A 144,179-nucleotide genomic window follows, 5' to 3' on the forward strand; every position below is an offset into this window, starting at 1 on the left:
CGCCCCCGCCGCGGGGCCTGCCGGGAAGTGTAGTTCAGCGCGCGGGGGCCCTGCGGACCCGGCGCCGCCGGGGAACTGCAACTCCTAGGAGGCAGTGCGCGGGGCTGCTTCCCCGGCGAGCGGCCGCGCCGTGGGAGGGAATTGGCGAGCCCTCTGCCTACGTGGGAGAGAAGGGAGGGTGGGGGCCAGTGTGGAGAAGCCGGAGCCGAGACGCTGCCGCCTCGAGAAGCGTCGGGGAGAGTCGAGGGAGGTGACGGGTGCACGGGGAGGCGAGGAGGGCATCGGGGTCGCCGCGGCCGGCGCCCCAAAGTTCTCCGAGATGTGGCTGAAGCCCGAGGAAGTGCTCCTCAAAAATGCGCTGAAGCTGTGGATGATGGAAAGGTCCAATGACTACTTCGTGCTGCAGCGGCGTCGGGGCTATGGGGAGGAAGGCGGAGGGGGGCTCACAGGTAAGCTCTTGGCCAACGCCCCCCACCACCACCCGTCTCGGGACGAGGTTCGTGGGACCCCTCGGCGGTGGGAGGGAAACAGTTACTTTGTAGCCAACTGCCACCCCATCCCAGACCGCGAGCGCCGGGACTCGGCTTCGTCTCCCGCCACCACCTTTCCGTGGCCCTCGGCGACACCGGAGAACGCCCCTGCACCCGCACTGGGCTCTTTGGGTGCGATGGAGAGAGGGAGGGGGGCTAGTTTCTCGGCAAATCGGGGGTTCTCGAGGAGGCTGAACACCTGCTCTGTCGCTTCCCATGGGGGGAGGGGGCTGATGACGGCTGGTAGACCTCGGCCAGCCGGGCTGCGTGTGGGCGACCCGGGCCAGGTAGCAAGTGCGGACTTAACTTTTGCCCGCTGACCTCCTGATCCATAGTCAGCACCTTGGGGAGTTTTAAGTGTGTGTGTGTGTGTGTGTGTGTGTGTGTGTGTGTGTGTGTTGGGTGGGAGGGCGGTGGTTACGGTGAGAAGAAAGGGAGGGGCCCTGATCACATCCCGGGCAAGAGGCATCTACTGAGCCGTTCTGGAAGGGGTGGGGGGGACGACGATCAGAGGAGGTGGGGCAAGGGATCCGACTCGGAATTGCTGTTCTCTCCGAATTTAGCATCTTTTTTTTTTTTGATCTTCAAGTTTTCAGTCCTTGGGATCCCGCTCCCCCGCCCCTCCCCAGAAGGCTATTTCAGCGTGGTACTTCGTTTCTCTCTTTCTCCAGTGTTTGTCCTTGCCTTTTCAAAGCCCTGATGGAACCAGGGAAACCAAGGGACGTAAACTCACCCCCCCCTCACACAGCCCGCCTCCCTTCCAGTCGCATTACGGATTAAGAAATGTGACTTGGTTAAAGGGTTTCAAGTCTATAATAATTTTTATTTTAGGACCCCTGGTTTTGGGCAGAGACATCGTAACTTTTGGAAATCTGGCACCCGAGGAGGGTTCGACTTCGTGTCAGTTTTTGCTTTGGTCTGTGTCTCTGAAATGGTGAGCCAGGTGTGATTTTGGCCATGGGATTAAAGGGGAGGAAGAGTCTGAAACCCTGGATTTTGGTCCTAACCACATCTCGTTGAAATCTGCTAGTTTTTGCCCCCAGGGTTTCAACCTTAGCACGCACTTTGGTGCCATGTGGAATGCTACAATATTAAAAATTGGTTCCCTGTTTTTGAAATAGTCTGTATAACAGGGGACGGTCGGGTGAGTAACTAGTAAACAGGGCACATTTTCATTACAACCAGCATCTAATAGAGCAGGAAAATGGTCATTATAATTAAATGACCGAGAGACTTGAGTAAACATTCATGGAGAAAGTAACACTGCTTGTTGTCTTCTGTAAAATGGTGTTTATCTTACCGTTGAGAGATAAAATGAAAGATAAGTGCCAAATCGAATCTTGCTAAGCATGATAACATGTTTTGTCAATTTTCTTTTTACCAATGAAGTAAGACCGTGGAGAGAATTCTGAGGTTCTATAAGACTTTTAATTTTAACCTTCCAGGACTCTTGAAAATAAAGCAGCAGAGGTTGGAGAGATAGCTCATTGGGCGGAACTCTCTGCTTGTGGAAGATCCAGTTGCTTCCCCCAAAAGACAAATATAAAAGGCAAGAGAAATTGCCTTCGTTAGCTTCACATTTTGTCATATCTGAATTTTTTTTGGTGGTGGTGGGAGTATGGAGTGGACAGCATCACGGAGCTCAAGTGCTGTATGCTTAGGAGTGTTGCCCTGACAGTGCTCAGTTAAGGGACTATATCATGTGCAGGGAATCAGACTTGGTTAGTATGTCAGATACCTTCCATCCTGTAGCATCTCTCTGACCCTCATTTTGTTTGTTGTTTCTAAACCATAAGGGTTATTTTGCAAATGAGTATAGTTAGCAGTCACAAATATTTCAGATTAAAACTTGATAATCAATGGGCTGGAGTGATAGCACAGCGGGTAGGGCGTTTGCCTTGCACACGGCCGACCCGGGTTCGAATCCCAGCATCCCATATGGTCCCCTGAGCATGACCAGTGGTAATTCCTGAGTGCAAAGCCAGGAGTAACCCTTTGCATTGCCAGGTGTGACCCAAAAAGCAAAAAAAAAAAAAAAAAAAAAACCAACTTGATAATCAAGGTTCATAATTACATAGTGATGTAATTTACTTATATAAGACCACTGTGGAACAGGTCAGAATATAAAGTAGATCTTATAGGCCTGTGTGGTATAGCATATATTGCTTCCTCATAATGTTAATTGGTCATCGTAATTTTTTCTGATTTATCAAAATCAGAAAATGATTTATCACATTTATCAAATAAGTTTATTTTACTTTGTACAAATGTATTTATGAAAATAATAGATAAATTAATCTCCTGATAATTAAACCAACTTAATGCGGTATTTGTTGCAGTTTTCTTTAAATAATCATTCCTTTTTTGTATTTTGTTTTTCATTTGACTAAGTGTGTATGTTTGGGAATGGAGCATGGCCCACACTCACCAGTGCTCAGGAGTCATCCCTTGTGCCAGAGTGATAGTACAGCTGGTAGGGCACTTGGAAGACCCAAGGTTCCCTCCCCAACATCCTATATGGTCCCTTGAGCACCACCAGGAGTGGTTCCTGAATACAGAGCCAGAAGTAAGCCCTGAGTATCTCCAGGCATGGCCCCCAATCTGAAAACAATAATAGCACCAACAAAAAGGAGTGACCCCTTGCAGTGCACAGAATCAATCCTGGTCACTGTAAATGATCCCCCAGCACCACCAGGAATGGCCACAAAGCACAAAACTAGTAGGAGCCCCTGAATACTGCTGGGGTGTTCCACCAAAAATTAGAGAAATAATAAAGATATATTCATACATTTTGTTTAAAATGAAGAAAATATGATTATCTCGAAATGTTAAATATTATACTTTAAGCTTTCACTTATTCACCATTTGATCATTGGCAATAACCACCAGCTGTATAATAACACTGTTGGTAGACTTGGTGAAGATAGTTGACAGTTTCTTCCCCAAATAACGGAATTGGAATCACAGAGCACCCTAAGAGGGTTTTATTAGGTAACTAGTTTGGGAGTTAGAATTCTGGAATCCTCTTCTAAATTTCTGAAATGTCTTCTCGTGGATAATAGATTACTTAGCATTTGCCTATCTCTCTTACTTTATTGTCCTGGTTTACAGCAAGGTGACATATCTTATGGATGAAAAATAACAAAATTGTTAACAAAATTGATAACAAAATTGTTATACATAAGATTATTTCATAGATAAAGTGCTTTTCCTCCATTTCCACAAATAGTTGAACTTTCTGGAATTTTGCAGTTGCCTTACATTATTCCTTATGGCTCCCGGCTGATAAGGATAATGATTTTTCTGTGGCACCTAAATTTAGCACCTACTTTGATGTAATTAAAATAATGTATGCATATTTGCTTTATTACGCATAAATCAACAACTTCCTTTGCTTGACAGATGGGAGCAAGTGCAATCATGGGGTGGAATCATGGGATTTCATGCTATAAAGTACAGGTAATGAGACTCAGAAAAATCTGTCAGGATCTATAGTCTTCATTCGGCACGCATCTCCCAACCCAAGAAGGTCCTCCAAACACCCTTTACTTGGTGTTCCCTTCTCTATCTGAGCTGCCTTTTCTCCCAGCATGTGAGGCCAGTTTCCAAGCCATGGGGCAAACCCCCTGGTCCTTATTTTTACTATTCTTGGGTGTAAATTATTGCATTTATCTCTGTCTCTGTCTCTCTGTGTGTCTTCCTTTCCTTCTGGGCATTATGGTTTACAAAACAGGCAATGAAAGGCTATCATGTCTATTGCAAACCACAGCACCCAAAAGGAGAGAGAGAACTAAAGGGAATGCCCTGCCACAGAGATGGGGTGAGAGGGATACTGGGATCTTTGGTGGTGGAGAATGGGCACTGGTGGAGGGATGGGTACTCGATCATTGTATGACTGAAACGCAAACATGAAAGTTTGTAAGTATGTAACTGTAACATGGTGATTCATTATTGAAAAAAAATTATTTCAAAATGTCAGGAATCTTTAGATTGCTTGGAATATTTGACTCTTGTATTTTCCATTGTGAATAGTATAACCAGGGATTTTTTTCCCTAACTGAATAGCAGTGAGATATACAGTTACAAAGTTGTTCGTGATTGAATTTCAGTTATTCAGTGTTCCAACAACCATTCCTTCACCAGCGTACATTACCTACCACCAATGCTCCAGCTTCTCTCTCCACGGCCTCAGGCTCTCTCTATGGCAGACACTTTTCCTCTCCCTCTTACTGTATCTCTGTGTCTCTGTGTCTTTATCTCTGTCTCTGTTTCTCTTACTCTCTCTCTCTGTCTCTCTGTGTGTCTCCCTTTCCTTCTGGGCATTATGGTTTGCAAAACAGGCAATGAAAAGCTATCATGCCTATTCCTTTACCTCCTTTCAGCACTCATTTCTTTTCCAGAGTGATCATTTCCACTATCATTGTCATAGGAGATCCTTTTCTCTCCTAATTTCCACCCCCCCCACACACACTTGTGGCAAACTTCTAACTATGGACCTTAGTTAGAAGGTCCTCTCCTGGCCCTTCTTTCTACTGCCTTTGAGTATTACTCTCATCGCTGTATCACTGTCATCCCGTTGTTCATCAGTTTGCTCGAGCGGGCACCAGTAACATCTCCATTAGTGTCTGTTGCATGCTAGTGTAGCCCGATGGTGTACTGGGGGCTCTTTCAGGATCAGTAACAAAAATGGTCCTCATTACTCTCAAATTGTGGGTTTTTTTATTGCAAATGAGCGCAGTCATTCTATGTCTCTACCTCTCCATCTGGCTAATTTCACTCAACTTGATGCTCTCCTTGTCTTTCCATTTATCAGTAAATTTCATGACTTCATTTTTCCTGGTAGCCATATAATATTTCATGATGTAGTGTACCATAGGTTCCTTATCTAGTTCATCTGTTCTTGAGCACTCAGATTGTTTGCAGATTCTGGCTATTGTGAATAGTGCTGCAATGAACATAGACGTGGAAATGACTTTTCTGCATTGTTTTTTGGACCTGTAGGGTATATTCCCAGGAGTGGTATTGCTGGGCCATATGGAAGCTCAATTTCTAGTTTTGTGAGCAATTCCCATGTTGTTTTCCAAAAACGTTGGACCAGTTGACATTCCCACCAACAGTGACCGAGAGTTCATGTGTGCCAGTCTCTGTGGAGTGAGATACTTTATTGTTGTTTTGATTTGCATCTCCCTGATGATTAGTGATGTGGAATATTTTCATGTGCCTTTTGGTCATTTGTATTTCTTTTGTGAGGAAGTTTCTGTTTATTTCTTCTCATTTTTCATGGGATTGAATTATTTTTTTCATTTAAAGTTTTACCAGTGCTTATATATTTTTAATATTAACCCTATATCAGATGGGTAAATAATTTTTCCCATTCTGTGGGCTGTCTTTGTATCTTGGTTATCATTTCTTTTGCAGCACAAAAGCTTCTTAGTTTATTATAGTCCCAATTGTTTATCTTTGCTTCAGTTGCTTGGTCAGGGTGCTTCATCGTTGAAGATGCCGTTAGTTTCACTATCATAGAAGGTTCTGCCTACATTTTCCTTCATATACTTTATGGTTTCAGGTCTGATATTGAGGTCCTTAATCCATTTTGATCTAACGTTTGTGCTTGCATTAAAGAGGTCGGAGTTCATTCGTTTGCATGTGGCTGCTCAGTTTTCTCAGTACCACTTGTTGAGGAGACTTTCCTTGCTCCACTTCCTAGTTCTTGCTCCTTTATCAAAGATGAAACGATCATATATTTGAGAGTCTGTATTAGGATATTCAACTCTATTCTACTTATCTAGGGTCTGTCTTTATTCCAATACCATGGAAGCAGGTCTTTGTGTGTTGTGTTGCTAATCTGCTTTACTAAATCTTGGTTGTATTGTGAAAAATAAGAATAGGAAGCAAAACTTATTAAAATGCAGCCATTTGAGCGCCTTTAGAGATAATACAAAGAGTAAGGTGCTCATGATCTGCAGCATAAGCATGCTTGATCTCCAGCACCTTATATGCACCTTGAGTGCACAGCAAGGAGTAAACTCTGAACACCGCGAGGTGTGGCTCAATAAACAAAAAAATCCCTTTTAAATATGTTTTTGAATGATGAAAAGCAGTTTTGGGGGGAATAGGGAAGTTGTGATGATTCTTGTCTTCACTATTCTTGTTAGCAGAGGGATTTTTAACTGCCTGCCTATAACCCTCTGGCTCTTTTTAACTCCTGGTATATATATATACATATATATATGTATATATATATATACATATATATGTATATATATATATACATATATATATATAGTGCTTTCTCTTCCTTCATTTCCCTGCTTGCTGCTGGAGTGTTTCCTTGAACTGTAAACTACTAGTCTAATTCACCTTAGGGGCATGAATCTTCAACTGTTAAGTTTAAGCACAGGACAGATAGCTCAACTGGTTAGCACAGTGCTTTGCAAGTAGGAAGCCTCCTAGGGGGTTAGAGATCCAGAAGCTCTTGGTCTATTCCTGCTCCAGCACCATCAGGAGTGACCGTTGAACAGCGAGTTGGGAATAGCCCCTGAGCACCACTCCTGATGTGGCCCCCAAGCAAAATGAGTTAAGTTTAAGTAATAGTGATGTAGATCATGTGCAAAGTTAATTTTGCTGTTAAGATGGTGGAGATTTAGGTTATAGGAAACTGATACTTTCTGTCAAATTTCATTCTCAGGAATAAAAGCAAGGGATCTGGAAATTTATAGGTCAGTGGGCTGCAGCACATGCTTTGCTTGCAGAAGGCCAAGGTTCTATCCCACATACCACATGTTCTCCTGAGCACCATCAGGAGTACCCTTGAGCACCAAGTCAGCAGACAAGTGAGCACTGAGCCCTTTGCAGCCCCTGATTACTGCCAGTTGTGCCCCCTCCCAAAAAAAAAACAAAAAAAGCAAGACTAAAAACAATTGATGGCCCTGAGTATTCCTTTTTTTAAAATTTTATTGAATCACCCTGAGATAGTTACAAGCTTTCATGTCTGGGATGTCTGGATTACAATTACACAATGATCAAACACCCATCCCTCCACCAGTGCACATTCCCCACCACCAATATCCCCGGTATACCCCCCCTTTCTCTCCCTCCCCCTGCCTCCATGCAGACAATATTCCCCAAACATTCCTGTTTTTCTCTTAAACCTGCTACAAAGCTGCCACTTTTCATTCAAAAATATCATTCCTTGGCTCCACAAGGATCAAGATATTCCAAAGAAGGTGGAAGGGAGTACTCAGTGTGACTTTTCCCTCCCTAAAAAGATACCCCACGTGGCTTTCCTTTTTATAGGAGAGCTGCAATCCAACATCCAAAGATAGATGAAGATAACAGAGTTTGGTGTTTCCACTTGCCAGTCAACTTTGTGTTATCAGATTCTTTAATATTTTGTTTATGTTTTGCGGTCATACCCAGAAGTGCTCAAGGCTTACTCCTGGCTCAAGGCTTACTCTGGCTCCTGGCTTCTAGAAGTACTCACAGGACCATATGAGGTGCCGAGAATCGAACACTGGTCAGCCGCTTGCAAGGCCTTGCTCACTGTGCTGTGAATCAGGCCCTTCCCAGATTCTTTTGTAATTTTATGTGTCTGTTCAATTTTAAATTCGAAAGAAAATTACAATCCCTCTGGTATAGCACTATGATTGGGAAAAATGGTTTTGAAACTCATAAGGAGCTATATAAATTTTTGATCCTCATTTACCCATTGGGCTGGAGCGATAGCATAGTGGGTAGGGCGTTTGCCTTGCATGCAGCCGACCCGGGTTCGATTCCTCGGCCCCTCTCAGGGAGCCTGGCAAGCTATCAAGAGTATCTCACCCGCATGGTCGAGCCTGGCAAGCTACCTGTGGCGTATTCGAAATGCCAAAACCAGTAACAACAAGTCTCACAATGGAGACATTACTGGTGCCCATTCGAGCAAATCGATGAGGAATGGGATAACAGTGACAGTAACAGTGGCAGTGACATTTACCCATTAATGAAGGAATAAGGTGTAAAGTTCATTGTCTGTGTCTAAAGACTAAGGAATAATATTTCCTAGTAATCACTTTTCCGGTTTTGATTTCTGAACCTCACCTGGATTTTCGAACTCTGTTCCCACTCGGTGCTTGAGGTTGCTCCCCACAGTGCTTGGAGATCCTGTGGCACTAGAGATTGAACCCAGGTCTCTGGCATGCAGATCATGTATGCCAACCCTTTGAACTATCTCCCTAGTCCCCCCTAGTACTTCTTTATCCATGTCCTGTATAAAATTGATTTGAAATACGACATTTAGTGTGTCCAGCACGTGATGGTATCACCGCAAAAGCAAAATGTTAATATTCCTAAGATACATTAATAGTATATCATCAGAAAAATATACAAAATAGGAATAAAATATCACAAAATCTCTTTTATGTAAAGTTATGATTTTCCTGAACCTAGAATACTTAAACAGTGTTTCTATACATAGACTGTGCCATGCACAAAGGCGAGAGCTTTGTTTTATAGAATATCTGATGGGGCATTTGCAGCTGGCTGGAGAAGACAGAAGGAGAAATTTCAAAGAATGTTATTTTGCAAAGAAGGGCCAGGACTATCTTAAGGACGTGAGCACACTGGGAGTCCATTCCCAGGTTACCTAGGTTACAGAGGGACTCAGACCATCTCAAGGACATCCTGAATGCATTTCTTGATTATGTTCTGTCTCCTTGACTCAGCTCCCATTAGCAGCAGCTGCTGCTGCTGCTCCGGTATTAGCCTATTTGAAATTAGCCTGTTTGAAATGTGGGCAAGGGACGGTTTTCCTCATCCTTGGTATTTTTATTTGTTTGTTTTTGTTTTGGGCCACACCTTGCACTGCCTGGGGACCACTTCCAGCTTAATGCTTAGGGGTCATCCTTGGCAGTGCTTGGCAGAATGGGGGGACATGTGGTATCAGGAATCAAACCCAGTGCTTCACACCTGCAAGACATGTGCTCTGTCACTGAGCTGCATGTGCCAAACCTTTAGTATTATTTTTTTTCTTTTTGGGTCACACCCAGCGATGCTCAGGGGTTACTCCTGGCTTTTCACTCAGGAATTACTCCTGGCAGTGCTTGGGGGACCATATGGGATGCCGGGGATTGAACCCGGGTCGGCGGTGTGCAAGGCAAACGCCCTACCCGTTGTGCTATCGCTCCGGCCCCTTTAGTATTATTTTTTAAAGCATACTGCTTGAAGAAGAAAAAATAATTCAGCTTGTGAAAACCCTTGCTTCTACTGGCCAGCTGTGGAAAGACTATGCATGGAAGATGAGCTACACTTAATGTTACAAATTAATGATAAAAAGTAAAATACAATATAATGTCCACTGCATTGCGTACAGCTATGACATAGATTTTATCATACTTTTTTTTAGAAAATTTCCTTAGCTTTTCACTTTTTTTGCTGTGAGGCCAGAATAAATTTTAAATGTGATCTTACAAAAGATTCGCTCAACATATTTACTTCCCCAGTGCCTTTTATTTATTCTTAGTTTTTCTTTTGGCCCCCAAACAGTGGTGCTCAGGGATTACTCCTGGCTATGTGCTCAGATTCACTCCTGGCGGAGCTCAGGGGACCCTAACGGGTACCAGAGATCAAATCTGGGTCAGCCACAGGTAAGGCAAGTATGTTACCTCTGCAATATTTCTCCTGCCCTACCCAGTGTCTTTTGAAAGTCAAGTGAAGAGGGCCAGGGAGATAGCTCAGTGGTCAGGGGAACATGCAAAACATGTGCCAGAACCTGAGTTTGAACTCCAACACTACATGTCCCCCAGGCACTGCTAGGTGTGGTCCAGAAGGCACTCTAGAAGCACCAGACTAGGTCTGGTGGTGCTGGAGAACCCAAATATTGAACCCACCAGCTTGTTTTGTCAAGTGTTGCCAAGACTGGCCCCCAGACCCCTGAGCCTCCCTTTTCTCCCTCCCCCTCCAAAAAAACGCACAGTTTTTAGGTGCTGGAGTTAACATCAGTGAAATGAAATCCCTATTTTCCTGGAGTTCATATTCTAGTTGTGGGAGAGACATAAGCAACATGTCTTAGTGATCCTTGCTACAAAGGAAAAGTAGTGATCAGGAAAATGGAAATTTTTGTACATGAGCTCTTGCCAAACATCAGTGAGATTGACACACATAAAAAAGAACAAATAAAAGCCAGCGCTGGAACAGCTTTGGGGAAAAGAGAAACCTCATCCATTTTTGGTGAGACTGATGGTTCAATCTCTGTGGAAAATAGTATTGAGGCTTCTGGAAAAACTAAGAGTAGGGCTTCCATACAATCCAGCTTCTATGGCATCTACCTCAAGGGAGGGCCCCAAAACACTTATTTCAAAAAGGTATTTGTACTCCTTTGTTAATTGTAGCACTGTTTACGGTAGCCAAGATCTGGAAGCAGCCCACATTTCTAAGATGAATAGAGAAATGATGACATCTATATACACAGTGGAATACTACTCAACAATAAGATGTAATCATGTAACTGCCACTATGTGGATGGAGCTAGAGAGTATCAGGCTGAGTGAAGCCAATGAGAAAGAGAGGGATAAACATTGAATGCTCTCTCTCGGACTGGGGTATAAAGACACATAATGAAATAACAAATGGCCAAAGCCAATGGTCTACAGACTGAGTTTACCAAGGATGGGACAGTGGGCTGATGAGAAGAGACCATGGAGCATTGGTAGAGAGAGTGTGTACCCCAGTGGTGACAGTTAGAACACTATGTATAAAACTACTGTCACTAACAGTAGAGTAAATCACTGTGCCGCTATAAAAAAGAAATGAAAACATGGTATAGAGTGGGGAGAAGGTTGGTAATTTAAATAATTTTCGTCAAAGAAGAACTTTTTAAAAATTTCCCCTTTTAACAATGCATTTTTAATTTATTTAGGCATCTTAATTTCTACAGTTATTTATCTCTGAGTTTTCAGGTACACAATCATCGCCTATCTCATCACCAGTGACAACTTCCCTCCAACCCCACCCCACCCCCAGGCATTCTTGACATTCACACTTTGAAATTTGGTTAGTGTAGTTTGAATCTCCTACTTGCAGTTTTGTTATAAGAGGTGGTGGAGGGTAACAGGGTTAGGGGACATGGACCCCAGACATGTATGATGAAAAGGTGTTATATAACTGTATGTTTGAAACATAGAGGGCCTTTAAAAAATGATCTATTAACCAAGGGCATTAGAGTATATGAGTCACGCCAATTCGGGGTCAGAGTAACTATATATAGTTCTTCCTAGGTTTTGTTATGAAGGGAAACAGAGAAATAGGTTAAGCAGCTGACCACTTTCTAGAGTGTTGAGTTAAACTAGTGAATAAAACAAAAACAGTTCCTGTTGTCACTGAGTGTATAACATTTTGGGACAGACAAGTAAGCAAACAATATATAATTACTTGGAGAGTAAATAATAATATCAACATGGTTTTGCTATCATATCCATGAGTGAGGGATATTTGAAAATCTCAAATCAATTTTTTCCTGGCCATCTCTGGTCTTGTATGCTTATTAGATGTCCTGTTACATGGTACAGAGAATTCCTAAAGATGATTAATACAATAGGTTAAGAACTGGAGGCAGAATCCCAGAGTGCCATCTGTGGAGTATCTTGCCAAAACCTGGTTTGGGTTGTTATTAATTAAATCATCTCTCTCTGAGGTCTGGGATGTGATGTGGTAGAGAGAAATGGGGAGGGCTTTCTAAGTAGGAGGAATAATGAGAGTGCCAAAACAAAAAGATGGCAGTTGTGGACATAGATGATTCAGATTCATTTGTTTTGTGTTTAAAAATATTAGAATCTATCTGAGCAGCTAGAAAAAGGTTGTAGAATAGCAATATACTTCAGCAAGAGGAAGGGGAAATGCAATGAATAAAAGAGGACCTTGGAAACATTAGTTTTTGTCTCCATTGCTCTCTCAATTCCTGTCTAGTTGGTCTTATTTTTGTTTTGCTTCAGTGTTTTAGTGATAGCAGACTGCGTTTACAATGGTGATCTGAATAGCATTTACCATATAACTTATATATCTGAATGATTCCTAGGTTTTGTATAATGACATTCTGTGACATTGACACAACAACAAAATCTGACATCCCAGTTTCTCAGGATGTATTTCCCATTATGACTGTATAAAGAAGTGACATTTTTAAACAGGGGTAATCACATTTGTAGATTTTTTATCCTTACATTAAGTTATCCTGTTGTTTTAAAATAAAATAAGTTCTTTTAAGTGATGTTTTCAAAGTCACTGTACTATGTCAGAGATGTAAGCTCAGTGGTAGAACATTTTGCTTTATATGTGTGAGGCCCTGGGTTAGGTCCCCAGCACCACAAAACAATCAAAAACCCAAATACTGTATTATATGTTACTTCATTCATTTGCTGTAATTCTTACTGTTTTGTACCTAACCAGATGTCTTATTTTCTTTAATTTTCTGAGGTCTACCTACTTGTTTACTGATAAATAATCATTTTAAGTCAAGGTACCAAGGCTTGTAATAGTATTAATATTATTGTTATCATCACACAATGCCAATATTCCTCCACCGCTGTCCCTAGGTCCCTTCTCAGCCACCTCTGTTGTGCCTCCTCCACTTTGGCAGACTCAATTCTGTTGGCAGAGTCTCGGGGTTTTATTTCATAAGTCATCGTCTATTCCCTTGCATTATTTCCTTATACTTAAAATATGCCTGAGATCATCTAGTGCTTGCCCTCCTTTTTCTTCCCTTGGAGCTGAGAAGTATTCCTTTGGGAATATATACAACTTATTTTAATCCATTTATCTATTATTCGGCTTTTGGGAGGTTTCCAAATCTTGGCTTTCGTAAACAGCCCTGCATTGAACATAGGTGTGCATATATCTTTTCAAATTAGTTTTTCTGTTCACAAAATGGATGCCAATCAGTGGAATCTCTAGGTCCTTAAAGACAGTTCTATTTTAATTGTTCGAGAAATCTCCACAGAGAAAAGTCCTTTTCTATAGAAGCTGAACCAGATGACGTCCCCACCAGCAGTAAATTAGGGTACCTTTTTTCCACCACATCCCTACCAGCACTGGTTATTTCACACTTTTTATATAGCCATTCTCACTGGTTTTAAGTGAGATCACATTGACTTTTGACATATATTTCCCTGATAGTAATTCTGAACATTTGTTTTCATGTACTTGTTGGCTGTTTGTATTTATTTTCTCTCAATTTTTAATAGGGTTATATTTTGTTGTTTAGTTTTTGGAGTGCCTTATATATCTTGGTATGCAAAGATGTACGATGTACAAATACTTTCTCCCATTGAGTGAGGTGTCTTTATTTTAACATTGTTTAAAATAACAAACTTCTCAGTTTTTAGTTCCATTTGTTTATTTTTACCTTTGTTTTCTTTGCCATTGGAGTCAAATAATTGAAGAGACCTTTGAGGACAATATGGTAAAGTCTTAAGTTGCTATTTCCCTCAATGTGTTTTCTATGGATTCAGGTCTGATATTGAGGTCTTTCTGTTGCTCTTTGGGTAATACCGGGTTATGTACATTTCTTCATGGGCTAATCTTAGTTTGGTTGTCATGTACCTGTGATGCCAGGCGTTGAATTAAGGCTTCCTATATGCAAAGCATATGCTAAGACCCCTTGAAAAATCTCCCTGGCCCCTAATATTAAGGTCCTTATTCCATTTTGAATTAGACTTTATGAGGATATTACATAGGGTTATCAGTTTCTTTTTTTCTTTTTTTTCCATACAGCTATACACTTTGTTCCAACACGATCTGAAATACTGTCTTTCCTCAATTTAAAGCTCTTATATCCTTGGTTATCTGTCAGCTGTCCATATATCCAGGGGTTACTTCTGGGCTCCCAGTTCTGTTCTGTTGGTACAAGTATCCACTTTTATTCCAGAGCCATTCTGTTTGAACACTGTGGCTTAATACTATAGTTTAAAAGCAGGGAAAATGATGATTCCCATACTTTTTTTCTCAGAATTGCTTCAGCTATTTGGGGAGTTATGATTCCATACAAATTAAGTAGTGGTTTTTCTTTGTCCTTAAAGAATGTTATTGGAATTTTGATATAGATTACACTAAATATGTATAATGTTTGCATCATAGGTTATTTTAACAATGTTAATTTTTCCAATACACAGATGTTGAATTTAATTCCTTCAGATTTTGTTGAGGATATATAGGACTGGAGCTATAGCACAGCAGGTAGGGCATTTCCCTTGCACGTGGCCAACCCAGGTTCGATTCCTCCCTCCCTCTCAGAGAGCCCAGCAAGCTACCGAGAGTATCCCGCCAGCATGGCAGAGCCTGGCAAGCTCCTCGTGGTGTATTTGATATGCCCAAAACAGTAACAAGTCTCACAATGGAGACATTACTGGTGTCCACTTGAGCAAATCGATGAACAATGGGATGACAGTGCTACAGTGCTACATGCATATATGTTCAACAGGAGTATTGGTGTGTGTAAAAAACATCTGCCAGGAGGTGTCTGGGGGAAGAGCCCCGGCGGCTCTCCCCATCAGCCACCCCCGGGGTTCTTGGGGGTCCGTTCTGGAGCCACTCGCCCAGCCGGAGCGGCCTGGGCCATGGGGCAGATGGAGGGCCAAGCCGGTTGATTGATCAGTTGCTGTTTATCCCATTCTCCCCACGCCTGTTCCAGTCTCTCTGAGCTCCCCATTTCTCCTCTCTCCTCTCTCTCCCCCAGCACTCTTCCTTCCTAGCTCCTTACTCCTCCATCCCGCTCTCTGGATTCTCTTCTCTGGATTCTGCTTTACTAGTCTCTCCCTCATCGGGACCCTGCTTTTGGGGGTGCTAGGAAGTAAGGGCAGCTGAGGCTTAGATCGAGAGATAACAGATGCCCAGGAGGAAAATATCATGTGACTCCCAGGTTACAAAAGCATAGCATCTGCTACAGTCTTCCTGTGCTCATACAAAAGGAATAAACTATGCAAAGGATTCAAAGAGAAGAGAAAAACAATCTTTATGAGTTAACAGAACACAAAGAAAGAAGTTACAAATAAACACAGAGGAAAGTTCCCAATAAACCTAAACTACCTGAGCCTATGTTATCCTACAGGTGTGTAATTTTCTCTTCAGTCATGCCTCTCTGTTTTTTCTATCAAGATAATGTTGGCCTCAAGGAAACAGTTCAGAGGAGTTCCTGTTTATCTTGCTTTCTGGAAGTGTTTAGGTTATTTATTTCAGGCTTCTGTCATTGTGCTGCCAAGCCACTCTGTCATGGTTTTTAGTTCATCTACTATGTCCTTTAGTCGTTGATTTCTGATGGGAAGTTTCTCATACTTTATTTTATCTTGCTGGAGGTCTCTTTTACTGGTCTCCTAAACTCAGTGGGCATCCTTACATTTGCCACTTTGAAGTCTTCATTGAGGAATTTAGAATTTCCTCCTGCACTTGGGCTCCTTCCTGGGCTTTTTGTCTTTGTCTATCTATGCAGAAAAATTCCTCTGTCTCTTTATTGTGTTATATGTGATATGAAGTCTATAGTCCCATTATGTGCAGACCTGAATGGTGGTTTACAGTTCCCACTGACTTTTTTACCCCGAGACCATAGTTCCCTAGCTTGTCTTGCTTGCCCCAGACCACTGCTGGGAATGTGAGCCACAAGCAGGCAAACTTTTATTGCATCCCAGAGTTCACATTTGCCTGTGACTGGCTGTGGCTGTGGTGCCATTACCCCGCATGTTTGGGCATCAGATGGGACCTTGCCCTCAGAAGTGACCAGTGACATCTGTAATTTCAATCAGAACTAGTATCTACTAGTGTATTTGCATTTGCTTGCACCTGATTATTTGCCACATGCAAGTCAACCTGGGAAGCGTTCTGTCATCCGACACTGTTTAATTTCGTCTTGGCTATACGCAAATGCACATTGTTCAAATGCAGGCGGAAGGTGTGCACCGCAGTTCATGGTTGGTCTGTTGCTAGCTTTCATTAATCTCCAGTGAAAGTCACTTTTGATTCTAGACATTTCTTCCCCTGTCTGCACTCCAGTCACATGCGTTTGGGAGGAGGGCTGCTTTTGTTTCCCTTGGGGCAAACAGATGTCACTTTCCCGGCAGCCCTCAGCTTGGATTAGCTGCTTCCTGTTGTGAAAGGTACAGAGCCCCCTGCCGGCTTCCAAGGGAATGCCCGTGTATGCCTGCTGTAAACGCAGCTCTGGCCTGCTTCTGTCTCTAGATCAGGTTCTGTGAGAGTAGAGTCTCAGGGTTGCGGTGCCAGTTTTCAGCTTGCCCAGGGCAAAGTTCAGTGTCTCGGCAGCCTCTCACCACACCTCCCCCTCCCTGGACTCCTGCTCCTTAGCTCTGAGTTTCACCACTTGTTCCTCCTTCTTCCACAGCATATGGTTGCTGGACTCTCCAGTGAACTGTCAATAGTGTGATTCATTCTGTGTTTTTTTTTTTGTGACTTTGTTGAGGGATCCCAGGAGCAGTGTGAAATTGCTCCCTTTTCTGCCATTTTATCCCCACCTCCTTGTATTTTAAGTTTTGATGACCTCTGTGGATCGCTCCGATCTCCTTAAAGTCTTTCCCAGGGTCCTGTGATCCAGGTTGGGATCTGACCCTGCCAGGTCGGAGAGAAGCAACCAGACACTAGGGATCGAGTTGACATCAGAGTGAAAAGTAGTGCACCTGTTAGAAAGTATAAGAAGGTGCTGTAGGGACTGAGTGGATAGCCCGCAGGTCAGGGGTGCATGCAACAGTCCTCAGCACCACGTGCACTGGCATAGCCCTGGAAGACCCTGCACACTACTCAGTGTGACCCTGGTAGTCCCAGTGCTGGGCCGGGCAATACTGTTCAGGGTTCTTGCACTGAACTGCTCACCCAGTTGATTATTGCCGCAGGAGGCATCTATGACCCCTAAGCACTGGTTGGGAACCTCCCACACCACCCCAAAAGAGATGCTGTCAAGATGGTTGTCGTTCTACTATTTCCCCCTTTTATTAACTTTTTGTGTTGGGGTCACACACAGCATTGCTCAGGACTTCGTTCTGGCTCTGCACTCAGGGATCTCTCCTGGCGGGGGGTGGGGGGGCTCGGGGAACCGTATGGGGTGCTGGAGATCAAACCTTGTTCCGGCATGTGCAGGGCAAGCGCCCACCCACTGTCGTATCGCTTTAGCCCTATTTCCCCATTTTAATCTTTAGAAATACAACTGGATTGATAATTCATTTATTCTGTTTTTCACCTATATCATAGCAATATGCCATTTGTCACATGAGTTATTTCTCTTAACAATTTAAAATTTTTTAATAGACAGAGACTGCGGTTTAAAGAAGGGAATGACTGCTTACGTACATACAGTTTCTAAGGAAGCATTATTGAAAAATATGCAGGGAGAGGAGAATGGATAAAATAATTTCTTTGTTTTTCCAAAGTGGTTTGTATAAAGTTGGCAGGATTCAAAATGCTAGAGCTCTGACTGTTGGATTCTTCTATCATAAGCATGCATTCATAGTTCTGTTTTAAAGCACTTATATATGGTAGCAAAAACAATTGAGTTAGGAAAACACACAGCCCTACAAAGAACAGTACTTTCTCTTGTTCAGGTGTAATTCTTGGGGCCAAAGAGGTAGTACAGCAGGTGGGGTCTTTGCCTTGTATATGACCGACCAAGGTTTGATTCCCGGGATTCCATATAAAGCCATGAGCCGTGCCACTCCTGAGCGCAGAGCCAGGAGTAAGCCCTGAGCACTGCTGGGTGTTGGCCCAGTACGAAGGAAAACAAAGTCAGATGTAATTTCTACAAAGGGTGCTGGCCAATAACCGATTAGTTTTTTATTAATTAACATTTAATGAACGTAAGGGTCATAGAGCAAAGTATACAGGGGCTAAGATACTTGCCAGGTGTGTGACTGGCCCCGGTTGGATCCCCTGCACCACATGTGGTTCCCCGAACACTGCCAGGAGTTACCCTTGACTATGAAGCCAGAAGTAGCCTCTAACTATTGCCAGGTGTAGCCCCAAAACAACAACAAAAAAGATTTATGAAATTGAGATGATAAAATAAGTTCAGCAGAAAAGTGTATTCCTTTGACTTTGTAAATAAGACAGCTATACGGGTGTGTCTTATGGGAAGGTACAGATACTGCCAACAGATCTGGCCAATTTTCTGTGGCCAAATGAAAAAGTTTACATATTTAAAATATTTTAATACCTAGAGGTATAAAGAAGGAAATACTGCTCAAACTTCCACTCTCAGTCCAGAAATAGCCACTGTAAACAGGATTGGCTACATAACTTGTGAGATCTAGTGTGGAATGAAAATCACTCTATCACTGTCATCCCGTTGCTCATCGATTTGCTCGAGCAGGCACCAGTAACGTCTCCATTGTGAGACTTGTTGTTACTGTTTTTGGCATATCGAATACGCCACAGGGAGCTTGCCAGGCTTTTCCATGCAGGTGAGATACTCTCGGTAGCTTGCCAGGCTCTCCGAGAGGGGTGGAGGAATTGAACCCGGGTCGACTGTGTGCAAGGCAGACACCCTACCCGCTGCTCTATTGCTTCAGCCCAGAATGAAAATAATATTTTTTTAGAAGTTGAGGATTTCAGATAGTCACTACAGAAGAGTAAGCACAAATTCAAACCAGTTAAACGAAGCACAGCCTTTCTGAGCATGGGGCCCCATGGACAAGTCAGAAGCTCATGGAAACAGCCATAACTAACATATATATAAACCTTTACATGTTTCTGAGAAAGGACTTTCTACTTAATAGAAATCCCTACCTGGCCGGAGCTATAGGTAGGAGCTATAGGCCAGAGCTATAGGTAGGAGGAGGGCTTGCCTTGCATGTGACAGATTCAGGTTTAATCCCCAGCACCCCATATGATTGGTCCCCCAGGCCCGGCCAGGAGAGATCCCTGAATGCAGAGGCAAGAGTAAGCCCTGAGCAGCACCAGGTGTGGCCCCCAAACAAAACAAAATAAACAGTAAATCCCTACCAATGTGGAATTGGCTTTCTTGGAAGAATTAAACTCTAATGTTGGTATACAACATCCCATAATCTCAGGCCTACCTAGGCCTGGATGTAAACGAGTTTCTGTTATTGTTACTGTTCCTTTAACTGACTTTGTAACTGTTTCCGTTGGCTAAGTTAATTTGCATATTTGGCCTATGTGGCTGAATATCATTGGTTAGTACATTAACCTACTAAATAAAAGGAGGTTGAACAGGCTGCTTTCCGGCAGGCCATAACAAAAAAACCTCCGGAGACTGCCATGTGATCCTCCCCAAAAATGTATATTTCTTCTGGGAGTGAAATGCCTCGGACTGTGAAGTAAAACTGCAACATTGTTGCAACACTCTAAATACCAGACCCTCCACCAGAGTACCTCCTTCCTTCCACTATTGTCTTAGGGTCCCTGCTCTCTCATCCTTCCCGCCTCTCACCTATCATCAGCACATTCCTGGGCTTAGGAAGGAAAAAGCCAAGCAGACTTTCTGTCCACGATACTGTAGAGTAGATGGATATGCTAGCAAATAGACTTCAGGATATGTTAAGAATATATTTCATCAGGGCTGGAGCGATAGCACAGCGGCTAGGGTGTTATTAGCCTTGCACACGGCCAAACTGGGTTCGATTCCCAGCATCAGGAGTAAATCCTGAGTGCATGAGCCAGGAGTAACCCCTGTGTATTGCTGGGGGTGACCCCAAAAGCAAAAAAAAAAAAACGAGTATATTTCATCAAGCTTAAGTCAATGTTGATTTATCTCTCTGCAGTCCAAAGGAATTCATTTGCGAATAAAAACAGTTATTTGTGAATGTCTTTTTAAAAGCAACAAAACTCCTTTTGTTATCTTGCTGGGCCATTTAATAAAAGTATTTTACATCAATCATATGGTGAATTTCCTTTGTATTTCATTTGACTTGTTTTTGTTTGGGGGCCATATCCAGTTGTGCTGAGGCTTTACTTCTGGCTTTATGCTTAGAGATCACTCCCGCTGGGACTTGAGGGAAACACATGGAGTGCTTGGGCTTGAACCCAGGTCAGCCTCTTGCAAGGCAAATGCCATACACACTGCACTGTTTTTCTAGCCCCTGTATTTCCCTTTTAAAAACGTGTTGATGTTTTTTGGGTGGGGCAGGATGCTACCTAAAATCCATAGACCTTAACCAGGATCTCAGACTTTCGTACCTTTAATACAGTTTAGAAATTCTATGGATGGTTTTAATTTCTTGATGTTTTTAAAAATCTCTTTTTCGGTCATGCAGCTAGCAGTCTCTACTCTGTTCCAAATTTAGTAGAGCTACGGGACTTCTATGGTGTAGGCTGAGTCATGACCTTGATATTCAGGCTGTCAGAGTCTAAGCTCTGGCATATAAAGAAGAAACTCAAAGTTTTCTGCTTGTTTTTTGGTGTGCTTAAATCTTTTAAATTCTAGGCACCAAGCTTTATGATATTGCTATTAATAATGTTTTCTCCATTCACTGTTCCAACACCAGGCCCTCCACCAGAGTGCCTCCTTCCTTCGACTATTGTTTTAGGGTCCCTGCTCTATCATCCTTACTGTCTTTCACCCTATCATCAGCACATATCAATTCTTTGCAGGCACCGTGTAATTATGGCAGGTTAATGAGTGGAAGAGTTCCCCTAATGACTGGAAAGGTATTCTAGTACTAGCTTTCAAATATTTTTTAACCTAACTTTATGCAAACTGCCTGATTTAATATACTTACAGAAGCTGAACAGTTTTCTTGCTACATCATAAGACACTTAAAATCTTGCAGGTATTTCTGCTACAAAAAATATGACCTCTCTTACCAGAGATTTTGACTATTTTATCTCCAGTCTCAAAACTCTTTATTATAGGATTGTTATATATTACTTACGAATGGTTATCTGTGGCCTCTGCCATCTGACAGTCCATATTCCACTGTTAATTTTCCTGAGACAAACCATTTTTTACCTGTTTCTTTGTCCCATTCTTTATAATGCCTTTTTTTCTAGCATATATAATTAGGAAATAAGAGTTGAGCTAGTTTGATTTGAAATGTAGTGAAGATTAAATAAATTATTTTACTATCCCAAATTTAATAATAATTCTCTGAGAGCCATTTTTATAATTTAAATTCTTGCAAGGCAAAGATTGTCAAATGCAGCAATTTACACAGTACCACTTTGTTAATGCATTTATTTGAACGTAGATTTCCTTTATTTTGACAGTTTTAACATTGTTTTATGTATATTTATATACAGAGATATTCATACACTTAATTCAGCCTTTTTATCCTAAAGATAGTTGCCTCTTTTGATTGCTTTATTCCTTGTTCTCTTTCCTTTGACTATTTTTATTCTCCTGTCTTGAAATGGAAACATTCTCTTTTTTTTTCCACTTCCTAAATAATTTCAATTTCATTGCTATAAAGAAGCTGTCACATATGTTTCAGCTTTTACTTTTACTTAGCCTTTGAGGAACTCCACATTTGTTTTTAACCTTCCATCTTTAGACAGAATCTCAAATTTCTCACTCCTTGCTGAAGATGGTAGAATTATTACATTTTTAATTTTGTTCCAGGGAAGAAACTCTAGGTCTCACATATGAATGATGTGTTTTGCTGCTGAATTAGCACTGGTAATAGAATGGGTTTCCTCTTATCCTAAAACCTTCCAGTAATTTCCTCATTATAAGGAGCTAGAGAAATAGTACAAGGGTTGAAGTGCATCTGTCCAATGCTGACCTGGTTGACCAAGAATAAACGGAAGGAGCCCTAAACCCTCTGAGCATCACTTGGAAGCTCACCAAATTTCATTATAAGTTTAAATATAGCTGCTTTCTTTGTCTTTTCTTATTCTGTAGCTGCTTTTTCTGTCTTTTCTTATTCCTGTGTTCTTATTCCCTTTACTTTCCCTTTCGTAGTATTTTTTGGACTTCCTTGTTTCTCATCATAGTGTTAAATTTTTTTATTTATACCACCGTTTTTTTCTTAACAGATAACTTTTTTTTCCTGTAACATGCACATATTACCATTGCCAAAATGTTTTGGTTTTTTTTGGGGGGGTGAGCAACGGGGATACTCCCAATTCAGTACTCAGGGATCACTCCTGGCAGTGCTCAAGGGATCATGCAATACTGGGGCCCAAACCCAGGCTTTCCCATCAGTTGAGTTGTCTCTCTAGCTGCCACCCCCCCACCAAATCTCCTTGATTGCTACTTTACTGTCAAACTCCTCTATGAGATTGCTAATTAGTATTGTGTTGCATTTGTGACCTCTATTTTTGCTTTTTACTGACTACTGTAACTACTCTTACCCTTTCTTTTTTTTATTTTTTTATTTTTTTTAAATTTTATTTTATTAAATCACCGTGTGGAAGATTACAATGCTTTCAGGCTTAGGTCTCAGTTATACAATGCTGAAACAACCATCCCTTCACCAGTGCCCATATACCACCACCAAAAAAAAAAAAAACCCACACAGTACACCTCCCATCCTGCCCCCCCACCCCCTACCTTGTAACTGATAAGTTTCATTTTACATTCTGTTTACTTTGGTTACATTCAATATTTCAACACAAACCTCACTATTGTTCTTAGGAGTACCCCACTAGATTCAGACCTACTGTGAAGACAAATAAAGTAGCAGCCGCGCGGTTTTGAATTTCTGTACTTTAACAAGAAGTCCAGGGAGATTTCTTCCAGATATTAGATAATTACAGGCTTGAAAACCCAATCTGTGGTCGTCTTAATATGGCGGCCACCGCGCCCTTCATCCCCGGAGAGAAAGAGGCGAGAGAGAGAAATACCTTTCCCCTCCTGGGCGGGCACGGGGCCGAGGCTTAGTTCTCAGGCTGGAGACATTCTGCGAGGAGTTGCCCATGCCGAAAGAGGTTTTGCTGGGTCTGGATTCAAGCTTGTGCAGCTGCGGAGAGGCCGCACATGCGTGCGGCCCCCGGGATCACATCTCGGCGGTCTACTCTTACCCTTTCAAGGAAGTTAAATTTCATTTTTTTTGTTCTACCTCCTCTTCTGATTTCTTCTTTGACAATAATTTTCTACCTCATATCTACCAGACTAGCTGTATTCTAATTCAAAACTGGCTTAAAATCCTAACTCTTTATTGTCAGTAAGGATAGAGAATTTGCCTGGAATCCTACTTTATCACTGTCAATGTCATCCCATTGTTCATCGATTTGTTCGAGCGGGCACCAGTAACATCTCTCAATGTGAGACTTATTGTTACTGTTTTTGGCATATCAAATACGCCAAGATAGCTTGCCAGGCTCTGCCGTGCGGGCGCGATACTCTCCGTAGCTTGCCGGGCTCTCCTAGAGGGGCAGAGGAATCGAACACGGGTCGGCTGCGTGAAAGGCAAATGCCCTACCGCTGTGCTATCGCTCCAGCCCCCTACTTTATAACTGATTTTAAATTTTCCTGAAGAATCTGTAGCTAAATTTAAATGGAAGTACCTCGTAAAGCAAAGTCAATACGCAACTAATCAAATCTTCCAGAAAAGGAAAGTAGATTTATTTACTTTGTTGAGTCAACAAAATTTGTTTCTGTTGCTAGAAGTTATATGTTGAAAATTAGGCATACAAACCTAGAGGAAGAAGACCAGGTTATTCTCCTCAGATTTAGTCATTAATCTAGTTAGAGACAAGTTTAATAGGGGAGAATTTTTCAAAAGGCAAAATTTATCCTAGGTAGGAATAGATTGAAAATATATTTAGAAATATAATTAGATAAATGAAGTATAACTAATTCATCAAAACCTTTCAGTTCCAAATTGAGGAATTCATTGTTAATTCCTTAACCTTAGCATTTAATTATTCAAGGTTCTATCTTATTTAAATAGTCAACATTTTCTTACATAATATTAGTATTTTTTAGAATGAATGTGCCAAACATTGTCTAAGAGTTTTGTATCTATCAATAACTCATTTGTTTTCAAACTTTAAGTTCTAACCCCCCTTATAATACAAATGAGGATGAAGAAAAGGTAAATCAGCTTGCTTAACTTGACACAAGTGACAGACCCAATTTTCAAACAAACCCACATAGTCTCTGTTATCAGAATCTGCAGTCTTACCTTTATGCCTACAACCTTCTGAAAATGATATTTGAGTACTGCAAGTATATTGTGATTTTTTTGACAATTGAGTCTGACAATTCTAGGTTGAACAAAAATACAACCCCCCTAAATATTTTTAAAGAAAATTCTCTAAATGGGAACTTTGGAATAGAAGATAAAAGGTGTATCCATTCGTTGTTTATCATATAATAGGACATTTTATTGTTTTTATCTCTGGTAAAAATCCTTATACACCTTTCTCATTATTACAACAGGGCTTCTGGTTGGGACACTTGATTCAGTCTTAGACTCAACTGCAAAAGTAGCTCCATTTCGCATCCTACACCAGACACCTGATTCTCAAGTTTACTTGTCAATTGCATGTGGTAAGTATAATTTTTAAAGTATTATTTTAACAAATAGAATACTAAGAAGTTGAATATTAAGAAACTAACGATTGCTTAACCTGCAAAGTGTTTTGAGATTTATGAATGGACTCCCCTGCCACTCTGAAAGGAGAATAACTTAATTGTTTTTATTCTAGTTTTTTAAAAAATTCATTGTCATGAGAAGCCTGAAGCATGCATTCACTGGTACTATTTCAGATTTTGGTTAGTGCTACTGCCATATGACTCATTTCTTCAGTCTGCTTCTATTTCATCCAACTCCTGGAAAGATGAGAACTTTTCCTTGAATTATTTTGTTTGACCTCTGATAACTCAGATGAAAAAAATCAAACCCAAAACTAAAGGTTGTTTCTTTAAGGAAATATGAAATATGAACCACTTTTTGTTATATCTGAAATACAATGGAAGAACTTATGGGTAATTCTTTATGAATATGCTAGTGTTATTGAGATACTTTTACAGATAATTTTTCCAATTTTTCCAATTTTTTTCCAGCAACTCAACAATAACAAAAATGACAATGTGTTCAGGAGATAGCTCAAAGAGTTTAAATGCCAGAGCCTGGTTGCAAGGCCTGTTACACTGTGTGAACCAAACCCCAAAACAAACAAAACCAATGATAATTGCTTCTTTTTATGATACTATTATAATATTGGTTATTAGTAGAACACCAGATCTCTGGCCTTTTTAATATCAAACAACTACCTTTTCATTCTCCACTTCTTTTTTCAAATAGACTTTAAAAGGATTCACGTGAATTTCTAGATCAGAGGTTCTCAAACGTGTTTGACTTACCATCCCCATTTCAGGAAAAAAGTGCTCAGTGGACCTAAACTGCATCCATGGATATTAATACCCCACCATCATTACAGCACTTCCCAGGGGAAATTTTTACCCAATTTGAGGAAACACTGTTTTAGATAACTCATATGTGTGAATGTAGAGTGTGCATATTGTTAATTTTTAAGATATGTGACTTGTTTTTCATGTCTTCCTCTTAAATTCCTTGTGTGCTGCCATTTAAACTAAATGAAGAAGACATTACACCTGCTGACATCAGACTTCTGTCTTACTTAGAAAAATTGTCCTTTCAGGGTTGGACAAAAGTGGGTAGGGCATTTGCCTTGCATGAGGCTAACCCGAGTTCAATCCCCGGCATCCCATATGGTCCTCCAAGCACTGCCAGGAGTAATTCCTGAGTGCAGAGCCAGGAGTAACCCCTGAGCATAGCTGGGTGTGATTCCCCCACAAAAAAGAAAAAATGTCCTTTCTACCTTAAGATAAATTCATGATTAAATAATGTGTTCCCTCAAATTAACCGAATGCAAAAAATGTATCTTCATACTAATTGAAGTTTCCATATGCCAAAAGGACCAAGTACAGGCTTGAAATTTCTCCCCTGACTTTGAATGGTTCATCATAGAAAGTTATTAAACTCGTTATGGTCACTAACCGAATTTTAGGCAATAGGATATTCTGCAGTATTCATTTTTAAGTTATAATACTCCATGTATTATAAAATATACTAAGAAGTGTGTATTTTTGAATGAAATTTATGTAACACACAGTGCTGGGGATGTGTTAAAGGTTATATAAGCTATAGGCTATTGATAAATATGAAGTTATTTAAAGTCGAAGAAACCTAGAAGAAACTAATTCTTAATCTACCTTCAATAAATCACCTCAAATTGTTTCAGTACTTCCCATGGATTAACTTTGCCACAGGGATTCTAACTTCTTATATCAGATTCTGTAAGATTACTATACGTTTTTGGTTTTTTTTGCTGTTTTGTTTTGGTTTTGGATCCCACCCAATTGTGCCCAGGGCTGACTCCTGGCTCTTTACTCTGGGATCATGTCTGGTGGGCTCAGAGAATCATACGGAGTCCTGGAGATCAAATCTGGGTCAGCTATGTGCAAGGAAAGCACTATATCTTTCCAGCCCCTGTGATTACTATGCTTTTTAATGAATAGTGTGGCCCTGAGCAAAGCTTTAGACCATGATAAAGATAGTTGCCACAATTGAAATCCACATTTTGGCAGTACAGATACATGCTGTTACATAGCATGTGTGTTATTACATGACATGTTGTAATCAGTCACAGATTATAGGACAGTATTCTGGTTTGAAGACAGTATTAAATTATGTATATTAAAACGTGTTAAATTATATATATTGTGGTTTTCTGCATGGTCATCTAAAACACTGATACTGTAAGTACCCATCCTATTCTCAGTATTTTGTCTCTTCGTGTGAGTTGCATATACTTTTTCTGTTTTAATTAAATTATTACTTCTGTTTATAATGAAAATAGTGTTCATGTCTACATGGAGGATAAAGTAGAGAATACATGTATTGCCTTTATCCTTCATGACTATCATTTTTGAAAATGAAAACAATATATATTTGCTGTTAAACTGAGCTTGTAAACTTCAAGAGCAATGTTGTTGTGGAGCTTTACTTGATTCTTTGTTCTTTTATATGATTAATCAGGGGCCAACAGAGAAGAAATAACCAAACATTGGGATTGGTTGGAGCAAAATATAATGAAGACTTTGTCTGTGTTTGATTCAAATGAAGATATTACTAATTTTGTACAAGGAAAGATAAGAGTAAGCAGCACGAATATATTTTATAAAGAGCATACAATTTTTGATCATGTTGCATATCAAAAACTGAAGGTCATTATTCTACATCTTTTAGGATTTAGGATTCCCAAATTATTGCTAAAGAAAATTATAAAGTTGGTGGCTAGTCTTTAGTAACCTTGTGAGTGTTCTTAAGGATATTTTAACTTTAATCCCTCTTGAGTTTAGAATTTAAATCAACCCTTCAATGAATCAGAATACTTACATTTAGCACCTATTTTTGTGATAACTCCCTATAACTTGTTAGAAAAAAATCTAACTATAAAACTGAAGAAAATCTGCTCCTTTGATTTTTTTTTCTTCTTATTTGGTTTTTTGGGCCACACCTGGCATTACTCAGGGCTTACTCAGCTCTGCAGTCAGGAATCACTCCTGGAGGGCTCAGGGCACCATGTATGGTGCCTGGAATTGAACTAAGGTCAGCCACATGCAAGACAATAACCCTACCTGCTGCACTATCACTCTGGCCCCTGCTCCTTTGTCTTGAGATACATACATATATATATATATGTATATGTATGTGTGTATATGTGTACATATATATATACATATACACACATACACATCTATGTATCTGGACAGTTATACCTAGTTTCTTTCTTTATTTGTTTTTTTTTTCTTTTTGGGTCACACCTGGCGATGCACAGGGGTTACTCCTGGCTCTGCACTCAAATTACCCCTGGCCGTGCTCAAGGGACCATATGGGATGCTGGGATTTGAACCCGGGTCGGCCGCATGCAAGGCAAACGCCCTACCCGCTGTGCTATCTCTCCAGCCCCTCTTCATTTGTTTTTTATATGGGGGCCACAGCTGGCTGTGCTCAGAGCTTATTGCTTTTTCTGTGGTCTCAGAGAACCATTTGGGGTGTTGGAGATTGAATCTAGCTTAGTTATATGCAGATCAAGCACATTATTTTGCCTGATTATGTCTCCAGCCCCTGGCTGTTTTCAGTTTTAAAGCACTGTTTGAATGTATGGAATATATTTTTCTTAGTAGCTAATGGTTTATTTTCAGAACATATTTTGATTCATTTAGGGATTAATCGCTGAAGAGGGAAAGCAATCTTTTGCGAAAGAAGATGATCCAGAGAAATTTCGTGAAGCCCTTTTGAAATTCGAAAAATGCTTTGGTTTACCAGAGCAAGAGAAGTTAGTCACCTACTACTCCTGCAGTTACTGGAAAGGACGGGTTCCTTGCCAGGGATGGCTTTATCTCAGCACCAACTTTCTGAGCTTCTATTCTTTTTTGTTGGGATCAGAAAGTAAGTAGTTTCATTTGCTTACCAGAACTTCGAGCTTGCTGACTACCCTATCAGTTATGTGATAGTGTTATGTTATATATAAAGTACTAGTATTAAAAGTAATTTTTGGGTTGTTTTTCTTTATTTGTGCAGTGCTTGGGAGGAAACACAGGGTATTGGATAGGCAACTCAAGCTCTCTTCCACTGAGCTACATTCTAGAACTTATATAAAGTGCAATTATGGCTAGATATTAAAAGGTTTATTTCATCATTATTAGGCTGGTTGTGGAAAATAAGCATTAGAAGTGTGTATAGGATGCCTTGAATATTGTGGGGGACTAAATGAATACTAAATAATGGAGCAATCTTGTACATAATTGCTTCTTTTCCTTGTTAAACTTCTTGTTTGCTTCTATCTGTTTTAGTACTTGTATGGAAATACAATGTAATTATAAAAGCCAGAAACTGGGGATGTGGCTTTATTGTAGAGCACGTGTCTCTCATATGTGAAGCCCTGGGTTTGATCCCTGTCACTGCAAAACTTTCTCTTTCCCCTACCCTCTCTCCCTCTTTCTATATATCTTGGGCTAGGGATATAGCTAAGTGGTAGAGAATTTTCCTTGAATGTGTGAGTACTGTATTTGATCAACAGTAAAATAAATGCCAGAGTACCCAAACCCAAACTGCAACACGTACAAAAAGGGATCAACAGTATCATTTATTACATTCAGATATATTTTGTATCAATGCTGGTAATTATGTAAAATGACATTTAAATACAATTGAATTTTTTCGATAACATTCTGTTTGTTCTTTATAGTGTCCATAATTATATGCTTATGGTTAAACTTCAAAAAACATTTTTATTGGGGTTGGAGAGATAGTACAGCAGGTAGGATAACTTTCCTTACATGTGGCTGACCCAGGTTTGAATCCTGGTATCCCATATGGTCCCCTGAGTACCACTAAGAGTAATTCCTGAGTACAGAGTGAGGAATAAAAAACAAAAGAACCACAAAATTTTGTTTTGTTCTATTTTTTGTCTATACCTGCAGTGCTCAGGGCTTACTCCTGGCTTTGTGCTCAGGTCTTACTCCTGACTCTGTGCTCAGGGATTAATCTCCTGGAAGGATTTGGGGAACCATATGGTGTGCCAGGGATTTTATCACAATAGGTTACGTGCAAGGCAAGTGCCCGTACCTGCTGTACAATTACTCTGGCCCTATACTTCAAATTTTTAACTAACCATCAACTCTAAAGTATTTTAGTTGTCCATGGTGTTTTTGAAGTGGTTATTGTTTCAACAGACTTTATTGATAACCACAAGTCAATTTTGAGAATTTTAATTATTTAATAAAATATAAATTTAATTAATTTTAATTATCTCCTTATAATTCTTTATTTGCAGTAAAACTCATAATCTCCTGGGACGCAGTTTCAAAACTCGAAAAGACTTCCAATGTCTTACTGACTGAGAGCATTCATGTGTGTTCCCAAGGGGAAAATCACTACTTCTCAATGTTCTTGCATATAAACCAGACATACCTTCTGATGGAACAATTAGCCAACTATGCTATAAAGAGACTTTTTGATAAGGAAACATTTGATAATGACCCAGTCCTCGATGATCCTCTACAAATTACCAAGAGGTAATCAAAGCTTAATTAATGTTTTAAAAGTATTGTTTGATCAAAGAAGTGTAGAATTTATTAGCATTTAAAGATCTAAGTATGATCTTAGTTCTGTGTAGTACAGTTTTTCTTTAATGATTATCATTAATATTTGGGATATTTGATGTATTCATATGCATGACATAAATAGCATTTCCATGAAATTTAATTATAAGCAGTAGACGCTAGACATGAAAGCTAGTTCTTTAGATCTTGGTGGGATTTTCCCAGTTCATTTATAAATGTAGAAATTTTTGTATGCATGCTTAATCTAACCCTAAATTTCTCTGCAAGTTGTCTGGATAATTTGAGGTCTGAAGTTGTTACATGTATTATTTATTTTTAGACATACCTATAGGGAGCGGCTTTTTTTCTATAAATAGGTAAGTTAGTTGAGTAAGTGGAGCATGAACTTTAGAATGAGACTACCATAACACTTGGATGCATCATAATCTCTCTGGACCTCAGTTTCCTCATCTGTTATTTCCACTCCAAAGTGCATCTGTGTGAGGCTGGAGAGATAGCAGAGGAAAAAGGTGTTTGCCTTGCATGTGACTGACCCACGTTTAATCCACAACACCACAAATAGTCCCCCAAGAAGAACTTCTTAGCACAGAGCCAGAAATAGCTTTTGAAAACTGTAAGATGTGGCCAAAACTCCCTCCACCCCCAACAAAGAAAATGATGCATGGGGGGGGATAGCACTGCACTGCACTGTTGTCCCGTTGTTCATCAATTTGCTAAAGTGGCACCAGTAACGTTTCAATTGTGAGACTTGTTGTTACTGTTTTTAGCATATCGAATACGCCATGGGTAGCTTGCCAGTCTCTGCCGTGCGGGCGGGATACTCTCAGTAGCTTTCCAGGCTCTCTGAGAGGGATGGAGGAATCAAAGCTGGGTTGTCCGCGTGCAAGGCAAATGCCCTACCCACTGTGCTATCCGCTCTAGCCCAAGGGGAATAAGCAATATAATATATAAAAGCATGTTTTCCTCCTGCCAGAGATGAGACCGTGAGACTGTCAGGATCATTGTGATGCATGTGGTGATACCAGGGTTTGAGATCTGACCTCATGGCTGGTGTTTTCTGGGTAGATTTTTTAAGCCACTGAGCTTAAGTGCTTTTCTAAGCCTCAAAAGCACTTTGTGAAATATAAAGCACTAGATCTGTGTTAATCATTATTACTACCTACATCAGAAGTCTCTGGTAGCTTTTTGCCATGATATTTGGTTTGGTGAAACTGACCAGAACCCTTTCATTCTCCTCAACACTCATAGCTGTTGACTAAAATAAGCATGCCAGAGCGGGGAGGGAGAGAGGAGAGAATCCAGAAATAGCTAGTGAAAGCAGCTTCTGTCAAGGAGGATGAGGGTATAGACTGTAAGGAAAAGTGTAAGTGAAATCTAAGCTGAATTCTTATGGATAGGTCACAGTAAGTGTCCTTGAGGGTTATATGATTACTGCAAACCTTAACTGGTACAATTGTTCCTTTTAACCATTCCGAAGATTTTTGAAAATCTCTCTATATAAGAATTCCTTTGTGATCCTGCCTGCTTTGGGGTGAAAGAGATTAGCAAGAAGAACTTCTTACACTTTAATACCAAAATTAGGTTCTAGGATGCTAGATTTATAAATAGAACTCTAAAAGGATTAAGAATCTTATTTGTTATAATATAAATGTTAGGCATTTGCTTTTATGGTTTTTCCCTTGATTGGCCACCATTAGACATAAATTTTTAATTATTTTATTTCCCCTAAAATATCTCCTAAAAGATAATTTATTAATTTTTCATTGCCAAGTCTATAATAAATAGGAAGGTAAATCTATTACATCTATGTGCATTTGAAGAGAGCTTACAAAAAGTCATCTATATATGAATCCTTTTACCTGGCAAGTTAATAGTAATTAGTCTCCAGATGACATTTTTCTTAAAATGAAGTGTATTTGCTATTTGGCTTCTCATGTTTTCATATGTATTCTATAATTTAAATAATAGAAGATAATGACAGTGGTTAAATGCAGTGTGTCACCTGTGCTTTAGTACTTACAAGTTAAAAAATAATTGCGAAAAAAATGAATGAAATAGAATACATATTATTCTACAGTGCTTTACCCCTTAAGCTAATATAGCATGGATATACTTAAGTTCATATAAATAATATGAATAAAATTTAATTCATACAATTAATAGTGAAATAATCTACCAAATTACAAATTATGTTAGGTTAAAAATGATATTCTGTTCATATTAGAATTATTTTAAAGACAAGGTCAAGTATCACACATCTAAATAGTATCTGCTGAAAGAATGGATTTAGTTTTTACTTCATTGAATTTGAGCTATAACTTGTATAATTTATTACCCCAGATGACGTTGTTGCTCAGAACAAGTCTTTAGTATCTCTAGAAAAATGATGCTATTTTAAGTTTTTATTTCTATATATGTATCAGTTAGCAAGGCATATGTATTTATTGACACCTAAACTTTAGCAAATACTGTATAAGCAATGTTGTTTTATTTTGCCTACACTTTAAATATATTTTAAATTTAAAAATTTTGCTTCACTTATTTTTAAAATTCTGTAGACAGTTCTTCCATTCTATATTTTGATGCCTTCAGGTTTTGTTATTGATTTTGTTTGAACAGGGTAACTTGATTTTTTAATTGACAGATATGAAAATGATTGCTAATGTCATCTTTAGCCAGATTCACATATTATGAATATGTAGTACAGTTGTAATAATCTTGCAGAAAATCACTGCTTAACAGATGGTTCAAAGGCCTATTTTGTCTCTGACTTTTGTGCATTATTATCTACAAATTAAACAATAGGAATTTGTTAGGAATCCATTTTCTGCTTTATAGTACATTTAGATTAATATGGACAATCTATTCTTTAGAAGCCATCATTTGATTCCCCCTGCCTTTTTTTCTTTCCTACAGAGGTCTGGAAAATCGAGCCCATAGCGAGCAGTTTAATACCTTTTTTAGGCTGCCCAAAGAGGAGACTTTGAAAGAAGTACATGAATGTTTCTTATGGGTACCATTCAGCCACTTCAATACTCATGGGAAAATGTGCATCTCAGAAAACTATGTCTGCTTTGCTAGCCAGGATGGTAATCTCTGTAGTGTAATCATCCCATTACGAGAGGTATTGTAAATTTGATTACATATCAGTTTTTAGTTTGAAAATGTTATCACTCACAGATTAAAATGTCCCTTCATGCTGTAAATTATTAAAAACTCAATATGCAACATTTGTTAAGTAATTTTAAGTGATCATTTTTTTAAGTTTAGTGTTATACTTCATGATGAGTACTCTTCAGAACATGGATGAGTACTCTTTAGTACATGGATAAGAGTCAGTCCTTATTGTGAGTAAAAATAGAAAGGAAAATAATTTTCATAAACAACATAAGGGTTTAGGATGACTCAAAATGGAACTTGGTCACTCACACATTTACAGTCACACATTTACAATATGAGCAACACTTACTATCACATCGAAGCACATGATCCAAAGAAAATTGGTAGCCTTTGTGTAATTCTGAAATAAATTTTCAGCACTGAATTTATTTATTTGTTTTCAGATCTTAGACCAAATTTGTCCCATAGCCTGTTTTCCGCTTCTTAAGGTTTTGTCTTTTTGGAGCAATTTTAGGCTCACAGGAAAATTAAAAGTATAGGGTCCAACACAATAGTATCACTAGTGGGTATGTCACTTGCCTTATACATGACTGACCTGGCTTCAATTCCCAGCATAACATATGGTTCCCTACACCGCCAGGAGTGATCCCTGATCTTAGAACCAGGAGTAAGCCATTAACACCACCTGGTAAGGCCCCAGAACAAACAAAAAGAAATTGAAAGTATATTATATATCCACTCTACACATGTACAGCTTCCCCCGTGGTCAGCTTTGCCCCACACTAGAACAATATACTTATCAAATGATATCATAAATGTTGTAAACTTACTAATGCCACAATCACCCCAAAATGCTGTAGTTTTACAGACGGCAAACTGAGAATTTTTTTGTTTTTAAAAAATAGTAGTATACGAAAGATGCCTATCTTAGCCTCCCAAATCTTAAAAGATTTACTTTATCTGGCCCTTTGCAGAGAAGTTTGCCAATCTCAATATTTCAATCAAGATTGATTGAGGCTGAAGAGATAAGGCAGTGAGTAGGACATTTGCCTTGCATCTCGTCAACCCAGGTTCAAGCCCCTGTACCCCATATGGTCCCCTGAGTCTTTCTAGGAGTGATCCCTGAGCACATAGTAAGCCTGGGAATAAACCCTGAGAAATTCCAGGTGTGGCCCCAAACCAAACCATAACCCCCCAAAAATCAAATTCATTTTCATATACTACATTTTCTTCTCAAGTCTAGATCTCATTTTCTGGCCTATCTCTGTTTGTAGCATTCTATTTATCTTTAGCACTCTGTTTATTCCCCTCACTTCTCTTCTATCGCTCTAGCAACCACTGTGATGTTCACTGATTCTAGATGGTAGTTTCGTTGTTTGTGTCCTGTTTGTTTGCTTTAGTAATTTCACCTATGAGTGAAACCATCTGATAAGTATCTTTCACTTTCTCATTTCACATATCCCAGTCCCCTCAAAATCCATCCATTTTATCTGTTTAGAGAGACACAGTTTCATCTCTTTGAATGGCACAATAGTATTTCATCTAATATATATACAACAGCTTTTTTTTTTAAATCTAGCTATCTGTTGACGGATATTTAAGTTAACTTCATGTTGGACAGTTGGAATTAATGTGCATCACATAATGTGCCCCACTTTTAAAATTGATTTATCATTAGTGTACAGCTTTATATAACTTCTGGGATATAGCTTAACACCCATATATATGAGTTACTCATCTACCACCTTACCACCAAAGAGACCTCTCTGCATTCCTCATATCTAACTTCCATTTACTCCAGTAGAACTATAGTTTTCCACAAGTTTACAAGGTTTTTTGTTGTTATTTTTCTCAGTTCATCGCAGGACTTAATTTTTAATTATGTATTATCATTTTTTGTTTGTAATATATATTTTTTCATAAAAATGGTGGTTTTTGTGTCATTTTTATAGGCACATTCTAGTTAAACCTTTTCTTGGAGAAATTATATAACATGCTTTAAGATTATTTATATCATTGTGTTACAATTCATACTCCTAGTCTATTTCTTCATAGGTCATACCACTGGACCAAATCTTTTAGCCACCAAAGCGTAAACCAAATACATTTTGATTAATGTGTCAGCAGCTTAGAAAATGTGATTAATTTATGTATGTTTTTACCCTTCAGGTTTTAGCTATAGATAAGACAGATGATAACAACAAATCTGTTGTCATTAGCATCAAAGGAAAAAGAGCATATCGCTTCAGTGAAGTAAAAGATTTTGAGCAGCTTGTGTCAAAACTCAAGTTAAAGTGTGGGACAGCTTCAGTTAAAAATCCTGATATTGGCACAGAGGTAAATATATAGTAATTTAATCATTTTGATGAAAATGTTTGTGTTTTTGGAATTCTTAGTAACTTTCCTAATCATATTTAGTTTTTTTCCTTAATTGAAAACTAGAGAAATCATTTTTCTGATTTACATCATAGAGCAAAAGAATGAAGAACTGTATACTTTTTAAGGAAACATAATTTAAAACTTTATTGACATTATCAAATGATTGTGTTCTTGGAGTGGAGCAATAGTACAGCGGGTAGGGCATTTGCCTTGCACGCGGCCAACCCGGGTTCGATTCCTCTGTCCCTCTCCGAGAGCCCAGCAAGCTACCGAGAGTATCCTGCCCACACGGCAGAGCCTTGCAAGCTACCCTTGGCAAATTCAATATGCCAAAAACAGTAAGAACAAGCCTCACAATGGAGACATTACTGGTGCCTGCTCAAGCAAATTGATGAACAACGGGACAACAGTGCTACAGTGCAGTGCTATGTGTTCCTATCACCATGGAGTTGCAGCAATTTTAACACAGTCTGAATATCTTTTATAAAAGCAAGGAAACTCCTTTAGAAGTAAGAACAGAAAAGTAAGAACAGAGCTTCCATATTGCCCTGTGATTCTACTTGACATCTAACCCCAAAACACAATTCCATTCAGTCAAAAAGATATATTCACATATATATGTTCAGTATAGCACTATGTATAATAGCCCACATATACAACTCAAATGTCAATGATGATGAATGGATAAAGAATTTGTAGTACATATACATAATGTGGTATTATGCAGCTGAACAAAAAGATTAAACCATGTGTTGCTGTACTGTTGATGGGATGGGTAGGTATCATTGAGCATAATAAGTCAGAGAGGACAAATACTGAATTATTTCACTCATCTATGCTACAGAGTGATAAAACAAGGGAATAGACAGTGTCAAACAATGACAAACCCTTGGATTCCAAAACTTAGATTACCAAGCAGTAAGGATATATTAAGAGGCAGACTAGAGGCAACTTGGGGATAGTAATGGAGGATCTTCAACATTTTGGTGATTGTAGAGTAACTTTGTATAACAATACCATAAGCATTAACACTATTATAACCATGTTACTTAAACTATAATAAAATTATTGAGTAGGTCAGTCTAATATATACTGTAGCTCAAAGAAAAATAGTATTATTTATTTACTAATTTAATATTAGAAAAGGAAAGTAATTTTTGAAAAGAAAGAATAGATAAGATCCTAATTTTGATGTTTAATAAATATTTTATGAAAATGTAAATTCAAGTCAAATTAATTTTGAGTGCAAGTAATCTTATTTTTCATCACTGTATCACTGTATCACTGTCATCTGTTGTTCGTTGATTTACTCGAGTGGGCACCAGTAATGTCTCTATTCCTCCCAGCTGTGAGATTTTAGCAGCCTTTCCTTACTCGTCTTTCCCAACAATTGGAGGCTCTTTTAGGGTTAGGGGAATGAGACCTATCATTACTATTTTTGGTATATTGAATATGCCACTGGTAACTTGCCAGGCTCTGGCCATGTGGGCAGGATACTCTTGGTAGCTTGCCAGGCTCTCCAATATATATATATATATATATATATATATATATATATACGTATATATATATGGGTGATTATGGAAAATGGGCTCAGAAAGCAGCCTGGAGCATGGCAGCGGTTGGGTAGTGGAGGTTGGCTATAGGGGCTGGGTCCCTTGGGGTTGAGGATTCTCACCCGCCACCCTCTGGGGCGCCCCGAGTGAAAACAGCCTGGCTGTTTCTAATTTCCTAATTGGGACTCCTTATTTTTCATAGAATAATAAAATATATCGAATTATAACTATATTTTCACTGGGCTGGAGTGATAGCATAGCGGGTAGGACATTTGCCTTGCATGCGGCCTACCCGGGTTTAATTCCTTTGTCCCTCTCCGAGAGCCCAGCAAGCTACTGAGAGTATCCCGCCATCACAGCAGAGCCTGGCAAGCTACCTGTGGTGTATTCGATATGCCAAAAACAGTAACAACCAGTCTCACAATGGAGACATTACTGGTGCCTGCTCGAGCAAATCAGTGAGCAATGGGATGACAGTGATACAGTGATATTTTCACTAAAATTCAAATTTGAAGAGCAAGGGAGATAGCTAAAGGCTAGAGGTCACAACTTGTTTCCTTTTTCTAGTTATTCTGTATACCAACAATAAGTGAGATCATCCCGTGTTTATCCCTCTTCTTCTGTCTTACTTCACTCAACATGCTGTCTTCCACTTCCTCCAATTGAGATTTTTATTTCATCATATTGAAGACCATTGGCTCATATATGCATTATTAGTATATCTCACTTTAACAATAGTACATTAAAAATCAATGAAGAGTACTTTTTAGGCAGGAACTATTTCCATTTCACAGCACCTCGATAAACAAGAAGAAATGTATGCAGTACATTATTTTACCAAGTATTATAAATTTACACAAAAATATTTTTTAACAATTTTGTAAAGGCTAATTCAACAAACCTAAATGGAAGTAAGAAAAGACTATGAAATTTTTCCTATGGGTCCATCAAAAATGTGATACAAATAAATACTCCCCAGTGTAATTGGGATAGCATGTAAGTTCCAGTTCTTTTTTTTTCTTCTTTAATTTTTTTTTTACTTTATTGAAGCACCATTATTTACAAAATAGTTCATAGTACTGCTGTTATGTGCTTTGATGTTCTAGCACCAGTCCCACCACCTGAGTGATCACTGTCCCCATTTCCCAGTCATGCCGAAAGCCTGCTCCCTTAGTATGCACAAGATATTTGTTTTATATTGCTTGTTACAACCAAATGGCTAAAGGAATTATCAAAATACTTAAGTAAAAGAAGATTTGTGAAAATTGTTATATCTAACCATGAGGTCAAGCCTTTGAGGATTTACTAAGCTTCTCATTACTAGTAGTACCTTCTGTGTTACTGATTTTGATTGAATTTAGTTGACTTATATGTTACCCATTTAAGTCAGTGTGCTCTGACTGGAATTTCAGTACTGTGGAATTTGGAGATGTTCCACGACAGCATATGTGGCCTCATGGTCCAGAAATTAAAGAATCTGCAGAATTGGCATGTGTCTTCTAAGATTCTTAGCGAAGCTGTGAAATTAGACCGCAGGCTGTTGGCATGGTGGAAGCAGTGGCATGTGGGTGTGAGGACTTGGCCCGCCCCATCCCCGAAGCATATCAGAATTTTAGCTAGAAGGACCAGTTGCTTGGCTTGCAGCTCCTTAGAGATTTAGGTTGTGAATCTGAAGAGCAGTTAACCCCAGCCACTATATCCAATTTTTTTAAATAAATATCAGTTGAATTCCACCTTTTACAAAGTCACATTAAAATCTAGGTATTTACACAGGCTTTGAAAAATTCTGATCAAGGGATTTGAAAACAAATTAGTGTTTTATTTTTATTAGAATCTCAAGAAATAAACACTACTAAGCAAAGTTATTTTTTAGAATTACTAAGTGAAGGGAAAATGGAGCCATTTAGCTTAGTTTTAAACACAGTGGCCTAAGAAGGTAATATCTCTTACTTGATGCCTTGAAATTACATTATAATAATAGAAATTATAGACTATCAAGAAATTATAAACATTGAGTTACTATGCCTTATTTAGAAATGCAAATATCTTCTGCAAACCAGCAGCAGAAAAAATCAAATATTTACAACAGGTAAGCCTTCTGATAAGGAAATGCCAATGAGCACATACTTTCAGCATATTATATGCATTGATACCATATTCTTAAAAAAAACTAGAGAAAAGAAAAATTATAAGAGAAAATTCATTAAAATACTATACATAAGGTATTTATTGATACCATAAGTTTATGTTTCCCGTTTTGAAGAAAATCCACATTTACTTGAATATGTACTGCTCAGATCCATGTTATTCATGTTACCCATATAAATATGTTTCACTAGTCTTTGTAATGAACAGTATGTCATGTTCTAAATTTTTTTGTGTGTGACCACACCAGACAGTACCCAGAGCTTATTCCTGGCGCTGTACTGAGGGACCACTCCCCGGGGGTGTTGGAGAAGGGGAGGTGGGAGCGGGTGATGTGGAGTGCTGGGGATTGATCTAGGTTGGCTATATGCAAGGCAAGCATCTTACTTGCTGAACTCTCTCTCTATGATCCCTTATATTCTTATTTTTGGTCCCATTTTCTACACAGTAATGCAGAAAATAATGATAGTTTAGCACACACTAGTGTTTATTTGCATTAATTGGTAATGTTTCCTGTGACTATAAAATACATCATATTATATCTAACTATAATAGAAATCACAACTAAAACACAGATGTTTTAGCTCTGTGGGATGGATGGATTTAATTCTAAGTTACAAAAGTATAAATTTATTTAAAAAATTACCATCTAATTTGTTAGGGGGCCACACCCAGTGGTGCTTAGGCCTGACTCCTGTCTCTGTGCTCAGGTATCACACCTGGCAGGCTCCAGAGACCCTGTGTCAGACGCTTGCAAGGCAAACCTTAGTCTGTGTACTGTATCTCTGGCCCTGAAAAGATACAATTATAATATAATTTAAAATTAGAAACATAATAGGAACCTATTTCCAGATCAGCTTTTGATATTTGAGAGAAATGTTTATTTGTATTTTTGTTTTAATTTTAAAACAAAAAGTTATTTAAACAGTTTTTTTAAAAAAAATTTAATCTTTTATAGATCCAGCCTACATCAGAGATTTTAATTGATCTATTGATTTTGGTTTGGGGGCCCCAATCAGCTCTATTCAGGCCTTATGCCTGACTCTGTACTCATTCCTGGCAAGCTCATGAAACTGTATGTGGGGTCAGGGATCTAACCCAAGTCGGCCACTTGTAAGGCAAGTATTTACTGTACTATTGCCCCAGCCTCTAAGGTATTCTAATTTAAACCTGTTTGTAGAAAAGTTGCACACTAAAAATATTTAAATTTTTCCCTTCCATTCTTACACTGTTAGACGCATATGGTACATCTAATGGCAGTGTCAGATATCAAAAACCAAACTGATCTAGGAATACCTATTGTGGAATCCACTCACCTTCTAGATGTGACTTAGTTTCTGCTCAGGCATTAATTGTCCAAAAGAATATTCTGTCACAAGTGTGACCATCCAGTTAATGGATGCATAAAACCTGGTATGACCATGGGTAGAATCTTAGGTTCAGAAAAATCAAAGCAAAAAAACTGTTCAGGATGGAGTGACGGTACAGCAGATAGGGCATGTGGCTGATTTGGGTTCAATCCCTAGCTCCCCATATGGCCCTTGAGCCTGATAGTAGTGAATCTGAGCACAGTGTCAAGAATAAAACTCTAATATCTGCCAGGTTTAGCCCCAAATCTACCAGATTTAGCTCCAAAACCAAAAAGTAAAACCTTTAGGAAGATTAAGATTAGTGGGGTTTTGTTGTTTGTTAGTTGTGGTTCTTCAAAAGAGGGATTCTCCCAAGTGTCACTCCCCAGTGTTACTCAGCCAATCTGGCTGGCAGTTCAGTGCTGTACCCTGTGGTACAAGAATCTTCTGGGGACAAACCTGACAATTCTCAGAGGTCTTCAGGGCTTCCCCTGGCCATGCGCAAAAGGCCAGGTAGTGCTGGGGATCAATCTCAGATTGGCACAAGGAAGACATGCGTCCTAACCCCTGTACTATCTTTCCTCACCCAAGCTTAGATGCTTAGATTTTTAAAAATCTATGTAATAGTTCAATAGTTCTTCAAAAATTCAAATGTTGTATGATTAGGCCAAAACTTTGTAATTTGGGGGGATTTTTTTTGGCTTGGTGTTTAGGCAGTACTTAATGGTGCTCAGTGCTCAGGAGCTACTCCCAAAAGATAAAATTCTTCCTTTAGCACTTGTCCTTCACTGAGACTTGGAATCTAAAAGACAAACGTGATTTTCTTAAAGTTTGTATTTACAATAACATAATCCCTCATTAAAACAGCTAATTTTAGCATAGAGGAATAAAATAGATTTGTCCAAAAATAGGCTCCTTAAAAAAGTGTAATTTAAGATCCATATTCATTAATCACTATTTTTATCTTTATCTGCATCTTCTGTTGATTTGGATATCTCTAGCTTTTGCTGAATCCTCTTACTAACACTCCAGGGCTTATTGGCTTCTTGGGTTTCAAGCTTCCCATCTTCAACTGATACTTTCCTTCCTCCTCATTCAAGGACATTCTTTTCACCTCTGTAGGCCACTGAAATGAAAGGAACGTGTCAGTAAGCTTTATTTTAATGTAACTCAAGTGGTAACTCAAAATTCTAATAATCCACAGAAGCATGGTAACAGATATTTTTTAAAAGTAAAATTTACGGTTTTATAGGATTTATATGGAAATGCGAGGAACCTAGAACAGTTAAAATAGTATTGGAGAGGAAAAATAAAGTGGGAGGACTCACATTTTCTAATTTCCAAATTTACTGCAGATGTAGATAATGTGACACAGGTAGAAGGGCAAAATATAGACTCATGTAGTAGAATTGAGAGTCCAGAAATAGAATTCTTCTTTTGTGATCTGTAATTTTTAACAAGGATGCTAAGAATATTTAATAGGGGAACCTCATTTTATTCAAAATGGTATTTTTAATAAATAGTGTGGGACAATGATAGTCACAGGGAAAATGGAGTTTGACATTTTCTTCACACTATACATAAAAATTGAGATATATCAGATCTAAATATGAGCTGAAACTATAAAACTTGTGGAGAAAACATAGGAATAGACCTTGTATTCAGTAGGTTTTATTTCTTAGCTTTAACACTGTAATACTGTATCACTGTCATCCCCTTGTTCATCAATTTGCTCGAGTGGGTACCAGTAACGTCTCCATTCGTCCTAGCCCTGAGATTTTAGCAGCGTCTCTTTACTCGTGCTTCCCAACGGTGCCATATTGGAGGCTCTTTTGGAGTCAGGGGAATGAGACCCATCATTGTAACTGTTTTTGGAATACTGAATATGCCACAGGAGCTTGCCAGGCTCTGCCGTGTGGGCAAGATACTCTTGGTAACTTGCCAGGTTCTCCAAGAGGGAAAACTAGACAATAAGAGGTCTTGGCCATTGATGGGATTACACAGCTGCTGTGGGAAGTTTGTGGGTGGAAAATGTGGGATCTGGGTGGAGGAGGCCCAGTCCCAATCCGAGCAGGCTGGGAGATCTCAGCCCTGAGTCTCGAACACCTGGGTTCCTTTGCCAGTTCCTTCATGCGTGAGGCTCCTCCGAGCATGTGGAGAGTGGCCTTGAGCATGGCTGTGGCTGGGTTCCAGAGGTCTTCGGCTGCTGGGGCTCTGCTTTAGCACAAAGAACCAAAACAAAATTGAAAAATAGGGGCTGGAGCTATAGTATAGCAGGTAACGTGCTTGCCTTGTATGCAGCTGACCCAGGTTCAATCTCTGGCAAACCTATATGGTCTCACAAGCACTGCCAAGAGTGGTTCCTGAGTGCATACCTAGGAGTAACCCCTGAGCACTGTTGGGTGTGGCCCAAAAGAGAACAAAATAGGCAGTTTGAATAGCAATAAAATGAAAAGTGGTAATATAAATATGCTATAATACTACAATGAGATACTATAAAGTGAAAAATAATCAAAGAATGTCAGAAAATATTTGTAAATTTAATGTCCAGGAGAGTCAACTCTTCAGTACTATGCCTAAAACTGAACAAAATCATGCAATTTGCAGTAACATGATGGAACTAGAGGATAGCATGATAAAAAGAAATCTGTCAGGAGGAAAAGGGCAGATACAGAATGATCTCTCTCCTATGTGAGACCTAAAGACACACAGTAGGAATAGCACAAAAGTCCAAAGGCAACATAATGGGCAGTTGAGTTGGCAGGGGTGTGGAGGAATAGGAGGGGTGTTGAGGTTCTTTGGGGATGAAGATGGGACTCTGGTGATGGGTGTGGTGTTGGAATTATGTGCATGTGAAACCATTATTGATAGTATTACAAACTATAGAATCTCAATTTTTAAAAATATCAGCTATTCAGTTATATATAAAGAACTCTCATACCTCAATAATAGAAGACAAACAAGCCTGGTTTTCAATAGTCAAAGTATTTGGACAGATTTTTCTTGTATCTATTATAGTATTGTTATAATAGGTCAAAAGATTTGAATAGATATTAATCAGGATTTGATAAGTATACAAGCTCAATAATAAAAGGCAAACAAGCCTGTGCTTTCAATGGTCAAAGGATTTGAATAAGTATTTCTTGTATCTATTATGATATTATATTATACTAAATAGGTCAAAGGACTTGAATGGATAGGAAGCAAAGGATTTGAAAAGGTTAAAGGATTTGAATAGATATTTCATGTACATATTATATATTTCTTGTATCTATTATAATATATTTATATTTCTTGTATCTGTAAGAATAGCCAGTACTTATCATTTTATATGATTTACTGATGTACGTTTTACATGCAATCTGTTGATTTTTAAACATCTGTAAAGATTTAAAAAGCAACAGTTACTTCCAAAATTTCCTTGTCCTCTTATTCCTCAACAAGGAATCAAGCAGATTCAAGAATTTTGTATAGCATGTACTCATTTGTGTCTGACTTCTTTCTGTCAGTATAATCACTTTGAGATATGTTCCTGTGCTTATATACACTAACAATTTACTCTTTTTGTTACTGAGTCCTACGCCACTTTGTGAATATGAAGATTTTAATATGTTCCCCTGCAGATGAACATTTGGATTGTTCTGTGGTTTTGGCTGTTACAAATGATGCTAAAGGCATTTATGTTCCAAAAAAGACCAATAAGTACAGGAAGATGTTCAATATAATTAGTCATATGGGGAATGAAAATCAAAACCACAGTGAGAGTACTTTTTGCACCCAGTTGGAGTTTCTAATAAATGGCATAATAAAATGGTATTTGAATGTGGCATAACAAAATGACAAAGGGCTGGGGGTTTGACTCAGTTATACAGCCAGTCTTGCCTTGCGTATGTGAGGCCCTGAGTTAGATTTTTGGCATTGTCCAGAAAAGTAGAGGATTGCTTTTGAGGACAGTTGAGGATACAGAGATAGTACAGGGTTTAAAGCATATGCCTTGCATGGAGCTGACCAGGATTCAATCCTCAACAACACATGGTGTCTTGTACATTAAAGGACGCATCCCTGGAGGTCTCTGAGCACCACCAAACTCACCCTAGTAATCCCCAGCACAGCAGAGCTCAAGAACACTCATATTCCTAAATTATACAACCAGCCTCATTGGCCAAGAATTCTAGACCTGGGGCTGGAGTGATAGCACAGCGGGTAGGGCGTTTGCCTTGCATGTGGCCAACCCGGGTTCGATTCCCAGCACCCCATATGGTCCCCTGAGCACAGCCAGGGGTGATTCCTGAGTGCATGAGCCAGGAGTGACCCCTGTGCATCGCCAGGTGTGACCCAAAAAGCAAAAAAAAAAAAAGAATTCTAGACCTTCTGAGCACTGTTCAGGAATCCTCCCAAATAGTAATAAATGACTGATAAAAGTATCCTTATATGCTACTATATATTTAGTATATTTATGTATACTACTATATATATTTAGAACAAAAGATACTGAAAACATAAAAAAATCATCCATTGTTGACTTATCTTTTAATAGTCTCTTTACTGATGAAACAGTTGTCATGCTTTATATTTTATTTGTTTTTTTCTTTTTGGGTCACACCTGGCGATGCACAGGGATTACTCCTGGCTCTTTACTCAGGAATTACCCCCTGGCAGTGCTCAGGGGTCCATATGGGATGCTGGGATTCGAACCCGGGTTGGCCGCGTGCAAGGCAAATGCCCTACCCGCTGTGCTATCGCTCCAGCCCCATGCTTTATATTTTAAATGCTCTAGATTTTAAATATTACTTAGAACAATTTTAGGTTTATGGAAAGAATGCACAGAGTTCAGTTTCCATCTAGTCCTATCCAATCTGCATTGCCCAGCTTTCCCTGTTAATTGGCTTGTCGCATTTGTATGGTACATTTGTACAGTTGGTATTTTTGTTAGCATTGAGGGTATTGGGGGAACTTCCACTCATCTGTTGTGCTCTCAGGATGCACTTTCATCGATTTCATCGATTTTTGTTCAAGCGGACGCCAGTAACGTCTCCATTGTAAGACTGGATGCACTTTACAAGAATATAAATACAGGTTATTCAGTTCAAACGTTACCACACCATGTCCACCACCAAAATGCCACCATAGACAGTTTAACCCTTTCATCCTACTTCCCCCATTTTGGTGATCTCACTTCAATAATCAGACACCAAAGATTGGTATTAATATTTATTGAACATTGTTTCATCTCTTGCTCTATTTCTCTCTTTTTAAACATTTTTTAAACTTTATTTTAAGTTATGCTGACATGAGGGATTTTAGTTAAGCTGTGAAAATTTAAAATGCAGATTATTTCATTTCAAAAATCTCATTGTGTTTGCACGCACATGTGTATATGAGAGAGATCAGGGGACATAGATCTGTTTTAGGCTAGGCTGCCAGAAACCAGGCTGGATTCCACTCGATAGCAAGAAAATTTTCTTTTCTTTTTTTCCTCAAATTTTATTTTTTGAAAGCACTGTGATTTATATGACTTATTTGAATTTTCTGTTTGACTTATTTTACTTAGCATGACACCCTCCCATCCCACCCATGTTGCCACAAGTGGCAATTATTCATCTTATTTTAGCTGAGTATTATTCCATGTATATGTCTACCACATCTTTATCCACTTACCTCCTGTGCATTACAGGGTTGTTTACAGGTCTTTTTTTTTTTTGCTTTTGTAACTTGGGATTTAATTGGCCTCGAATATTACCCCTCCTGGGCATCTGCTTTTTTTTTTAATTTTTATTAAATCACCATGTGGAAAGTTACAAAGTTCTCAGGTTTATATGTCAGTTTTACAATATTCAAGCACCCATCCCTTCACCAGTGCCCACATTCCACCACCAGAAACCCCAGTATACCCCCCGCCCCCACCCCCTACCCCCTATTGTATAACTAATGAATTTCACTTCATTTTTTCTTTACCTTGATTACATTACATAATTCAACACAAAACTCACCATAGTTGTTGGAGTTTCCAATCAAGAGAGACAGACCTACTACATTTGATAATTAGTTTTTCATTGCTGGAGATGAAGAGATATGTAGCCCCACTGCTACAAGTACATAACTCTCTCTCTTTTTTTTTTCCTTTTTCCTTTTCCCTTTTTTTTTTCTTTTTCCCCCTCATCCCCCTTCCTGCGCCTCATAGTATGGTGCATGCCATGCCGCATCGGCCAGCGTGGGGCTTTTGCTTAGTTCACAGTCCAGAGGTGGCTGCTACATTAAAAACCTTCAATATTTCAACAAAAACTTACTGTTATTATTTGGAGTTTCCCCCCCAAGTTAGACCTGTTCAAAAGGAACCGTTTCACATTGCTGACAATTATAAATGTTAAGTCGCGCGGACGCAGAAGCGTCCAAGTGGTTTTGGATTTCTGTATAAAGTCCAGGGAAAATTCTGCCAGAAATTACATAGCCCAGCTCACAGTCCCAGTGCATTGCTGTAAGAAGTCTCTGAATTCAAAGTCTTTAGGCGCAAAGGGTCCGATTCGCGCTCAGAGGCTCCGGATTTATCTGGGCCGAGGGTGTGCCGGTTACGCCCCCTTCCCATGAGTTCCTGGGAGCCCCAAAAGTAAAAACCGAATACCTCTGGGTTTGGAGTCACAGAAGATGGCGCCTGCCACGTGGGTGCCGCCAGCCCGCCGCTTTCCGTGCAGGAAGACAGGGTGGGGAGGAAAAAAAAATCCACCCCCGGCAGCACAGAGTTGTAGCCCAGTTCGGTGTCCCAGTGCATCGCTATCGGATGCTGCGCTGGATGCCCGAATGTGTTACATCTCTGGAATCAAAGTCTTTAGGCGCAGAGGGTCCCTGTTTACAGGTCTTGACTCTTTTGAATAGAGCTACAATAAACATGTATATTCATATTTTATTTCCAAATTTGTGTTTTTGTATTCTTTCGGAAAATACTTTGGACAGTAATTGCTGGATCATATTGTAGTTTTAGTTTTCTTTTTTGGAGAACTGTCTATGCTATGTTCTCCAGGGGCTGAATTTATTTATATTTGCCCCCACCAGTGAATGAGGATTCCTGTTTTCCAGCAATGAATGAGGATTCCTTTTTCTCCCCAGTGCTCTAGCACTTGTTGTTTCTGACCGTTTTTGATATCTGCTGCTCCCACTAGTGTGAGGCATTTATCACTGTGATTTTGATTTGCATTTCCCTGATAATCACTGATGATTACTCATATGCTTGTTGATCATCTATGATGCATCATTATCGTTATTATTATTATTATTATCATCATTATTACTATCATTATTGTTATTATGGTTTGGGGGGCAACACCCGGAAGTATTCAGCATACTCCTGGCTCTGTACTCAAGGACCACTTCTGGCTAACTTAGAGGACCATATGGAGTACTAGAGATGTAAAATGGGCTGGCTGCATGCATAGCAAGCGCCCTGCTCTCTATGCTCTTTCTCTGTCCTCTAATGCATTGTTAACTAAAGCCCATACTTTTTTTTATGGTGTACAGCTATGTGGGGCTAGAGCAATAACACAGCTGGTGAGGCGTTTGCCTTGCACATGGCTGACTCGGGTTCAATTGCTCCATCCTTTTTGGAGAGCCCGGTAAGCTACCAAGAGTATCCCGGCCGCACAGCAGAGCCTGGCAAGCTACCCATAGCGTATACGATATGACGAAAACAGTGACATCAAGTCTCAGTGGAGACTTTACTGGTGCCCGCTCGAGCAAATGGATGAGCAATGGGATGACAGTGATACAGTATAAATTATATATAAGGGTATTATTGTCACTAAAATAATATCCATATACTTTTTAATTACCATAATACATTTATATACATATTTTAATCATATTCTTATTATATTTGTTAAGTGTTAATAAAACTTATAATCCCTGATTTATGGATAAAGAAATTTAGTTCCATAACTTGACAGTGATTACTCACATTTGCGTAGTTAGTAGACTATTCAACATTTTGCTCCCATTTTTTGGGAATAAAATGCTACTTGACCCTAATTTCTCCAAACAAATTTACAAAAGACGGTATCATCTTTTGTTAATCTCAGCATTTGTATCACTTAATTTATATGCTTTTCCCCTTATAAATAAACCTGCCATCAATTAGAACAGCCTGGTATGTAGCACTAGATTACTACCATCAGTACACATTAGACATATCTGTAATTTTTTTCTTAAAAATAAATATGCCCTGGGACCAGAGAGGTAGTACAGCAAGCAAGGTGCTTGCCTTTCTCACAGCCAACCCAGGTTCAATCCTGGGCACTCCACATGGGGTATGTCCCCCATCTCAGAAAAAAAAAACAAGAAAACAACAAACCACAACTGTTACCAAGGTCAGAGAGACAGTGCAGCCCAGGTGCTTGCCTGGCATATAATTGGCCCAAGTTTGTTCTTTAGCATCACATATGGTCAGCTGAACCCTACTAGATCAGGAATTGGGAGTTATCCTTGAGCACAAAGCCAAGAGTAAGCCCTCAACACCCCTTTGGTGTGGCCCCAAAACCAAAAAAGTACATCTGTATCTCACCTCTAGAAATTCCAGTTCCGTTTATTTAGATTGAAATGCTTTGGCATTTTAAGGTTTCATTGATTATTGGTTATTGAGTTTTAGCCTGTACAGGCTCATGAAACTTCTGACTTAGAAATCAAAAGCTAGAATCAAGCACACTTTGGTTCTTAACTTTCTTATATAAATATGTTAATATTCTTCACTATGTCCAGTTTGTTTCCTGTGTGTGACAATGTCTTACAGGGATTTTGGGGGTGGGGGCACATCTGGCAGTACTCAGGAATAATTCCTCTGCAATCAGGAATTACTCCTAGCAGGGCTCTGGGGATCATATGGGCTGCAAGGGATTGAAACTGGGTCAGCCATGTGCCCTACCTGCTGAACTACTTCTCCAGCCCTAAAAATGTTCTATATTTTGAAAGAAATTAAATCTCTCACAGCAGCTTTTTGGTATACAATAAAGTCTGTTTATTCTAGCCACCATTCTGTATATTAGATCTCTAGGACTTCTCATATAACTGAAAGTCTCTACCATTTGACCAACAGCTTCTTATTGCCCCTACCTTTGTGCTATGTCCTGTTCCTGTCTCCACTTATGTGAATTCAGCTACAGTAGATTCCATGTAAAAGTGAACTCATGTATAGCCATCTTTTTCTGTCTGACTTACTTAATATAATGCTTTCAAGGTTCTTTCATGCTGTTGCAAATTGCAGGACTTCCTTCCAATTTAAGAACTAAGGATTATTTCATTGTGTGTGAATATATAGCACATTCTGTCAATGGACTTTTAGATTGTTTCTTGTCTTATAGCTGCAGACTGTGTACCATAAAGAATAAACTGAATCTTCCATGCTATTCTAGATAATATTGCAATGATCGTAACAGTGCAGAAATTTGCTCTGACATAATGATTTTATTTTCCTTAAATAAATCCAGGAGTAGGATTGCTGTATCTTATGGTAGTTCTATTTTTAATTTTTGAGGAAGCTCCATATTATTTTCCTTACTAGCTGTACCAATTGACTCTAACAGCCTAAAGGATTCCCCTTTCTCCATATCCTTGCCAAAAGTTGTTCCCTCTTAAGTTTTATAATAGCCCTTGTAACAGGTATGAGGCGATGTCTTACTGTGATTTTGATTTACTTTTTCTTCATAATTTGTGATGTTAAACACCTTTTTGTGTACTTGCTGGCCATTGTAATGCCATTTTTAGAAAAGTATCTATACAGATCCTTTACCCAATTTTTTACAGGGCTACACCCAGTATGCTGGTGAAGTTGGTGTAAGAGTTGGACAGCAGTGCAGACCTGATGATTCTGTGCTCAGACACAGTGGTACTATAATTGGCTCTGTACATGGAGACCAGAAGGAATATACACAGCTTGCTTTTGTAGTCATGTGATGCTAGGGATCAAACTCAGGCCCTTTCATGTGCCCTGCCATTTGAGTCATATCTATCATTCCTCTTTGACCATCTTATTCATATTTTTATGTTATTAAGTTGTATGAGTTTCATATATATTTTGGACATTTGTCTTATATTTTATCTATGGCTTTAAAATAATAATTTCTTTCATTCCATAAGTTTCATCTTTTAAAAATAATTGCTATCTATAAGCTTTTACAAAATTTTTAACTTTTTTCTTGAATCACTGTGAGATGGAACATTACAAAGCTGTTCATGATTGTATTTCAGTCATACAGTATTCCAACACCCATCCCTCCACCAGTGTACATTTCCCAGCACCAGTTTCCCCAGATTCCCTCCCATCACCCCCCACCCCCTACCCCCTGCCTACCTCTATGAAAATTTATTTTAAGTTTCTGTTCATTTCTTCGCCCCATTTTTTGATGGGGTTGGATGTTTTCTTCTTGTAGAGTTCAACCAGTGCTTTATATACCCTTGATATCAACCCCTTATCTGATGGGTATTGTGTAAATATCCTTTCCCATTCTGTAGATAGTCTTTGTATTCTGGTCGCTGTTTCTTTTGCGGTGCAGAAGCTTTTTAGTTTAATGTAGTCCCATTTGTTGATCTCTGTTTTTACTAGATTGCTTAGTTCCGTGTCATCTTTGAAGATACCTTTATCTTCAATATCCTGGAGGGTTTTGCCTACCTTGTCTTCAATGTACCTTATGGTTTGTGGTCTGATGTTGAGGTCTTTAATCCATTTTGATCTGACTTTTGTGCATGGTGACAGATCGAGTTCTAAGCCCATTTTTTTGCATGTGGTTGTCCAGTTGTGCCAGCACCATTTGTTAAAGAGACTTTCCTTGCTCCACTTCACATCTCTTGCACCTTTATCAAAGATTAGATGATCATACATTTGAGGTTGTGTGTGGGGATATTCCACCCTGTTCCATTGGTCTGCAGTTCTGCTTTTGTTCCAGTACCATGCTGTTTTAATTGTTACCGCTTTGTAGTAGAGTTTAAGGTTGGGAAGGGTGATGCCTCCCATCATCTTTTTCCCAAGAATTGTTTTAGCTATCCGTGGGCGTTTATTGTTCCATATAAATTTCAGGATTGCTTGCTCCGCTTCTTTGAAGAATGCCATGGGTATCCCCATAGGGATCGCGTTAAATCTGTATAATGCTTTGGGGAGTATTGCCATTTTGACAATGTTTATTCTCCCTATCCATGAGCAGGGGATATTTTTCCATTTCCTCATGTCCTCTTTTATTTCATGAAGTAGCGTTGGAAGAGATGCGAATGGCCAAAAGACACATGAAAAAGTGCTCTACATCACTAATCGTCAGAGAGATGCAGATCAAAACAACCATGAGATACCACCTCACACCACAGAGGCTAGCACACATCCAAAAGAACAAAAGCAACCGCTGTTGGAGAGGATGTGGGGAGAAAGGGACCCTTCTACACTGCTGGTGGGAATGCCGGCTAGTTCAGCCCTTTTGGAAAACAGTATGGACGACTCTCAAAAAACTTGAGGTTGAGCTCCCATTTGACCCAGCAATACCACTGCTGGGAATATATCCCAGAAAAGCCAAAAAGTATAGTCGAAGTGACATATGCACTTATATGTTCACCGCAGCACTGTTTACAATAGCCAGAATCTGGAAAAAACCCGAGTGCCCTAGAACAGATGACTGGTTGAAGAAACTCTGGTACATATATACAATGGAATACTATGCAGCTGTTAGAAAAAATGAGGTCATGACGTTTGCATATAAGTGGATCTACATGGAAAGTATCATGCTAAGTGAAATGAGTCAGAAAGAGAGAGACAGACATAGAAAGATTGCACTCATCTGTGGAATATAGAATAATAGACTATAAGACGAACACCCAAGAATAGTAGAAATAAGTACCAGGAGGTTGTCACCATGGCTTGGAGGCTGTTCTCTCACTCTGGGCAACTCAGAGAAGGGAACAGCAAGTAAAATGTGGTTGTTGGTCATGTGGGGGAAAGATGATGCGGGCCAAATATAGACTAGAGACTGAACGCAATGGCCACTCAACACATTTATTGCAAACCACAACACCTAACCAGAGAGAGAGAACAAAAGGGAATTCCCTGCCATAGTGGCAGGGTGGGGTGGGGGGAGACGGGACTGGGAAGGGGGGGTGGGATGTTGGGTTTACTGGTGGTGGAGAATGGGCACTGGTGAAGGGATGGGTTATCAAACTCTGTAAGGGAGAAACATGAGCACAAAAATGTATAAATCTGTAACTGTACCCTCACGTTGACTCACTAATTAAAAATAAACTATAAAAAAAAAAGAAAATTTATTTTAAGTACAATGTCTTAAAACTCATATAGTATGGTTTTATACATAAAGCTTCCAGCACCACACTCTTCACCAGAATGTCCACTTTCCTCTACCACATCCTCTAACAGAATGTCCAAATGCCCCAGTGGACCCCCCCACCATGTCCTCCTTCTCTCTATGTGCAAAGCTCCCCCCTAAAAACCAGTTCTCAGCTTATGTTTTATTTGTGGATGCTATTCCCCTACCATGTTTCTTTTATCCTGCACATGAGAGAGATCATTGTGTATCTATCTCTATCTTTCCGGTTGAATTTACTCAGCATGATACTCTACAGATCTATCCATGCAGTGTCTAATTGCACAATTTGTGTACAAGCTTTTTTAGTTTGATGTAGTCCTATTTGTTGACTTTAGCTTATATTTTTAATGCCATAGACAAAAACTTTAACAAAGCTCTAGGAATGTGACTCAAGTGGTAGAGCACATGCTTACAAGCATACAGCCTTAGAGTTTGATCACCAGCACTGCATCTTATTCTCCCAGTACTATTGGGCCCAAATATTAGCAGGAGTGGTCTGAGCCTTATACACAATCAGGCGTAACCACATAACAATAAAAAGTTAAAATAGTAAATATTTAAGACTTTCTAATCTTTGTAAAGATCAATATGAAGGAACCTTTCCTTAATAATTTTATGTTTGTGGGTCTTATGTCTAAGACTTTAGTCAAACTAGATCATTTTTGCACATGGAATACAATTAATGTTCAATTTTATTCTTTTGGCTGTGACTGTCCAGTTTTTCAAACATACTTTTTTGAAGAGATTATCCACTCCCCAATTAGTATTATTGATTTCCTTGTCAAAAATTAGTTGGCTCTATTTACAGGGTTGGGGAGATGGGGAGACTTTCAGTTCTATGATTTTATTTGAGTATGTCATTGCTTTGATTACTGTAGCTTTGTAAAATATTTTGAAATCAGGAAGATGCTTCCAGATTTGTTCTTTTTTGGCTATATATGAGATCTCATATGGTTCAGTATGAATTTTAGAATTTATTTTCTATTTCTGAAGAAATTATTGGAATTTTATTAGGGATCACATTGAATCTATAGACAACTGTGAATATTATGCATATAAACATTCTCTGACCACAGACACGGGATATATTGTCATTTATCTCTTCAATCTATTTCATTAATATGATTTGATGGACTGGAGCAAATTTGATATAATAATCTGTATTAATGTATGGCATTTTAACTTCTTAAATTTATCCCCAAATATTTTATCATTTTATGTCAATATAAATGGGATTTTAAATTTATTTTTCAGATATTAAATTATTAGTATATACAAATACCACTACTTTTTGTATATTGATTTTTTTTATCCTGAAACTTTACTGGATTCATAAATTAGTTCTAACAGTTTATTTGGTAAAGTCTTTAATTCTATAGACACATGATTGTTTCATAAGCAGGGACAAATTTCCTTCTTCCTTCTAGATTTAGATACTTATGTTTCTTGTGTAATTCCTTTATCTGAATTGAATAGGAGTAGTCAGAGTAAGCTTATTTGTCCTGTTCCTGATCTTAGAGAGAAAGCATTCAACCTTTCACCACTGAATATATTAGCTCAAGACTTGTCATAAGTCACCTTTCCTTTGTATGAGTGGATGTTAAATTTTGCCAAGTGCTTCTTCTCCATCTATGAGATAATCAAGTAACTTTTATATTTCAGTCTATTAATGTTGTTATTGATTAGCATGTGTTGAGCTATCTTTTTTATCATTGTAAAACCAAGGACCATTTTATAATATTTCTGTACATAGCTTTTACATGTAAGGAAATCTGTCAAAAAAGAATCATTGAATCACTGTGAGATGCAATTACAAGCTTTCATATTTGAGATTTGGTCATACAATTATCAAAGATCAAACACCCATTCCTTCACCAGTGCACATTTTCCACCACCAAAGTCCCCAGTATTCCCCATCTCACCCCTTACCCTGCCTGTGTGGCAGACAATTTCCACAATACTCTCTCTCTACTTTGAACATTCAATCTTTCGACACCAGTCCCACCATTATTATTTAGAATTTTCCCACCACCACTCAAACCTGCCAAAAAGGCAATGCTAGATACTTTATTTTGTGTTCTTGTTATGAACGGCATATGATGTCATACAGCCGCAGGAGTGGCTGTGTGCTCCTGAAATTCTAAAATTTTGATAATTAGGGTCTGAAGTGAGCTGCTCGACTCTGAGGTTCTTTTGTGTGTCTCTGGATCACGGCCATTATGGGGCTTAAGTAGTAGCCGGAAGCAGTTGGGCTTCATCTCAGAGTCCCATGGGGCAGGTGGGGGGGATGAGAGGGACTGGCTCCTCCCCCATACTGTGAGGATGCCGTTACTGCTCCCGCATACCTGGGCTATTCATTGGGTTCTGAGAGATGGCCGGGATTCTAGGGGGCAGGCAGGGGGACAGCACCTGCTCCCACCTGGAATAGCCTGGTGAAAGCAGTCTGGTGCAAAGTGTGGAGGCATCTTGGCAGCGGGCTGCTCGGTTCCAAGATTGTTTTGTGTGTCTCAAACTATTTTTTTCCGTGGGATAAATCCCACTTGATCATAGTGTTATGCTGTTGAACTAGATTTGGTAGTATTTGGCTGAAAGTGTTCACATTAGTAGTCATTAGGGATGTTGGCATATAGTTTTCTTTTCTTTCAGTATCCTTAACTTGGGTTTTGTATCTGGGAAACACCAGCCTCATAAAACCAGGTTTGGAAGTGGTCCCTCCTATTCAGTCTGTGGAAGAGTTTGAGGAGGACTGGTATTAATTCTTTTAATATTTGGAGGAATTCAACAGTGTAGGTCTCTGGATCTTAGCTGCTGGTTCAGTTTCCATTTTATTGGCCTATTTAGAGTTTTCTTCATGATTCATGTTTATAAGTAGTTTTTCTAATTCTGTAATTCTTTTCTATCTTGTACAATTTGTTGTCATGTAATTATTATAGTAGTCTCATAATCATTTTATTTCTGTGCTATGAATTATGTCTCCCCTTTCATTTCTAATTTTGAGTCATATTACTTTTTCATAATAAACATAGCTAAAATTTGTCTGTATATTTTTTAGCATTTTATTGTTACTGAGGAAACGTGGTAAAGTAGTGGGTTTTTTTTATTTCATTGAATCACCATGTGGAAAGTTACAAAGTTCTCAGGCTTATGTCTCAGTTATACAATATTCAAACACCCATCCCTTCACCAGTGCCCATATTCCACCACCAAAATACCAGTATACCTCCCGCCCCTGCCCCCCACCCCCAACTGTGTAACTGATGAATTTCACTTCATTTTCTCTTTACCTTAATTACAGTCCATATTTCAACACAAAACTCACTATTGTTGTTGGAGTCCCCCCCCCAAGAAAGACAGCCCTACTACCAAGGAAGCATTTGATAATTAGTTTTTCTTTTTTTTTTTTTTTTTTTTTTCTTTTTTTTTTTTTTTTTTTTTTTAATTTTAAATTTATTTATTTTTAATTAGAGAATCACCGTGAGGGTACAGTTACAGATTTATACACTTTTGTGCTTATACTTCCCTCATACAAAGTTTGGGAACCCATCCCTTCACCAGTGCCCATTCTCCACCACCTGTAAACCCAGTGTCCCTCCCACCCTCCCCAATCCCATCTCCCCCCCACCCCACCCTGCCACTGTGGCAAGGCATTCCCTTCTGTTTTCTCTCTCTAATTAGCTGTTGTGGTTTGCAATAAAGGTGTTGAGTGGCCGCTGTGCTCAGTCTCTAGCCCTCATTCAGCCCGCAACTCCCTTCCCCCACATGGCCTTCGACTACAATGTAGTTGGTGATCGATTCTCTGTGTTGACCTTTCCCCGGAACGTGAGGGCAGCCTCGAAGCCATGGAGTCAACCTCCTGGTACTTATTTCTACAGTTCTTGGGTGTTAGTCTCCCACTCTGTTATTCTAAATACCATAGATGAGTGCAATCTTTCTATGTCTGTCTCTCTCTTTCTGACTCATTTCACTCAGCATGAAACTTTTCATGCCCATCCACTTAACTACAAAATTCTTGACCTCCTTTTTTCTAACAGCTGCATAGTATTCCATTGTATAGATGTACCAAAGTTTCCTCAACCAGTCATCCGTTCTGGGGCATTCGGGTTTTTTCCAGATTCTGGCTATTGTAAACAGTGCTGCGATGAACATACATGTGCAGATGTTGTTTCGATTGTACTTTTTTGCCTCTCTGGGATATATTCCCAGCAGTGGTATTGCTGGGTCAAATGGGAATTCAATATCTAATTTTTTGAGAGTCGTCCAAATTGTTTTCCAGAAGGGCTGAACCAGTCGGCATTCCCACCAGCAGTGAAGAAGGGTCCCTTTCTCCCCACATCCTCTCCAACAGCGGTTGCTTTTGTTCTTTTGGATGTGTGCTAGTCTCTGTGGTGTGAGGTGGTATCTCAAAGTTGTTTTGATCTGCATCTCTCTGATGATTAGTGATGCAGAGCACTTTTTCATGTGCCTTTTGGCCATTCGTATTTCTTTCTTGGTAAAGTTTCTGCATGGTACTGGAACAAAGGCAGAGCCGTAGACCAATGGAACAGGGTGGAATATCCCTACACACAACCCCAAATGTATGACCATCTAATCTTTGATAAGGGAGCAAGAGATGTGAAGTGGAGCAAGGAAAGCCTCTTTAACAAATGGTGCTGGCACAACTGGACAACCACATGCAAAAAAATGGGTTTAGACCTTGACCTGACACCATGCACAAAAGTCAGATCAAAATGGATTAAAGACCTCAACATTAGACCACAAACCATAAGGTACATTGAAGACAAGGTTGGCGAAACCCTCCACGATATTGAAGATAAAGGTATCTTCAAAGGTGACACGGAACTAAGCAATCTAGTAAAAACAGAGATCAACAAATGGGACTACATTAAACTAAAAAGCTTCTGCACCGCAAGAGATACAGTGACCAGAATACAAAGACTATCCACAGAATGGGAAAGGATATTTACACAATACCCATCAGATAAGGGGTTGATATCAATGGTATATAAAGCACTGGTTGAACTCTACAAGAAGAAAACATCCAACCCGATAATTAGTTTTTCATTGCTTAGAATGAGGAGATATGTAGTCCCACTGCTCCAAGTACATAACTCTTTTTTTTTCCTTTTCCTTTTTTTTTCTTCTCATCCCCCTTCCTGCGCCTCATAATATGGTGGAAGCCACGCCACGTTTCTCCCCGAAAATAGGAAACAACTGGGAAAGAGGGATATTTCCTCTTCTCGGCTGGCGTGGGGCTATGGCTTAGTTCACAGTCTAGAGAAATGGCTGCTACCTTCAATATTTCAACAAAAAACTCACTGTTATTGTTTGGAGTTTCCCCCCAAAGTCAGACCTTCTAAAAAGGAACCGTTTCGCATTGCTGACAATTAAGAGATATTAGGTTTTGGATTTCTGTATAAAGTCCAGGGAAAATTCTGCCAGAAATTGCATAGCCCAGCTCACAGTCCCAGTGCATTGCTGTAAGAAGCCGCTCTGGGTGCCAAAATGGGTTAGAAGACCTCTGGAATCAAGGTCTTTAGGAGCAGAGGGTCCGTTTCGTGTTCAGAAGCTCCGGATTTATCTGGGCTGAGGGCGTGCCGGTAACACCCACTTCCCATGATTGCCTAGGAGCCCCAAACTGTAAAAACGGTATACCTCTGGGTTAGGAGTGTTAGAAGGTGGCTCTCGCCATGTGGATATTGCTGCCGCCGCCATTTTCCTTGCAGAAAAAACAGGATGGAGAGGAAAAATCCATCCCTGGGCAGCGCGGAGTTGTAGCCCAGCTCACAGTCCCAATGCATTGCTGTAAGAAGCTGCTCTGGTTGCCAAAATGGGTTAGGAAACCTCTGGAATCAAAGTCTTAAGGAGCAGAGGGTCCGGTAAGAGTAGTGTTAATGCTAATGTTTTTGGAACAGAAAGTTAATTACCTCCCCCACTACCGAAATGCCAAAGACCTTCCATGACTATCCTCTTGTCACTTCTAGTCAGCTACTTTCTTCCCCATGCCTGAATACCCTCCCACCGTGCCTACACAACACACATATAATGCAACCTCTATTCTGTTGCCAAACCCACGGGTTTATTTCCATTGGATACTGACCATTTACTTGCTTTATTTCTTTATATACCAAACATTAGTGAGAGCATCCAACATTTGCCGACCTTCTGACTTATTTTTCTAACAAGACACTCTCATGTTCCATCATCCAAGTTGTAGAAGATGAAAGATATTCAACTCGTTGAGAAGTATTCTATTATGTATATAATATATATAATAATACATTTTCTTTGTTTAAATGCAATTATAAACTTATTTTCATAACAAAAATCTAGAAAACACACAAATGCAATTACAGGCTTTCTTAATAAAACTGTAGGACACAAATACAGGAGTATTGATTCTATTCCATTTTCTATTAGATGACATCTGAACTGTTTTGACTTTATATTTTGTACATTAACTAAAGTGAATAACCTCCAGAGAATATGATAGTTTTTGAAAACCAGTCTTTTTTGAAAATATTGTATTTATCAATTTAATCACAGTGAGAAACAGTTACAAAGTTGTTCATGATTGGGTTTCAGTCACATAATGTTCTAACACCCAATCCTTCACCATTGTACATTTCCCACCATGAATATCCCCAGTTTCCCTCCTGCCTGCTCTATGGCAGGCACTTTTCTTCTCTCTCTTCCTCTCTCTATCTTTTTTTGCCTCTCTAACTTGCTCTCTGTTTCTCTTTTTTTTCCTTTTGAGCATTATGTTTTCCAGTACAGGTACTGAAAGGTTTTCAGGTATATCCCTTTACCTATTTTGTACATTTAGTTCCTGTCCAAAGTGGTAATTTCCAACTATTATTATCATACTGGTTCCTTCCTTATCCTAACCCCCCCACACACACACTTGTGGAAAGCTTCTAACCATTTATCAGTCCTTCTGGTCCCTGTGGAAAACCCATCTTTGAAGAACAATTCAAGTAATGTTTATTTGGAGAAAAGATTCATATTGATAGTAAAATTCGTTTTTACATTCAGGAAGGGTGGCCACAAAAACATATTAGATTCAGGGTCCTGAGAGATAGTACAGCGGATAGTGTGTTTCCCTTGCACACGGTTGACCTGAGTTCGATTTCTGGCATCCCATATGGCATCCCAAGCACCACCAGGGGTAATTGCTGAGTGCAGAACAAGGAGTAATCCCTTAGCATCGCTGGATGTGACCCAAAAAGCAAAAATAAAGACATATTAGATTCATGCTTCCATGGTTGACTTGAAGAAGTACTTTGGCTTTTCCTGAGCTTCAACTCTGTCTTATGTTTCAGCATTGCAAAGCAAGAGCCACCAGCTGTAAACACCTCCACTATCAGTAGGGCCTGAGCTAGCTCCTTGTTGGTGTTCCTTCCTCCATGACTGATGTTCTGCCATACCCAGTGGTGCTCAGGACTTATTCCCAGCTCTCTGCTCAGAAATAACTCTGAGTGGTGCCTGGGAGACTACATGAGGTTTCAGGGATCAAACCTGGATTCGCTGTATGCAAAGCAAGCACCCTATCTAGTGTAGTATCTCTTCAGCCTCTAGCTCTTTATTTTGTTTTAAATAATCATGTGAAAGATTTTAATAGACTAAATTTTCTTTATCCACTGTCATTGAGTATTTGACTTGTTTCCATATCTTGGGTAATAATATAGCAATGTGTACACATATAATTTCACAAAGAACAAAGGTGTGCATATGTTGTTCTTGAGATAGAAACCAAGGAGTCAAATAACAATGGCATATGGCAGTTCTATTTTTAATTTCTTGAGAAAGTGTAATATTGTTTGCCATAGAAATTAAACAAGACAACATTCCTACCATAAGTGAATGAGGTTTGTTTGTTTGTTTGTTTGTTTTACCACATCCCTGCTGCACTGGTTTTTCCAGTTATTTTGAAATATGCCATTCTCACTGATGTGAGATAATATCTCATTGTCATTTTGATTTGAACTTCCCTGATAGTAAACAATGATAAACACTTTTTTCTTATGGATTTTGGTCATATCTTTGTCCCCTTTGGAGATATATCCATCTCCTTTCCCCATTTCTTTCTACATTTTAATTTAAAAAATATTTTCTTTCTTCAGTTTTTATTAAGACACTGTGATTTCAGTACTGTTAATACTTTCATACATGCAACATTCCAGTACCACTCTACAATCAGAGTGTCTACTTCCCCATATTAGATGCCCTATCTTTCACTGACATCCACCCATGGACCATCTTGGGAAGCTCATATCTGAAGATCAGTTCTCAGTTTTTTGTTGCCTTTGGCCATTTGTTACTACCTTACTATGTTTCTTCATACACATGCAGGGGACTGTTCTTTATCTTTCCCTTGCTTTCTGACTGGCTTCACTCAGCATGATATTTTCTAGTTCCATCCACATAACAGCAAATTGCATGCTTTCATCTTTTCTTGTAGCTGAATATTATTTCATTGTGCATATATACCACATTTTTTATCCTATCATCTGTTCTTGGTCAAGGGATGTTTCCAGATCAGAGCTGTGGTTAATAGTGTGCATTGACCTTACGGGCACAAATGTCTTTCAAAATAGTGTGTTGGGGTAGATGTCATGAAGTGGAATTGCTAGGTCATATGAAAGCTCAACTTTTAGTTTTTTGAGAAGCATTTATATTTGTAAATAGAATAGTCATCATTTCCAACCAACAATTGATGAGAGATTTTTCCTCACATCTATGCCAGCAATGGTTGTGGTTGCTCATGAATGGATATCCAACATGTTTAAAGCATTCTCCACATCTTTTGGTATAATAGGATTTTTATAATCTAACCTTTAATTTTATTGGTAGTTGATTTTTTTAAAATTCAAATCACCATGAGGTACACAGTTACATAGTTATTTATGATTGGTTTCAATCACATAGTATTCCAACTCTCATCCCATTACCAGTGTACATTTCCCACCACCAATATCCCCAGTTTCCTTCCTGCCAAGCCTCCTCTACTCCCAGCCTGCCTCTCTGGCAGGCAGATTTGTTCTCTTTTTCTGTCTGTCTCTCTCTATGTCTCTGTCTCTCTCTGGGCATTATAGTTTGCAATACAGGTACTGAAAGGTTATGTATTTTATTTATTTTTATTTTTTAAATATATCCCAGTCACGATCACGAAATCCCGTTGATTATTGAGTAGCTCGAGCGGTCTCAGTAACCTCTACATTTGTCCTATCCCTGAGATTTTAGAAGCCTCTCTCTTCTCAGCCTTCCCAATGATGCCGCATTGGAGGCTCTTTCAGGGTCAGGGGAATGAGATTCAGCTGGTTACTGGCTTTGGCATGTGGATACACCATGGGAAGCTTGCGAGGCTGTCCCATGTGGGCAGGAAACTCTCAGTAGCTTGCAAATTTCTCCCAGAGGGAAAAGTAGGTTATAAGATATCTGGGAGCTTGCTTTTAAGTCTCTGGATGTTGGCCGTTGATGGGATCATACACACCTGGGTTCCTCTGCCGGTACCTTCATGCGTGAGGCCTGTCCGAACGTGTGGAGAGGGGCCTTGAGCATGGCTGTGGCTAGGTTCCGGTGGTCTTTGGCCGTCGGGAGCTCTGCTTGGGGCGGGGAGGGAAGCTGGAGCCATCCCTTCCAAGGGGCTCAGGGGGAGACAGCCAGGTGTGCGGGCAAGAGACTTTCTTTTAAATCCCAATAAAAAAGAAAAAATGAAAAAAATCCAAGTATCTATATATAATTGAGTATTTATTCATTCATATATTGAATGACACCTTGATTGGCAACTGTGAAAGAAGTTGCTCTAAACATCCATGTCAATAAATAGCAGTACTCCTACATTTTTTTTAAAAAAATCCACATGCAGGTTTTTGTATCAACATAAATTTTCTCTCTTGCATACATTCACAGGAACAAACATGCGGTATTGTGTGGTAAGACTATATTTATATTTGTAAGAAATGGCCAGTTTTCCAAAGTGCTTGTGCCATTTCATATCTCCATCAGCAGTGAATGAGTGTTGCTCCATATCTGAGAAGTGCGTGGAATTATTAGTGTTTTAAATAGTATCCATTTTAATAGGTATGCAATTATAGTTGTTTTAATTTGTAATCTCCGAATGACTTAATGTTGAGCATTTGATCATATTATTATTGGATATATATATATGTGAAATCTATGTTAAAATCTTTTGTCTAGTTTTTAAATAGTCCTTTATTTTTTTCAAACATAGCTTTCTATACATTGTTCTCTGACTATATAATAGCTGCTTTACATTCTTTGTTTGCAACATCTAAGAACTGGATTCCTTCCAGGACATTCCTTATGTTACTTTAAAAATAATTAAGTTCTTATTTCTATTTTTAAACCTGATTCATATATAATTTATATAATCCATATAAATTGATCAATCAAATGAAAGGTAAGATTGCCTTCAATACCTTGGAACGCTATTTACTTTTTTGCCTAGGGGTATCTATATGTGAAAATCAAGTTATAAAAGAGGCAGGTCATATGCAGACATGTCATAAATCAGTCTTAGTTTATAATTCCTGTCTCTAAGTCAGCCAAAGTTGAGTTCCTGGGAGCTTCTCCAGCCCTTTATCTTTCCTGGTCAGATTTACAGCTTTGCATTGTGTATGCATACTTCTAGATTCCACAAGAATATTTTGGAGTTTTCCAGAGTTCCATAGGGTCCTCTGCATTGCCAGGTCAATTTTAAATTTTAAATTTTTTTATCCAGGCTGTTCTGTGCCCCAAAATAGAAATCATATATAGACTTAATGTTGTGGAATTTCGACCAGGCCAAAATGGGAAAAAACCAGAAAGTTCTCTCACAAAGCTCTTAGAGACAGAACTCACACCCTGGCGGGGACCCAGACTTGCGCAGTTGCTCTTTTGCCCTTTCACACTGGGTCTCTCCTGCTGAGGCAAAGTAGGGAATGTAGACTTTATTAACCCCACATAATGTTTCCATGGAAATGTGTGCAAAGTTAAAGGCCTCGGGAAGATCTAGCTAGAGGACCGGAGGTAGAGGGTTGTGGGAAAATGCTGATAAGAGAGACACATTGCCTGAGGGGTGCAACCAGAGAGATCTAACAAATAGGACCTGACCAGACTCTGAGCAGTGTATCTCAGCAGGAATGCTACTGCTCAAACATCTCTCACCTCCCCACTTTAACTGCCACGGAGTACTTGTGATATTTATTACCAATAAAGTGCTATAGTGTTCTGTAACGTTCCAAGCGATCATGCCTTTTTTCAAAAGAGTTGAACTCTGAAACAAATAACAAATAATTAATTGCAAATGAAATAATAACATGCTAGAAATGTACATTTTTCCAGGGTGCTGCTATTTTGATGAAAATACAAGACTGTATTCTGGGGATGAGCTTTTAATAAAGTTCAAAAAAAACATTTGACTGTGTTAATGGTGACTTTCATGGCAAACATAATTCAGAGCTTGGGAGGAAGGGGAGTTGGTAATAGACAAATTATAACAGTTTGTGTTCTCCTTGAGAATCATTAGTTTTATTTGAATGTGTACTTTAGAATGTTGTGTATCCTGGGTTAATTTCCAGTGCTCTGAACTGGTTTGTTTCAGATGTTTTCTCAATCAATGTTTTGTTGCTTCCGTTGAAGAGTTGGTTAACTGGAATCTCACGTTTACTGTTCTAGACATTTTTTCTTAACACCTTTAATTTTGATATAAGTAATGTTTCTCTGAAACAGTATTTTGTTATTTATAATGTTTATAGGTTCTGGCTTATAAATGACAGATAAACTTTTAGTGCCTTATACAGGAACTTTTTTCTTATTAAAAAATGATTTACAAAGTTACTGATAGTTTAGTTTTAGTTTTAGGCACATAATATTTCAACACCAATCCCAGCACCAGTGTAAACTTCCCTTCACCAGTGTTCCCATATTCCCTTCCCTCTCAACTCCTGCCCCATCCTCACCTGTCAATGTGACAGGCATGTCACAAAGTTCACATGGTTGCAGCTTAGATCTCATGTTTTCAGTGTTGTGGAGTCTGTGTTTTGGATATGTGCCTATACCACCATCCCATATCATCATATGAAGTCTTTAATGCAGGACCTTTTAAGGAGACATTTGGAATAGTTGCAATTTTCTTTTTCAGGTTCCTTTAAGTTCTGATTCTGTAGATCCACCTGACAGTACTGAAGTACCAACAGATCAGAGGGAGTGCAGCAAAACTGTGAACACGGAAGCCTTAATGACAGTCTTTCATCCACAGAATTTGGAAACTCTTAACTCCATTATGGTAAGAAAAGAAACTATTTAAATATATGCCCTTACATATGATCAAAACTAAACTTCCTAGGGCCTGGTAGATATCTGAAAATACTGCAGCATGTACTTTGCATGAGGAGGTCCTGGGTTCTATCCAGCAACAAGGTTTTTTTTCCCTTTTTGGGTCACACCGGGAGATGCACAGGGGTTATCCTGGTTCTGAGCTCAGGAATTACCCTGGCGGTACTCAGGGGTATGGGATGCTGGGAATCGAACCCAGGTCGGCCACGTGCAAGGCGTGCAAGGCATGCAAGGCCCTACCCGCTGTGCTAGAGCTCCAGCTTCCCATCAACAAGTTTTATCCTCAGCATTGTATGGTCCCCTGAGCAGTGCTCCAGGAATGGTCCCAGAGCACTGCTGGGTGTGACTTCAAAACAAAAATTTAATTAAATTAAAAATACATAGGCTGTGGGGCTGAAGCAATAGCAGAGTGGGTAGGGCGTTTGCCTTGAACACGGTAGACCTGGATTCAATTCCCAGCATCCTGTAGGTCCCTTGAGCACCGCCAGGAGTGATTCCTGAGTGCATTGACAGATGGGACCCAAAAAGCAAAAATAAATGCATAGGCTCTCTGCTCCCTTAAGAAATCTGCATTGTGTCTTGAACATATCTCTTTTTATTTCTCTCTCCCTCTCTTTTTCTCCCTATCTCTCCCTCTTCCTCCCTGTTCTTATTTTCCTTTCCTCTTTCTCTCCCCTTATATCACCTGAATAAAGATATTGTGCTTCAAAAGATAATAATTAAAATTTTGTACAGATTAGAGAGTATTACAATTGAAAACTCTTCAGCGCTGAAAAGGTTTTTCACTAAATACCATGTATGATTTGTTTAGCTCCATTACACATAAACAGTGTTATCAAGAATTAATATAGGAGATGAAAATATACCATTGGCTTTTATTTGCATAGATTTCAACTAATCCTAAAATTGGGATTCTTTGAGAAGAATGATCAATGCTTTGACTCTTGAGTATAATGGAGAAGAATCTTATATAAGAAAATAACTAAACATTTGCATAGTAAATTATATTCATTATACTCACATGAGTTTAAAAGATGATACAGTGGCCCAGTGTGAATAATGACTTTTACTTTCGATACTTGATTTCCATAGGTGTTGTTTCATGAGAAATAGAGTGATCAAGTTATTTGAAAATAGTTATTTTCTCCATTTTCTATAGCTTTGATTTTTTTTGTTATAGCTGAAAGAAAAGATGAAGGAACAGTCATGGAACATCCTATTTGGAGAATGTGGACGTGGTGTTAGTATGTTCCGAACCAAAAGAACTCGAGATCTGGTTGTAAGAGGCATTCCAGAGACCTTAAGAGGAGAGCTGTGGCTACTTTTTTCAGGTATTATGTTTACTTTATTCATTTACCAGACATTAACTGTGCCTGTTCTATTAATTATACACTAAGCTAAATTAAAATATTTACAAAAAGGGTTAGGAAGATACTCATAATTTCTAACTAATCAAAGGGAAGAGTTATCTTTTTTGTCATTCAGCAAATATTTATTGTTGACCTCAAATTTGCCAAGAATTAGTCGAGTTGTATGGAATACATCAATGAACCTAGGATATGAACGCTTACTCCACACAGCCTACATGCCAATGAATATATGGGAATATATCCCGGAGTGGTATTGCTGGGTCAAATGGAAGCTCAATTTCTAATTTTTTGAGCATCCATATTGTTTGCCCAAAGGGCTGAACCAGTTGACATTCCCACTAGCAGTGAAGGAAAGTCCCTTTCTCCCCGCATCCATGCCAACACTGGTTGCTTTGGTTTTTTTTTGGATGTGGGCCAGTCTCTGTGGTGTGAGATGATATCTCATTGTTGTTTTGATCTGCATCTCCCTGATGATTAGTGATGTAGAGCTTTTTCTCATGTGCCTCTCAGCCATTCTGATTTCTTCTTTGGGAAAGGGGAAGAATTATCTTCACTTATCTATATGTTCACACATCCATTGTCTAAGCAGGTTAGTTTATTAGGAAAGATATTATTGATGGTAGGAAGAAATATTTATTCTTAGTGTCAAAACAAACTTAAGAGGAAACCCACTTCAGGAAAATATTCATCTGTTAGGTAAGATTAATGGTCTGAGATTTATAGATTCTAGTATGGAGCTTTATCTTCTGTTTGTATTTTGAGATCACTTGGTCATAATGCTAAATTTTTTAGTAATTCGTTCTTCATGTATATATGAAAGTAGTGTCTTCATTATATTCCTTTGGTACCATAAGTTAATGCATTCATCTGTACAGGTGCTGTTAATGATATGGCTACTAATCCTGGTTATTATGCTAACGTGGTTGAGAAATCCTTTGGTACCAGCAACTTGGCTACTGAGGAAATTGAACGTGATTTGCGTCGCTCTCTTCCTGAGCATCCAGCCTTTCAAAGTGATACTGGTATATCTGCCCTGAGGCGGGTGCTTACAGCTTATGCATACAGGAATCCCAAAATTGGATACTGCCAGGTATGACTTAAGTATGAGCTCAGCTCTGCATAATTATAGATGATAAAACCATTTTAAATCCAACCCTAAAAAATTGAAAACTGTAGCAATACAAACAGAAGTTAGATTGAGGTTGACAGTAGATATTATTATTCTAAGTAGAATAGTATTGGAGATACTTAATTTTTTCCTTAAATGTAACATATAGAATACCTGGTTTGTAAAGAGATACAGTGCTAGTTGTTTAAGGCTATGAATTAGGTAAGAGTTCTATCCTTGAAAATATATAAATCAATAGGTATTAAAATATATTCATTGGCAAATGAAAACAAATCCAATAAATTATTAGAAAAAACAGTTCCATCATAATTCATATTAGGAATAAATTATTTGTATCATAATTTATTATTATGGAGGAATTAAGAAAAGAAGATAGAGTGAAAGAACATTCTAGTTAAAATGATCCTGTTTTCATTGACCCAGCATGATAAAGACAAATGGAGAATTTTTATAGGACCATGTTTTGCTTAGTAGGTTTATCAGGTAAATGAAGCAAAGTAGTTGGAGGAAAATAATCAAGTAGGTTGGGATAGGTTAGAAGATTGAATTTTATTTGGTAAGTAATGGAAAAATCATTGAAAAAATTAATAGCACACTCTATTCTATACTAGAGTATTCTAGAGTGCTAAACAATCTTAGACACATTCAAAATTTATTTATAGGATTAAATAGAGGAGAATGAGTCATTGGGCAGTTCTCCATGAGATTATTCAGGAACTTTTACTGACAACAGTCTGTCATCTTCAAAACATGGTTTCCAAGATGCTCTTGCACTGTCTTAAGCATTTACTAGAAAAGGGAGAGTGAATAGAGAAAGCACTGTGGAGAATTTTATAGCTGGGCCTGGAAGGTACACTCATATTTTATTAGAGAATATTTGTCATGTTAATTTATGAATGATCACATCTGTTCACAAAGACGTATGCACAATTACATGTTGCTGAGTACATATGCCCAGATACTATGGAAAGTGGGGATTGGATTATGGTGGATAACTAGCACTATGTCACAGATTATTTATAGTGGGGTGAGACCCTCTAACGATTATAATCAATCCTATCCATGAAAATTGTTGGTATATATTTTGAAATGCAATTTAAAAGAATATGTGATCTAAATGGCGTGTATGTTAGCATATTTTTGTAATCTCTGAGAGGCTAAATGGAGGCATAGTGTTTCTTATAGAGCTTACACTAACAGAACCTGGAATGGAATCTATAAGCAGTAGTTTAGAGATAGATTCAAAGTAGGCAGCTCTTCCAAAGGCAGCATAATGGTGAAACTGATCCAAGTGTTGAATTGCATGGGGGTGAAGGGAGGAAGGCATGTTTTGGGGATCTTGGGAGAAGGAAGGGGTATTTTGGTGATGGGTGTGGCATTGCAATTATGTTCACGAGAAACCATTTTTTTTTGCTTTTTGTGTCACACCTGGCGATGCACAGGGGTTACTCCTGGCTCTGCACTCAGGAATTACCCTTGGCAGTGCTCAGGGGACTATATGGGATGCTGGGATTCGAACCCGGCTTGGCCGCGTGCAAGGCAAACGCCCTACCCACTGTGCTATCGCTCCAGCCCAAGAGAAGCCATTATTAATAGCATTGTAAACCACAAAATATCAATTAAAAATTTTTAAATGCATTTAAAAAATAAATAGACAGCAACTCCATTTTGCCTTCTAAAAGATGAGAGAAAAGTTAGAAACATGGAGGATAAGAGCAAAGTTATTCTGAATTACAGTAACAATATGAACAGTGCCATTCCAGCAAGAATAAATTACCTTGCCATCCCTTCCTATCCCTCTATCTTTTCTCCCCCTAACCCCTTTCCTCTTTCTTCCCCTCTCTCCTCATCTATTTATCTTTCCTTCCTTTCTTATCCAATCCCATCTAGCAGGACTTACAACTCACATTCCATCAACTTTACACTTTAGTAATTGTTTAAATTTTATTTATTTATTTATTTTAATTTATTGAATCACCGTGAAAATGGTTACAAAGCTTTCCAGTTTAAGTCTCGGTCATACAGTGATCAAACACCCATCCCTTCACCAGTGCACATTTACCACCACCAAGAACCCCAGTATACCCCCCATCCCACCCCTCCCCCTGCCTGTTTGGCAGATTATTTCCACTTTACTCTCACTCCACTTTGATTACATTCAATATTTTGACAAAAGAACCACCATTATTATGTGGTGTTTTCCCCAACAACCAGACCTGCCAAAAAGCCATCATTAGATAATTTGTTTTCTGCTGCTGATTACGAAGAGCATATGATGTCGCACTGCCACAGTAGCGGCCGTGCGATTTTGGATTTCTGATATTTCAGTAATAAGTCTGGAGGGATTCCTGCCAAAAGCCGCTGTGGGTTCCAAGATTGGTTTGTGTTCCTCTGGGATCATGGTCATTCAGGAGCCAGAGGCACAGGTCTTGGGTGGCAACTCGGGGCCTCGTCAGGGCAGGGAGAGGGGTCAGCTCCACCCCTCATCCCATGAGGTCTCGCCTGTCTCATCACTGCAGTCTCGTACCTGGATCTCCAATAGGCTTTGAAAGATGGCAGCCACCATGTCGCCACCAGGAGGGTGGGGGAAGGCAGAAGGGACAAACACCCTTTCCCACCTAGGCTGGCATAGTGCCGTAATTTAATGCACAGTCCAGAGTCATTTCTGCCAAAAGCCGCTGGGTTCCAATATTAGTTTGTGTGCCTCTGGAAACATGGCCGTTCAGCCACTTTAGTAATTTTTTAGTATATTCACAAGGTTATGACAACACCATCAAATCTAATTCCAGCATATTTTCATCAACTGTTTCACTTAGTCTTATTGGAACCCTTATTAGAAATTAGTTGACCAAAGCTGCTTATTTTAGTACTCAATTTTATTCTATTGGCTTGTATTTCTATCTTTATATCAGTGTCAAATTATCTTATTTTCTATAGATGTGTGGTAAGTTTTGAAATTGTAAAATGTGAGTTATTTAACTTTATTTTTTTCCAAGATTGCTTTGTCACTTTTGAGTGAATTGTGTTTCCCTATAGATTTTAGGATTGTCGTGTTAATTTCTGAGGAGGGAAAAGAAAATGACAGCAGGGATTTTGATAGTCAATGCATTGGCTTGGTAGATCAACGTAGAAACTTCGAAAATAGGAAGCCTTTCCTTGTATTTATAAAATCTTGCTGAACTTACTAGTTCTAGTAGAATTTTTAGTGAACTTTTAAAGAAATTTTTAGATATGATTATGAAATCTGAATGTAGTCATACTTTTACTGCTTCTGTTGCAATTTGGCTTATTTTTGTTCATGCCTGTTTTACATGGCTAAAACCTTCAGTTCAGTGTTGCACATAAGTGGTAAGAATTCATATTCCGATAGTATTAGTCTTAGAAAGAAGTAGTCTTTCATCAATAATATCCCTAAATATGATATTGTTTTGTGTTTTAATTGATTATTTTTATCATGTTGAGAAAGTTTCCTTATATTCCAAGTTGAATATTCTTGCTGATTATTTTTTATCATGAACGGGTATTAGATTTTTTTTTAATAAATTTATTTATTTTTAATTAATGAATCACCATGAGGGTACAGTTACGGATTTATACACATCTGTGCTTATGCTTCCCCCATACAAAGTTCGGGAACCCATCCCTTCACCAGTGCCCATATTCCACCACCAGTAAACTCAGCATCCCTCCCATCCTCCCCAATCCCATCTCCCCCCCACCCCACCCTGTCACTGTGGCAGGGCATTCCCTTCTGTTCTCTCCCTCTAATTAGCTATTGTGGTTTGCAATAAAGGTGTTGAGTGGCCACTGTGCTCAGTCTCTAGCCCTCATTCAGCCCGCAACTCCCTTCTCCCACATGGCCTTCGACTACATTATAGTTGGTGATCCCTTCTCTGAGTTGCCCTTTCCCCAGAATGTGAGGCCAGCCTCCTAGCCATGGAGTCAACCTCCTAGTAGTTGTTTCTACAATTCTTGGGTGTTAGTCTCCCACTCTGTTATTCTATATGTCATAGATGAGTGCAATCTTTCTATGTCTGTCTCTCTCTTTCTGACTCATTTCACTTAGCATGAAACTTTTCATGCCGATCCACTTAAATAAAAAATTTGTGACCTCCTTTTTTCTAACAGCTGCATAGTATTCCATTGTATAGATGTACCACAGTTTCCTCAACCAGTCATCCGTTCTAGGGCATTCGGGTTTTTTCCAGATTCTGGCTATTGTAAACAGTGCTGCGATGAACATACATGTGCAGATGCCATTTCGATTATACTTTTTTGCCTCTCTGGGATATATTCCAAGCAGTGGTATTGCTGGGTCAAATGGGAGCTCAATTTCTAATTTTTTGAGAATCGTCCATATTGTTTTCCAGAAGGGCTGAAGACCAGTCGGCATTCCCACCAGCAGTGTAGAAGGGTCCCTTTCTCGCCACATCCTCTCCAACAGCGGTTGCTTTTGTTCTTTTGGATGTGGTGTGAGGTGGTATCTTGTGGTTGTTTTGATCTGCATCTCTCTGATGATTAGTGATGTAGAGCACTTTTTCATGTGCCTTTTGGGTATTAGATTTTTTAAGTGATCTTTTTTGGGTGTGCGGAGATAATCATGTGATTTTTCTTTATCATGTTAACATGGTTATTGCACTGGTTTATTTTCATATGTTGTTTTATTGTTTCATTCAGCATAAATCACATTGGGTCTTCGGATGTAATTTTTTAATGTTACATCACTGAGTAGATAGTACTTTATTCAGTAATTTCATGCTCATATTATTTAACTTAAACGCAAACTTACTGTTATTATTATTTTGAATAAAAACACATTTATTTAGACAAAACAACAAAAACTTTAGAAAGTATAATATCATAGTGAAATGTTTGAGAACTTACATAGAACAAAATCCATCAACCCCTTATATATCTTGTAGAAGACCTCATACTAGGTTAAAAAGCAACCACCTTCCCGTTACCAAGCCAAACTTCCTGGTGCATGTAAAAATCCATAAGTCTATTATACTAGCTATTGAAAAAAAAGAAAATGCTCGATTGTCAGCATAACTAGCAAGGACAAAGGAGGCAAGTTTCAAATCTGTCTCAGTGGTCATGGGGCTGAGGGATATTTTGAGGGGAGGGGATAAGGCAAATATGGGAAATGGTTAGCTTGGAGAATTAATGAACTTTGAGTTCGTGTAAGGTCTGCTAGCAGAATATTCCTTGTGTGGGTCCTGTTCCTTCAGAATTCATTATGTGGGGGATATTTCTCGATCTTTAGTTCTGTTAGCTGCTTTTGATTTCTCTGGGTCTTGCAGAGGACAAGGTCCTGTTACCAGCACATAAGTTCTGATAAAAGTTTGTGAAAGAGCCCTTGTGGTAGTTCTACTTGACAATTTCATTTCCTTTGAGGCAGGAAAGCAATCTCATTTTCTGTTGGACATGCAAGGCATTTTGTGGCCATCTATGGCCCTATGCTTGCAAGGCAGGAGCTTTTGTCATGAGTCATCCTAGGCCACCTGAGTGTTGATTTTAAGGTATCTTGAAGATTTTAAGGCTATCTTGAAGCTAAGAAGAGAGAGTTGGAATGGAACCACCAGTTTTATTTTTCGCTGAGATTTAGTAATTTCCATAAATAAGTGCTTTCTGAATTGCTGTAAGTGTTGGCTAAAATTCTGATCACAGGATGACTGTTCCTGATTTTTGCCAGTATTCTTATTGTTTTTATAAAAAAGAGCATTTTCAGAGGCCGTTTTTACTGGCATCATTCCCATTATGGCTTCCTGACTAGGAACATAATAAGCAAAATTGAGCCTGCAATAAAATATTATGCCAGATCTGACAAGAAATTAATTGATACTTTAATGTAAAGACTTATAAGAAAAAAACAAAAAAATGGAATGACAGAACATAAAGTATAGATTAATAATAAAACCATAAAAAATTCAACCTCAGTCCAAAGAGATACTGCAGTGGGTAGAATGTTTGCAATGCATATGGCTGGGTTTAATCCCCGGTATCACATATGGTCCACATCTGAGTCCTCCAGGAGAAATCTCTGAGCACAGAGCCAGGAGTAAGCCCGAGTACCACCAGATGTGGTCAAAAACCATAAAAACTTTCATCCTCAAAGAAATTAAAACTAAGAAGAGATATTTTTTCACTATTAAATCAGCATAGACCATGATAGTTATTATAATGCTTACTATTGGCAAGCAGTAGTAAATTAGGCATCCAAACAAACCATAATGGTTTAAATTAAGTTGATGTAGTATTTCTGGAATACAGCTTGAAAATATCAACTTATTTCTTGTTTGTTTAGACAGTGATGCTCAGGGTTTACTCCTTGCTTTGTGCTCAAGGATCAGTTCTGTCTCTGCTTGGAGGACTGTATGGAGTACTGGGGATTGAATATGGGTCAACCACATTGAAGGCCCCTATATTATGTCCCAGAGATATCAGCTCATATAAAAATAATATTATTAGACAAAATTTATTTCTAGGTATCTTTACTAAGAAAATTATAAAACACTTAGATAAATATTTATGCAAGATTAATTTCATTGTTATATATTTATGAAAAATTAGAATCGACCAAAATATACAATAGTGACTCAATTATGCTAAACTCAATGGATATAATGATCTTTTTCTTTTTTCTTTTTGGATCACACCCGGCATTGCACACGGGTTACTACTGGCTCATGCACTCGGGAATTACTCCTGGCAGTGCTCGGGGGACCATATGGGATGCTGGAAATCAAACCCAGATCACCCTACCCACTGTGCTATTGCTCTAGCCCCTGTAATAATCTTATAGTCATTTAAAATACTATTTTAGTGGCTGGAGAGACAGAGCTCAATGGGTAGGGTTCTTGCCTTACATGAGACCAATCTGGTTTGGATTCCCAGCACCCCATATGGTTGTCCAAGCCCTACCAGAAGTGATCCCTGAGTACATAAAAAAGCCTTGAGCACTGTTGGGTATAGAACCAAAACTCAAAAGATTAAACAAAATAATATTTTAGAAATTATATAATGTCATTTTATATATAATACTAAATGAAAAATATGTATTATTCGGTTCAAATTTAAAAAGAGAGAGAAGAAAGAAAAAAACACAAAAAGTAAATTGCATCAGCGTGTTAACAGTGGTGATCTCTGGTTATGTAGGAAAGGTTTAACTTTTCCACACATTTCCACATTTTCCAAATTCTATATATTAATGATTCATTGCTTTTATAACAAGATTTTGGTCAAGTGTTAAATAAAAGTAATGGTCAGATGTGTCCAAACTAAATTAGAAGGAGAAACTATGCAGTTAAAGGGACTAGAGAGGATAAAACAAATGTAAAATATATTGTAGAGGAATAGCTCTAGGGTCTGAAGACAAATTGAATTATAATAGCAAAGCACAGGATCTTTCTTTCCCTAGGGAAAGAAGTGTTTGGTTCTGGACACAACTGAAGTTGATTGACATTGAAGGGATATTCTGCTTTGCAGTTGGTGAAAATAGAGGTGAAATTTGTTTCACCATTTTAGTATGTGCACAAAAGTTATTTTCTCAGATTTTCAATCACTATTTGTAGGATAGCATTGGGTTTGTCCTCTCAGCCTTGCTGCAGGGAACTTAGTTTACCTTAAAGCAATGTCCTTTCTGTGTGGACACAGGAAGGACATTTAATATTAACAGGAAGACAGTTAATATCATGGTTTGTAACTTGGGAGTTGATTGACTCCAATAATATTTACTGCTGGGCATCTGCTTTCTAAACTCAGTTGCCCTTAGTTCCTAGCACCCCAAAAGCAGGGTCCTGATGAGGGACGGAGTGGACCCAGGGCAAGCTGTAAGCTACCCTAGCATCAAAATGGACCAGGCCCAAGTGCCACCAATACTCAAGTATAAGTTGAGAACATGGTCATAGAGAAATGCTGTCATGATCCAAAAGTAACGAGAAGACTAGGACCCTGCTGGGGTTAGGACGACTAAACTAACCTGAGGACTGTGGTCTGGAATATATAGTGAGATGTCCTCAGGAAGAACCAAACTTCAAGTTTGATACATCTCTTACTGTGCTCATACAGAATGACATTGCTAGAAATATTAGAAGTAGATTTACTACAACTATTTAAGTAGATTACTAGCTGTATAAAGAAGTAAGGAACACACCCTGGATGGGATCCCACCCTTAAGCGGAGATTTTGTTAATCTCCTGGAGGAGTGGTTTTACCCCTCTTTATTGATTTGTTAATGTCCAACCCACCTTTTATGTCAGCACCCTATGTGATTGCTATATAAACTAAGACTGTAAGAGAAATAGGGGGAGAAGACACAGAAGCAGAGCACAAAGTGAAAGAGAATCAGGGAGTCATTGGAGACAGAAGCAGGGGAAAGTAATAGCACAAAGAGAATCAGAGTCAGAGTCAGAAGTGAGAGCGAGTGGAGTTCCAGAGACTGAAGCAGAAGGGCTCTGGAGAGAGAGACCAGAAGAAGAGAGATTGGGAGAGACAGCAGACAGAGAGAGGTTGGAAGAGAACCAGAGGAGAGACTATAGAGACAAACAGAAGAGAGCACAGCAGCACACACAGAAGCAGAGCACAAAAGAGGAGCCATCCTGATCCAGTCCATACACAGCGGCTTGAGAGCACTGAACACAAGGAGAGAGAGAGAGAGAGAGAAAGAGAGAGAGAGGGGCCCTGAGAGCCTGTGAATGTGAACACACACACCCCTTCTGCTCGCGCACGCATTTGTATTTTTTACAACTGTTCACTATCACTATCATCCCATTGATCATTGATTTGCTCGAGCAGTCTCCATTCGCCCTAGCCCTGAGATTTTTCCTTCCCAATGCTGCCACATTAGAAGCTCTTTCAGGGTCAGTAGAATGAGACCATCATTGTTGCTGTATTTGTCATATGTATACACCACGGAGATCTTGCCAGGCTCTCCCATGCAGGCAGAAAGCTCTCAGTAGCTTGCCAGGTTCTCTGAGAGGGAGAAATAGGCTATAAGATGTCATGGCCGAGTGCTTCTGGGAATTTGGTTTTATAGTCTCTGGATGTTGTCCATTGATGGGATTGGATGGCTGCCAGGGGCAGTTTGTGGAGCTCTCTGATCTCCAAGCCTGCTCAGATCGGGACTGGGCCTCTTCCACTCAGATCCCCCATTTTTCAGTAGCTAGGTATTCACACCCACAAACTGCCCCTGGCAGCCATGTAATCCAATCAATGGCCAAGATCCAGAGACTATAAAACTGAGCTCCCAGAAGAGAGTGACGCAGAGTCTCTTGCCCCAGATTCCTGGCTGCTTTCACCAGGGCCCCTCGGAGGGGGTGGGTTGAGTCTCTTTCCCCACCCCAAGCAGAACCCCTGCTGCTGAAGATCTCTGGAAACCAGCCACAGCCATGCTCAGCGCCATTCTCCACATGCATGGACAAGCCTCACGCATGAAGGAACCAGCAGAGGAACGCAGGTGTGCAGGACCCGGGACTGAGATCTTCAAGCCTGCTCAGATTGGGACTGGGCCTCTTTCGCCCAGATCCCCCATTTTCTAATAGCTTGGCAGTCACACCCACAAACTGCCCCCGGCAGTCATGTAATCCTATCAACGACCAACATCCAGAGACTATAAAACCAAGCTCCCAGATTTTCAATAATTATGATTATTTGGTTATTGAAATTATACTGCCTACATTTAAGAGGCTTTGCTTACTGTCTTCTATATTCATAATATTACTACTTTGTTTTCATTGAATTTACTATATAAAATAGGTGATAGCAAATGTTATCTTGACTTTACTTCCTATTGCTTTGCAGTGACTCGATGTTCCAATATTTATATTCTAATTACTCTTGTAGTTGTTACTATTACGAACTATTGTGTTTGAAGGGAAAATGTAATTACTTGGGCCCTACTCACCTTTAATATTTTCTATTAATTTTAGGCAATGAACATTTTGACTTCAGTATTGCTTCTGTATGCGAAAGAGGAAGAAGCATTTTGGCTTCTGGTTGCTGTTTGTGAAAGAATGTTGCCTGATTATTTTAATCGTCGAATCATTGGTAAAAAATTAATTCTCACATAAAAAATCTTTCTCTTATTAATATTTAAATCTCTTGCTCAGCCAATTGCCAGTCAAATGAATAAACTGATCAACTAAGGTTTCTTTTGTGGGGGGAGGAGAGGTTTGGGCTACACCCAGCAGTGCTCAGGGCCTACTCCTAGCTCTGTGCTCAGGGATCACTTCTGGTGGTGCTCAGGGATCCCTATGCAGGGCTGGGGATTAAACGCAGGGTTGGCTGCACCATAGACAAGCAAGTGCCTTAACCCCTGTCCTATCTCTCTACCCCGAGGTTTTGAAATATTATCATTGTCATTATCACTGTCATCCCATTGCTCATAGATTTGCTCGAGCGGGCACTAGTAATGTCTCCACTGTGAGACTTGTTGTTACTGTTTTTGGCATATTTCAATATTCATATGCCACGAGTAGCTTGCCAGGCTCTGCCATGCAGGCGAGACACTCTCGGTAGTTTGCCGGGCTCTTCGAGAGGGACGGAGGAATTGAACCCAGATTGACTGCATGCAAGGCAAACACCCTACCTGCTGTGCTATCGCCCCAGTATATTTTGAAATATATAAAACGCAAATAATATTCAAGTGATTTCACATGTCCCATTCACTGGCATGTTGTTGAATACCTGATTGGAAAGTTTGTTTAATGGACCTCTATAAAATAAAATGCCCAGTGCTAGCGTGATAGCACAGCGGCAGGGCACTTACCTTGCACAGGGCTGACCCGGGTTCGATTCCCAGCATCCCTTATAATCCCCTGAGCACTGCCAGGAATAGTTCCTGAGTGCAGAGCCAGGAGTAACCCCTGTGCATCGCCAGATGTGACCCAAAAAGCAAAAATAAAATAAAATGCCCGATGTTTCCTTGTTTTTGAAAAACTTTTTATTGAGGTACCAGTGTTTACAATATCTAAATAACACTTTTCATGCATACATCATTCCAACACCACAACCATCATCAGAGTGCCCACTTCCCTTTACCTCCATCCCAAGGACACTTCCCAACCCTCCCAAGGAAGCTCTGTTCCTAAAATAGAAAATATAAGTGTTATCATCTTTTTAATGCTAAAACAATGGAAATCTGAAATATTGGGAACTACTATGTAATTTCTAATAATTTCTTGATAAGTTGTGAATGTTAATCAACATAAAAATCTCCATATTTACTGAATTTTATAGTTGATTGAATGGTTTGAAAAAAAGAACTAAATTATTAATTTTTTGTGGTTTTTTTAGCAGGGGGAGGGAGCTCATACCTGGTGGTACTCCGGGCTTACTCCTGGCTCTGTGCTCAGAGATCAATGCTGGTAGTCCTCACAGTAACATATATGGTGCCAGGGGTAGAACTTGCATTGGCATGTGCAAGACAAATGCCCTCCCCACTCTACTTTCTCTCTGCCAAGAATTAAATTCTTAATTAAATTCTTTGTATATTTTCTTCAGTCATCAAATAGAAGATTTATGATTCCCTACATAAAACCATAAGTGATCTCCCTTTTGTACATTCATAAACCATTTGGTTACTTATTAAACAATATTTTAGGCACCATGGTCGACAAAACTATTATTGGTAGGATTTTATACATTAAACATTCCATCACAGACTCTCCACCAGACTGTCTGCTTCCCTCTACCATAGTCTGAATTACCCCCCACACTCTGCTTGTGCTAAGTTTCCTACTGAAAACCAATTCTCAATTTCTGTTGCCTTTGGGCATCTGTTAATTGGGATCCCTACTACAGTTCTTTATATACGCATATAGAGAAATCATTCTATATTTGTCAGCTTGACTCTTTCCAGATCCATTCATGTAGCACAAATTGCATACTTTCCTTCGGGTCATTTTATTTTATTGTCATTTGCTATAGTCATGTTCTTATATTAAGTTTGACTAGATAGAAGCTATTTTAAGATGAAGCCATTTCTTAAATTGATGTATCTCATGTCATAATTATTTCAGATTTCTGCACATAATAAATACTCAATAAATAACTGTTTAAATGCATTTGACGTTTGAATTGAGCTTTTCAAATACTTGATACATGATGCTGCTAGTAGATACAGACACAAAATATAAATAAAACACTGAAGTAGGTCATAATTTATAAAAGAGAAGTTAGATACATCAGCATACAAATAGGACTAGGATACTAAAAACAAATCATTTTGAAAGGTATTCATCATAAAACCTCTTTTCTGTTTTTCAGGTGCCTTGGTGGATCAGGCAGTATTTGAGGAACTTAGCAGGGACCACTTCCCCCAGCTCACAGAACGGATGACTGATATGACATTCTTTTCCTCAGTTTCTCTTTCATGGTTTCTCACACTTTTTATTAGTGTGCTGCCTATTGAAAGTGCAGTGAACGTGGTGGACTGTTTCTTCTATGATGGAATACGGGCCATTTTACAGCTGGGATTGACTATAATTGAATATAATTTAGATAAACTGCTGGCATGTAAAGATGATGCTGAAGCTGTGACAACTTTAAACAGGTACTGTCAGTCCCATAACATATGGGGGAGGTTGTTTTGGCATCATACCTGGCCTGACTTTATGCTCAGGTATTGCACCTGGTGGGCTTGGTGGAGCACATGAGGTTCTGGGGATCAAACCTGGGTCAGCCACATACAAGGCAAGCCCCCTGTCGCCTGTACTGTTTCTCCAGTTCCATACCATATGATTTAAATGTGAAGACACCATTAGAGATTATGTTGCTCAAATTCATTTTTGTTGTTGTTGTTTTGGCGGGGGGGAGGCACACCCGCTTTACTCAGGACTTACTCTTGACTCTGCACCCAGGGGTCACCCTTATTTTATTTTAAGGATGAGGAAACTGAGTTATGGAAACCTTGAACAGTTTGCCCAAGCTCACAAAGGTAGTTTAATGAAAAATCTACACCTAAAGTCCAGTCTTCAGTTGCCAAGTAGAATATAGCCAAAGTAAACCACTTCGAAATGAAACTCTAAATTATTTGTACAGTTCTATTAATACCGTTGATTCCATATACTGGAATTTTGACTTATTGCCCAGAATGAACTTTAAAATATACTTAGGTAAAATTAATTTAAGGTGGGGAGGAATGTAGTTGGCAATGTTAAATATCCAGTGGGAAAAATTGTTCTGGTTTCCACCTGGTTTTGGTCAGTTAGGCTGAGCTTTATTTGCCTAGTGCCTTTCCAGGGAATACTGTTTTGTAAGGTAAAGAAGCAGAGTCATAGTGCAGCAGGTAGAGCGCTTGCCTTTCATGCAGCTTACCAGGGTCAATGCCTGGCACCACAGCTGGTCCCCTGAGCCCTGCCAGAAGTGATCCTTTAAACACAGAAACAGTAGTAATCCATGAACACTCCAGGTGTGGACCAACCCCACCCCCACAAATTAACAGTATTTTGTAATGAAATATATGTGAAGTGTATGTACACTACCTAAATATTATATAAATGAAGTTTAATTGGGTAACTCTTGTAATGGTCATCATCATCATCATCATCATCATCATCATCATCATCATCCCATTGATCGTCGATTTTCTCAAGTGGTATCAGTAACGTCTCCATTCATCCTAGCCCGGAGGTTTTAGAAGCCTCTCTTTACTCATCCTTCCCAACGGTGCCAGAATGGAGGCTCTTTCAGGGTCAGGGGAATGAGACCCATCATTGTCACTGTTTTGACATATGAATACGCCACCGGGAGCTTGCCAGGCTCTCCCATGCAGGCAGGAAACTCTCAGTAGCTTGCCAGGTTCTCCAAGAGGGAGAACTAGGCTATAGGATGTCGTGGCCGCGTGCTTCTGGGAGCTTGGTTTTATAGTCTCTGGATGTTGTCCGTTGATGGGATTACATGGCACGGGGGGGGGGGGGCAGTTTCTGGGTGTGACTGCCTAGCTACTGGAAAATGGGGGAGCTGGGCGCCAGAGGCCCAGTCCCAATCCGAGCAGGCTTGGAGATCTCAGCCCCAGGTCCCGCACACCTGGGTTCCTCTGCCAGTTCCTTCATGCATGAGGCTCATCCAAACGTGTGGAGAGGGGTCTTGAGCCTCACTGTGGCTGGGTTCCAGAGGGCTTCGGCTGCTGGGGCTCTGCTCAGGGTGGGGAGGGAATCTCAACCCACCTCCTTGAGGGGCCCTGGTGAAGACAGCCAGGTGCTGGGGCAAGAGACTCTGCCTTGTAATGGTGCATACATCAAATTCCATTACATACAGAATCTCATTACATTCATATAAGTACAAACATCTCATTCTGGCCTTAAGAACACTATCAAAGCTTTATTATTTGCCCTCACTACCTCTTTTGCATGGACTGGAGCGATAGCACAGTGGGTAGGGCATTTGCTTTGCATGTGGCTGAACCGGTTTCGATTCCTCCATCCCTCTCAGAGAGCCCGGCGAGCTACTGAGAGTATCCCGCCCATTGGGCAGAGCCTGGCAAGCTACCTGTGGCGAATTCGATATGCCAAAAAACAGTAACAACAAGTCTCACAATGGAGATGTTACAAATCGATAAACAACAGGAGGACAGTGCTACCTCTTTCACATGTTCCTTGATTTTTCATACTGGGCTTTTTGTTATTTGCTGAACGTTTTTGAAGCATGTTTATTTCCTTCATCTTCTCCTTCCTCCTCTGATTTCAATTTCATTACCATGCCATTGCTTTAATTTGCTTCCTATTTGGTTTGGGGGCCACAACTGGCAATGCTCAGGAGTTACTCCTGGCTTTGTACTCAAGGACCATATTGGGGGATGCTTGGGGGACCATATTTGGTGCTGGGGATCAAACCTCACTTGACTACTTGCAGGCCGACCCACTGTACCCAACAGTACCCTGGCACTCAACTGTTGTTAAGTTGTCATTAAATTGTTGTTAAATTCTACTGCTTCAGAGGGCTTGCTCAAGTAGTTGAAATTCATCTTTGACTAACTAGGGCAAAATCAGTTATCATGTAACATCACCAGCTGCATGTTACCTCAACCAGTCTTGTATCACTTTTGCATAGGTTCTTTGACAATGTCACTAATAAGGATAGCCCACTGCCTTCGAGTGTTCAGCAGGGTGCAAATGTAAGTGATGGGAAAAAAAGCAGTCATATCAAAGTGGATATTGCAGACTTGATTCGAGAATCAAATGAAGTAAGTGTTTCTATGCCATAAATAAAATAGAACTTATGTTTAATGTGATCAATTCTATATTTATTATATATCTCTACTTTAGTATTAAGAATAAGGGACCAGTTACAATGTCATTTAGAAATCCAGCATCACTTTAATAATGAATTTTATTAGCAATTTTTCAGTTTATACTGTGGTAGTTCTGCCTTAGTGAGGGTCTTACTTCCTGTGGTTCAATTTGCCATTGGTCAACAGCATTTCAGACAAGGTAATTTGAGATTGCTCATTACCTGTATATAACTTTCATTACAATAGTTCTTTCTGTTTTGCTGTTAGTATTATTATGCTATTTATGTACCTAACTTATAAAGTTTACCATAGGTATATGGGTTTAGGGAAAAAAACAATATCCATTCATCCCTTGGATTCTGTGACGGATTGGTTCTAGGACCCCTGTGAATACCAAAATAAACAAACACTACTGTCCTTTATACAAAGTAGCATAGCACTGTCCCTTGCAGATAAGGGAGCCCACCTTACAGCATACTTTGCTTCAATTTTCTTTTCATTTAATGAAACTGTTCATTTGCTTCCATAAAAAATGGCCGATTTAAGAATGCCTACACTAAAAGGAGAGAATTATTCTCGTTTTAGAGTCAGAATTTTGGTAATGTTCTTGTACTAGTCTAGACACATAGTAAATGGAATTCTCTCTAGCAACTATATAGAAAAATTGAAATGTGGGAGGTGAAAATTTGCATTATCACTGAACAAGTTAGAAAATAGCTAGAAATAGCTAGCAAGGCTTCTGAGAATCAAATCTGATGAAATTTAATTGAGAGGAGTGGATGTGTATTATGAATGAGTATCCACTGAAATCATGTTTCTTGCAGAAATTTGGTACAATTCGCTATGAAGACATACACAGCATGCGCTGTCGCAATAGGTTATATGTGATACAGACACTAGAGGAAACAACAAAGCACAATGTGGTGAGTTTCCATCCAACAGGGAAAAACCAATGGGAGTAATTATTTCCAACTTTATTTCAAAAGTAATATTTGTTTGAAAAGAATTTCTCGTTTTTTCTTTTGCTTTTTGGGTTGCACCCAGCAATGCACAGGGGTTACTCCTGGCTCATGCACTCAGGAATTACTCCTGGAGGTGCTTGGGGGATCAGATAGGATGCTGGGAATCAAACCTGGGTCAGCCGCATATAAGGCAAACGCCCTACCTGCTGCACTATTGCTCCAGCCCCTAAAAGAATTTCTAAAATAACTAAACTTTTGAGCTCAGTGCTTGCCACAGCTCAGCTTACTGTAAGTTTTTGGAGAGAAAATACATTGGGTTTTTCTGCTTGAATTACAGTGGCTTCTCCAACTTATTTGTGTTGTTTGACCTTTAATATTGAATACTATTATGTAAGAAGGTGAGCATAATTTATTTGTGGTGTGCTACATCAAAAAAAACTAGCACTGGAGAGATAGTATAGCAGTTTGCTTTGCCTTGCCTTATATGTGACCAACAGGAATTCTATCCCAGGCACCCCATATGGTCCCCAGAGCCCCACAAGATGTTATCCCTGAGTGCAGATCCAGGAGTAATCCCTGAGCACTTCCAAGTGTGGCCCAAAAATAAAATAAGTGAATAAATTTAAAAAAACTAAGCTATGTGATAACTAGTATGCATATGTGTTTGTGTGTGTAACTATTTCTGAAACCAAGGGAAAGTCTAAAAAAGATACATATACAAGAATATGTTCTAAACATACTTTATTTCAATATTTGTATGACTACATAAGCTGTTGATATTGATTTCATCTCTTAAGTGTGTGGAATTACTAGAAGCCTGGTGAAAAAACTTACTTTGATGTTTAAGATAATTCTGTACTCCTTATGTTTTTATTGTGTGGATACATTGTTTTTGTAAACCTATTTCAAAGCTAAGTCCTCAGAGATACAAATCTGGGAGAATTAACATCTCTGACTGTTCCAGGTATAAATTTCAGTTAAATAATTCAGTGATGTTACTGTGACATAGTTACATAGAACCCTTATTTTAAAATTTTTAATTTGTTGTCAGCTTCTTATATTCCTCTTTCTAATTTTCTTCCACCAGTTTTATTGGAAAATAATTGATAAAAGTATAAACCTTTTAAATTACTGAAACAATAAATGCTCATTTTAAATCATTTAGACATGATAGAAATGTGTAAATTAAAGTTTCTCATCACAGGAATAACCAATATTAAGATGATTTGCTATATGCTCTTCCAGATCCTTTTTCTACATATCCCTGGATATAGATATGTCTGTGTATGTTGAGGGAGCAGGAAACACTGGTTTGTAAACAATATCAAAATAGTCACTTTATTGTGCAATTTACTTTTTTCACTCAGAAATTTATTATGCTCAGTACGGAACAGTACATCTATATGTACACAACTTGTCTTAATGTTTTACATTGAAGTACACTTAATTGCCATAATATGAAAGTTATTTAACTTTTCCTTATTGATGTATTTTTTCCTATGATGAATTTAGTAAGTACCATAATTTCCTCTTACAGAAAAATTTTATCTAAATGCCCTTATGCATCTTGTGTCAAACATTTGTAGTATTAAGTTTGTAATGTAATTTTCTGAAAGTAAAATGGGGTGTGTTCACTGAAAATTTTAAGTGGGCTGTTCGCATTTAAAATTTGGTAGAACTTATCACCACAAATATTGTAAAATATTAAAAGTTATATAATCATATCACCTGTCTATAAGGATGCCCATTTCCTCACATTCCTGTAAAAATAATTTACTAAAAATCATTAACTTATGCCAGTTTTATAGATAAAAATCAGGACTCACTTTCATTTTCATTTCATTGATCACATGTTAGTCTTTTTTATTTTGTGATTTCAAACTCAGAGTTTATGCCTGTTTTTCTTATTGTCTTTCATTTTTGTTTTTATTAGTGGTAGGAACTCATAAATTAGTGATATTAATTCTTAATTATATTTGTGACTAATATTTCCCTCTGCAAATCTACTTGTTAATTTTTTATTAGTATAACAAAAAGTGTAAAAGTTTCTAGTTATTGTAGTCAAACATTTCTGTTTTCTCATGTTGTTGATTTCAGGTCAGATTTAGTAAGGCCTACCTATATAAAATTACATGAATTAAAAACATTTTACCTTATAAATTTTGAATTTGGTTGTATTGCACTTTTAATATTTAGGTCTTTAACACAAATAAAATATAATTTTTGTTATTTATGAAATAGATTATTTTCCCAATTGAAATAGTCCGTTGTGTGAATATCATTAGTCTTTCAGATATGTTGGAATGATCTTTATGGAATTCATTAGACAGATCTTTGTTACTAATTCTGGTGATGGGTGGTTGTTTCTGTTTTGCTTGTTGTTTGTTTGTTTTGTTTTAATGCTGAAGCTCAAACACAGGGTTTTACATATGTGAGGCATGTTCTCTAACCCTGAGCCACATACCTCCCCTTGTGCTGGACTGTGTGGTGTATCTCTGCTTATTTTGTTCTTTCCTTCATTGATATTTATTTATACTCTCATTTATCATATTTGCTTGGTATTTGTTGCTTGTTCAGTAAGCCAACTTTTCCTTTGTCTGTACTACTGTTGTTTTTTAAATTTCTTTTAAATTTTATTGAATCACCGTGAGATAGTTACAGCTTTCATGTTTGGGTTACAATCTCACAATGATCAAACACCCATCCCTCCACCAGTGCACATTCCCCACCACCAGTATCCGGGTATACCCACCCTTTCCCACCTTCCCCCTGTCTTCATGGCAGACAATATTCCCCATATTCTCTCTCTACTTTTGGGCATTATAGCTTGAAACACAGACACTAAGAGGTCATCATGTTTGGTCCATTATCTATTTTCAGCATGCATCTCCCATTCCCACTGGTTCCTCCAGCCATCATTTTCTTAGTGATCCCTTCTCTATTCAATCTGCCTTCTCCCCTCCTCTCATGAAGCAGTCTTCCAGCTATAGGGCAATCCCCCTGGCCCTTGTATCTACTGTCCTTGGGTGTCAGCCTCATATGATGCTACCCTACACTCCACAAATGAGTGCAGTCCCTCTATGTCTGCCCCTCTCTTTCTGACTAATTTCACTTAGCATGATACTCTCCATGTTTATCCATTTATAAGAAAATTTCATGACTTCATTTCTCCTAATAGCTGCATAGTATTCCATTGTGTAGATGTACCAAAGTTTCTTTAACAGTCATCTGTTTTAGGGCACTTGGGTTGTTTCCATATTTTGGCTATTGTGAACAGTACTGCAAATGAATATACAGGTACAGATATCATTTTACTCTGTTCTTTTGCATCCTCAGGATATATTCCCAGAAGTGGTATTGCAGGGTCATATGGAAGCTCAATTTCTAGTTTTTGAAGGACTGTCCATATTGTTTTCCAGAAAGGCTAGACCAGTCAGCATTCCCACCAATAGTGAAAGAGCATCCCTTTTTCCCCACATCCAAGGCAGCACTGGTTGCTTTTGTTCTTTTGAATGTGTGCCAGTCTCTGTGGTGTGAGATTTTATCTCATTGTTGTTTTGATTTGCATCTCCCTGATGACTAGTGATGTGGAGCATTTTTTCATGTATTTCTTATAAGAGGAAATTTCTGTTCATTTCTTCTCCCCATTTTTTGATGGGGTTGGAGGCTTTTTTCTTATACAATTCTACAAGTGTATTGTATATCCTGGATATTAATCCCTTACCAGATGAGTATTGGGTAAATATTTTTTCCCATTCTGTGGGCTCTTTCTGTATTTTGGTCACTGTTTCTTTTGAAGTGCAGAAGCTTCTTAGTTTGATGTAGTCCCATTTATTTATGCTTGCTTCCACTTGCATGGTCAGTGCTGTTTCGTCCTTAAAGATGCTTTTAGCTTCAATGTCATGGAGAGTTCTGCCTACATTTTCTTCTACGAACCTTATAGATTCATGTCTGATATTGAGGTCTTTTATCCACTTTGATCTGACTTTTATGCCTGGCATTAGACAGAGGTCAGAGTTCGTTTTTTTGCAGGTAGCTATCCATTTTTCCCAGCACCACTTTTTGAAGAGGCTTTCCTTGTTCCGTTTTGCATTTCTTGCTTCTTTGTCAAAGATTAAGTGGCCATATATTTGGGGGGTCTGTGACAGGATATTCAACTCTGTTCCATTGGTCTGCAGGTCTGTTTTTATCCCTGCTTTAATTACTACTGCTTTGTAGTAGAGTTTGAAGTTGGGGAAGGTGACGCCACCCTTCTTCTTTTTTCCAAGGATTGCTTTAGCTCTTTGTGGGGGTTTATTGTTCCATATGAATTTCAGGAGTATTTTCTCTATTTCTTGAAAAAATTTTATGGGTGTCCTGATAGGGACTGCATTAAATTTGTATAGTGCTTTGGGTAGTATTGCCATTTTGATAATGTTAATTCTCCCTATCCATGAGCAGGGGATGTGTCTCCATTTCCTAGTTTCCTCCTTTATTTCTTGAAGTACTGTTTTGTAATTTTCCTTGTATAGGTCCTTCACCTCTTTGGTTCAGCTGATTCCAAGGTACTTGATTTTCTGAGGTACTATAATGAATGGGGTTGTTTTTATTTAATGTCTCCTTCTTCTCTATCATTATTTGTATATAAGAAAGCTATGGACTTTTGGGTATTGATTTTGTAGCTTGCCACTTTACTATATCAACTTATTATTTCTAGGAGCTTTTCTGTAGAGTCTTTAGGGTTTTCCAAGTATAGTATCATATCATCTGCAAGTAGTGATAACTTGATCTCTCCCTTTCCTATCTGTATGCCCTTGATAACTTTTTCTTGTCCAACTTGTATGGCCAGGACTTCCAGTACTATATTGAATAGGAGTGGTGAAAGCGGCGGGCAACCTTTCCTTGTGCCCGATCTTAGATTTTCAGATTTTCCCCATTGAGAATGATACTTACTGTGGGCTTTTGGTAGATGGCTTTGACTATATTGAGGAACGTTCCATCAGTGACCATTCTGCTGAGAGTTTTCATCATAAATGGGTGCTGAATCTTGTCAAATGCTTTCTCTGCATCTATTGATATGATCATATGGTTTTATTATTTCTTTTATTAATATGATGAATTACATTGATTGACTTGCTAATGTTAAACCATCCTTGCATCCCTGGGATGAATCCTACTTGGTCATGGTATATGATCTTTTTGATGTGTCGTTAGATTCTATTTGCTAATATTTTGTTGAGGATCTTTGCGTCTATATTCATCAGGGATATCGGTCTGTAATTTTCTTTGTGGAATCTTTGTCTGTTTTTGGTATCAGGGTGATATTTGCTTCATAGAAACTGTTTGGAAGTGTTTTTGATACTTCAATTTCCTGGAAAAGCTTAAAGAGGATTGGGAGTAAGTCCTCTTTAAAGGTTTGGAAGAATTCACTAGTAAATCCATCTGAGCCAAGACTTTTGTGTCTGGGGAGACTTTTTATTACCGTTTCAATTTCTTTGATCATCATAGGTCTGTTCAGGTATTCCAGGTCTTCTTGGTTCAGCCTTGGGAGGCTATAGGAATCTAGGAATTTATTTCCTCGAGGTTTTCATGTTTCCTGGCATAGAGATTCTCAAAGTAATCTCTTAGTATCCTTTGAATTTCTGTAATTTCTGTTGTAATGTCCCCCTTTTCATTTCTAATTCGGATTATTAGGGTTTTCTTTCTCCCTTTTTTTGTGAGTCTTGCTAGAGGTTTATCGATCTTGTTTATTTTCTCGAAAAACAAGCTCTTTGTTTCATTGATCTTTCAGATTGTTTTTTGGTTTCCATCTCATTGATTTCTGCTTTGAGTTTTATTATTTCCTTCCTCCTGTTTGGATTGGGCTACTTTTGTTGGTCACTCTCCAAGCTCTTAAGCTGTGAGGTTAGGTTACTTACGTGGGCTCACTCCTCCTTCCTGAGGAATGCTTGTAGAGCTATGAACTTTCCTCTTAACACAGGTTTTGCTGTGTCCCATAGGTTTTGGTAACTCATGTCTGTTTCCAGGAATCTTTTGATTTCCTCTTTGATTTCCTTTCTAAGCCACCCATTGTCCAATAATGAGCTGTTTCATTTCCAGGTGTTTGATTTCATTTTCTGTTTGTGTGTGTGATTTATTTCTAATTTCAATGCATTGTGGTCTGAGAAGATCATTGATACAGTCTCTATCTTCTTAATTTTATGGAGGTATGTTTTGTGGCTCAGCATGTGGTCTATCTTGGAGAATGTTCCATGCACTCTTGAGAAGAATGTATTTTCAGATTTTTGAGGATGAGGTGTCCTGTATATATCTACTAAATCCCTTTCTTCCATTTCTTTCCTCAGATGCTGTATGTCCTTACTGAGCTTGAGTCTGGTTGATCTATCAAGAGGTGATAAAGTGGTGTTGAAGTCTCCCACTAGTATTGTGTTGCTCTCGATGTCTTTCTTCAAGTCTATGAGTAGTTGTTTTAAGTACTTGCTGGTCCTTCATTAGGTGCATATATATTTTGTATTGTTAGTTCTTCCTGTTGTACAGACCCCTTTACCAATAAGAAATGACCTACATTGTCTCTTGTGACCTTCTTCAGTCTGAAATCAATTTGGTCTGATACTAAGGTGGCTACCCCAGCTTTTTTATTGGAGTTTCTTGCCTGTAGGATTGTTTTCCAGCCTTTGACTTTGAGCCTGTGTTTGCTCTAACTGTTGAGATGTGTTTTTTGCAGGCAGCAGAATGTTGGGTTCAATTTTCTAATCTATCCTGCCACTCTGTGTCTTTTAATTGGTGCGTTTAACCCATTGACGTTGAGAGAGATTATTGTTATGGGGTTTTGTCCCAATTTTCTGCTGAAATTTGGTGTATTTGAGGGTCCTGTGTTTTCTTAAAGTAGCCCATTCAGTTATTCTTATAACCATGGTTTTGAGTTTATGAAGTTTCTTAGCTGTTGTTTATCTGTGAAGCTGTGTGTTTTTCCTTCTGTTATGAATGAGAGTCTAGCTGGGTAAAGTATTTTTGGTGATGCATTTATTTCATTGAGTTCTTTCACTATATCTCACCACTGTTTTCAGGCCTTGAGGGTTTCATCAGACAAGTTGGCTGTGGATCTTAAGGATGCTCCATTATAGGCAATTTCTTTCTTTTTTTTTTGCTTTTTGGGTCACACCCAGTGATGCTCAGGGGTTACTCCTGGCTTTGCACTCAGGAATTACTCCTGGCGGTGCTTGGGGGACCATATGGGATGCCGAGGATCGAACCTGGGTCGGCCGCGTGCAAGGCAAACGCCCTACCCGCTGTGCTATGGCTCAGGCCCCCGGCAATTTCTTTCTTTGATCTTGCTGCTTTCAGGATTTTGTCTCTATCTAAGGTTTTGGTCATTTTGATCAGGATGTGTCTTGGGGTATTTTTATTTGGATTTCTTCTAGCTGGTACCCTTCGGGCCTTCTAAATGTGGTCACATATTTTCTTCAGCTCTGGGAACATCGTAGCAATGATGTCTTTGACAGCTTCTTCTTCATCAGGGTTTACTTCCTGTCCCTCTGGGACTCCAATAATTCTTTTTTTAAAAATATTTATTTATTTTTAATTACTGAGTCACAGTGAGGGTACAGTTACAGATTCACATATTTTAGTGCTTATTTTCCCCTCATGCAATGTTTAAGAGCCCATCCCTCCACTAGTGTCCATTCTCCACCAACAATGAACCCAGTATCCCTCCCACCCCACCAGCCCTATCCCCCTACCCCACCCTGCCTCTGTATCAGGGCATTCCAATTTGATATCTCTCTTTCCTTTTGGGTGTTGTAGTTCCAAATAGGGGTATTGAGTGGTCATCCGGTTCAGTCTCTAGTCTACTTTCAGCACACATCTCCCTTCCCACGCAGGATCTCCAATCGCATATTACTTGGTGTTCCCCTCTCTATCTGGGATGACTTTCCCCCAGCATGTGAGGCCAGCTTCCAAGCTATGGAAACAATCTCCTGGTATTATATACTACTCTTCTTGGGTATTAGTCTCCTACTCTGTTGTTCTATATTCCACAGATGTGTACTATCTTTCTATGTCTGTCCCTCTCTTTCTGGCTCATTTCACTTAGCATGATACTTTCCATGTTGATCCACTTATATGCAAAGTTTATGACTTCATCCTTTCTAACTGCTGCATAGTATTCCATTGTATAGATGTACCAAGTTTCTTTAACCAGTCATCTGTTCTCGGGCACTCGGGTTTTTTCTAGATTCTGGCTATTGTAAACAGTGCTGCGATGAACATATAAGTGCAGATGTCATTTCGACTATACTTATTTGTTTCTCCAGGATATATTCCCAGAAGTGGTATTGCTGGATCAAATGGAAGCTCAATTTCTAATTTTTTGAGAATTGTCCATACTGTTTTCCAAAGGGGCTGGACCAGTCGGCATTCCCACCAACAGTGTAGAAGGGTCCCTTTCTCTCCACATCCTCTCCAACAGCGGTTGCTTTTGTTCTTTTGGATTTGTGCCATTCTCTGTGGTGTGAGGTGGTATCTCATGGTTGTTTTGATCTGCATCTCCCTGATGATTAGTGATGCAGAGCATTTTTTCATGTACCTTTAGCCATTTGTATCTCTTTCTTGGAAAAGTTTCTGTTCATTTCTTCGGCCCATTTTCTGATGGGGTTGGATGTTTTCTTCTTGTAGAGTTCAACTAGTGCTTTGTATACCCTTGATATCAATCCTTTATCAGATGGGTATTGGGTGGATATCCCTTCCCACTCTATAGATTGCTTTTGTATTCTGATCCCTGTGTCTTTTGCGGTGCAGAAACTTCTCATTTTAATGTAGTCCCATTTGTTTATCTCCGTTTTAATTTGATTGCTTAGTTCTGTGTCATCTTTGAAGATACCTTTAGCTTCAATATTGTGAAGGGTTTTGCTGACCTTGTCTTTGATGTACCTTATGGATTGTGGTCTGAGGTTGAGGTCTTTAATCCATTTTGATCTGATTTTTGTGCATGGTGTCAGGTCGAGGTCTAAGCCCATTCTTTTGCATGTGGTTGTCCAGTTGTGCCAGCACCATTTGTTGTTCCAATGCTGCATCCATATCCTCCCTTAATTTATTGGATGTTCGTTCCATAGTTGCTTTGAGTTCGTCAACCATATTCACGATTTCCTCTCTGAATTCTTTATCCGAGAGGAGGTTGTATTTCTGGGAAGTCGCTGCTGAGGTTACTTAGATCCTCTCTTCCATCTTTCCTGATGGTGGGGATTTTCGCTGTTTCTTCATGTTGTTATGGGCTTTACTATCAGGCGCTCTCCTTAGCTTGAGAGGGGCCTCAACTGAAGACGTGGGACGATGATCTTTTTACAAAGGACTTTATGTGCAGCTTGATGTGTTCACTGACATTTTTTGTGAAATTACGATAGACTAGGCTAGTTGACTATTAACATATAGTGACTAAGATGAATAGGGTATTCTTCAGAGGAATAGATTATAACGACTGTGGCCAAAGCACAATGCATTGAATGGGAGAAATAACGGTGGCCACTGCTCCAGAAGAAGGCCACGCCCCCTTTTAAAACGACGCCCCCTGATGTGATGACACGCCCCTAACCTGGAGAGGAGGGAGGGGTCAGGGCCAGTCAGCGAAATGGCTAGGACGTGCCAGGCGGGGCTGGCGGCTTCAGAGGGAGCCCCAGACTCCAATAATTCTTATATTACTCCTCTTGGCTTCATCACAATCATCTCTTGCCATCTGTTCCCGGATTGTCAGTCTCTTTTCTATTTTCTGTTGTCTTCTAGAGAGTCTCTGGATTTCATCTTGGAGCTCACTAATTCTGTCCTCAGCAGCTGTTACTTTGTTGCTGAGGCCGTCCAGTGAGTTTTTTAATTCGCCTAACAGGTTTTTCACGTCTGACATTTTCGTTTGTATTTTCCCCATCTCATCCTTCAAATTTTCTTGTATTTTATTGGTATTTCTTTCCATTGTTTCTTTTAGCTCCCTAAACATCCTCAGTAGCTCGTTTCTAAATTCCTTTTGAGAGAGGTTGTATAGCACTTCATTGCTGTTGGGGTCTTCTGGGCTAGCCTCTTCAACAAGTAAGCTTGGTGGGGATCTGCATTGCTTTACCATTGTGACCTATGTGGCTCAGCCCTTCACACTCACTGTTACTATTCTGTTTATGATGCAATAATAGTTTAGGTGGGCTTAGTGAGATATTGGCTAATGTGTTTCTGTTGGTTAAGCTAACCTGGTGAAAGTTCTAGCTAAGAGGGTAACTTCTGGTTCTTGTGGGATATGGAAGAACTAGAATAAATCCAAGAGCCCCAACCCGGGCTGGTACCTGAATCATTGGTTTTTTAAAACAGTTTCTTATTTTACTGGTGAGAATTTATCTAACCTCTATCGTTTTCTCCTCTAACCTCTGTCAGGTTTTTTTTTCTGTTCTTAAAGTTATCATTAGTTTACAACACTTTAGAATTTAGAGGTAAGTCATAACACCTCTTGGGGGCAGAGTGATAGTATAGCAGTTAAGGCATATACATCAGTTAAAATAATGTATAGCAGTTAAGATAATGTAGTGTATAATAATTAATAAAAATGATAAGTTAAATAATATACAGTAAAGTTAGTACAGCAGTTCGGGCTTTGCATGACTCCAACCTGGGTTCAATCCACAGCACCCCATATGGTCCCCCAAGCCTGCCAGGCATGATTCTTGAGTGCAAAACCGGGAATAAGCCTTGAGCACTGCTGGATGCGACCCTCCCCCCTCCCCAAGGAAAACACAAAAGTAATAATAAAATTTTACTTTGTTCAAAGTGTAGCACTTAAGTATGTGTATAGGATTCACCAAACCCATGACAGGAGTTCTAGTCTGTTCCATCACAAAAAGACCTCTCTACATATTTATCCCACCAACTCCCCGCTTTCCTTCTCATAACCACCAGAGTTTTCTTTGAAATGAGCAGTTAAATGAAGCAAACTGGTTAAAAGCAACAAAACTAGCCTCTGTATTTATTCTTACTTTCACTGTTCTTAAATGTATGAAACATTTAAGAAATGTTCTTATTCTTCATGGATTCGGATAATATTACATATTTGCTAAGGTTATTCCTTCTTGGATTAGGTCTCTTGGCACAGAGAGGGGATATGCATATCCTAATGCCTTTGAAGTGTTTCCTGACAGCCTCACATGATGACTTGATGAATTGCTTATGTGGTGAAAGAGGAATATATGGAATGATAATTAGAATTCTGTTGCTTATATTTATAGATGTTAAGTGGAGATGTTAAGTGGATATCCTTTGGCAGTGATTTCTGGGTCTCAAAAGATGAAAGTCAAAACACACCGCAGAATAGAATTGAACTATAGTCTATGCAGAACTTTTTAAATGGACAAAGTGGTACTTTTTTCTTAGTATTTAAAAAGATAAAAGAAAAATATTTTATTTTGGTAAAGGATTTCTATATGAACTCATAGGGAATTTCCATGCTTAAGTGTTAAACTCTAAAGTGCTTTTGATCTTTTCAAAGTTGCGTGTCGTATCACAAGATGTGAAATTGAGCCTTCATGAGTTGGATGAACTTTATGTCATATTTAAGGTACTGTTTTTCTTATTTAAGTACCCTTTCTAAAGTATTTTACTAGAACCACTCTTACATATTTTATCTTTGGTAATTTGAGTAGACATCTTTAAAGAAAAAAAATCTGACAATACAGTTCCGGATTTAATGATTTCTTTTTTTCTTGTTTGTCTTTAATAGAAAGAACTGTTTTTTTCTTATTATTGGTGTTTGAGTTGTCCAGTTTTGAAGTACCATGATCCCAGTCTGCCATATTTGGAACAATATCAGATTGACTGCCAGCAGTTCAGAGTGTTATATCACTTGTTGAGCCCTTGGACTTCTTCTCCAAACAGAGACTCACTAGCATTATGGACATTCAGATTGCTGGACGAAAACTCTGACTGCCTTATAAACTTCAAAGAATTCTCCTCTGCAGTTGGTAGGGTGACATCTAATAATGTTCTTCTTAAAGTATATATATGTATATACATACTCACATATGTGTATATATATATAAAGGTACCCATAGAAATACTTAATATTGTCTATTGTTGACAAGTTTAGATTTTGTCAGCCTGAGTTAGCTTTAGCAATAACTGTTCTTTGGGTGTTAGCTGCTAAATTCTTATTATATTACTTTTACTTACCCAGTCCTCTAAGAAAAGCGAGCTATTAGACATAAATTATTTCATTTTCTTAACATAAAGGAAATGACTGTGCCCATTTTCCCACACTCAGACACAATGCTACTTTAGAAGGGCTTTCTCCACTCAAAGAATGTCTAACATTTAAGGAGCCAGAGAGACAGTACTGCAGACTAGGCATTTGTCTTGCATGTAGATGACCCAAGTTTGATTCCCAGGACCCTAAATGGTCCTCCCAAACCCACTAGCAGTGACCCCTAAGTGCAGAACCTGGAGTAAGCCCTAAGCACCACCAAGTGTGGCCAAAAACAAACCAAAAAGAAAAAACCTACAAAAATAACATGTAGCCTAAAAATATGGTAGAGAAATAAATATCCAACAAATGAGTTGTTCCTATAGATAATCTTCCAATTGTATCATTTCTTTGCTTTTTCAGATATCCTAGAATGCTTTCTAATCATGAGTTTTCCAAAGAGTCAGATAGTCAATTCGAGCTTGGGGCGTTGACTTACCCTCTGTAGGAAGGACATTTTTTGCCTTAAGTTACATGTGCTTGAAGGAAAACATCTGTCTGAGTGGTAGCTTAACTGTTAGTATAAATAGCATTAAGTTTCTGAATCTCATTCCTAAAACTTGTATCTTAATCTGTTTTCTTGGAATTGATTTTATATGCTCTGGATACATGATTATTTGCAATTGATTTTTTTGGACAGACATAATGTACAATGGAAGTTTTATTGAGAAAATTAAACTGCTTTTTAAGCTGCATATTCCTCCAGGTAAGAATTAAACCAAAGTTCTTAAAGATGTTGATTCTATTTAACATTTTTATTTCTAAATGTAATTACATTTTAACAATTGAAATAACTTTCAGTATTATGGAAGGTGATATTTTGTTGTGGCCAACCAATCCTGTTGCCATTAGTTTTGCTGATTTGTGATCAAGTGAAATATATGGAAAAGATTCTGTGTAACAACTCGACTGATATGTTCCCTTCCTGTTAGTAGCCAATGAATTTAATGATAATTGTGCATAAGAACTGTTCATCATTCAACCCTTGGTATAAGATTGAACTTTTTTATTGTTGTTGTCATTAGATTTTAGAATATATCTTTGGACAAGATGCCAAATTTAAAAAAAAATATAAATTATTCTGATGAATGAGATAAGGTAACAAGGATTGTAAAAAATTTAAAAAGGAAACAAAATATATGCTAAAATTTACTCAGCATTTGCTCTGTTAAGGTTTTGAGTTTGTACGACTTCCTTTATTTAATTCTTGTAATATCACTAAATGGTAAATATCAGCCTTCCAATTTTGACAATGAGGAAATTAAGGGTCAGAAATCCAGGGGGCTGCAGCAATAGCACAGCGGGTAGGGCATTTGCCTTGCACGCGGCCAACTGGGGTTTGATTCCCAGCATCCCATATGGTTCCCTGAGCAGGAGTAAATTCCTGAGTGCAAAACCAGGAGTAACACCTGTGCATCGCCAGGTATGACTCAAAAAGAAAAAAAAAAGAAATCCAAAGGCCAGGGGCCAGGCAGGTAGGATATTTGCCTTGTATGCAACCAACCCAGAATTGAACATTGGTATCCCATATAGCTCCCCCAAGCACCACCAGGAGTGATTCCTAAGTGAAGAGCCAGGAGTAACCCCTTAGCATCACCAAGTGTGACTCCCCTTCAAAAAAAGCAAAAAAAATATGCAAGCACGAATGTTTGTAAGTCTGTAACTGTACCTCATTCACTAATAAAAAATTAAAAATTAAAAAAAAATTAAAAACTTTTTAGAAAAGCAAAACAAAAATCCTGAGGCCAGAGAGATATTACAGCAGGTAAGGCACTTGCCTTGGACATATGATTCCTCGTGCCCCACCAGGAACACAGAGCCAGGAATTAAGACCTAAGCACTGCCCATTAGGCCAAAAATCAAACAAAAAAGAAATGCTGAATTATTTGCCAAAGCTCACACATACTTAATACTATCCATAGCAGGGAGGCAAATAGGTCTGACAACCAAAGCTGAAGTTTCTTTCTCTTCTATTCCACTACCTCAGTGTTAAGCAAATGAGTCAAGTATTTCTTACTGAATTTCAGAGGCTTCCCTTTCCAAGCCCAGTCCATAGTTTGGGAAAATGATTTTAGGCATTAAAGGAATGTGGCAAAAGTATCTCTTAACTTGAATAGGGAAATTCACAAAATAAATCACACTTCACACAAAATAAATTCACACCGAAGCCATATCTGAGTTCTTTTTCAGTCACCCCTTGATAGCCAAGAACCGTTGTTTGTAAAACCCAAGAGCTAACAGCCATTTTTAACCCTTCACACATTCAAATCAGAAGCAGAACATTTAAAACAAACAAAAAAACACCTAATAATTTCCTTATGAAGTATTTGACATGTCAGGTCAGTTTGCCACTAGAATGTCTTGTATTCCTAGGAATTAATATGCTTTCAGTAGAAGGACCAAAAATAGAAAGGGGGCAACACAATAGTTTGTATGTGCTAAAGTGCTCAACTTCATGATTTTCCCCTTTATTTCTTTATTGAAAGAATTTTTAAATAACTGAGTTCACATTTCCAGAGATTTCTAAGTGCCTTGTCCTCGTATTCCAATTTGTAATGACCCTTAGGAAGTTGTTTCAGAGCTAATAGAAGAAATAGTAGAACTCAGATTGATACAGTACTTTTAGCTATTTACTTGTTCACATCACTTCACATATACCTATTGTTCTACTCTCCCCTTAAATTTACTTGATCCATTATATGATTCATTTTTGACCCTCATTGTTAGTGAATGTGATTTGGACTATCTATTTTCAGCTTATACTGAAGTGAAACCAAAGGATCCTTCCAAGAGAGATGAACTTTCCAAGGAAGAATTACTTTATTTCAGTCAACTCCATGGTAAATATCTGTTTAAAAAATTACCTGTGTTAAGGATTAGTCACTCAGACAGATCTTAATGAAAAATCATTAAAAATGCTTTACCTGGGGCTGGAGCGATAGCACAGTGGGCAGAGTGTTTGCCTTGCACATGGCCTACCCCAGGTTCGATTCCCGGCATCCCATATGGTCCCCTAAGCACTGCCAGGAGTAATTCCTGAGTGCAGAACCAGGAGTAACCCCTGTGCATCGCCAGGTGTTACCCAAAAGCAAAAAATTAATAAAGAAATAAATAGACCAAAAAAAGCTTTACCTTCTAGTAAAATTTGGGTAATTATATTTTACCTTTCTTAAGTGCTATGATAGCAGTTTAGATAGATATGCTAAATTTAGATAGATATGCTAAATATTTAGTAGCACTGTAGCACTGTCGTCCAGTCCCATTTGTTCATGGATTTGCTCGAGCAGGCACCAGTAACATCTCCATTGTGAGATGTGTTGTTACTGTTTTTGGCATATCAAATACGCCACGAGTAGCTTGCCAGGCTATGCCGTGTGGGTGGGATACACTCGGTAGCTTGCCAGGGTCTCCGAGAGGGACGGAGGAATCGAACCTGGGTCAGCCACATACAAGGCAAACGCCCTACCCGCTGTGCTATCGCTCCAGTCCTATTGGTAAGTACCCCATAAATATTTGACTCACTACTTAAATTGACTTTTTGGTTTTGTGTTTATGGAATTTCTTGTTTACTGGAGGATTAAAAAGTAAGTACATGATTTCTACTTACATTGCAGACATTTTAAAAATGTATAATACCATTTTCACGCATTGTTAGAATACAAAGAAGACAATAGAATCATTGAGGTTTGAAGGTCAGAGTTATTGTTCCAGCTGAATACTTGTTATAAATCACTCGTAGAGCTAGAAGACAGGAATGAATATGTATCCAACCAATAATTTGGAGCTGTTAAGGATTTTGTGCCCTTTACTTCTTTTTCATAAATATGCAATGACTCACAAAGGGCTGTGTTGAGATTAATATGCCTGTGGTCATTCTGTGTTAGTATTTGGACTTTGCATTTGAAGAGAACTTACTACTAATCTCCTCCAAAATATTAATTTTATAGATAACGGCACACTTAATTTAGGAAAAGAGAAGTATTGTGCCAAATTGCACGATCAATTTTTTGCAGTAATCCAGATTGGTAGCCCAGTCTTCTGATTTCTACTATATTTTTTCCTTGGTAATGAAAGAAATACAATTTTTAAAATGTCATCAAGACTAAAATATGGTCCCAAAATTAGCGTGATTAAATATAGCCTATATATTCTCCATAGCTTTTTCTTGGACTTTTGTTTAGTATCGGTTTACCACCAGTGTTTTTTTTTTTTTCACTGTAAAAAATTTGCTTTTCTTGATTGGACTAGGACAATAGTTCAAAAAGGTAGGGCACATTCCAGGCCTGCGGAAGCCCTGCGGTTGACCCCAAGCACTGGCGGGGAACAACCCTAAGTACCTACCACGGTAGGAGTACACCCAAAACACTGCTGGGTATAACTCAAAAACGAAAGTACAAGTTTTTCATTACATTTTTGAAAGGATGCCAGGTCAGTGAAATTGACTTAGCTGAGTTGAAGAGAAGATGTGTTTATAAGGTCTTATATAAAATATTACTTTACTTTCAGAATTTATTATGTTTTTTGTAAAATTCAATTGCCCTCTTTTCTACTAGTTTCCAAGCCTTTGGATGAGAAGGAAGCAAAACCCATAAAAAGCAGCCCTGAGAAAGGTACTTTGATCTAGTAATACAATTTAGTTTATTGTTATTATTTTTGCGAATGGAGTTATGTGTACATAAAAGAAAAATGGATTTTCTTTAAAAGCTGCAGATTTGTCTGGAGAGTTTAGTTACTTTGTGTATAGCAATTTATTTTTTTTCTCCTGATTAAGTCTTAGATGTTATATAAATAGTAAATGACCCATATTCTTTTCATTTTTATTATTTCCATAATTACTTTAATTCTAAAATTTACCCTAGAGGACCAACCAGCGTGATGGTACAACAGGTAAGGCACTTACCTTACATGTGACCAACCGGGTTCTATCTCCGGCACCCCGTGCTCCCCTAAGCCTGGCAGAAGTGATCTCAGAGCACAGAGCCAAGAATAAGCCCTGAGTAATGTCAGGTGTGGCCCCCAAGTTTTAAAAATGATGTTATGCTTATAAAAAAATTCATACAGGGCAGATATCCTATTACCTAATCCCACCTTGAATCAAATGTGAAAACATTTTGCCTAATATCCATTCCAGGTTTTTTCAGGTTGACACATAGGTAGGCATTCCTCTTTTTTTAAGGACATGCATTTTCTACAGTTCACCTATCTGCTTTTTTAGTGTTTTTAAAATTCCTTTTGGTTAAATCATCATATATTACAAAGTTATAAAGTTATTCATATCTTTCTGTGTTTGAGTTTCAGGTGTACAGTGTTTCAACGCCACTCCCTTCACCAGTGCCCCCAGTTTTCCTCCCCACCCCCAGCATGCTTCTATGACACACTTTTTCCTTCTTTTTTCTTTTTATCTTTCTTCTCTCTTTTCTCCTTTTCTCTTTTCCTTTAAACACTGTGGTGTTCTGCAATACTGCTATTGATGACATATCCTGCAAATCACTTTATCACCCTGTCCTTGCTTTTTTTTTTTTCGCTTTATTTTCTTGGAGTTTCAGGAATCAAACTGAAGTCTCATGCTTTCAAGACAAGTGTTTTAACCAATGAATCATATTCCTGGCCCTTACTACCTGCTTTTAATTTTTTTCTCAGTATACAATGGACATTGTTTTATTTTAGTTTATTTGGATCTATCTTTATTTTTCTGGAGGCCTATCCTACATTTGGCAAGGGCTACTCCCGGCTTGATCTCTGGGGACCATGGATTGCCAGGGATTCAAACTTAGGTCTCCCACATGCAAAGGATGCACTGCAGAGCATTGATCACTTTTTTAATGAGAACAAATTCTTCCATTGTTTTGTTGTGCAATAATTCATTCCAACAACTCACCTAATATTTAGGGACATTTAGCTTCTTTGCAATTTTTATGTGATAGAGGCTATCTAGTTGTTCTCCAAAAGCACATCATTCTTTTTATGCTTTTGAGTTAAGATTTAGTTAATAGGTGATTTATCACTGAAAAATTATTTAAATATTAAATTGCCCCCAGGTTGTTCAGTATATCAACCTAGTTATTTAGTCTTTAAATAGTAAGAAAGTCACATTAATTTATATTATGATTTTGAAGTATTTTAAATCTTTGAAAAAAAGATCCACTGTAGGACCACTTTAATATCAGCTAAAGACATTATATAGAAGCTATTTTAAACATAATATAATACATGAGAATACCTGAAATGTATATCATCAAGCCATGATGTGCTGTTTAATCTAAAATGTGTCCTTCTATGAGGCTGGAGTGATAGCACAGAGGGTAGGGTGTTTGCCTTGCACACGGCCAACCTGGGTTCGATTTCCAGCATCCCATATGGTCCCCTGAGCACCACCAGGGGTAATTCCTGAGTACAGAGCCAGGAGTAACCCCTGTGTATCGGCAGGTGTGACCCCAAAAGCAAAAAAAATAAATAAATGAATAAAAATAATAAAATGTGTCCTTCTCCCTCACTCATGGTTCATCCCTAGTTCCCATCCCTTCCAAAGCAAAAGTTTTAGGAACCAGAGAAATAGTGCAGCACATAGAGTGCTTGTTTTGCACACATCCAACCTGGTATCCCTTATGGTCCATTCCCGGTATCCCTTATGGCCCTCTGAACTCTGTCAGGAGTGATCCCTGAGTACAGAGTCAAAGGAAACCCATGCACCACCATATGTGGTCCACTGCCCCACCCCGCCCCACTCCGCCCCCCAGAAAATGACATAAAATTTATCTTTATTTATTTTTTATATTGAATCACTGTGAGATATACACAGTTACAAAGTTGTTCATGATTTGGTTTCAATCATACAATATTCCAGCACCAGTCCCTTCATGAGTATACTTTTCCCATCACCAATATCCCTTGTTTCCCTCCCACCCGCACCACCTCTCAATCTGCCTCCATGGCAGACAACAAAGTTGAAGTTTTAATTTAATACCAACGGAGAATTTTCTGGTAGCAATGGGTAAAATAAAAGGTAACTTTATATAACTTCTTGGATTTAAGAGGTAGAATTTTGTATCTCAGTGATAATCAGATAATCTTTCCATCAGATTTTTCTTTTTGAGATTGGGAAAATATATGTTGTTCATTAAAAATGGTTTTATTCCCCACATTCAGGCAAAGAAAAAGTTGATATACAAGAATATCTGAGTCAGTGGCAAGATGAACTTTCCAAAAAAGAAGAAAGCATTAAGGATTTACCGAGAATGAATCAGGTAGAGTATTTTCAAGTAAAAAAATTCTGAATATTTTTTGGGGGGAGAGCTGTTACAGCAGCAGGGCCAGGGGCTGCTCCTGACTCAGTGTTCAGTGCCACTCTCGGTGGTACCCAGGGAACCATACGATACCAAGACCAAACATGGGCCTTCTGGATGCAAAATATTCACTCCAGCCCATTGAACTGTCTCTTGACCACAAAATTCTGAATTCTTATACTGTAAAAATAGTTAACTTATCCATGCACTTTAGCCCTGTCGTCCTGTTGCTCATCGATTTGCTCGAGCGGGCACCAATAATGTGTCCATTGTGAGACTTGTTACTGTTTTTGGCATATTGAATACACCACAAGTAGCTTGCCAGGCTCTGCCGTGCTGGCGGAATACTCTCGGTAGCCTACCCGGCTCTCCAAGAGGGACGGAGCAATCAAACCCAGGTCAGCTGCGTGCAAGGCAAATGCTCTACCTGCTGTGCTATTGCTCCAGCCCCCAAATTCCAGATGGAACATACATTTTTTTTTGTAAACCTGCAGTTGGGGTTTCTCTGGGAATAAATTCCCAAAGAATTGCAATTCTAGACAGGCACACAGTGGTCTGAATTGTTTTTTTTTCCCACTTTTTGGTTTTGGGTTTTGGGGCGAGTGGCAGGGTTTGGGCCGCATGCTGGAATGCTCAGGAGTTACTCCTGACTATGAACTTAGGAATTACTCCTCGCTGTGCTCAGGGGATCATATAAGCAATGTCGAGGATTGATCCCAGATCAGCCATGTACAAGGCAAGTGCCCTCCACTGTGCTATCTCTCCAGCTCAAGGGGGACACATTTTTAATAATCATTTGCTTTAAATACTCAAATGCACTTAGTGTTTTAATATAATTCCTCTGTTTTGACATTTGCACCAATAAAAAAGTATATTTTTAGCCCACATTACTTGGTGGTCCCTTCTCTATCTGAACTGCCTTTTCCCCCAGCATACAAGGCCGGCTTCTAAGCTATGGAGTAATCCTTCTGGTACTTATCTCTACTGTTTTTGAGTGTTAGTCTCCCATTCTGTTACTTTATATTCCACAGATGAGTGCAATCTTTCTATGTCTACCCTCTCTTTCTGACTCATTTCACTTAACATGATACTTTCCATGTTGATCCACCTATATGCAAATTTCATGACTTCATCTTTTCTAACAGCTGCATAGTATTCCATTGTGTAGATGTACCAAAAGTTTCTTTAACCAGTCATCTGTTCTCAGGCACTCAGGTGTTTTCCAGATTCTGGCTATTGTAAACAATGTTCAGTGAACATATAAGTGCAGATGTCATTTCTATTTTACTTTTTTGCATGTTCGGGATATATTTCCAGAAGTGGTATTGCTGAGCACAAAAGTTTATAAGTCTGTAACTGTACCTCACAGTGATTCACTAATAAACGATTTTTTAAAAAAGTATATTTTTAATACCTTCCATTTTCACTTTAATTCAGTAATTTTTTTTTAGTGTCTGCTACATGGGCTGGAGCAATAGCACAGTGGTTGGGCGTTCACCTTTCACGCAGCTGACCCAAGTTTGATTCCTCCGCCCATCTCAGAGAGCCCAGCAAGCTACCGAGAGTATCTCGCCCGCGCAGTAGAGCCTGGCAAACTACCCATGTGTATTGGATATGCCAAAAGCAGTAACAACAAGTCTCTCAATGAGAGACGTTACTGGTGCCTGCTCGAATAAATTGATAAGCAACGGGATGACAGTGATAGTGACAGTCTGCTACATGAAATTCCCAATTCTAGGCACTAAAGCTAAGAAATTACTAAAATGAAATAAATAAGGATTCACTAATCATCTTGTATTTGAATCTGTTCAAGTAATACTAATGATTACTACTGACACAAGTCTAAGTCCCTTATATACTACTTAGTGTATATTCTTAACATTTTAAAAATTAAAATCTGGTGGTAATAAATAGTAAGAATCATTCCAGAGAGATAGCACCATGGACTGGAGTGCCTGCTTTCCATGACGTTCTCCAACTCTGCCAAGTACAACCACCAAACCCCAGTGAGCTAGGAGTAGCCCTGAGCTTGGTGTGGCCCCAAAAACAAAACTGAGATTTCACGGATCTTTGCCAAAATAAGAACTCAAGAACTCTCAAATGACAGTTTTAAGAACTATCAAATAACTTAGTATTTCTCAGTGGATTAGTAATTTGAGAGTTAAATGAGTGCTTTCTAAATGAGTCAAATTGTATATTCTAAAATTCTTATAAGTATTACAAATAAAGAAAAAGTTCAAAATGCTTATATTTTTGAAGTATTCCACTGTGTTTGCTTTTTATTTACACGTGAAGATTTCTGGTGGGATTATTGGTTTATAGGACTCATGCTGGTATTTTTCAGTTGACACATATTTCTCTAAATCTTCATGAATTATCAGTTACTAGCCATTACATTTTTTTCTTTTGGGCCTCAACTTAGTTTTTAAAGAGAATCGTGTCCAAATAGACTTCTAAGAGTTGTTTTATTGTACTAGATAAATCACAGGGCATTCTTCTGTAATATAAATCATCTTCGTTGAGTTGCCACTCGCATCTTCTAGGAACATCAAGAAAAATTTATTCATAAACCTTACGTTAAGATCAGTTAACAAATAAATGACTTACATATAGGGAAAATATGATACTTTGCCTAATTTTAAAAGTAGCACCTAACACTAAGCAGATAAGCTGTCGAGGCATCATTTTATGCATAGATATCTAATCATTATATGTATGCGTGTGTAATTATTATGTCTGTATAATGCATTGCTCTTAGGCCACAGATGAGAAGAAAATTTACATGAATTTTTCTCTCATGGTTTATAGCCATCTTTCCTTTTTTAAAAAATTTATTTTTTTTCTTTTTGGGTCACACCCGGTGATGCACAGGGGTTACTCCTGGCTCTGCACTCTGGAATTACCCCTGGCACTGCTCAGGGGACCATGTGGGATGCTGGGAATCGAACTCTGGTCGGCCGCGTGCAAGGCAAATTCCGTACCCGCTGTGCTATTTGCTCCAGCCCTAGCCATCTTTCTATAACCAGGATTTATTTGGGGACTAATTCTAATCAGTTCTTGTTACTTGAGGTGAAAGTTATATGGTCTAAATTCTATATATTAAACATAATCACTTTTGAGGTATCTTTTATATTTTCTAAGTATAATGTCGATCTAATATTTCCAACTTGTGTCTTACAGTCACAATTTATTCAGTTTTCAAAGACCCTATTTAACTTATTTCACGGGGATCCTGAAGAAGAGTCATTATATCAAGCCGTTGCTATTGTAACCAACCTTTTACTCAGGATGGAAGAAGTTGGAAGAAAACTACATAGCCCTCCACCATCAGCCAAAGAATTCTCTGAGATAGTTTCGGCTTCTGGAGGACCCAGGCCAGAGGAAACTGAGAGGCTATTAGAGAAAGATTCTTCCTCTCCCAAGGAAGAACCTCAGTGGTCATTTGCATTTGAACAGATCATTGCTTCTTTGTTGAATGAGCCAGCACTGGTGAGATTTTTTGAGAAGCCGGTTGATGTAAAAACTATACTAGAAAATGCAAAGAGTTCTCAGTTAAGTTGTAGAATTAAGATATAAATTCTTAACATGAATTGCCGACCAATACAAGTAATTTTTTTAAAGATACCTGTGAGTAGGCATTCAAGGATTTATCTTGTTACCGATGTGCTTAAAAGTTTTTTTTTTTTAAATGGTATTCGGAAGCACAAGAACTCATTCCTTCATGGTGAACTCTAATTTTTATATTCTCTGGTACAAATGTACTTTTTGTATTTCACATTATATGCTGTATCAGGGGAATAGGCTAAATGTTACCACCAGAGGGCGCCATGATATCACTTTTAAAGATTACTAATCTGTGCTGCTATTTACATATGAATCGCTGATTATTTTGGAAATGTGGCATTGTATTTAAGTGTTAGTAATGTTAATGTGCCATGTAGATAAAAGTTACTTACCAAATTGCCTCAGTCCTATTAGAATGCTTTGGAAAACCAGGCTCTTAGATCTATAGCCTTAATTATCTACAAAATTACCATATGAAGGCCTCCTTTTCAAGTAACCTCTTAGTAATAATATTGACTTTTTAAAGTTAGTGTTATTCAGTCTTCTAATAAAGTTTTTAGTAAATGTGTTTGTTCTTAACTGAGTGATTAAGTAACTGATGATTCTTTTTTTTTTTTTTGTAACTGATGATTCTTAACTGTTAGTAATAAAAAGTCAGGAGCTCAAAATTGTGGGCTGATGTAAGGAAAACTGATATTGAATTTAGATTTACGCTGGATAAAGCCAGCCTTTTCAGACAGGGTAAGGAATGATTCAATTAACTGTACAGGTCTTTCATTAGACTGATAAATTAGTTGAAATTCTGAGTACTGCCTCTTGTAACATTTGTCTCAGACTAACTTGTGGCTGTTTTAGTTTTAGCTTTATATTTTAGTTTTTTTCACCAGTCATGTTTACGTTAGATAGATTGAATTATTGTATTAGCTTAGCAGGCTCATAAAGTTTGTGTATAATGATTACTAAGTTATTGGATTGCAGGTATCTAAAAAGCTTTGACTATCTAACTTAGATGTATAATTTCTATAAACTTTATGCATTTTACATTCCATTAATTACAATGAAAATTCCATTAGAAATAATGGGATTTTTAGCACTTTAAAGAAGAAAAAATATACAATGAACTACACCAGTCCAATTTTCTGTGTTATTCCTTATAAGAAATTTAATCGTTAGGAAATTCTAAGGAGATATCATCCATTGGAGTTTTTTCTCTTCTGGTCTGATTCTTAAGTAATATTCCCAGAAGGTCACATATTGATGCCAGACTTAGGGAAAATGCTCAATTTACATAGTGTACTACAAGCTAGAAATAGTGGACCCAAGAGATCTTCTAGCCTCAGCCTCCCAATTAATCCCAGCATTTACAGGCACACATCACTGCACCCAGCCTTTGGAATTTATGCTGGAGTGATAGCACAGCGGGTAAGGCATTTGCCTTGCGTGGGGCCGGCCCGGGTTCAACTCCTCCGTCCCTCTCAGAGATCCCGGCAAGCTACCGGGAGTGTCCCGCCTGCACGGCAGAGTCTGACAAGCTACCTGTAGCATATTTGATATGCCAAAAAAAGTAACAACAAGTCTCACAATGGAGATGTTACTGGTGCCCACTTTAGCAAATCGATGAGCAGTGGGATGACAGTGATGCTTTGATTTTAAGCCCATTGAAGTTTTAGGCTGCATGCAGAGGACCCAGCACTGAGTGATCCCCTGAGTGCCACCAGAAGTGGTTCCTGAGACTCCTGAGCTCTGAGAACACTTCTAAAAGAAAAATAATAAGTCTTTAGACTTTTTACTTATGATCTTTTAGAGTGACCCAAGAGACTACTTTCTGGAAGTCCTTTGGCAAGAATCTACTGTGGACAAGGCCCAATATAGGAAGCAGCATCACCATCCAGTATGTTATTTTTAGAGAGCCTCAAGAATTTTCAAGTTGACTTTAAAAATTTTTCATGAACTGGATTTGGCCAGACAATTAGTGTCCTTAAAAGGATTTGGGTCAGTCTCATCTATTTTTAAGAAAGTTAGCCTTTAAAGAAATAGTAAATAAGCTTCTATAACTCTTCTCAAAAATTATTTGGTAAAATACATCCAAATTTTAGTTTAGTTAATAGTTCATATGTTCACATTACATTGGATGTTAATGCACTGATTACTAAATTACAATAAAATATCTCTAGAAAGATACGAGATTCTGTGATAATATGAAGAGGTACTATTGCACAAACTTTGAATATTTTGTCAGTTGTATATACAAAAAATTCTTAACTAATATTTAATATGGTTTTTAAGTTGGGATATTAAATATTATAGCATTGTGCTTTCACCTAGATTAAAATTGAATACTTATATTTTTGAGTTGCAAAAAGAGTATATATGCAAGTTGAAATGATTTATTTTTTTGAGGCTAAGGTTCAGGTCTCAGGGGAATATGCATGTGCAAGGCCCAGAATGCAATCTCTAGCACCTCATGGTCCCCCCAGGCACCAGCAGGTGTAATCTGAGAGGCCTATGGGCTCTACCAGAGTGGCCCAGATAAGTTCATGCAACACCACTTTGCTGGGCCTAAGTGTTGAACCATCCTGCCTGATTGGTTGACTGTCACTAGAATTACCCCTGGCCTCACTGAGCACTTCTTGGTAGCCCATTCCCCCAAATAGCACTTATTTTCTGAGTCTACAAGAGTATTGCTAAAAACAGAGTTTTATAGTTGTTTCCAAGTTGTGTCAAGCTGAGCCAATGCATTATATCTTCCATGTAAAATTAACTATGTAATAAGGTAACTGTAATTGTCTTTATAAAAATAAATTCTATCAATCTATTAAATATGAAAATGGTTTAAAGTACTACAGTTCTTTATTGCAATGTATTTTTATATCTATTTAACTCAGCATTTGAAGACTTCCCTCCTGTATTAGTTGAGCTTCAGTTGCAGAGAATAGAATTCATTCTAATTAGTTTAGGCAGGACAGGAAATGATTTATTACGAGACAGACAATGGCTTGCAGAATTATCAAGAGAACTGCCTCTAAATTGAGCTTTCAAGAACAACTTGCAAAGCTACACTACAGAACCAGGCCATCAGGGGAGTTGCTAACTCTTCTACAATTAGGAAACTGCTATTTCCTACTGGCATGATGGAAAAACAAGACTACAGCTGCTACTTCCAAAGCCATGCTTCGCTTACTATAATTTACACCAGCAAAATCAATTCCAAGTATCCCACCTTTCAGCACCCATAAGCTACTGAATACATTTCAGTAAAACAAACATCTCTGCAATCAGGTTGATCATCAAAAATGGCCAAATCATAGTCCCCACCTCCCTTTACCATTCAAGTTTCAGTATGCATCTGATTGGTCTATCTAATATAACCAAAATATGAGTTTCAAAGGATTCTTGTAAATGTGCTTCTTAGCCTTTACAATAAATGCAGGCCCACTAAGAAGCTGGAATGGGCATTGATAGCAGCACTATATTTGCTTTCTGTTGCTGTGTAACAGATTACGAAAGCACATACTTCGTACTTCACTGTGTCAGTACTCTGCTTATAAAAGTGTTTTCTGCTTAGGATCATAATGGTTATGTAACCAAGGTGTCAGGCAAGCTGGTGCCAACCAATGGAAGAATGGAACTTCCAGGCTCATTCAGGATGTTGGCAGAATTCATCTCCTTATATATGCAGATCTGGAGTCCTCAGTTTCCACCTCGGCAGGTGGCAGGAAGGCACTTTCAGCTCATAGAGGCCTTCATGAGAACCTATGGAACCTCATAGTTCCCAGTAACTTTCTTGAATTTCAGGATACACACAAGTTCCTTGTCATGTGGGTCTCCACACCCAATGGCTACTTCATCAGTGCACCAAGGAGGATCTGTAGAGCAGGTCTGGCAGCAAGATGGGGTCTTGCTGAAGGTATCAATCTCAGGGTAGAGGCATCTTTTGCCATAGTTTGTTTGTTAAAAGCAAGTCAGGCCTCCCCACTTAGTCCACTCTCAAGGGAAGCTCAACTGCATAGGCACTGCATCATGGAAGTTATCCACTGCAGGCACCTGTTAAACTTACCCACCTCTGTTGTCATGCAACACATCCTTTTTCCACACTTCTCCAGTACGCTTAATAGATTCCATAGTGCAGTGCTGTGCATCATAACATAAATTCATCTTATACAAACAAAAATTAACCCTTTTAACCTATTAACCTTTCCTCCAAAGAGAAAATTCTAATTCCTATCGGTTACTGAAATCCATCAATGGGTGGTCTCCAATCCTCTTAAGCCATCTCAATTCCGTTTATATATGCTATACCATGAGCTACAAAAGCTAATTACTCACAATTCACCTGAATAAAAACTGTAGTGGAAAGTTGGGGAAATGAATGTATCATTATCTATAACTATATACCTAAACCAGAAGGGGAGAAAGTGGTTCCTCATTTAAAGTCACACATTCTCCACCACAATGATCTCTCATCAGTACTCTGTCCACTGTAGTAAAATTGTCCAGTAGAAAGGGATTTTGCTTTCCCTGAATCCCTTCCCTTTATTGCCAAGGATTTACTAATTTGGGATTTCTGACTAGAGCATCTCAATCTATAGCAGAGTAGGATGGAAATTGATAGCTTTTTCACATCAATACTGGTTCTACGGCAGACAGACTGACAGTGCTTTTGGATTTTTGTTAGTTTGGGGGCCCCACCCAGCAATGCTCAGTGGTTCCTTCTGGCTCTGCACTCAGGAATCACTCCTGGAGGTGTCCAGGGTACTGTGTAGGATGACAGAGATTGAATAAGGGATGGCCACGTGCAAGGCAAAAATCCCCTTCCCATACTAAGGCAAGGGCCATCACTGTGACCCACTGTAACGTCTTGACACCAAGACGTTATCCTTCACCCCACTGGAGCTTCTTAGTTGATCTTTGAGTTGAACAGTTCAACAAAGTCATTTTTTTCAGCCTTTAATGGCCAGACTGTTTCTTTGGCTATTTAAATTAAGCTTGTTATGTGCAAAGTATCCGGCTAGCAACTTCCCAAGACTTAAAATCACTCAATTCACAGTACATTGCAATTTCCATTTCTGTCATCAAAACATCTTTTCCTCATCCCAGAAACATCAAGCAATAGCTTCTAATTCTATTTATCTTCCTTTGCAAGTAATGTCCTCTCTTAATGTTTCCTTCCATTTATGTCTGTGGTGGCCGTGGTGCCAGGGAATGGCACTGAGCCATGTGGGGTGATGCCAGGAAATTGACCCGGGGCCTCACACAGGGAAGGCAGGAAGTCTCCCATTGAGCCCCCCTCCCCAGGCTCATATCTCTGTCTGCATATCAAATCTTGTTCTTTTTTAAAATATTTTGCAATTCCTTATGATCTATCTAGCTTTGAGAACATTCCTGTTGGGGATTAATGATTCAATTTTGGTAATCCAAGTCTTACCCAAGTCTACGTAGGCGTAACAGGTAAGATAAATGAGGGTAAAAAAATCACGGAAGGGCAAGATGGCAGCACTGCAGTGGCCAGTGCCAGAGCTGGCAGAAGGACGGCAGCTCTCAGCGCTGTGACCAGCTAATGGGGTTATAAAATTTCTGCATGAGTGAATGTGGGTGCCTCTTTGATATTCTCTCAGGAGAGTGGCCAGAAGTGAAGCCAGCCTGTTTGCCCACTGCAGACGATGGCGGCAGTGCAGCTGCCAGCTGGCAGAACTACTGCAGCCCCCAGCGCTATGGGCAGCAGCAGAGTTTTAACATGTCTCAATGGGTCTCTTCTGCTTCAACTCATCACCACCATGGAGTGCGGGTTCTAGAGTTGAGGGTGCGCCCCGGGTTCCCACCATGGGGCCCCAGTGATTTCCTGTTGGCAGGGCAGCCCTGCTGCCATTTCATCCTCAGACCAGTCTGCACCACCCACAGCATATTCTGGAGGAAAACCTCCCTAAACGCCAACTGTCTGGAGACCCAGTATGGGGGCGTGTGCTCACTGGTCACGCTCTACTGGACTGGTGGTTGCAGCTTCCCCAAAAAACCCAAGCCATGAATGGTAGCAGACCCTGCCCCAGTCCTGGTCCCTACTGAGGCCACTGGTGCCATCACCACTGGGACACAGGGGACACAGGAGGCATGGCATCACCAGCAAGCCCAACCTGAACCCACAGGGCGGGTGCATCAACAGCCTAATGGTGCTTTCAGGCTTCCTGACACCACAAAATCACCACTGTGCCTCTGGCTGCTCTCCAGCAACTCACAACCAAGTTTCCTCCCCCCAAAAAATAAATAAACCAGCAAAAGTTAGGTATGTAGGAGCCATGCTCACAAAGCACCTCCCGCTCAGTCATACAAGCGTATTTATCAGCCTTGCTTCAGAAACCTGTAAATAAATCTCGAAAGAGATTAAAAGCTGCAGTTAATCTCTGGTCCACAGAAGGCTGAACCAACCAGGATACCTTGGAGGAGGAGTTAATTAGCCCAGTGCCCCCTGCCAAACAGAGCACCCAGCAGCCCCTTGCTCCCACAATCCAAAATTGCCACCATGACCCTGGATGGACTCCACTGTTTGGGGACAAACCTCACTGAGATATTAACTTTCTGAAAATTGAGGTATGCAGGTTTTGTGACTAAAATCTTCAGGCTTTCTTGGGGTTGGGATGTGCTACCTCCCCCCACCTCCCTGTATTTCTGGATGCCCTAACACATCCACACCCCAAAGCCACTACCTAGTTTTAAAAAGCTACTCCAGCTATACCTTTCTGATAAAAATTAAAAGCCCTGAACAAACATGATGATCTCTTAGTATGGCAAACCATAATGCACAAGAGGAGAGAGAGAGTGACAGGGAGGGCGGGAGGGAGGGAAACTGCCTGCTATAAAGGCAGTGTGGGTAGGGGGCTTGTGGGAGGGAAATTGGGGACATTGGTTGTAGGAAATGTGTGCTGATAGAGGGATGGGTGTTGGAACATTGCATGACTGAAACCTAACCTTGATTAACTTTGTGATGTTCTTTCTCATGGTGATTAAATTTAAAAAATCACTCCCCACCTTACACACACACACACACACACACACACACACACACGTCACTGTCACTGTCACTTACTATCACCCTGTTGTTCATCGATTTGCACGAGCACCAGTAATGTCTCCATTGTCAGACTTGTTGTTACTGGTTTTGGCATATAGAATACTCCATGGGGAGCTTGCCGGGCTCTGCCGTGTGGACAGGATACTCTTGGTAGCTTGCCAGGCTCTCCGAGAGGGATGGAAGAATCGAACCAGGTCGGCCGCATGCAAGGCAAATGCCCTACCTGCTGTGCTACCACTCCAGCCCCCCCACACACATATTTCAGATTTTTGATATGCATTCAGCTCTCTGATTTCCTGATACACTATACAATCAGTTCTTTGCTCTTCCTACCATCAATAACCCTTACTATACTGATCAGAGAACAACTGCATTTCTACAAGTGGCTGAGTATGGTTACTTCAAATACACATTCATACACTAAGAAATAACCATATAGTATTTGTAGATTTGTTGGCTCCATTATCTATGAATTCAGCATTGAATTCTGTCTTTTGATTACATAAATTCTGACTGACCAATGAATGACCATTGCCCCAATTTCAGGCATCAGAAATATTTCTCAGGTGGGAGGATATGTGTCTTTCATGTTCTAGCTCTGTGTTCAATCCCTGGCACCTCGTGACTGTCCCAGACACATCTTGGTGTGACCCTCATGATCCCCAACCACTGCATGGAGTAGCCGAGACAATATTTATTTTTAAAAACCCAATTTTGTCAGGAGGAGAATGAATACTGAATGACTTTACCTATTTACAATATATAAGGGAACTAAGGGACTAGACAATATTAAACGAGGACAAACTGTTAGCTTCAGTTGCAGAACTGGGATTATCGAGCAGTCAGGTGGTGGGAAAGGGGCTGAAGATCAGGGCTAGGGTGACACAAGGACAAAGGTCCTTGTGCACATTAGTGGTGGTGAAGTGTGGTCATTTTATTCAGCCAAGCCATGAAAGTTTGTTCACACTGTTGTAATCATGTTATGTAAACTATAAGAAAGCTCACTTTATTCTAGGATTGGTACTCTAACCTAGTAAGTGCCCTTTCGCAAACGTCACATGAACAGGCTGTGAGTTCAACATTGTATCATAATTCTTAATTAAAATTTTATTGCTTTATTATTGCTTTACAATGGCTGCATATTATAGCTTAATGACCTTTGGGATCAGGCTGTATTTCAGCTGTATCACCTGTATGTCAGCAAACAAAAGAATTTATAATCCAGGTCCTCTGTGTGTTGAATTAGGAATATAATCTTGAAATGGACATTTCTTCTTCCTTGCAACCCCTCGCCTTTCCTTCCCTTTTGTAGTTGTTCCAGTGACCAGAGCTTAGATGCTCTTGGTTGTGGTGCTTACACATTTCAGTTGTGGCGCTCATTACAAGTTGCATACTTTAGTGTTGCTCATGCAGACTTTTTGTAGCAATACTCCCCGAGGCCACACACTTGCTTGTGATATTCTCTGGGTGTGGCACACTATAGTTACAGTGCTTGCACACACTTGATGTAGTGTGCCCAAGATTGTAGAAGGCAGTGCTGTTGAGAATGCACCCAGCATTTGGGTTGGTGCCATAGGCTGAACTCAGCCCCATGGCTACAAAGCACATGTTCTGCCACCACACTGTCCCTGGGCCCCCTCCAACTCTTCCACCTCAGGAGTCCAGCTGTAAGTTATTCCACATTACAGTTCTGAAGTGCATCATTTGTGCCCCAAGATCCAGTGCAGCAGTGACCTTGCCTATGAAGCCTTAATTTCAAAAGGGATTTCATTGTAGATGCCAAGTCGTGATAATTGGATTGGAATACCATGATGTTCTATGGATCACCAAATTACCATCTTCTAATACTCAAAGGATCATCAATAAATCTAATCCAATCGGGTTACAATAGCAACTTTCCATTTTTTTGAAATACAGTTGTCTGTCAGCACTCCTAGCATCACCTACTTTCTTGGTTAAAGTTCAATTTCAGAAAACAGAATACTACCTAGTCTAAAGAGGAAGCAGTTTTGGGGCCGGAGTGATAGCACAGCGGGTAGGGCGTTCGCCTTGCACGAGGCCGACCCGGGTTTGATCCCCAGCATCCCATATGGTCCCCCAAGCACCGCCAGGAATAATTCCTGAGTGCAAAGCCAGGAGTGACCCCTGAGCATCACTGGGTGTGACCCAAAAAGCAAAGAAAAAAAGAGGAAGCAGTTTCTTTTAAATTTTTTTTAAATTTTTATTAGTGTATCACCATGGGGTACAGTTACATACGTACAAACTTTTGTGCTTGCGTTTCAGTCATGAAATGATCGAGTACCCATCCCTCTACCAGTGCCCATTCTCTACCACCAATGATCCCAGTATCCCTCCCATCACCCACACCCCCTCCCCCCTACCTCACACCGCCTCTGGGGCAGGGCATTCCCTTTTGTTCTCTCTTTCCTTTTGGATGTTGTAGTTTGCACTAAAGACATTGAGTGGCCATTGTGTTCCATCTATAGTTTACATTCGGTTCGCATCTCTCAACCCGAGTTGGTCCTCCAAATACCCTTTACTTGGTGTTCCCTTCTCTATCTGAGCTGCCTTTTCCCTTAGCATTTGAGGCAGGCTGAGGAAGCAATTTCTTAAAGTGTATTACATGGTTTCTCAATCCCATGCGTGGGCTGAAGAAACATGCTAAGCTAAACTTTGAAGAATAACCCTCCAAATAACACCACAAAACTAACACTACATCTGGTCAGTACATTTCTGACTTCATAGCAATGTTGTCCTTGTTACTGTCAGGAAGCCATTACTACAGGAGCTTCCTACACTTGCTAAGTACAGCACGAGCTACGCCAGCACAATAGGAACTGCATGAGCTTCATCTTGATTCCCATAAAGTTAATGACTGAACCCTGTAATCCTCGCAAAGAATGACATCTTAACTACTGTGCCTATCCGCAAGAGACAACAGAAGTTAAGAATTGTATTACACCTCTTGTGTGGACATTCAGTTTATCCTCAAGACTGTTCAGTACGCAAGCTGTAGGGAGATCTGGGAAGTTAAGTTTGTGCTTTTACCTGCACTGCAGACCGACACACCAGGGTGAAAGTGATATAGAGCAAAATACCAAACTACCCTATCTAACCCTTAGCAAAGATTTTAGCTTGAACCCCAATTCAGTATCACAAGAAGCTCAAAATTCTCTCTGGGATTTTACTTAATGTGTTTTTCTGATTCACAGGAGCTGAGACCTTTCATTAGAGCCTGATCTAAAATCCCACCCCTCATCATCCTCTAAAATGAATCCAACATACTCAGTATAGGATAATTTTTTATTATTTTCTTGAAGATTTTGTGAGGTTATAAGGAAGAAAGGCCAGATCATGAACCACCTGGTGGTCTGCCACATCACCAATCCACAGTCTTCCTCAAGCCTTTTTGAAGTTGGTACCTCAAGTTCATCTCCTTCCACTCATCCTCTCTCTTTGTCACATCCTCTGCCCTCTCTCTCTCCCTAATCCACGAAGACAGACACATTTGCATGGGAGCACGTGCACATGCCCGCACGTGCGCACACAAATACACACACAGAGGATTCTCTTTGCCATACAAAGCCCTTTATGAATCATATTACAATTCAGTTTGTGTGCTCAGGGCTATCTTGTGTGTGAGGCCCACAGTCTTGTGTACACTTTCTCCAATACCCTCCCCAAACATTCCAAAAAATCGAATTTGTTTTCTTTCTTTATATGAATGTATTTCAAGGCTCATATCTCATTTACTTCATTGGCTAGCATAATTTATGGAGAGTAGCTTGTTTTCTCATATCTTCAAAATGAGACTGAAAAGAAAAAGGAAAAGGAAACAGTCTTTGTTTTGTTTTAGAAATGAAAAATATCTCAGGGGATTAGCTTTTTCCATCCTGTGTTATATCAGACATTTATTAAGGGATTCTACCTTCCTAACTTAATAATATCCTAAACATCTCTCTAACTAGTAAACAGCGTTCGCTTTCTTGCTTTCCACACCTAGGACAACCTACTTATATGATTGAAATTGACAACTGGGCTTAGCTGTGCCTCTCTTCTATCTGGTTAGTAATTTGTAGACACCTGGGTGAATGATGCTCTACTAAGCCCCAATACCTGAATCAATATGAAAATGGCTGAATGTTAACTACTAGTTTTCATCTGATTAAAATTCATAATGAAACAGAAGTGGGGAAATGGGGAGTGGAGCAATAGCATAGCAGGTAGAGCACTTGCCTTGCATGCAGCTCATCCATATTTAATTACCAGATTCTCACATGGTCCCCTGAGCACAGAAGAAGTGATATGTTGCACAGATGTGGGAGTAAATCCTGAGTACCACTGGCTGTGGCTCCAAAATAAGATAAAAAAAAATAAGTGGAAAATACAGTAGTACTGAAATTGGCCTCCACAAGTTTTCTGTTCTTTCTCTCATCACACTGCATTTTCATCATTGCTTTAGTTATCTTTTGACAGCAATAACTAATTTTGGAAAGCTGCTTTAGGGCTTTGGCTATCAAATTCCCCTTGGTACATATTTCAGTAAGAGCTAATTCTTCTTACACAGAAGTTATGTAAAACCAACTTCTACCTTCACTGTCAGGTCTTGTTTTGACGTAAGTAGACACAAACACAGTATTATTCAGCATTTTTTATTCAAATGTATTAAGTAATAAATATCCTTGAAAAAGATCATACTATATTAATGAGAGAATAGATCAGTAGCTGCCAGGTGTGAGTGGCGAGGAAAGGCGTGTTTATCAAAAGGAGTGTGGGTATGTAGATTGTAAAGCTGTCCTAAATCCTGATTGTAATAGTAAATACATGGATTTATACATATGTTAGAACTAAGAACTTAAACCATATAAGCAAGTCAGCTTTTCAATATATGATTGAAGAATTAAAAATTTCAAAAGAAAGATAAATGATTTTGCAGGGTTGGAGAAATAGTACAGCAGGCAGAATACTTGGATTTCATGTGGGCGAGTGAGGTTCAATCCTCAACACCCAAGATGGTTCCCATTGCCCCACTAACAGTGATCCTTGAGCACCACCAAGTGTGGCCCCCAAACCAAAGACATTTAAAGAATTTTCTAGAAAAGTATGTAAAGTGCCCATGACAGTGATTAGCTCTGAGAAAGCCAGCCGGGCAAACGGATAATTGGATTTGGGGAAATGTATCTGTTCTTTGATAATCTTGTATAAGTTTTAAATTTTATTAATCACTGTCACTGTCATCCCATTGCTCATCAATTTGCTCGAGAGGGTGCCAGTAAGGTCTCCATTCGTCCCTGTTTTGTTCAGGGTCAGGGGAATGAGGCCCATTATTGTTACTGTTTTGGGCATATCAAATATGCCAAAGGTAGCTTGCCAGGCTCTGCTGTGTGAGATTCTGCATCGCTCTCTTCTGGGAGCTTTGTTTTATAGTCTCTGGATCTTGACCATTGATGAGATTACATGGCACCAGGGGCAGTTTGTGGGTGTGACTGGCAAGCTACTGGAAAACTGGGGATCTGGGTGGAGGAGGTCCAGTCCCGATCTGAGAAGGCTTGGAGATCTCAGCCATGGGTTCTGCATACCTGGGTTCTTCTATCAGTTCCTTCATGGGTGAGGCTTGTCTGGACATGTGGAGAGTGGTCTTGAGCATGGCTGTGGCTGGGTTCTGGAGGGTTTTGGCTGCTGGGGCTTTCCTTGGGGTGGAGAGGGAAACTCAACCCGTCCCCCTCTGAGGGGGCCCCGGTGAAGACATCCTGGCACGGGGGCAAGAGATTATGCCAATTTTATTAATAAATTATTAAACTTTATACATAAATTATCACAACTGAACATGTTCATGCAACCATCAGTAGGGTACAAATTTGTCGGCACTCCAGACTTCCCCTTCCTGTGTACACCCAATCAATATCCCTTTCCCTCATCCCCAGAAAAAAACACAATTATCATTTCTAATACCATAGATTTGTTATACTCATTTAAATAATTTTATATAGAGGTCTGGTAGATAATTGTCACTGTCACTGTCATCCCGTTACTCATCGATTCGTTCAAGCAGGAACCAGTAACGTCTCTCATTGAGAGACTTATTGTTACTGCATTTTTTTTTGGCATATCCAATATGCACGGGTAGCTTGCCAGGCTCTGCCATGCGGGCGAGATACTCTCGGTAGCTTGCCGGGCTTTCCGAGAGGGGCAGAGGAATCGAATACAGGTCGCGTGAAAGGCGAACGCCCAACAGCTGTGCTATCGCTCCAGCCCCTGATACAGCAGTTAAATCTCTTATCCACTTGCCTTCAACATGGCCTTCCCAGGCACCATCCTGGCATCACTTACGGTACCTGGAGCACCACCAGAAGGTTTTGTTGAGCATATTTGTCTATAGTTTCCTTTTTTATGTGATGTTCTTGCATGGCTTTAGCATTGGATAATACTGGCTATAGAGAATGTGCTTTAGAGAAGTTTACCCTCATTTCAGTTTTACAGACGAGTTGAGAAGGATAGGTATTAATTCTTTGAAAGCTGGATAGAATTCACTAAAAAGGCATCTTGCCCTGGACTTTGGTTCCACCCCTTTCCTTCTTCTTCTCTTCCTTTCCCTTCACTGATATTGTTACTGTTGCTATGATCAAGGGTTGTAAACCTCACTGTGGTGCTTGTATATTGTTTGTCAGTTGTGCTACTTGTCTGGGATCACACATCAGGTTTCAGTCTTCACACACAAACACAAACAAGTTTTTGTTGAGGATTGCATTCTGCTAACTGCACACATACATACTTACCAGGGGTCACACTATTCAGTTGTGGTGCTCATAGATATTCTTGTTGTGTGCTTGCAGTGGGCTACATGATTGCCATGGGCTGGATTACCTGGCCTTGCTGCTCAAAAATCTTGTAGTAATGCTCACTGCACATCACACCTCTTTGTTGTGCTCAAACATCCTGGCTGCTGTGTAGACCAAATTACTTGTGGCACCAGAGATGCTGGGCTCAAACAGCAGATTTCCATTCTTATGTTTGGCACATGTAGTGCACCAGAGATTGAAATATGAACACTATACCTGCAAGATAGGAATTCTAAGCCAATGAGTTCTGTTTTGGTGGGGGAGAGGGAGAGGTGTTTTTTTTAAATTCTATTTCAAGTTTCTTACTCTTGTTACAGATTTTCTATTTAATCCTGATTCTGTCTTAGAATGTTATATGCTTTTATTATTTAAAAAAATTAGGCACCATTGTTTACAAAACTATTATTGGTAAGGATTTGTTGCAGAAAACATTCCAGCACCACACATGCCCCTAGAGTGCCTTTTTCCCTCCAGGAAAACCACTGTTTCATTTGTTCCATCTTTTCCTTCTGGTTATTGTCCCTTTAGGAGTAAGGTCAGAATTTTTTGTTTAAGTTTTAAAATACTTTTTAATAGTGACTGGAGGGATAGTAACACAGGTAGGGTGCTTACCTTGCATGCAGCTGACCAGAGCTCTATCCCCAGAACCTGAGCCTACCAGGAGTGATGTCTGGACACGCAACCAGGAGTAAGCTTGAGTACCACTGGGTGTACTCAGTGCAAATAACGTTGTATTACATTATATAAGTTTCGACATGCATCCTTATAAATCAATATCTGTTCATACTAATGAGAAAGAATAAATGCAGTTTTTAGTTTCAGAATATAAATTATAAAATTAGAAGTATTTACCTATTTTTATTAAAATGATGTGTTTTACAAGTTCCAAATTATTGCTTCATACTTGCAATTCTATTTCACACAGCAACCACCAGAGTGACTAGCCTTCCATCATTGTCTTCCTCTTCCATTTGCGCTTTCTTTTTTTTTTTGCTTTTTGGGTCACACCCGGAAATCCACAGGGGTTACTCCTGGCTTTGCACTCAGGAATTACTCCTGGCAGTGCTCAGGGAACCATATGGGATGCAGGGAATCGAACCCAGGTAGGCTGCGTGCAAGGCAAACGCCCTAGCCCACTTGAGCTTTCTTTAAGATATGGAAGAATTGAAACTTCTTTGCTCAAGGTGAAAAGACAGTTTGCAAAATAAGGAGGAGGACATGATTGGTAATTTAGAGTCCCAGAGACAGTTTAAGGAAGAACAAAATTATTTGAAAATAGACCAAATATCAAAAAAGTGATGTTATCATTAAGTGACTTTCCTAACTGTATACGAACACACAGCAAGATTCAAAATGGTTTATGACTTTCTTTCTGCTTCTTTCATCAGGTTTTTTGGGGGATTTTGAGTCACAAGAAAAATATTCAGAGCTTACTCTTATCTCTGTATTTAAGGATCACTCCTGAAAGTACTCGAGGGATGAAAATATGGTACTGAGGATCCGAAGTCAGCCACATGAAGGCAAATGCCTAAGAGGGAGAATCTCTCTTTTCGACCTTCTGTTTTATCTTTGTCTTATATTTTCACTGGAATAATTTAATATTATTTAAGTTTGTTGTAAACTATACAGAATTCTTGTATCTCAGTTCTGAGTTTCATTGTGCATAACTTTCACTAACAGCATATCTATATGCTCCCTATTAATTAATTTAAAATTGGTAAAACCAAGCAGCATATTTTCACAATATTAACAGAAAGAAAACAATATGCTCCTACTAAAATAAATTTTTCCTGAATATATTCACTTAGATATTTCTAGAGAGTTTCATATTCTAATAGGGTTTCTATATTTTAAATTTTTATATTCACTCTTCCTACATATTCTAGCATCATATTTAACACTTTGTTTATATGTATGTGTATACCCATCTGTCACATTTACGTGTGTGTATACATAAAATATTCTTTTAGCTCACATGAGGCAGAAATACTTATCGCAGAATGCCAATATTATCCTGACATTGAGAGTAACTCAGAAAAATAGGGATAATATATATGCTTTGCATGCAGGAAGTTTAGAATTTTTATTCGTGATTTTCTTGTTTCAAGCGATTAGCTGTATTTTTGTAGACTCTCCTCTGTGCTGCTTTATCTGTATCCTACAGGTTCTCTGGTATCTTCAAGTTCATTCATCTCAGGTGTATTTTTATTTCACTTTTGATTTCATCACTGACATAATAGTTCTTTAACAGCATGCTGTCTATTTGCCATGCATTTATGATTTTCCTCTCCTTTTGCTTGACTTCTAGTTTCATACAATATGGTCTGAAAAGACTATGATCTAAAGATTGTTATTTGAAAATATGGATTCATGTAACCAACCTTTATCCATTTATTGAGATTTGTTTTGTGTCCCTAACATATTGTCTGTTGTAGAGAACTTTTTGTAGGCACTTGTAAAGAAGGTATATCCTGCGGGTTAGAGAATAGCACAGGACTTCAGACACTTGACTTGCACATGATTGACCGTGTTTCAGTCTCTGGCACTGCATGTGGATACCCCAAGCACCACCCTGAGCACAGAGCCAGGAGCAATGCTGGATGGACCCTGAGCACAAAGCCAGGAATCATACTGAATCCTGAGCACAGCTGGATGTGGCTCGAAAACAATAACAGCAAAAAGAGGGAATAGTCTTGTGTTTTCAGGTGGGATGTTCTGTAAATGTGTATTACTCATTTCATCTGTTTTTGTCATTTTTGACCTTTGTTTCCTTGGCAGCAATATGTCCAGACAGTAAGTCCTTTGTTGTAAATAGGGTGTTGCAGTTCCCCTACACTTATTGTATTGTTGTTAATGTCTCCCTTTAGGACTGTTAATATTTGTTATATATGCATGTATACACATAGATATGTGTTGAAGTTGATATGTAGGGTGCATATATTATCAGTATGTCTTCCTGTTGTGTTTATTTTTTTGTTTTTTGGGGTCACATCCAGCGATGCACAGGGGTCACTCCTGGCTCCACACTTAGGAATTACCCCTGGTGATACTCAGGGGACCATATGGGATGCTGGGAATTGAACCCAGGTTGGCCACGTGCAAGGGAAATGCCCTACCTGCTGTGCTATAGCTTCAGCCCCGATTTCTTCATCATTGTATATAAAAAGACATTTTAGCTGAAAGTCTATTTTATCTGATATTCTAACATATAGTAGTTACAGATTGTTTCATTGGATTAGAACACCAATTCCCATTCCTTTAAGTAAAACTTTGTCTTTATAGCTTAAATTATTCTCTTTGTGATTGGGAGTTTGGATCACACCCAGTGGTGCTCAGTGCATACCCTAAGCTCTGCACTCAAGGATCACACCAGGTGATGATCAGGGGACCAGATGGGGTCAGGGATTGAACCTGGGTCAGCAACATGTAAGGCAAGCTCCTTATCCACTGTACTATCTCACAGGCCCTTTAAACTAGTCTGTTGTAAACAACATATGGCTGGAGTTTGCCATTTAATCCACCTGCTTATTCTGTATCTTTTGATTGGTAAGTTGGATGATTATTGATATATAATGACTTGCTATTGCATCTTTAGTATTTTCATTCTATGTTTGTGTTTCTTGTTTGTTTGTTTTTGGTTTTGTTTTTGGGTCACATACATCCAGGGGTATTCAGAGCTTACTCCTGATGTTGCTCGGGCAACCATATAGAGTGCCTTAATCAGGTCGGTTGGGTGTAAGGCTAGCACCCACCCACCTGCACTAACTCTTAACCATATTTTTTGTTCAATTTTTAATGGATTTTCTTTTATCTTGATTTAGACAGAACTTTGAAGGGGATGTCAACCATTTTCACATGGTTTCACTCTTTGTTTCTCTATGAAGACATTTATATCTCCCTCATATGTGAGTTTGCTGGAATAAAGTATTCTAGTTATCAGTTTTTATCTTTGACTTCTTACGTCATTCTATTCTCTCCTTTTCTGCATCTACTGCTGTGAAATTTGATGGTAGCCAAACAGGCAAACCTTTATAATTTACTTATTATTTAATAATAAAAAGTACATTATTTGAATATCATTTAATTTTATTTAATAAAATTTAATTATTTAATATACTGCGATAGCACAGTGGGTAGGGTGTCTGCCTTGCACATGGCTGACCTGGGTTCGATTCCTCCGCCCACCTCGGAGAGCCTGCCAATCTACCGAACATATTTCGCCCACACTGCAGAGCCTGGCAAGCTACCCATGGTGTACTAGATATGCCAAAAAAACAACAAGTTTCACAATGGAGATATTGCTGATGCCCGCTTGAGCAAATCAATGAGCAACAGGATGACAGTGACATGTGACAGTGACCTCTTGGAGAGCCTGTTACTGAGAATATCCCGCCCACGTGGGCAGAGCCTGGCAAGCTACCCATGGGGTATTCATTATGTCAAAAACAGTAATGATAGGTCTCATTCCCCTGACCCTGAAAGAGCCTCCAATCATTGGGAAAGACGAATAAGGAGAGGCTGCTAAAATCTCAGGGCTGGGAGTAGAGAAGTTACTGGTGCCCGCTTGAGTAAATTGACGAACAACAAGATGACAGTGACACAGACAGTGATTATTTAATTTTAATACTGATATATATATATATATATATATATATATATATTGCTTTTTTGGTCACACCCGGCGATGTACAGGTGTGTGCATGCCTGTGCATGTTCTCATGGCTCATGCACTCAGGAATTACTCCTGGCAGTGCTCGGGGGACCATATGGGATGCTGGGAATCGAACCCGGGTTGGCCGCGTGCAAGGCAAACACCCTACCCGCAGTGCTATCGCTCCAGCCCCAGTACACTTTTATATTTTAAAATATTTAATATTGTTTAATTTTGTCTTGAACTCTTCATTGTTTTACTACTCTGTGCCTTGGTGTAGGTCTCTTTGCAGTTAAATAGCCAGGAACAGTTTTATCATCATATTCTTCATTTCATAACCCAGGTTTTTTTTTTTTTTGGCGGGGGGGGGTGCGGGGAAGCTTTCTGCTATTTTTGTTTTTGAATAGGCTCTCAGTTCCTCTCTCTCTTCCTCTATGAGGAAATCCATTATCCTAATGTTACCTTTCCTAATGGAGCTGAATAGTTCTCATAGAGATTCTTGATGTTTTTGCATCTTATGTCTCTCTCTCTCTCTCTCTCTCTCTCTCTCTCTCTCTCTTCCACCTAAATTATTAGTGCATTAAGCTGAATTTAGCCTTCTCTTCCCTTTAGTCTGCTATATTTCACTAGATTTCTCTAGGACTCTTTATCGCATTAACTGGACTCTTCACATTCCTATTTTCTGCCATTTTCTATTTAAGGCTACAATTTCTGCTTTCTGTTAACTAATTTTTTGTCTGAGCTTATTTACTTTTTTTAGACTTTTGTTGCATCTCTGGGGTTAGTTTTTTTTATGAGTTCTCATATATCAGTTAGAGCTGTCTATTACGGGAATATAGTCGTCTATATCTTCTTTTAGTGTGCTGGGGGGTCTTGAAAGCAGTATTCAGAAAGCTTAGGAAGTCTAGGAGTCCCTCCCAGAAATTCTAAGTCAGTGAAGTGCTAGGGTCCAAGAATACAGCAATGCTCAGGCCCTGTGGCGCTGGAGAGTATCCAGGTCAACCCTGGAGTATTTGGGGGATTTTAGGCCCATATCTGGAGATGCTAGGGGGGCACTCCATGGCTGCACTTAGCAATACTTGGGAGGTCATATGATGTCTAGGATCAAATCTGTGTAGGCCATATGCAAGGCATGTGCTTTATCTTCTGTACTGTATCTCTGTCTCTTTTCAATATCTTTGAAGTAGGGTTCTGGAAAGTTTCTCCCCTTGGGGTGTCGTATTCCTTTGAGGTTGTAGATGTGCACATGTTTAATTATTTTTGTCTATGTCTGTTCAACTTTGATTATCCCTTGGTGTGTGTATGGTATGTGTGTTTGTGAGAGAGAGCAGAAGGGGGGGGGGGGGGAGAGTGAGAGAGATGAACTTTTGCAGTTTATCCAGCAGGTGGCACTGATGTATTATTTTGTTTGATGGGGGCTGGCAAGGAAGACTAGCTTCAGCTAGCTTCTGTAGGTCCTAAGTAAGGTTTGTATTTGCAGTTACAGTGTCAGCAGGGAGTAGGAGGGGTGTGGGGATACCAGCTGCTGTTGAGGACATGCCACGGAGGGGTTGGTTCCTGTTTGTATCCCATGGATCCCTAGATGGCTCTGCATCTGAGCTCTAGCAGTCTGCCATCAGCTGCTTCAGGGGGTCAGTAGCAGTCCCAAGGAATGAGGGCAGAAAATCAGTCCTACACCTTCATCTTTCTTGTTCTCCTTACTGAAACCCTTGTCTGACTGGAGCACCCCAGCACCTCCCTTAGGGATCTTGACCTACCTCTATCCGATGAACTGCGAATTCTGTGAGTTATAAGGGATAGGGGGCTTAGTGTCCCCCCAGATACAGAACTTTTTCAGTGTCCTTTGGGTTCATTGTTAGTTGATCCTCTTGGGCACAAAGCAAGTACTAGCATGACTTGTAGTTTAAGCTCTTCTTTTCTTTTCCTCCGTCCTTTCCTTTTTGTTGCCATTGCAATGGCTGGGGGTCACACATCTGGTCGTGGTGCCTGAGCACTTAGATATGGTGCTCACTGAGGGTTACATATTTCAGTTCTGGTTCTGGCCCATGAGCTCTGTGGAGATCACACTCATTTATGCATATTTCCATTGAGGTTGCCGGGGCCTGCGCTTCTGGGCACTGTTTGCACATCTTTGGTTGTGACGCAGGGCCTTGCATCATTTGCTAGTCCTACTTCCACCACCCAGCTTAGTGCTAGAGATCACATGCACTCTTGTGGTGCCAAAGTTTCCAGGATCATTCTCAGCACATGTGTTTGTCACTGGGGATTGAACTCAAGGCTCCATCTAACAATGCAGGCACTTTTAGCCACTGAGTCAGACTCTGAGCCTCCTGTTTTAAGCTTTTGTTAGATATGGGAAGTGTCCTTTGTTTTAGAATGTTCTGATAATTAGATTTCTATGAATCTGAGCAAGATAATTTTTTTCAGTGCCAGGGATCGAACCTAGGGCCTCACACACATAAAGCAAGGGCTCTGCTCATGAACCGCATCTGAGCAGAAGAAAATTTTTTTGCTGTTTGTGCAAGACAAAGCTCCTGCTCCTGGCTCACATTTCCCTCTGTAGTCAGGTCACGTACAGGTGTTCACGAAAGAGCTGTATGCAACAAGTAGGTCAATTTAGAATTTGAATTTAACTTGATTTTTGTTTTCCAGGTCTATATTGTTCAGAGGAAGGTGAGAAAGTTTTTTTTTAATTTATTTTTTTAGTGAGTCACAGTGAGGGTACTTTTACAGATTCACATCTTTTCGTGCTTGTTTTTCCCTCATGCAATGTTCGAGAGCCCATCCCTCCACCAGTGTCCATTCTCCACCACCAATGAAGCCAATATCCCTCCCCCCTCCCCTACCCCATCCCCCACCTCACCCCGCCTCTGTGGCAGGGCATTCCATTTTGTTCTCTCTCTCTCCTTTTGGGTGTTGTGGTTTGCAACAAGGGCATTGAGTGACCATCATGTTCAGTCTCTAGTCTATTTTCAGCACGCATCTCCCTCCCTGAGCAGAATCTCCAATCACATTTTACTTTGTGCCAGGATAATCATTGGCTGGGTCAAGACAGACCCTGGGTAAACATTCCTAAATGCTACAGGTTCAAGGAAGCATTTTCTTTTTATTTTATTGAGTCCATGAGATAGTTACAAGCTTTCATGTTTGGGTTACAATCTCACAATGATCAAACACCCATCCCTCCACCAGTGCACATTCCCCACCACCAATATCCCCGGTATGCCCCCCTTTCCCAACCTCCCCCTGCCTCCATGGCAGACAATATTCCCCATACTCTCTACTTTGGGGCATTATGGCTTACAATACATACACTGAGAGGTCATCATGTTTGGTCTGTTATCTACTTTCGGCACACATCTCCCATCCCAATTGATTCCTCCAGCCATCATTTTCTTAGTGATCCCTTCTCTATTCCATCTGCTTTCTCCCCTCCGCTCATGAAGCAGGCTCAAAGAAGCACTTTCATGTCTTAATTGTACCCTTCACTCTTCTCCTCAAGCTCTACCACGGAGAAAGCTCTATATGCAAAAAACAATGGAATAGCGAGAAATAAAATAACTGGCACTGTCACTGTCATCCTGTTGCTCATCGATTTGTTTGAGCGGGCACCAGTAAGGTCTCCATTGTGAGACTTGTTGTTACTGTTTTTTGGCATATCAAATACACCATGGGTAGCTTGCCAGGCTCTGCCATGCATGCGAGATGCTCTCGGTAGCTTGCCAGGCTCTCCGAGAGGGCCAGGGGAATCAAACCTGGGTCGCCTGCATGCAAGAAAAACACCCGACCCGCTGTGCTATCGCTCCAACCCAAACAAACAAAATAATATTTGTTCTAATTAATTTTATTTTCTATATTTGTATTTATTATTTTAGAATTGCAGTAATGTTGCAGCATGTTCATATAAAAGCTGGCCTTAGGAATGTTCATATAAAAGCCGGCCTTACTAAGCTTAGGTTTAGTAACCCTTTCTCCCCTCTTTCTACTTTTATAGTACAAATCTCTATGTTGTTACTGTTTTTTAATGGATTGAAAAATGCTGTTTAAGCTATTTCCTCAACTGTGAATCTAGAAATGAAGATCTTGAACAATTTTGGCCTGGCCTAATCATCCAGAAAAGGAGATTCAGTAGTCAAGAGGTGTATATGGTTTTTCACTGCCATAGCTTGATGATGTATCTGAGACCAATAAGATGAGTAGTTCTGATATAAGAATATCTAAGCAGCATATAAAACACTGGTATTATAGGTAAATGTATTTTCTCTCCACTGTGGACCAGGACTGAAGCATTTGGGAGAGGATTGCAAATGTTCCCTCTCCCAAACATTAGAAAGGATGTATATTTCTTGTTCTACAAATATCGAGTGGGTCGGAGTTGATGTCAATGATGACTCCTGGCTCTTTGGTTGCCATGGTGATGAGAGAAGGAAGAACAGCTCACAACAGAAAGAAATTCAGTGTCACCTGGAGGAGATCCAATATTCCAGGGGGAATTAACTAATAAGAGACCCCTCCTTGGAGACCCCCAACTAGACAGTTTGTCAGTGTGTCATGGAGAGATTAAGGGGGGATTTTTTGTGTTTAGGATTTGTGCTGTTGTCAGTGTGTTCAAACCAGAGGAGGCCAGCATCAGGGACTGACCATCAAGCCCTGTATCCTCAGCTGCCAGAGTCATGTCAAATGATACAGAAAGTTCATAGTGCCTCCCTCATGGACTACCAACAGGTGCTTGCCATCAGGAATTATGCTGATGACACACATAGATGCCTCCAAATCCTCACCCTGGCTAAGGACAGAGCTGCCCTCATAGTTCTGTTCAGCGTGACATGGTTAGCTAAATCGAGCTGGCAACTGTGAGTACAGGACAGCAACTGATTTCTCCCCAGTGCACAGGGAGATAATGATCATTTTTCCCTCTAGCCTGTCAGCTAATGTTTAATTCTATTTTTGGCTTGTGTGGCAGGAGATGTGCTCTCTTACATCACTAAGACAAACTGCCATTTCTTTTAGGAGAATCATCATTCTGATAATTTTCTGGGGATCCAGCCGTGGCCTCAGTAAAGCTATAAATTGTGCGAGTGCAAGAATGAGGCTTCCAGGGGCTGGATCAATAGCACAGCGGGTAGGGTTTTTGCCTTGCACGTGGCCGACCCGGGTTCGATTCCCAGCATCCCATATGGTCCCCTGAGCACCGCCAGGAGTAACTCCTGAGTGCATAGCCAGAAGCTAACCCCTGTGCATGGCCGGGTGTGACCCCAAAAAGAAAAAAAAATGGAATGAGGCTTCCAAATAGTGACCTGCATCTTGAGTTCTCATGTTTAATCAGAACCCAGGATCCTGAGGTACTATAAGGGTTGGCAGGAAAACACTGAAGATTCTGGGAGCTGGTCTTGAGTCCTGTGCTGATTTGTGATGAAACCTTGAGGAAGTTACTTCCTTTGCCATCATCTACAATTTCCACATTGAAAAGTTGGCAGAGCTCATGAGGGAACACTGAGATTAAAACGAGATCATAGATGTAAAGCTGTGTTGAATAAAAACCTGTGTAGATAAAGGTAATTAATATTAACCAGATATTGAAGGATAAAGGTATGCAGTCTAAGATTATTGAAAGTATACATGGGTAAAAGTAACTGTTTTAGCCCAGCTCTGGCCCACAAGCCTTTGATGTATGTATTGATAGTACCTTCCTTAGAATTAGACAGTGAACTTGGAAGCACCAGAGACTTAATATTGTAAGACAAGGTATTGGGGAAGACCAAGTATATAACTATCAAAATGATGCCATCTATCAAAAAATAACAGTTATTCTCTATCTATTTATATCTATCTATCTATCTATCTATATACATATATGGGTATCTACACACATGCATACACTGTATACACATATATACTGTATAGAGGTATATCACATCTACAAGTTACCAAGCACTCTTGTAAGTTATCTCCATGCACTATCTCACTTAATCCTTACAATAACCTATTGAAGTCAGTATTATTATCACACACATCCCTTTTTTCAGATGAGGAAAACGAGGCTTAGAGGTTAATTAGGCATTTCACCATGATCACTTAATTAGAAAAACGTAGACCTAGTATTTGAATCCCTGTCTAATGTCATTCCAGAGTTTGCCCCTGCAATCTTCATGCACTTAATTACTGACCCTAGAGTCTCTGTGTCTTGGTTTCTTACCTAGAGCATTGTATCTTTGCTCAGTCTACAGTGCAGACACCAGGGGGCGCACATCTCGTATTGTTAATAGATGCCAGGAGTGAAAGATTTTTCCAAGAACCCAAATACTAGCTGCAGTTCCTCTTGGACTCCCCTCAGTCCTTTCCATTGTCGTTTTGACCCAGGCATACCCAGTAATAGGGATCTTTGAAATACCTGTGCATGGCAAGGTACATTTCTCTTCCATGCATGTCACAGGATATGAGGATATGAGGCGAACTGAAAACCCAATGAACTCTCAGGGATTCTCTGGGGAATGAATGAAAGGAAGGGTAGTTGGAGTCCAAAATTAAGGAACAGGACTGTTTAGTTATACTGTCTAGTTCTCTCCTCAGCTTCCTCACATCCTGTCATCTCAGCTTCGTGAGCCCTAGTTTCCTATCTGTAAACATGACACTAGTGCCACCCACCCTGCTGATAATGTTGAACAAACTTTGGATAAGGCATGAACAGTGAAAAACACAGGGCATGCTAGTTCCTCTCTCTGGACTCAGATTCTTCAGGCAGAAGGAATCTGGTCCAGGCAAGGTCCATTACATTCAGGATCCATGCAGCACTGAGGAAGGAGAATAGAAGCACTTCATCAATCCATAGCTCTCATAGCCCATTGCTGGAAGCTCAGTTCCATGAGAGCATGCCTTGGTCTGGCAAGGAAGTGCCTAGATTTCTTTTCCTTGTGACAGCTTTCAAGACTCTCAACACTTAATGGTCTGGAATTCTTCCTAACCCCTCACTCGTGTCCCTCCGGTCCAAACTGACAACTGCGCTTTCCCAACCTCCCACAGACTGACCCCTTCAGCCAGCCCTGCAGACCCCATCTCCCTAACAAATAGTTCTGTAATTAGACAGACTGGAGTCCTCGGGAAAGTGCTTCAGTATCTCAAATTGTGGCTCAGTCATTTATGAATTGTGTGACCTTTAATTGATTTCTCAACTTCCCTGAGCCTCAGTTTACATGGATTTAGGGAAAAGGAGACCCTCATTCACTGCTGCTGGGTATACAGACTGGTCCAGCCTTTATGGACACTTCTAAAACAACTTAGGAATCAAGCTTCCCTCCAATCCAGTAATTCCACATCTTGGAGTCTATCCCAAGGGCCCCAAAACATGATTCAGAAAAGACATTTGTCCTCCTATGTTTACTGAAGCACATTTCACAGTAGCCCAAATCTGCAAATAACCAAACAGATGATTGGTTAAAGAAACTATGGTACATGTACACACTGGAATACTACTTAGCTGTAACGAAAGGTGAAATTATGCGCTTTGCTGGTAAGTGGATCGAGCTGGAGAATATAATGTTGAGTGAGGTTAGTCAAAAGAGAGACCAGACACAAAATGACCTCTTTCATGGTGAGATATAATGTAACATAATAAAGAAACAGTAAATATTCAAAGACAATAGAAAAAGGATTGGATTTCACAAGATACTGATGGGGGAGAGGTTGAATGGAGAGGAGAACACTGAGACAAGAGCAGAGAGTGGTGGCCACTTTGGAGGAGGTGTCAAGCATGAAACCCCATCAGTAATAGTATTGTAATCCACAGTGCCTGCCTTTAAAAGGTGCCTCTCATAGAGAAGGCATATTAGGAGGGAGAGAAACAGGGGCAAAAGTGGAGGGAAGTTGATTCTGGTGATGTGATTGGTCTTGGAGATTTGTATGCTGAAACTCAATCATGAATAACTTTGCAAATCATGATGCTATAAAAAATAGTTGTTTAAACTCAATCATGAATAACTTTTTAAATCACAATGCTATAAAAAATAATTGTTTTGGGGTTTCTTTTGGGTTTGGGGCCACACCATCAATGCTCAGGGGTTTCTCATAGCTCTTCACTCAGGAATTACTACTGGCAGTGTTTGGGGGAATCATATGTGATGTCAGGGATCAAACCCAGGTCAGCTGCATGCAAGGCAAACACCCTACCCACTGTACTTTTTAACCCCCACCCCAAAAATTTACATTCAAAAATTGTTTTAAAAAGTTTTCTCATATAGGCAGCAGAGATAGAGAAAGGAACACCTAGTAGAGAATGTTGGGAGGACCCACTCGGGTTGAAAGCTGCGTACCAAAAGTACGCATAAATGGAACATGATGGCCACTCAATACCTCTATTGCAAACTACAACACCCAACAGGAGAGAGAACAAAAGGGAATGCCCTGCCGCAGAGGCAGGGTGGGGTGGTTGGGGTTGGGGTGGGTGTTGTAGGAGGGATACTGGGAACATTGGTGGAGGAGAATGGGCACTGGTGGAGGGATGTAAACCAAATGCAAATATGAAAGTTCATAAGTTTGTAATTGTACCTCACGGTGATTCACTAATAAAAATTTTTTAAAAATAAAAAAATAAAAATAAATTTCAAAAAAAGTTTTCTCATATGTAAAAATAACGATACAACAGTAGTCACACTTGTGTAAAGATTATATATGGTCATATGTGTAGAATGCCAGCCATGTTATTTGAGAGCACTTGGGACGTGTGTGTATGCCTTTGTGTGTGTGTGTTTGTGTGTATGTAGTGCCAAAGATGGAACCCAGGTCTTCCACATGCAAGACATGTGCTATACCACAGACCCACATCCCTGGGCCTAGAAGCATTTTTCAAAATAATATATGTATTTATGTATAAAATTGTTCAAGCGGGCACCAGTAATGTCTCTCATTGTGAGACTTATTGTTACTATGTTTGGCATATCCAATACGCCACGGGTAGCTTGCCAGGCTCTGCCGTGCAGGCTCGATACTCTCGGTAGCTATTCTTATATGTATAAGATATAAACCTCAGTTTCCCTAACTTAACCATTCTTCAGAGTGCTGATGTTAAACGGGTTAAAAGGGTTAATCTATGTTAAAGGGGTTAATCTATGTAAAACTTCTAGCTATGTATCCAGTACATAAAAAGGATTCAATAAACATATAAGTTATTGTAAACTTAATCCTCCAAGTCCCCGTTACCTAATCTTTGGATGAAGAAAGCCCTTACTTCCACCTCAGTGCCTCAGTGGGTATTACCATCTACTATCAACACCCCAGTTGTACCTCTGTCGTTATTTAGGGCATTTGTCTCCTTTCCTTCTCCATGCCCTGTTATGAATGGTGAGCTTAGCTCATGGTACACATCTAATGTGAGCCCCATGTTATTGTTTTTGGCAAGGCATGTAGCAACCTCCGTGCAAGCACACAAACTCAGGGACAAACACCTTGCTAACTTTTTCTTTTGTCATTCGTATGTGGGCACAGTCACCACACATAGCATTCTAGTACCAAAGGAGCTCATGAGTGTAACACGAGTAGCAAGCACTTGACAGTGTTGTAGCGACGACCACTTATTGAGCACTCCCTCTTAGCAAGGGTTTTGTACCCAGGCTTGTGTGCACACACAGAGGTTGCCTTGCCAGCTGCGAGTAAACCAAAAATGCAGTAAGAAACACCAGACCTCTGACAGGTCAGAAAGGAGACCAACTGCTCACTAGACAACCACACAGGTACAGGTGGGGAGAGGAGGGTTGATAATACTTGGGGGCTGGGAAGAGGGATTTCCTTAACCTGAGCTAGAGAATAGACCTCTTTTATGTGCAAAGTGTGTGGATGTGTGTGAGAGAGAAAGCGAGAGAGAGGTGTAATAAGGAACTACGAGTAGTAGTGAGAGGGCGAAGAGCAGAGAGCTGACCTTGACATCCAAACTAAATGGGTCTCTAGATAGAGCCAGCGTGTGGCAGAGATGAGATTTGGACCCAGGTGCATCTGCCTTCAATGCTCTTAATTGTTTGAATAGTAATGCTTGTCACAGAGGGGGTGCTCAACGAATATTTCTTTAATGAAGAAACTGCCGCTGTCTCTTTCTGGTAATATTTCTCCCCCCACCTCTCTGTGGGTCTATGCTATCGTTATCACATTAACAATGTGCCCTCTTTTGCAATGAGGTGGGGGAGATGGAAGACAGATGGAGGAAATGTGGGGTACTGGCATGGACCAGCTGGCTCTTAGCCAGAGTTGTGCACGCAAACATAAATATTGTTGTTATCCACATTTCATTGGTGAGAAACTGTTTCAGAGAGGTTACAGAATCTTCTCAGTGTCACATAATCATTAAACGGCTGAGGCAAGATTCAAAGATGGAGGTTGCTGCTGCAACTGGATACACCCATGAACGAAGTATCCCATGCTGGTCTCTGATTGGTCAGAACAGTGAATACCGGTCACTTAGTAACTCCGTGTGGGGGAAGAGGATCAGAAGCCATTTCAGGGCATGAGACAAAGTGAGGTAAAATGTCCACCAGTAAGCCCTACTCTGCAGAAAGGTGGAGGAGGGTAGGAAAAGTGAAAGATGTTCTTTTTGAGTTGAGATTTACTGCTCCAAGGCTTTCTAGGGTCTTTAAGCCTCGGATTTACGGATTTGTAATTCTATGTGATCTAATACCAAGGATATTGGGGTTCCAAGGCTTTTAAACCCCTATCGCCTATGGTAAAAAGGACTCAATAAATTTTTGAGCTATAAAATGCTTTGAACCTTAAGACCCAAAACAAGGATTTTGAACGGAACACTGGACACATTAAAATATTAATCCTCCATAGACTTCAGATCTTAGCTTAACCCTTGGGACAGTGGGTTCCAATTGGTGTTTGCCACACTCTAGGAATCCCTGGATGTGCCACGCAGATGAGCCTGGAGAGTGTTCATTTACATGACAGAGGAGGGGGGTGGGTTGTGGAATTCTGAATTCCCACTGTGGATACTTCCAGTGCAGCTTCATCTTTATTTGGTGCATATACTGGGACTCTGCATTTGATTCAGAAGGGTGTTCCTGCTAGAGCACACACACAAAAAAGACAGAAGTTTGAAACTTCTGTGTTAGGAAAAAGGAATTTGAAAACTGTAAAGAGTTGTTTAGGAAGCCATATGTGGTCTGTTTCACTTTTTACAAATTAATGGGGGACAGATACTGCAAAGATTCTTTCCCTGAGAAGCCATTAAATGGTGCTTAGGAGATCAGGTGGCCATGACCCAAATGAATCATAACTACAAACAAAACAACCTGTTATTAGTTGCCTCTAGCTTGTAAGCCCATTTCTGTTGTAAAATTAATACTAACCATTCCTATGAATTTGATTCCTATGAATACTACCACATCTGGTTCTTTTCCTATGTGCTAGGGGAAATTCTATGTCCTTTACATGTATTATCTCTTTTTTGAAGTAAAAACATATTTCATTTGCAAGTTTTTAGGAAGCAGGAAGGAGGGAGAGAAAGTGAGAGTAACACACTCAAGAGAGAACTTGGGTTTCTCTGAGGGTGAGGAGAGAGTCCCTACACACACACCAGCATTAGATATGGAAACATAAAATTACACGTCTCAAGAGGGGAGATGCAGGCAACACATGTGCTCGGGCTCCACATATGCTCGGTCATGTGGGCACGAGACGCACAAGGGCTCAGGAAGCATGTGTACTATTATCTTATTTAATCTTCAAAACACTTTCTTAAAGGGAAGTATCATTATTAGCCCAATTTTACAGATGACAATATTGGAACACAGAATGGGTATATAATTTTTCCAAGGTCAGACAGCTAGCACAGGAGACACTCACTTAGTTTTATAAGTAGAAACATAATGGACTATAGCTATTAAAATGGTCAGAATTCATCTATCTGCCTGGCAGTGTTAAGTAAGAAACAAGGTTTAATTTTGACCAAAAGATGGCACCAATGTGTGAGTTTGGTTGTCCTGCTCAAGGTTGTGCCTAATTCTGGAAAGACTTTTGTCAGGGCTTCTAACTGGAGCAGCTTGTGTTCCATTGAGGGGAAAAAAGGAAAGCATTTTGCTCCTAAACCAGAAGACACTACCCTGTCTTTTTTGTAACTAAACAGATACGGGAAGCCATAGAGTGGAGGCACAGAGATTCATCTCCCAAGAGCTGCTTTAGAATCTTTTTTCCTCCAACATTTTCTAGGTGCCTCCATTTGCCAGGTAGTGTGTTATGCGGTGATGGCATACCGCCAAATCCAACACAGTGCCATCTTATTGTACAGAAATGGAACAGATGCTATGTACAAGAGGCACTGAACATATGGGGACACCCAACATGGACTTGGCATTTGGTGAAGGTTTCTTATAGGAGAGGTATCTTCACTCATCAGCCAAACTGGTTGAACATGCGAGTTTATCAAGCATGTGAAAAATAAAAAGCCATTTCTTGAAATATGTGTTAGAAAGCATGGATCATTCAAGATCAGACAGTGTAGACAACAAGTACTGAGATGAGTCTGAAGAGACAGGTCACAACCAGACAATTGTATGGTAGAGACAAGAAGTATGAATAGCAAGTGCAGGGCTTTGTTTGTGAATATACAAGTAGAGAAACCATAAATTCTCAAGATTAATTGTGGCTTCTTTTTTTTTAAAAAAAAGAGATGCGTCTAACCGTTGAAGCAATGAAGAGTTATGATAAGGGTACAACATGATCCGTTCTTGTAGCTAGTGTGAGGCATGATTGCAAAGGTACATGCTGGAGGCAAGAAAAGTGGAGCAGGAGTGGGCCTGAGGATCTTAACTACTGCAGTAGAAACAAAGGGAATTAAGGAAGCAAATTGATAGGATTTAGTAATGCCTGAGGTTCCCTCGCCACTTGCACATACCCATCTACAAGGCTCAAATTAGACTTCATTCCTCTATCCCTCCTTAATCCCCATCAAAACTTCCAACTTCCAAGCTTCCTTTTGAGAGGCTTTTTGCTCCCGTTTTAAGCTGTCTTTGAAGTTTAATCAAGCCTGATTACATCCCAGGGAGAAAAAAAAAACTGTCAACTAACCTCAGGTAGAGCAATGAATTGGCCTTGAGCTGGTCTCTGACCCTCTCTGCTCCTGGCTTCATAACATGGGCAGAGTTCAGTTAAGAAATCAGCACAGTTCTAGGAAAAGGTCAAACATCATAGTTTATTTTTCTCCTGTTTTATCTCATGCCAACACACAGACCCCCTCAATAGACAGCAGGAAAAATGGGGCATAGGAGAGGTCCCCAAAGTAAACTGATTCTCTAGAAGACCCTTTCCCTTACTACAGGATCTGTCATAAAGCGACCCCTAACTTAGCTTGGGTCTAGTGTTAGGATTTCTGAAGGTAAAATAAGAATTCAGAATTTGATGGGGAGACAAGACTTTGCTGCCACTTGGGAGATTGGGGGTATAAAGGGAACCCCAAAGAGTGACTGTTCTTTATGTGTACATGCTCTGCCCTGATCTGCTGTCATGTGATTTAAGGAAGCAGATCTGAGTTCCTTTAGTGTTCCTAGGACCCTCCCACTATCTCCACAAGAGCAGCCCACACCATGAGATGCCACAGACCAGTTAGGCATAGAAAGGGTGAGCTAGAAACTCAAAGACTCAGCTTTGAAGCCTGAGAAATGTGCCTAAAGATATTTGGCTAATCGATGTCCTGGAGTCCTTCCAGACACTGGAGCTCTAGCAGATGAAGAATAGCTCAATTTGGACAAGGCAGAGGTGGTGAAGGCGGATAAGCTGGGGTTCTGCGTGCTGCTGACTGTTGTACCCTCATACCCCCTTCTGGTCCTTTTTCATCTGTGTCCTCTTTCTCCTCTTCTTGCTCTTCCTCCACTTTCTCCTTCTCCTCTTCCTCCTCCTCCACTTCCTCCTCTTCCTCACTGTCCGTGTCTTCATACAGATTGATAGTTGCCTGAACCGGGAAGTTCCACAGTAAAATTTCCCCATCTCTGTACAGGTAGTCAAAGGAACGAGACTTAGGCCAGAAGAGCCTGTAGACAGAGAAGCAACATGTTTCTTACTATGGAATTCATATGTGCAGAGGGTGCTGTAGGGCCAAGCTGGAAGCCTACCAACAGACTCTTCCTCCTGCAGCAAAGGGATGAGATGGAAAGCAACAGGAGATCTAAGAGGATTTCTGGAATGTTCCAAACTGAGTTGGGGCAGAAAGGTATAGCTGGTGCTGTAGCCGTGGGTGGTCCCCACCCCAGTAGCTATCAATGCTGTACCGATCCCACCCTCAATACCAGAAGACCTCTAGCCAAGAATTCTTGAGCCCTGGTTCTTCTATCTCTACTGACATTTCCTTCACTGACTCACTCATAAGAGACACATTTTTTAGGGATCAAGGACTTGAGTCCAGGGCTGACAACCTTGGTTAGGTGCCTTAATCTATCTGGGCTCCCGTTTTCTGGTTGATGTATCCGGGGTCATAGCTGTACCTCCCTCCTCCTTATTCACAGGGATGCTGGGAAGATTTAGAAAGCCAATGGGTCTAAGTCAAATGTTGAACTTGGTTCCAGAAGCTTACCTGACGGGGTGATGGAACTCGGAGTTAGCCTTGGTGACCTCAGCACCTGTTGCCCCACAAATGGCCTGTCCAAAGCAAAAGCTAGCATGTGGCTCAAAGTCCAGAGCCAGATAATTGCCTCCACTGTGTCAGGGGTCAGAAATCTGCAGGTAAAATAACCTAGAAGAGACCTATGATATCTCTGGGGTCCTGCCTCCTCCCCCAACCAGGGGTTTGTCCTGGTGGTGGTTGAAAAACAAGTGGACAGAGTCCTGAGGTTTGTTTGCTTTCCTGGTCTTGTTCTAACACCAGTTGGAGATGGTCCAGGGGACAGAATTCTCCCAGAGCAGCTAAAGTTTCAGGGGCAGGGACAGGGGAAGAGCCCCGTGGCAAAGTGCCAGGAGTGAAACCCCAGCTCTAGTAAGACTAGCTGTAGATCTGTTGAACCCCTTCCCTAAACTGGACCCTCTCAGTCTTTTTATTTTTCAAACTGTCACTGAAACTGGGTTTAGCTTCTGCCTAGGGCCATTGTGAGAATCAAGTGTGAATGAGGCAGAGAAGATGCATGCCTTCCCAGGCCTGCTGCCCTGGGCTAAGATCAAGTGCCCTCAGGGAAGGTTCATGGAACTGCACAGAGTTACTTGAACACTTAAAACAGGGGTTTAAACTCACCAAATCCACAAACGTTCTCACCTGCCTTACGGAGTCACCTGCAGAGGACAACCAGGGTCTCCAAAGATCTCTAGAACAAACAAGAGATATCTGTTGGTGGAAGAAGAGACTGAAATGTTGACTCCCTGAGATAACAAAAGACGTCTCTAGAAAACTTGGCTTTGGCGCTGTCTCCACCAGGAAGCTTTGCCAAAGGACCCTGAGCCCAGGTGAGGACAGATGTCCCTCCACTCTGCGTCAATAATGTTATCATCACTCTTATCACCCCTGTTTTGTAATTGTCTGTTTATTTGCCTTTGAGCTTCTTAAGGGCAGCTTCGTGTTTGATCAGATCTGAAGCCCACAATGCCTGCCACAGAGCAGACCTTTCAGTAAATGTTTGTGGTCTGTTAAATGTTTAGAGGAATGAACCAGGGTTGGGTGGAAAAAAATATCTTGCCTCCCAGAGTCCTTCTATCTTTCTGGGGTGCAGAGAGAAGTAGTCCAGGGCTTTTCCCATGAAAAATTCCACTGCTTTCCCAGAAGACTTCCAAAGGATGGGAAGCAGATGGAGATCTTGAGAGATGTCCCCAGAAATACGTAGTGCTCCCTTCCTGTGAAAAACTTCTTAATTCTTTGTCGCCTGCTTTTGAGGCTTGGCGGGGGGTGTGCTAAACCCACCTACGGTTTTGCAACAATCTCCCAGTTTCCCTTGTGAACTGAGTGACTTGGGCTGTTTGTGTTGCCTTTATCTTTGGCGACATCCACAGTCACCAATTCCCCTCTGACCATCCAGAGGAATTAGTGAGGGGAGGATTTGTTTAGGGCTGTAAAAATTGCCTTTCTCCTCCTCAGAGAACAGGGCCACCCTGGATGGCGTCACTGCCTTCCTCTTTAAGAAATGCCACAGGGGCTGGAGTGATAGCACAGCGGGTAGGGCATTTGCCTTGCACACGGCCGACCCAGGTTCGAATCCCAGCATCCCATATGGTCCCCTGAGCACCGCCAGGGGCAATTCCTGAGTGCGTGAGCCAGGAGTGACCCCTGTGCATCGCTGGGTGTGACCCAAAAAAAAAAAAAAAGAAATGCCACAAAGCCCGAGTTCAGGTTGATGAAAGCCAAGTTTACACTTACCTCCCATTCTCATCCCCTTCTTGTCCAGAAGTGAAAAGGAATGAGGTGCTGGACAGGCCAGGACGCCCCATGAGGGTCGGGGCTGGGGCAACAGCAGCAGGGACAGTGTGGTCCATCCTAAGGTTGTCAAGGCTGTGTGAGGGCTCCTTGTTCTCAGAAGCTCCTGCACTCTTCGGCCCTTTCCTGTAGACCCTTTTATAAAGGTCTGTCTGGACTCATAAATTATTCAGAAAAATGCAGTGCTGAGGGACCTGGAGGAGGGATAAGGATTTAAGAAGGGGACTCAGGGAGGCAGAGTGGGGTTCCTGGGTGTGAAATCGCTTCCAGTTGAACAAACAGAGTGTCAGTAGGGGGTGAGGGGTTTTCTTTTGCTCCAACTCAGAAAGGAAAACACAGAAGGGGCAAATCGTACACCATTTGTGCGAATTCCCAGGCAGTAGCAACACCAGAATGACGGCGGGATGGGGGTGGGGGGAGGGAGGGAAGTCATTAGCACCTCAAACCGCAGAAAGTTGCCCGGCACAGAAGGTTGGCAAGGCAGGCTTTGTGCAAGGCGAGTTCCCAGCACCAAGAAGGCAGTGCTGATCTGGTTAAGGAACCTGAGGCACTCCCCAGTGATTTCAGCTGAAACCCCAAATAGATTTGCCAGGTGGGCCCCATAGAGGGATTCTGTCATCACACACATCACCTCATTTAGGACAACAAGGGAATCTTAGTTGAGTGGGTCCAATTGCCTGTGAGTTCATCTTTCAGACATCTGTCCAGGCCTTCCCGTTTACTGGAAAGGTCATTTGCTCAAGTACCCGAATCCCCTCTCTGGCTTTCGTGGTTTCCAGTGAAGGAATAAAGGAGAGTAACAGGCAGTACTAGCCTCTTGTCAGATTCCAAATCTTTCTACTCAGCTTCCAGTTCCAGGGCCTGAGTTTTATCTGATAAGTTGCTGAGGGTCTGGCCCCAGGGCGTCTGTTCCCTCATGTGTGAGATGAGGCGTTTCCTAGGCCTTTGCTCGCATAGGGTCACCCTAGCCTGAACATCCTGTGACAGGGGCTGGGTAAATGGGTACAGACTCCAGGCGAGCCCTGCAGCATGAGCAAGCACCATGCTTGGCCTGAGCCCGTCTCCTGGGCCTTCACTGACACGCTTCCAGTCACAACTACTACTGGGCAGGTTCCTTACGCATTAGTGGCCCTGAAAATAGGACCCGGGGCTTCAGTGTCCAGTCGCAGCATCAGTTTAGCTTCTTGCTCTTCATCGCAGCTGGGCTCATAATGGTCAGCAATTAGAATCAACCCTAATGTTTAACAGTAATAGGAGACCAGTTATACTAATTAGCATGAGGCCTTGCAAGCAAATGCTAAGTGGCCATGTGCAATCATGTTCTAAGAAATATGATTCCCAGCACCGGAAAAAAAATCAGACGCTAGAGTAGTATGAATAATTTGATTCAAAGAATCCTCATTCCTCTATTCACTTACTCCCTCCCTTCACTTCACTGCTGGCCTCACTGTGTTGTTCCCAGCAAACGAAAGCTGGAAAGTACCTAATAAAAAGTGTCTCTTTAAGAAGCTAGTTCAGGGGCTGGAGCGATAGCACAGTGGGTAGGGCATTTGCCTTGCACGAGGTCGACCTGGGTTTGGTTCCCAGCATTCTATATGGTCCCCCAAGCACTGTGAGGAGTAATTCCTGAGTGCAAAGCCGGGAGTAACCCATGTGCATCGCTGGGTGTGAACAAAAAAAATTTAAAAAAAAAAGAAAAAAAAATCA

General features: G+C 39.7%; 1 protein-coding gene across 1 annotated transcript; it reads left to right on the forward strand.

Annotated features, from left to right (window-relative positions):
* Nucleotides 1–221: 221 nt before the first annotated feature.
* Nucleotides 222–110,385, forward strand: TBC1D8B (TBC1 domain family member 8B). The gene is made up of 21 exons (XM_004606318.2): nucleotides 222–449; nucleotides 24,835–24,945; nucleotides 27,461–27,579; nucleotides 28,651–28,876; nucleotides 30,264–30,504; nucleotides 33,469–33,676; nucleotides 35,842–36,009; nucleotides 65,582–65,725; nucleotides 66,956–67,106; nucleotides 68,021–68,235; nucleotides 78,204–78,321; nucleotides 80,542–80,827; nucleotides 83,326–83,458; nucleotides 84,331–84,429; nucleotides 95,957–96,025; nucleotides 96,188–96,428; nucleotides 97,347–97,412; nucleotides 99,463–99,546; nucleotides 101,260–101,316; nucleotides 103,853–103,950; nucleotides 107,170–110,385. The coding sequence occupies exons 1-21, from the start codon at nucleotides 320–322 to the stop codon at nucleotides 107,563–107,565; spliced, it is 3,360 nt and encodes a 1,119-aa protein (XP_004606375.2). The 5' UTR covers nucleotides 222–319; the 3' UTR covers nucleotides 107,566–110,385.
* The last annotated feature ends 33,794 nt before the right edge of the window (nucleotides 110,386–144,179 follow it).

Source organism: Sorex araneus, chromosome X (genome assembly GCF_027595985.1).
Source record: "Sorex araneus isolate mSorAra2 chromosome X, mSorAra2.pri, whole genome shotgun sequence".
In the NCBI taxonomy this organism is placed as follows: domain Eukaryota; kingdom Metazoa; phylum Chordata; class Mammalia; order Eulipotyphla; family Soricidae; genus Sorex; species Sorex araneus.

What these genes read in the sequence shown, in the direction of transcription:
- TBC1D8B (XM_004606318.2), top strand. Translation starts at nt 320, where the DNA reads ATGTGGCTGAAGCCCGAGGAAGTGCTCCTCAAAAATGCGCTGAAGCTG. An exon ending in AACTTTATGTCATATTTAAG is followed by an intron (nt 96,026 to 96,187) that starts GTACTGTTTTTC and finishes TGTCTTTAATAG; the next exon opens with AAAGAACTGTTTTTTTCTTA. An exon ending in AGAATTCTCCTCTGCAGTTG is followed by an intron (nt 96,429 to 97,346) that starts GTAGGGTGACAT and finishes TTTTTTGGACAG; the next exon opens with ACATAATGTACAATGGAAGT.